At 43.1% G+C, this 130891-nt stretch overlaps 3 protein-coding genes and 1 long non-coding RNA gene across 14 annotated transcripts; 3 read left to right on the top strand and 1 right to left on the bottom strand.

The window, feature by feature from the left end:
* Nucleotides 1-9396: 9396 nt before the first annotated feature.
* Rapgef3 (Rap guanine nucleotide exchange factor 3) lies at nucleotides 9397-31550 on the top strand. Of its 5 annotated transcripts, none has more exons than XM_046435709.2 (29): nucleotides 9397-9760; nucleotides 10233-10445; nucleotides 16008-16061; nucleotides 16150-16256; nucleotides 16429-16550; nucleotides 16722-16890; nucleotides 17479-17563; nucleotides 17884-17944; nucleotides 18042-18118; nucleotides 18290-18436; nucleotides 18865-18977; nucleotides 19232-19320; nucleotides 19621-19699; nucleotides 19916-20075; nucleotides 20161-20243; nucleotides 21162-21201; nucleotides 24247-24328; nucleotides 24601-24747; nucleotides 25791-25862; nucleotides 26846-26943; nucleotides 27438-27563; nucleotides 27650-27831; nucleotides 28076-28166; nucleotides 28298-28348; nucleotides 29214-29301; nucleotides 29567-29679; nucleotides 30112-30166; nucleotides 30271-30342; nucleotides 31150-31550. In XM_046435709.2, the coding sequence occupies exons 1-29, from the start codon at nucleotides 9755-9757 to the stop codon at nucleotides 31266-31268; spliced, it is 2901 nt and encodes a 966-aa protein (XP_046291665.1). In that variant the 5' UTR covers nucleotides 9397-9754; the 3' UTR covers nucleotides 31269-31550. The 5 variants fall into 5 exon arrangements, with proteins under 5 accessions (XP_046291665.1, XP_046291666.1, XP_046291667.1 ...); XM_046435710.2 differs by having other exon boundaries at nucleotides 9398-9760; nucleotides 29615-29679; XM_046435711.2 differs by lacking the exon at nucleotides 25791-25862 and having other exon boundaries at nucleotides 9398-9760.
* A 416-nt stretch (nucleotides 31551-31966) lies between these two features.
* Endou (endonuclease, poly(U) specific) lies at nucleotides 31967-60000 on the top strand. Of its 2 annotated transcripts, XM_046435714.2 has the most exons (11): nucleotides 31967-40190; nucleotides 40456-40653; nucleotides 45861-45983; nucleotides 48855-48908; nucleotides 49350-49487; nucleotides 49915-50086; nucleotides 50452-50651; nucleotides 56264-56377; nucleotides 57007-57113; nucleotides 57864-58006; nucleotides 58826-60000. In XM_046435714.2, the coding sequence occupies exons 2-11, from the start codon at nucleotides 40599-40601 to the stop codon at nucleotides 58944-58946; spliced, it is 1227 nt and encodes a 408-aa protein (XP_046291670.1). In that variant the 5' UTR covers nucleotides 31967-40190; nucleotides 40456-40598; the 3' UTR covers nucleotides 58947-60000. The 2 variants fall into 2 exon arrangements, with proteins under 2 accessions (XP_046291670.1, XP_058432330.1); XM_058576347.1 differs by lacking the exon at nucleotides 45861-45983.
* On the bottom strand, nucleotides 56033-60482 carry LOC124087065 (uncharacterized). Of its 2 annotated transcripts, none has more exons than XR_006849994.2 (3): nucleotides 60368-60482; nucleotides 56988-57059; nucleotides 56033-56390 (listed from the first exon to the last, which is right to left on the bottom strand). It is a non-coding gene; the product is annotated as an uncharacterized LOC124087065 (long non-coding RNA). The 2 variants fall into 2 exon arrangements; XR_006849993.2 differs by having other exon boundaries at nucleotides 56033-56387.
* A 3496-nt stretch (nucleotides 60483-63978) lies between these two features.
* Nucleotides 63979-102503, top strand: Rpap3 (RNA polymerase II associated protein 3). Of its 5 annotated transcripts, none has more exons than XM_046436237.2 (17): nucleotides 63979-64084; nucleotides 68224-68404; nucleotides 71160-71300; nucleotides 74978-75100; nucleotides 75790-75917; nucleotides 78222-78343; nucleotides 79164-79234; nucleotides 80545-80670; nucleotides 83190-83317; nucleotides 88025-88146; nucleotides 90340-90410; nucleotides 90504-90605; nucleotides 94727-94965; nucleotides 96885-97071; nucleotides 98056-98153; nucleotides 98768-98868; nucleotides 102211-102503. In XM_046436237.2, the coding sequence occupies exons 2-17, from the start codon at nucleotides 68255-68257 to the stop codon at nucleotides 102294-102296; spliced, it is 1995 nt and encodes a 664-aa protein (XP_046292193.1). In that variant the 5' UTR covers nucleotides 63979-64084; nucleotides 68224-68254; the 3' UTR covers nucleotides 102297-102503. The 5 variants fall into 5 exon arrangements, with proteins under 5 accessions (XP_046292193.1, XP_046292195.1, XP_046292194.1 ...); XM_046436239.2 differs by having other exon boundaries at nucleotides 64023-64084; nucleotides 68227-68404; XM_046436238.2 differs by lacking the exon at nucleotides 63979-64084 and adding an exon at nucleotides 64426-64516.
* The last annotated feature ends 28388 nt before the right edge of the window (nucleotides 102504-130891 follow it).

Here is a 130891-nt window from a genome sequence, read left to right as displayed (position 1 = left end):
ATGTTGAAGATGGTGGTAGCACAGGATGGAAAGAGTCTAAGAGCCCTGAATAAACAAATGAATGGAGCGGAACCACCCCCTTTCATTCCCTAGAACCGCATTGAACTGTAACTTGAATGAGTAATGAACTTCTGTTGTGTTAAGACCCTGTGATTTGGGTGTTGTTTGTTACAGCTAACTTGTTATCCTATAATATTATCCCTCATTCCATTTCAAGTCATCTAAACAGGTTCTATATAGATTAACTGAATCGGCAATCCTTCTGAAGTCACTTTTGAATTGGGCTTCACCAGCTGGGCATGGTAGTGCACCCCTGTAATCCCAGCAGCTCAGGAGGCTGAGGCAGGAGGATCTCAAGTTCAAAGCCAGCTGCAGTAACAGCCAGGTGAGGCGCTAAGCAACTCAGTGAGACCCTGTTTCTAAATAAAATGCAAAAAAGGGCTGGGAATATGGCTCTAGGGTTGAGTGCCCCTGAGTTCAACCCCCGGTACCCCTCCCCACAAAAAAAAAAAAGAGTTGAATTGGGCCTCACCAATATTAACACAGATTTTTTTTTTTTTTAAATAGTGCTGGAGATGGAACCTAGGGCTTTGTGCATGCTAGGCAGACACTTCTACCACTGAGCTATGTCCTCATCCCATTAAAACAGATTTCTAACTCCCATTTGCAGACATTCTGCCTCCTAAGAAATTCCTTCCTCACTCCCCACAAAAAAAGCCACATTCCAAACATCTATCTTCTCCCATAGTGTTACGTCAAGGACACCTGCCCTGAGCTATCTTCTTGTTGATTGAGTTTATTTGACTTGTCAGAACTTCCCCCTCTCTCTTCCTTCATACCACACAGAAGGACTGCTGATATCCCCTGAGGCATGTCCTTATTCACCATGACCACAGGTTCAAACCAGGCTCCATCCCTGAGTCCTCCCATTCCTTCACATGCCGCATCCAATGCCCTGGTAAATCCAGATGATCTTCCCTGTCCTTTTTCTCTATACCCACTGCCAACTTCATCCAGTCACATCATCACCTGCCCACTTGCAACAGCCTCCTACCTGGTCCTTCTGCTCATTCCCTCCCCTCCAGTTCCATCTCACCCAGAAGATGGCCTGATCTTTCGAAAATTACATTCAGAACATGGAACTCCCCTGCTTCCATCCCTGCAGAGCTTCTCATACCTCTTAGTGAAAACTGATCAGCATCTTGCCCACTCCAACCAGCCTCACCCTGCTTTTCACTTCAGGCACACAAATGTGCCACACTTGTTCCTGCACCAGGCTCTTTGTACTTTGTGTCTGGAAAGCTCTTTTCTGAGGGCTTATAAGATTGGTCTCTCATCATTCAAGTCTCAGCTCAAAGGTTCCCCCCTAAAGAGGCTATCCTTGTTCTCTCTCCACAGCACTCACCACTCTGTGAAACTGTCTTGGAAATTTCTTCTTTCCACCCAGCCCACCATCTGCATCATATTGCAACCTCCTTGAAAGCTTTTCCAGTTTTACCATGAAAATCTCATATCTCAGGAACTCCCTCATTCTAAGGCAAATCGTTATGGTTAGTCCCCATGTGGCCTGCCTTAATCACTTCTGTAGTTCGAGTACCAAGGATGTCAGGGTGGATGCGTAGGTAGATAATCCAATAAATATCCCTGCAATAAATAATGGCAGGCAGTCCATAAAAATTCTTTGATCCTGTCTCTAGGGGGCAGCATTTCCTAACCTTGTGCCTTCAAACTCAGCTGTGCAGGCTGGGCTAAAATCTGTGTAAATTTAGCTAATAAGTTCCACAATATTCTCCCTACACCTTACCTGGTCATTGGTCCTTCCCCAACCCTTGTAGAGTTCAAGGCAGAGTAGCCTGGATGTGGTGGCCTGAGGCTATGCCTGACTCATAGGTAGAGCCTCCTCCCAGCAGATCTTCTCCCCTTCTGCATGTTCATCTTCCTCCTCAGGTCAGAACTGTAGGCCACAGAGCAGAAAGGACTGTCCCAGAGGGAAGCAGCAGTTGGATGGCTGCAGGGAATCCTCCATCACCATGCATCTCAGCTTCTGAGGCTGCAGAAAGAACCCAGATCTAGGGGTTACCTTGGCCCCAGAATGTGCCTCCCCAGAACTAGGGTTGCCTTCTGCCCCTAAAAGGGGATTTCCTCACTTCTCAGGGATAGAGTGAAACTGTTGGGAGTCTGGTTTCTTGCTGAGCTCCCACTTCCTCTGCCTGTCCACTGACAGCCTAGGGTCCATGAAGAGGGTATGATGCTGAGTATAAAGATGCTGGGCAGAGGCAACAGGTCTTTGAGCAACAGCTAGAAGAGTATCAGAGGGAAGGGGATACTATCACAGTCGTAGTTACAGCCTAGGGAGAGCAGCTTGAAGAAGCTAGGGCCCAGAACTGCACCCCCTCTCCTGGAGTTCTGTGGGGAACCTTCTTCTCCTGGCCTGAATCTTCCAATCATAGGTTCACCTGTCATCCAGTTCTCTTCCTCCCTCACTGGGTGGTTGTTGCTGGATGGGGAAAGGAGGGGACAGGAAGAGCTGGCAGTTCACTTCAGCAAGGACTTGAGCCTGGGGCAGGTGACTCCTTGGAGGCTACAAGGGGGTGAAGAAAGGCAGGCTACACACCAAGGTGTGAGTGTAGGAGGGAACAACATTAACTCTTTCCAAAGGGCAAAGCCTGGCACAGGGGTTAATAAATGTTGGCTTTTAGATGAGAATTTGGGTTGGGGTTTATTGAATGAGAAAGTCATTGCAGGGGCTTCCTCAGTATAGGTTGATACCCTTGGAGTCCAGTTGCTAGGGCACTGGGTGAAATAAAAGACTAGCAATAGCCAGGTGTCGTGGTGCACGCCTGCAATCCCAGTGGCTCGGGAAGCTGAGACAGGAGGAACACGAATTCAAAGCCAGCCTTAGCAACAGGAGGCACTAAGCAACTCAGTGAGACCCTGTCTCTAAATAAAATACAAAATAGGGCTGGGGATGTGGCTCAGTGGGTGAGTGCCCCTGAGTTCAATCTGTGGTACCAAAAAGAAAACAAAACAAAAAAAAAGACTAGCTACATCATCCAAGAACAGCACCCCAGAGGTATAGTTCAGGTGGCCACACCTCATGGTACTTCCTGGAGGAGAAAGGGATGGACCAGTGATGGCTTAAGGCAGTACAAGAAATGGAGATGGGCCAAGAAGTGGGTGGAAAAATAGCAGGAAGAAAGACAGGTCTTGAGGGAGCCACCAGGGAGGTGAGAAAGACCTGTGGCAGGAGAGGGGAAATCTGTTGACCTATAATTCAGGAAACCTTACCTGCAGACTTCAACGTACAAAGGCAATGACCAATCAGATATGCAACCTCAAGCAAAGCAGAGCCGGTTTCTGCCTGCTGGCTGCTTACATTCTCAGAAAGGATTTGCTAGATGATAGTGCACAAGCATTTAATTTCAGTGTGGTGAGTGCCAGACATGAGGCAGGGAAATAGGACCCTGTGGGGGAATTGTGACACAGGCTTGGCCTTGTATGGGGAGAGGAGCCAGGCTGGCTACTGCTGCTTAGCTCTCAGGCCCAGCAGACCCCTCCACTAAAGCCAGGTCTGGGCAGAACTGGAGCAGGCAGGGAAGGTTAGACCAGGATTCAGGCCACTCCTGCAGTGCCTAAGTGGGGCACATAGACCAGATTCTCCACTTCCACTGGAGGTGAAGGCCCTGAGGAGAAGGGTGGAGGCTGGGGATCAGGAAGGATTTCCTTCCCCCCTGGGTCAGAAGTCTAAGCAGCTGGGGCTGCCTCTCCATCCCAAGACAAAGACTGAAAGAGTGGCCTAGGTCTCTCAGTCAGAACTGTAGATTTACTTCCCCTCCTGAATCTGCTTCCCTCTTTGGGCCACTATTTTTTGTTTCCCTCTCTATATCCACATTCTTTTTTTTTTCTTTTTTTTTTTGTGGTGCTGGAGATTATACATGAAGCCTTGTGCATGCATGGCAAGCGCTCTACCAACTGAGCTCTATCCCCAGCCCCCCTGTTCCCCATTCTTTGCACTCTCCCCTGATCTTTCACAAGGTCCTCTCTGGAAGGAAGAAATAGGCAGTGAGTCTGGTGCCAGGAAGTCTTTGGACTGCGCAGCTTCCTCTCTGGCCTCAGCAATTCCCAAGTGGGATTTGGGGATGGGATTGGGGTCTGCTGTGATGCTAGGAAGGGACCCTTATTCCTGGCCTGATTGTCTGATAATCATGTCCTTTCCCCACACCTCCACCAGTGCTCTGGATACAGAGAGAGTGACCCACGGATCCTGGAAGACAGAACTGGGTATCTCATGAGCTGGGGCCAGGACCCTACTGGGATCCCTCCCCCAGGCTCCTGTGGCCATCTCTGCCATGACTCTGAAATTAGAAGGCCAGGAGGGTGCAGAATTTGCATCCTGAACAGATGCTGCTGGCCCAGGATGGATTGGAGGATAGAAGTGCTTGAGTGCAATGCTGGGGGAAGGGGGGATCCTTGTAAAGAGTTAGTTGGTAACACAGGTAGTACATCAGCTGCAGGAGAGGCTGGGGACTGGTATAGGCTGGGGAAGGGCATGGAAGGCTAGGAGTGAGTGTAAGGGACAGTGGCCATAGCTGGAATGAAGTAGCTGTTTCAGAGAACTGACCACTCAAGGTCAGTTGCAGTGGCTCCTGGGTACTTGGGAGACACACACACACACACACACACACACACACGTACTACTTGAGAAGCAAAAGCTGGGAAGAGAAAGTGGTGATTAATATCTGCACCTTCACATAACACCAAATTTGCATAGGGGGTAGGCCTGCTCCCCCTTTTGGGCACCTCCAGACCTGGTCCTCTTTCCTGCTCTCCCGCCCTCCAGCCACCACCATAACCACCATAGATCTATTCAGCGATTGTATCCTTGCCCCTGTCATACATGGGTAGCTTGCATACCAGCCAGAAGAATGCGTCTACAGGAAAGTGGCTTCTTGTACTGCCTCCCCACTCTGGCCTCAGCAAACTCCCAGCTGGCCCTCAACCCTCACCATGAGCCCCAGCCTGCCCACTCCCCCACCAAGAAAAGGCAGGAACCCAGGTTCCTCTGCTACTGATCACTGTCACCAGTGGCTTGTGAGTGGCTGGCTGTGGCCTGTTATCCCTAGGAAGGTTTGGCTTGATGCCCATCAACACCTGCTCCCTGCCTTTGCTCCCCACCCCAGGAATGAGCAGGGGAGGAGATGAAGTGAACCGGAACCTGGGCAAAAGTCAGAGCGCTTTAGACCAGGTCGCCAGGAGGTAGAGTCCAGATGAGGATACCTGGCTTCTCATCTCAGTTTCTCCCCATCATTGTTCAACCCTGGTCAAGAGGGAAGGTTAGGGATAAGGGGGAAAGGCTGGCAGCAGGTCTTTCATCCTCTATCTCCAAACTCACTCTTTGCAGTCGCACCAGAGGCCTATTAGTTAAAGCTTCCCCCAACCTCTCTCTCCATCCCAGCAACCAACCTCAAATGACTCGTCTGAACTTTGTGAGCAAAGTCTGCAGCACAGGACAGAAAGAGAAAAGAATAGGAGGCAAGGAAGTAGCAAGGAATGAGGGAGATGGAGGGAAACAGCTTGAAAATGAACTGGAAAACTAGTCCTTCTCCCTTCTCCACGGCCTGTCTGTAGGCCCACCAAGGCACCAGCTGACTTTCGTAGCTCCTCTTCATTTCATTCCACTCATAGCAGTGAAACACCTATTTTATGCAAGACGCTCTACTGGGGAGGGAGATTGGTGTGTTACTGGGATAAAGATAATTCCTTTAGGCTCTATGCTCCTGAAACTTCAGGATGGGATCTTCCTGCCCAGTTTTTCAGCAGAGTTCCTGGCACCTACAGTAAATATTGTTGAATAGATTAAAGATTCTTTAGAGATGCTGTGGTGTGGCATGGGAATGACTGGGGGAGGCAAGATTGAGAGTAGCAATCAGGGATGAAAGTGGGAGAGGTTGTGGTACAAAATTGTGGTGAAGTACATGACTATGCAGTCAGATTCCCTGAGTGTGACTCTACTGCTTACTAGTTGTGTGACTTTGGGCAGGTTACTTCACTGCTTTGTGCCTTAGTTTCCTCACTTGCAAATAAGTTGTTCTGAGGATAAAAAGGTGTCCATAAAGTACCTCAGAGTAACACAGCAGGCTGTAGATAGAAAGTGCTGGAAGAGACCACAACTGGGCTATAGCACTTTCAGTGGAAAACGGCACAATAGAGGTACCCAAGAGACGTTCCATTGGTTGAATCAATCAGGCTTAGCACCTGATTAGATGTGGGAGGAGGGACAGGCCATCAGGTTCTTTGCTTAGGCAGTGGGGGTCTCCAAGAGCTAAGAGAAGTGAGGCAGGTGGAGGGGGCCTTGGGCCCGAAGGGAGTTCTGGACAAATGGAGTTAAAGGCTCCTGTGGAAATCCAGGAAATTATGGGTTTAATGTGTGTAGAGCTGAGCAAAGAGGCCAAGGTGGGAGAAATGTAGTCCAGAGTCAAAGCCAGGGTCCTGTTAGTCCTCCTCCTCATTCCATTCTCTTGACTATTCCATGGGCCCTTGTCACTTGCCTGAAGGGATAGGAAGGGGTTGAGGACAGTCATGCTCTGACAGGAGCTCACTGCATGGACAAACTGTGTGTGTGTGTGGGGGGGGCGTGTTGTATAGCTTCCACTATCTGCTTATTCATCTCCTACCTGTGGAGCTAGTGCACTCAGGCGTGGAGACATTATCCATTTGTGGGCTTTTCTCTGTAGGAGCTGTCAGAATGTTTCTGAAGTAGCACTATAAAGTGGTAAAGCACACAGACTCAAAACCACTTGGTTAGAATCACTCACTGCTCCATTACTTCCATGGGGCAGGTCATTTAATCTCTTTGAGGCTCAGCTTCCCCATCTGTAAATTGGGATCACAATAATACCTATCACATTTGGTTGTGACAATTAAATCCGTGAATGCATAGAAAGTATCAAGAACAGGGCCTGGCAAATGTTACTAGTGTTATTATTTCTTTTCTGTCTAACACACCTGCCAGACATTTAATGACAGTCAGCTTAGGGTGGAGGCTACACTAGGACATGGTATGATGGTCCCCAAGATGATTTACCATCTGACTTGGATGTCTTTCTCAGACATATTTCCCAGTCTCTTGCTTTTCTCCAGGTCTCAGCCTCAATCAAATATCGACTGAGCAATAACTCCATTGTCCAGTCCTCATGCAGAGAAGGAAAGCCCTGCCCCATCACCTGCCTTGGCAGGAGGCTGAGGGCCTTGCCTGCTGCAAGAAAAGTGACACAAATGGGAGGTTCAATCCCTATGGTGTCCCCAGGCCACCTGAGTACTCAAGCCATCTTCTAAGTCTCCCAGGAGAGAGGACTGTGTGTGTGTGTGCGTGTGTGTGTATGTGTGTAGGTTTGGAACAGTTTCATTTTTATCTATTTGAATGGTTTTCTTCAGATGCTTGTCCCCAGCCAGGCCTCCCTGCCATGCACACGTTCCATTTACCATTCTTTAGCATCCTCTCCTAGGCAGTAAAGTCTAGAAGATTGAATAGAGTGCATACAGAGCTCATGGGGTTAAGTATAACCAGACAACCTGATTTCTAGCCTCAGCTCTACCATTCACTAGCCATGTGACCTCGACAAGTTACTTAATATTTCTGAGCCTCAGTTTTTCCATATGTAAGGAGGTGATGGTAGTAGTATCTACTTTATACGATAGTGTTAGGGAAAGCACTTGGGAAGACTGTAAGGGACATGATTGGCTTTTGTGGCTCTACTGAAAGGTCTACAGGTAAGTAGGTGTCCTGCCTCACTTCCCTGGTATCTTTTCCACTTGCCCAAAGCAGGGGCAGCAGAAATAGGGAATAGGACACTTTATGACTCCATTGACAATCTCAGGCAACTCCTGCAAGAACTTCTAGTCCAGGTCTTTGTCACCAGCAACCTGAAACTTCATTACTTTACCCCCTCCCTTCCCAACTCTTTTCCCCATTCCTACCTGAGACTCCCAGTATCCAAGCTAGTCTTCCTTCATCCAAATTCCAGGTAGTTGGGTTGATTTGGATCTGTGGAGAGATATTTTCAGGCTTCCATCACTCCCTGGAGGGGCATTAAAAACTCTACTAATGTTTCTTAAAGTGTGGACCCTGCAGATGACCTCATATGTTTGTCCAAAACACAGATTTTCCATTTCATGCCAATAAAACTGAATTTAAATTTGGGAGTTGGAACATGCATTTTAATAAGCTCCTGAGGAAAAACTTATATACATGCACATTAAAACTGGGATTTTAATTACAATTAAAATTCCCCTCTCTGTTTCAAGAAAATAATCTTCAGTGGAGGATGGGAGCTCAGCATTCAAAAGCAGAGGGGATCTGCCTGCTGCCATGTTTCTCCTCCAATACCGACAGGCTCAACAGCAATGGGAAAGAAGTTGAGAGGGGGTAAAAAGGGAGTAAGTCCTAGAAAGCTGGGGGCGGGTTGTGAGCCTTCTTCTAAACCCTTATTATCGTCCTGAGCAATTACAATTATGGGGCGCCACGGAAGTCGCTGTCCCAGGGTCACAGTTTCTGTCCTCTCCAGAGCATGAGTGCAACAGAGGGTGGCGTTTGGCTATCTGTGCGGCTGGGGAAACTGAGGCCTGGAGAGGTGGAGGACTTCTGTACTTAGTCCGCAGCCGGTCTGGCAGGATGGAATCTAGGTCTCTGCTTCCACCTGTCCTGCCACAAGGAAGCCGGCGGTGGGGGGGGGGGGGGCGTGGCTCTCTTAAACCCACTTTCCACAAAGCTCTGCCAGAAACGCAACCTCCCCACTGGGGCCTTAACTCTGTCCCTCACCACGCATCCATGAAAAACTGGAGCGCGCTCCTTCCTCTCCAGCCACAATTTCCTTACCCGCGCCGCTCCGGCTGCGTGTGTCTGGGAACACAACGGTGTGAAGCTCAGTAGCGGGATTCCCCATGGGAAAGTCGCCCAGTCCCTCCCCGGGGATGCTAGAGACCCTGAACCGAAACAGGAGGCAGGACGCCCCCGGCCGGGAAGCGGCCCCAGCCCGGATTTCCCTCCCGGGTGGGGCAGCAATGACTCACCCCCTCCCCCTTCCCTCGGTTTCCTTGTTTGCATTTCTCCTCCCGGCCACGTGGCGATCGGTGCAGCTACTCACCGCCCTAACCTCGACACCCCGGCCTCTGCTGCCCCTGCACACACCCTAGAGCCTTCCTACCCACTGGGGTTTCTCCGGGCTCCAGATGGTGCCCACTGTACTTACCCCTGGGTGCCGACTCCACCCCGCCCCCGCCAGTGCCCGCCCCCTTCCCCTACGCCCTCCCTTACGGTCAGGCCCAGCGGCTGCTCCCCACCCCTTCGGCCAGTCCAGGGAGGGGAAGGGGGCGGGCAGCGCAGGGGGTGTGACAGCTCCCTCCCGGACCAGTGCCAGCGGCAGCCTCGCTTCAGCGCCCTGTGCCAGCTGGCTCTTTCGTCTGGGACGAAGGCGGAGGCTCGGGGCTCCTAGTCGCTGGGCCCGGGTGTGTGTGGGGGGTGCTCCCCCCACACCCTCTACCCTCTACTCACCCAAGACGAGCCTCTGCACCCAGTCCTGCATTTTGCTGTCCTCAGAGCCGGTTCCGGTCGGAACTAGCCCTGTTCACTGCCCCTGGGACTTACGCCGGCACCCGGCACCCGTCCAGGGTACCCCTGTGGAACTGACGGGGGGCTGACTCGGGATCCCCCAATCTCGGCTAGAGGCTGCAAGGCTGTGCGATCTAGAGAAGGAACATGAAGGTGGGTGAGGTGGGGTCAGGGTCAGGGAGGAGGAGCAGGAGTGGGCGGGAGAGGAAGCCAACACCGTGGGGAGTTTAAGGGGGGAGAGTTTTGGAGGGGGAGGGAAATGGGGAGGAGGATCTGAGCCGAAGCTGCAATTCTGGGGGATCCATGAGCCTATAGCCTCGGGCTGGAAGGAGTGGAGATTCCTGCAAGGGCACGAGCAGTGAGGTGGGGCAGAATTCCAGAGAGACTGAGAAGAAGGGCCTGGTCTTCTCAGTAAGCCAGCTGGAGACCCCTAAGTGCGCCAGACCAGCAGGCTCCGGTGAAGGTCTTCCTGTCCCTCCCCCGGCTCCTGGCAGGGGAGCAGCACCTCCGCCTGACCAGTCCAGAGGACTCTAAGGAAGTGTTTCTTCTGCCTGGGGCAGTTGTGTGGCTATCCAGCTGCCCTAGTCACTGCCTATGGCTGTCCACCTTCCTCCCCCCCTCACAGGTGGGCTTGCCAGGTGAGAGCCGCTGGCAGGTGGGCCCGGCTGTGGAGGATAACCTGGCTCTGGGAGCACCGCAAGTGGGAGGCCTCCCTGACTTGGTGCCAGAGGGGACACTGCTCAACATGGTGCTGAAGAGGATGCATCGACCCAGAAGCTGCTCCTACCAGCTGCTGCTTGAGCACCGGCGCCCCAGCCGCATCCAGGGGCTTCGATGGGTGAGTGTCCTCTGCCTGTCCAGGTCACCAGGACTGGAGGGAGCCTGTACTGTAATATCAGGTGCTGCTGGTGGTCCAGCTTGCTCTGGGGGTGCAGTGTGGTGCAGCTGGTGTGGATGGAGAGTGGAGAAGTGTGGCTGCAGTGTGTGTGGGTGGCTCACACAGCGGCACCCTGTGTATCTGTGTGCCTGTGGTGCTCAAGTACCCCCACCGGGGCACAGGGAAAGAGAAAAAAAGCTTATAAAATATCTGTCACCTGTGTGTGCCAAGCATTGAGTAGGTGCTTGTGTGTTCTCTCCAGGTGGGGGTGGGAAATATGGGGGCGGGCTCAAGTGGGAGGTGAAGTAAGCTTGGTTACTGCTCTTGACATGTCACCGTGGCAACATTCTCCTTTAGTGAGCAATTGAACTGGGCTGATTCTGCTTTTTGATCTTGGGATCATGTGGACAATGCCAGGCATCTGACTTTGGGGGCACTCAGGAGGATTCTAAGAAATATGGATAATCAAGGATCCTGAAGTTCTTTTTGCCAGTGGGAAAAAAATCTCTTGAGCTAAAAGAATGAAAGAGGGACCAGGAGCAGGGAAATGGGGTGCTAGGGAGAAAAGGGGGCTGGATAATGACTGTAGAGTCTGTTCAGTTGGAAGCTTTCTCCAACCACCCAGGCTTAATAGCGTCCCTTCACCTGAGAGTCAGTTGTGTGACCACTGCATGTTCCCACTTGTATGTATGGCAGGGTAGGCAGGGAGGATGGTACCAGGTAAAGGGGTCTAGGGGAAGCAGGAGTGGGTGACAAACCCGGGAGATCTCATCTCTTATCAGCAAGGCCCTTCATGGAGAACCGCCACCATCTTCTCCCTCCTCCTACCTTGCCTAAGTGCCATTTCTATTTACCAAAACATGAGGCTGAGTTGAGAAAACCAAGGCCTTTCAAGATGAGGGGGTCCTCTTTGCAATCAGAATTGAGAGAGTGTCCATCCCAGTTCTCCCCCAGCTCCTCTGTCCCTGAACTTCCTGATAGGTGCCTCTGGGGCCATTGGTCGTGCTCCCCTACCCCTTGGCTCTCCGTCACAGCAACAGCTACTGCTTGGAGTCAGTGGGCTGGAACCCTCCCTCCCTCCTTCCCTCTCAGGCTATAATTACTTGTGCATTTCCTGTCCCCTTCCCAGCTTGTAGAGGCAAGGTAGGGGATGGGAGGGGGAAGGTCAGGTACCAGGACAATGAGGTCACTGGAGGATCTCCTGGGATCCAAAGTCTGGGAGGGAGCAGAGGAGGCCGCCACACTGTCTCCTGAGGCCCCAGAATTGAAGGGCTGGCCTGCTGGGGAAGCCGGAAGGGTGGGGGTGAGGGTTGCTGGAGTGTAAATGGGGTCAAAGGCACAGAATCAAGGCCTCTCCCATGCCAGGTGGGTGTGGGGGGTAGTGGGAGTTGGTGACTCGAGGGAGCTTAAATTGTTAGAGGCTCACCCTCTCCTGATGGCCATCCCTAGGGACGGGGGATGGGGTGGTTTCAGTCCATTGTGCCCAGGTTTAAGGGGCTCTGGGTGCCTGTAAAGCTGCACCTCTCAATGATGCCTTTGGCTCTTGGAGGGCTCCCATGAGGGGACAAGTACCCACAGGGAGTGTGCACACACTGGTTGAAGGAGGTTAAGACTACAGCTTCAGGACAAGGCTGGGAATTATTTGGAACACGCCTACCTCTCACAAAGCCCAGGGGAAAATCCATCAACCTCTCAAAGAAGAGGTCTGAAGACAGCTGTTTCTGTCTCTAAACCAGGACAAGTAGAAATGAAAACAACAAGAGGACTTGAGGTTATATACAGAAAGAACTTACCAACTATGGCAAAGATGACACTAGAATGGGATGAAGAACATCTTCGGAAATTATAAGGGGGAAATGAGATCTCATCTGATATCTGGGGGCAGGGCAAGATCAGGGTGACCTCTGGTGGGTTCCGTAGGCTCAGGGAAGCCCAGGAGTGACTGCGTGGGGGAAGGTGGCCCTCTTGTCTAAGACAGAAAACATACTTCATCCAACCTGTGCAAATAATGGTGGTAGCTTATAGTAACGTAGTGTTTATGTCCTAGGTACTACGAGCCTTACCTTTATTATATCAAATGATGCTCACAACAGCCCTGTGGAATGGGTCCTAATGTCATTGTCCCCATTTTATAGATGTGAAAATGGAGGCCCAGAGAGGTTGAGTGACAGGGGAGGGTTGCATAGCTGCTAAGTGGCAGAGCTGGGCACTGTATTCTGGCAGTCCAGCTGTGGATTCCATGCTCATACTGCCCCGCAGTACTTTTCTCCAGTTGCTGAGTCCAGCACTGACCTCCATGGCATCCCCGCCCCATGCACTCTTTCCCTGGCCACTATGCACAGCCTGGTCTGGGACCTTAGCCATGGCCCAAGGGAACTGGTTTGACAGGTCCCCATGCTGTCTGGCTCTGTGCCTGTCCCTCCAGCCCTGCTCTGACACTCAGTGACAGGGAGGGAGGGTGGGGTAGGCGACTGTGTTAGTGCCAGGGGACCTAGCACCTCCTCTTCCACCATGAATCCTTCTTGTTCAGGACTGAGAGGAGGAGGAGGGCAAGGACCTTGACCTGCACTTCTTTCCAACTAAGAACCACTAAACTGACACTCAGGGTGATCCGATCAGGTGCAGGGCCAGCCATAGAACTGCGTTTTTATTTTTTTTAATTTTTTGCACTGTGTCCAGGTAATAGGTGCCCATCATGAAATTATTGGTCAGGTTACTGTACTTAACATTTACTAAGCAGTTACTGTGTGCTGGGCACTGCTCTGCATGCTTGACATCATTAACTCATTTGATCTCATAATTACCTTAGGGGATGGGTATTGTTATTATCAAATCCATTTTACAGATGAGGAAACTAGAGCACTGAGAGTTTAAATAATCAGCACAAGATCACACAACCAGATAATAATGCAAGATGGAGAATTTGAACTCAGATGTCTGGTTCAGGAGCACACACACTTGACACTCACTGCCCCTCCTCGCCCCATCCCTGAGGTTCCCATGCACATGAACATTCCCGGGGCATAGAGGAGCTCATAACAAGGCTGTCTAATTTTGTTTAACACCATGTTTTCCAAACTTACCTACCCATGGAACATTCCTGAGGGCAGAATACTTCTGCTATCTCTGTATCCACACAGCAGGGGAAGCTGGGGGTAGGCGTCACAGGAGACAGTGGGGCGCAGTGCTGAGAACTTTGGAGCCAAGTGTGATTACCAACTGTAGGGCAGGTTATGCAACCTCTGAGCCTCCTTTTCTCTAGCAGTGAAATAGGATACAAATACCTACTTCTAGGGTCAGCATTGGGAGCAGTCAATCAGTAGAATCTTCTATTCCTAAGTGCTTGTGTGCCTCTGGTAAGTTACTTCAGCTCTCTGGGCTTCTGCTTTCCTTGGTGAAATGACAGAGAGGCCTTAAGATCCTGTCCTGAGCCCCTGCATGCGGGCATGGAGGGGAATTTTCTGACCATTGTGCTCATCCCCTGGGGTAGAACAGGAAAGACCAGCCTGCTCACGTGGCCTGGAACATGGCCCCCCTGCAATGTGCCCTCCTAAGTCAGAATAATACCAGGAAGGAGCCAGTGCTGAAACCTGGGTTGTGGGCACCAAAGGGAGCTGGGGCAGGGACTGGGACGACCTGGGCATTTTGACATGAACAACAAGAAGTCATCAGCACTTAGGCACTGTTTGTTCCGACACAGGGGTCTGGCCGGGTAGCATTCCTGCCCTTCCTCCTTTCCTGGCTCCTCCTCCTCCTCATTTCCTGTCATTAAGTCTCCAGGGCTCTGTGTCTGGCACTGGACTGGGCCCCATGACCCGGGCAGGGATACCCTTGGGACACCTAGTGACTTCCGCCCAGCTTTGCGCCAGGCACCCAAGCATGCCAGACCTCAGGCCTCTGCCTGGGCACAGTGGCAAGATGCCTGCGACAAGGGACCTGCCAGCTCAGGGGAGAGGGCTTAGGTCCTAGCTCCCTGACCAGGTCTTTCCCAGGGCCCAGAGTGCAGGTGGGAAAGCAGGAGAGGTGTTGCTGCTGAGAGGAAGGGGGAGTGGGGAAGAGGAAACAGGCACTGTGGTGGGTGGAGTGAGACCAAGAATGTGAGCACTGTGGGTAGAACTCGGTTTATCCATGGCTGGCTGGTGGTCCTGAGCCTGCATGGCAGTTACACAGGGCATTTTACCTCAAGACATTGTTTCCCTGTAAGTCACACAGGACAGATAATATCTGCTATGCCTATTTCACCCCGGATCCTATGTTACCTAGGATCTAATGACATCAAGGAGGTGGATATATTTTGTAAACTGTGAAGTGCTCTGCCTTTGGGAGGGCTCATAGAGGGCAGAGCATCCTGTCCAGAGCTGTTTACAAACTCCCGTTCTCAGGAGACTGGAAAAGAAGGGTTGTGAGGGGCTTTCATGACTGATATCCCAGGGTATCCAGGATCTAGAGTCTGGGGAGCTCAACTGATACCAAGGACAGGGAAACCTTGTTAACCAGTGCGTCTACAATAAGCCCCATCTTTCTGAGCAGTCCTGTGTACTGCCAAGGCTGCACTCGCTTTTACAGGGTTATGGACTCGCAGCATCTTGCAGAAGCCTTCGAGCAAGCAGCCCCACCCTGTGCTTCACAGATGAATAATAATAGCTAACATGTATACACAACTACATACCGGACAATGGCTTCAACATTCAATATGTATTAACTCATGTAGTCCTTCCAAAGGCTTGTACACTGGTAATATTAGTGCTTTATAGACTTTACACATAAGGAAACTGAGGCAGGGAGAGGGTAAATCACTTGTTCAAGATAACACAACCTGTGAATGGAGGAGTAGGAATTTGAATCCAACAGTTTGGCTTGGGGGTTTCTGTTTTTAATGAGTATGCTGAACCAAAGCCCACAGAAAGCATAAAACCTGCCTACCATCCTGTGGTTGGGCAAAGAACCAGGGCTTGAGATCAGCCTGCAGCTACAGCTCAAAATTTGTTCCTAGGTCCCCTGAGCTGCTCCTGTCCTGTCCAGTCTCATGTCTTCTTATATCACATCCTTATGCTCTTCCAGCTCTATTGCTCTTTCCCCTATATAGCATCGTTTTTTTTTTTTTTGTTTGTTTTGTTTTGTTTTGTTGAGACAGGGTCTCACTAAGCTGCTAAGGGCCTAGCTAAGTTGCTGAGACTGGTCTTGAACTTGTTTTCTTCTTGGCTCAGCCTTCTGAGCTGCTGGGATTATAGGTGTGTACCACCACACCCAGCTCAGAATGGAGATTTTGGGGTCTCATCAGTAGGATCACAGTGCTTGGGTGTGCAAGAAAGAGAAGGGTCTAGTGATAGGGGTGGCGGTGTGAGGAGAGGTGATTCCTGGTGCACAAGGTGTGCAGCAAATGTTTAATTGTTGCATGAGTGGCTAACTGAATGCATCTGGGGCTGGGGACTGGGCAAGAGCGGGAGCTAGGGGAGCAGTGAGGGGCTCCAGAGCTGTTTGAAAGTCTTGCGCTGACCCACAGACTCTCCCCACTGCCCTCAGACGCCGCTCACCAACAGCGAGGAGTCCCTGGATTTCAGTGTGAGCCTGGAGCAGGTATGAGAGGGGGAGGGGCAGACCTGGAAGAGAGCCACCAGCTGAGGGGTTCAGGATCTGAGGCTGTCATGCTCTTCCTCCCTCCAAGGCTTCCACAGAGCGGGTGCTCAGGGCTGGAAAGCACCTGCACCGACATCTCCTGGCCACCTGCCCAACCCTCATCCGTGACCGAAAGTATCATCTCAGGCTCTACCGGTGAGTGGAGGCCCTGGGGTGCCTGCTGTTTTCTCTCTTTTCCTACTTTATTCCTACCCCTGCTTCTGGGAGAAGCACTAGGCTTGGGCATCCAATGGTGCCTGTCTGGATGGAGAGCCTCCGCCCACCCTGCCTTCCATCTGATTTTCTGGTCTCCTTCCACTTCCCACAGGCAGTGCTGTTCTGGTCGGGAGCTGGTGGACTGGGTCTTGGCCCTGGGGCTTGGGGTCCACTCTCGGAGCCAGGCTGTGGGCATCTGCCAGGTGCTGCTGGATGAAGGTGCCCTCTGCCATGGTGAGCTTGAGCCTAGGACAGGGCATCTAGGGCTGGTGAAAGGGGACAGGGCAGACCTGGGGATCAGGCACCAGTGGGGATTACAGAGGAGGCTGGCATCAACGTGTGGATCTCATACCTACATGGCCTCAATTTCTTCTCCTTCTCCATGCTTGGGCCTCGGCTCCCCAGTGAAACACGACTGGACCTTCCAGGACCGAGATGCCCAGTTTTACCGGTTCCCTGGGCCAGAGCCAGAGCCCACAGGAGCTCATGAGATGGAGGAGGAGTTGGTGGAGGCAATGGCGCTGCTCTCCCAGCGGGGGCCCGATGCCCTGCTCACTGTAGCACTTCGAAAGCCGTAAGTCGGGAGCCCTGCACCCCCCAATGCCAGGACCCACACTGCATTCAGACCCCAAAGGCTCTCAGATTCATCTCTGAGGGAAGGAACCCAGAAGACCTGAGCTCTGACCCACATTCTGCCATGAATTTGCTGTTTGATCTTGAGACACCCCCCCCCCCCACCTTATTTCTTTCTCTCTCAATGCCAGAGGATCTCTGGAGGACCCGTCCCACTCTGAGACGCAGTCATGGCTGAGGGAGGGTGGGCTTTGATATCTGCAGGCAGGTTGGGGTTCAAATTCCAGCTTGACCAGCTACTAGCCAAGTGGCCTCAGGCCTCTCGATGCCAGCTTCCTCTTCTGTCAAGAGAGGATAACAGTATTCGCATCACAGGGCTGTTATGAGGACAGAATGAAATCACGCGTGTAAGGTGCTTAGCACAGTGTCCGGCACCCGGGGCACACTCCGCAAAGGTTAGCCCGTTATTGATAACGATCATGACGGAGGTGCCATCTGGCCCTGCAAGCAAGCTGGCTGGGTGGGGTGGTTCCCTTCTTGGCCCCGGGCCACAGTTCAGCCTGTGTTCCTGTCACTCCTGTGCCCGCAGCCCCGGTCAGCGCACAGATGAGGAGTTGGACCTCATCTTCGAGGAGCTCCTGCACATCAAGGCTGTGGCCCACCTCTCCAACTCGGTCAGTCCACCTCCCCCAGTCTGTCCCGCTGGGCTAGCTCTTTCCCCAGAATCTCCTCTTCTGTGACTTCCACTGCTTGGCCAGGAGACAGCCTGCTCTCCTCTGTCTGTGGCTTGGTTTTCGGTCTAATTTCTGGCCCCAGCCTTCAGTCTGAATATACTCCCGTCTCTCTTGGTCACTTCTTCTCCTTGCTGTATCTCCTGCTGTATCCCAGGGATGAGTGGAGGCCTGGCCACATTTGTCACCCAGTACTCGCCTCTCCCCGAGCCTGACCCTCCACCTGAGCTTTCCCCCACTGACCCTCTTCTCCCTACTCATAGGTGAAGCGGGAATTAGCAGCAGTTCTGCTCTTTGAACCACATAGCAAGGCAGGGACTGTGTGTAAGTCAGGCTGGGCACAGGGGCCTGGACGGGGGCGGGAGCCATGGAGGAGTGGTGGGTGACAGAAGGGGCTGTGTCTGATCTGTGCCTCTGTCAGTGTTCAGCCAGGGGGACAAAGGCACCTCATGGTACATTATCTGGAAGGGGTCTGTCAACGTGGTGACCCATGGCAAGGTGAGTCCTCCCTCCTGACCACCTCAGCATCCTGGTTGTGACTATTCCTAGGTTCCTGTCCTGTGGGCAGTGCCTTTGCAAGTCCCAAGGCTGCTGATTCCCCATGTCTCCTTTCTGGGTCTGTCCCAAGGGCTGGGAGTGGGGTGGGCTGTGACTGAGACCTGGCTACAGGGACTGGTGACCACACTGCATGAGGGAGATGACTTTGGACAGTTGGCTCTGGTAAATGATGCACCCCGGGCGGCCACCATCATCCTGAGAGAAAATAACTGTCACTTCCTACGTGTGGACAAGCAGGATTTCAACCGCATTGTCAAGGTGCCAATATGGGGGTGGGGAAAGCAGGTGACAGAGGCCTAGGGAGGTGGTATGGGGCAAAGGGTAGGGACCAGAGAGAGCCTACAGGGAGATGCTGGGATATGTGACTGGGAGTGGGGACCTCAGGTGTGTGTGAGAAGGTGAATGCCCATGGCATGCTGAGGGGCTCAGTGAGACCTCCGGCTTGATGTGGGAGGGAGGGGAGTGGTGGGTGCACAAGTGGGAGACTAGGGTGCCAGGGAAGGCAGTGCCATGGAGAAGCAGGGTCCATATAGGAAAAGGGTGGAGGAGGGGGTTCAGGCTGGGGGCTGGGCAGCTGAGGAGCCTTGTGGAAACTTCCTGGGCTCAGGGTCTGGAGGGAGGAGGTGTGGGGAGGGTCCAGAGAGGAGCTCTGGTTGTGTTAAATGCCAGATGTGGCTTGTTTCCAGGATGTGGAAGCGAAGACCATGAGACTGGAAGAACACGGCAAAGTAGTGTTGGTGTTGGAGAGAACCTCTCAGGGCACTGGCCCTTCTCGCCCCCCGACCCCTGGCAGGAACCGGTAACAGAAGCACTGTGGTGCCCTCTCCACGCTTCTCCCCTTTCCCTGTGTCATATCCCTGCCCTCCTGCCCCTGGGAGTGGGGAAGTATCAAGGAACTAGGATGTAGCCCCTGAATCAGCCTCACCCGCATCCCAAGGTGGGACAGGGTTGGTAAATTAAGAAGAGTCATATGATTTACTACTGATGTCTGTCCTGGGTGTGGGAATGGAGAGGAGTGGCACAAAAGCACTATAGATGAGCTGTTTCTGCTAGGTACACAGTGATGTCTGGCACCCCAGAGAAGATCCTAGAACTTCTCTTAGAAGCCATGCGGCCGGATTCCAGTGCTCATGACCCAACAGGTAGGGCAGGAGACACCCTGCCTATTCTCTGACTCACTGGGTGGTCAGCGCAGCCTGGGAGGGGGCCAGGCACCTAGCATCTGACCTGACTGGGAGCAGGATTGGTCCACACAGCCAGTTGGCAGGAAGTCCTCTTCCCCACGCTCTTGGCTTGGGCAGGGAGTGCTGTCTCAGGGACTGGGCATTGCTGGTACCTTGCCAGTGCTGGAACTTGGGGAAGGGAGACTCCAGCTGTGCGTACACCTGTGATCAGTGGACTTGGCCTCTGAAGCTCCTCATGTCCCCCTACCTGTCCAACAGAGACATTCCTCAGTGACTTCCTCCTGACCCACAGCGTCTTCATGCCCAGCGCCCAGCTCTGTGCTGCCCTCCTGCACCAATATCCTTCCAGCCCCAGGGTGATGTGTGTCGAGGGTGGGATGGTACGTGGAGCTGAGGGATGAGCTCCCCATCAGCTTGGCTGTGGTGAACCCCCAGCACCAGCCTCATGCCAGGCCCAGCTTGTGGGTGGACCCTGGGCATCCTGCCGCTCCTTTGCCTCAGGTGTGGTGGGTGGTCCTGCCTGCCAGTTCTGGTTCCCTTGACTGGTGCCCACCTTCCATGTGGAGCCCGCAGAGCCTGCGGGAGGCAGCGAGCAGGAGCGCAGCACTTACATCTGCAATAAGAGGCAGCAGATTCTGCGTCTAGTCAGCCAGTGGGTGGCCCTCTATGGCCCCATGCTCCACACAGACCCTGTGGCCACCAACTTCCTCCAGGTACCTGGGCGTGAGGCAAGGACTGGCCAAGCTGCTCAGGGTTGGCACAGCTACAGCCATCTTAGGGAATCTTGATTCTTTACAGAAACTCTCAGACCTGGTGAGCAGGGACGCCCGACTTATCAACCTGCTGAGGGAGCAGTGGCCAGAGAGGCGGCGACACCACAGGTGCCCTTTGACTTAATTTACTTTGTCCTGTTCGTACCTGGCATTGCAATGGGAACTGGGAGTGAACACTCCGGGCGAGCACCTGGATTTTGAAGTCTAGGCAGCACCACCAACTTCAATTACTTGTTCTTTTTTTTTTAAATACTGGGGATCGAACCCAGTGGTACTCAACCACTGAGCCACATCCCCAAGCCTTTTTCATTTTTATTTATTTATTTATTTGGTACCAGGGATTGAACTCAGGGGCACTCAACCACTGAGCCACATCCCCAGCCCTATTTTGTATTTTGTTTAGAGACAGGGTCTCACTGAGTTGCTAAGTGCTTCTCCATGGCTGAGGCTAGGCTGGCTTTGAACTTGCCATCCTCCTGTCTCAGCCTCCTGAGCTGCTAGGATTACAGGCTACAGCGCCCAGCTTCAATTAGTTGTTCTTGTCAGTCACTCTGCTGTTCAGCTCACCATCCGTTCTCAAGCAACATGCAATTCTTCATTTGCTCCTTCTGCCCAGCGTGCACCTGTAGTTCTCGCTTCCTCTATTCAGTACACATTTATTACCCCTCTGTGCCCGGCCTCACCAGCCCCACCTGGCAAATTTCCCAGATGTTCCCGTGGATGGCTAGGGTTGGTGGATGGGTGAGAGTTCACTTGAAACAGTGCTCCATCTGGAACCCTGGGCCTGAGTCTCCCTCTGGTTTTGCTCCTCCCCAGCTGGCCTGGGAAAGTCACAGAATCCAGGGTTCTGATTTCAAGCCCATTTTGACCCACTCTGGGCTACTCACAGAGACTTCCCTCTGAGCTGCTGGTGGGGGAGGGGTGGAGTCCAGAGCCTGGGGCCGTCTGCTCCTGACTCTGCAAGACTCCCTGTTCCCAGGAATGCCTTGCCTCTCTCTCACCTTCCTTCTCTCTTTCTCTCCACAGGTTGGAAAATGGTTGTGGGAACGCTTCTCCTATGATGAAGGTAACTGCCCAGTCTCAGCAGGGCTCCTCCTTCTTCCCTCTGCCCATCTAGCTCCCTCACCTGGAGGGGCCCATGTGGGAGGGTTCCCCACCCAAAGATCAGCCCTTGAGTCTGTGATGGACATTCCTGAGGCCCTTGCTGTGTGTGACACCCAAGCTGGGCCCTGGGGAGACACTGAGTTATAAGGAGGCACCCCCCCACCACTCTGAGGGGCTTTTTTTTTTTTTAGGGTACTGGGGATTGAACCCAGAGGCACTTAACCACTGAGCCACATTCCCAGTCCTTTTTTATTTTTTATTTAGAGACAGAATCTCTCTGAGATGCGTAAGGCCTTGCTAAGTTGCTGAGGCTGGCTTTGAACTCATGTTCCTCCTGCCTCAGCCTCCCGAGCCACTGGAATTACAGGCATGTGCCATCACGCTGGGCTCTGAGGGGCTTTTTTTTTCCTTTGAGAGATTATTCATGCTCGTGGTGAGCCGGGAGATGCAATGTGATGGCTGAGTTTGCCCCTGAGGCCCTAAGGTTCCTGGTAGCTATACAGGAGCCCAGAGGAAGCTGACACTCCCTCCCCAGGAAGAAGAGGTGGTCAATGTCATTCTCACTGTGGATGGGGGAGCAGAGGGGCATACAATGTGACTGGAGCTGAGATGTTGATGAAGAGTAGTGGGAAAAGGGCTGGAAAGGTTGCCTCGCCTCGCCTGCCCCATCTCATCTGTCCCGCCCACCTGCTTGCTTCAGGCTTCTTCTGCCTCCTTCTCTTTTTTTTGGGGGGGGGCGGTGTTTACTGGGGATTGAACCCAGTCACACTTTACCTCTGAGTTCTATCCCCAGCCCTTTTTAAAATATATATATATATATATATATATATATATATTTTTTTTTTTTTTATTTTGAGCCAGAGTCTTACTAAGTTACTTAGGGCCTCACTCAATTGCTGAGGCTAGTCTCAAACTTGTGATCCTCCTGCCTCAGCCTTCTGAGTCACTGGGATTACAGGCGTGCACCACCATGCCTGTTGGCCTGCCTCCTCTTCCCTTGGTCTCACCTCAGGGCCTTTGTATACTCCCCTGCATGGAACGTTCTTTGACCTAAGTAGATCCTTCTCTTTCAAATCTCAGCCAAAAACGTTGAGTTCACCGAGAGGGCCCCTCCCATTTCCCTGCCCAGAGCACTCCTTCCCTTTCCTGTGCCCTGCAAGGTGTCCTGTATGATTTTCTTTGAGGCACACTACCTTGTCCAATCACTTTGTTTGTTACTTACCTGTTGCCGGTTAACTTATCACATCCCAGGGGAACGTCAGCCTCATGATTGGGGTCTCTGCCTCTGCTTCCTCTGTGTTCATGCTCTGCCCGACTCCTGGCTGACATTTAGGAACTGCCTCACACTCCCAGCACCAGGCACTGTGCTAGCTGCCATTGATGTGGTGTTGGCCCCGGGGCTCACAGTCGGGTGAGGGCAGAACCGAGAAACAACCTCATGATGTATAAAGACAAAGACTGAAGTCTCTGAAAGCAGAGATGGGGAAGAGCTGAATGAGTGCCCAGGATTAGGGAAAGGGTCCTTGGAGAAGTGACCCTTGAAGCTGAGAGCTGCAGAGGCTGAGGGTTGAGGAGAAAGAGGACCCAAGGTGGCCCTGGAGGAGGGAGACAGAGCGGGGACAGCAGGGGAGGCTGGAGAAGCAGAAGCCGGAGCCTGAGGGACTCCTTGGGCCATGGTAATGGGCGTGGTCTTTGTCCTAGGATCAATGCAGATGACAGAGGGGTAGGAGCCAAGGATTGACAAGATCTACTTTGCGATTGAATAGGTCAGCTGAATAACCTGGGCTTTCCCAGCAGAAGTGATGGTCATCTAAGCCAGTTAGGAGCTTAAGCTTGCCCTGGTCAGGCAGATTGGAGCAGGAGGGATGGAGGGACCCAAGAGGTGAGCTGGGAGGAGAATAGCTGGGCCATCATGGTAGGCCAGAGTGAGGCCTGGGCAGCTGGAGCTGGAGTCAGCTTGGTCTCATGGCTGGGGAGCAGCCTGGGACCCAGGAGAGTGGCCAGGGGGCCGTGGTCTGGAAGGCTGGTGGGGGGATGCCATGCGGGGGGGGGGGGTGTGAGGTTGGGGCAACGGATCATGGTTGTGGAGCAGTATGGGAGGTTTCCAGACCAGGGCCCGGGAGAGTCCAGCCCTGGTGGCAGCGTGTTGTGTCATCCATGTGCAGCAGGCATAAGGGGCTGGGAGGAAGTCCAGGGAAGAGCAGTGGACAGAATTCTGAACCTTGGAGCTGGGAGGAGAAAGAGTTAGTGCCAGAGTTGGGAAAAACAGTCAGGGGTGGGAAAAGGAACCCATGACAGGGAAGCTCCATCAGCAGAAGTTCCATACTAGTAGCAGCCCACGGTGGGCCTGCTATGGGGCTTGACAGGAGATGAGAGCACAGAGGGAGGAAGGGGCAAGTTAGGATTCCAACTCTGCCACTGTAGCAGATGTGTAGCCTTGGACATGTTACTTAACCCCTCTGAGCCTCAGTTGTCTCATCCGTAAAATGAGAATAATGCTTTTGTTAAAGGACTGTTGAGAATACTTAGAACAATGCCTCGTTCATGGCAGATGGCAGCTGAAGAAGGGAAAGGAAGAGAAAGTAGGGTCAATTGCTGAGGTCTTTCCATCTTGGAAAAGCTCTAGAGCTACATTAAAAAAAATATTTTTAGTTGTAGATGAACACGATAACTTTATTTAATTTTTTATGTGGTGCTGAGGATCGAACTCAGGGCCTTACACATGCTAGGCAAGCACTCCACCACTGAGCCCCAGCCCCAGCCCAGTCTGACCTATTTGCCAGAGAGGGAAGAACTTACAGTGTGTGAGGCACACACATGTCCACCCTGAGACCTGTTTTGTCTCTTCTCTGGAGCCCCAGTGCCTTATCTGGGCTCAGGTTAATGTGACAAGCAGACCCCTCTGGTGGTATGTGTTGTCATTCCTGCTCCCAGTGACACCCTTCGCTGTCCCCTCCCCGCCACTCTTTCCTAGTGTCCTCCAAGCCTTACTTTCTGTTTCTCCCAGGCCCGGAATATGCCTGCTTGGCTCCCCAGCCAGGAAGAGCCGCTCCCCAGTAGCAACTGTGCTATTCGAGCTGGAGACAAAGGTTGGTGATCTGAGCCTGAATCTGCCCCTAGTGTCTCTGCCTCCCTTCTCCTCGACCTCAGGGTGCCTGGGTTGAGGGGGTTCCAGGCTGCCTGGCACATCTGCCTCCTGGACTCCACACCTGGCTGCACTCAGCTTACCCACCACGTTCTCCATCACTCGCCCTTCCCCACCCCTCGGGGTCCCTCCCTCCGAGGCAATTGCTGCCTTCTCCCTCCTGGGGCAGGGGATGAGGCGACCTCTCCCACAGCTCAGCCCCATCCTCCTCTCCAGTCCCCTATGACATTTGCCGCCCGGACCATTCCGTGCTGACCCTGCAGCTACCTGTGACAGCCTCTGTGAGAGAGGTGATGGCAGCATTGGCCCAGAAGGACGGCTGGACCAAGGGGCAGGTGCTGGTGAAGGTCAATTCTGCAGGTGGTGAGTCGTCTCTGGAGGGACCTCAAGGGAGGGTCCCCCTCAGATCTACGTCCAGATTTTCCGAATTAAGATCATCATCTTACCATCGCCGTCAGGGTTAGTGACGGGCAGCATTTCCAGAGGTTCATCTCCTCTCTTTCCCCTCTTCTCTGCTTTGCACGGAATGCTCAGGAGCAGGAACTCTGGAGCCCGCTGCCCGTGACTGATACTAGACCTTCAGCTCACTAGCGGCGTGTCCTGGAGCAGGCCACTTAAACTCTCTGTGATCAATCTCATCATCTGTAAATGGGGATAATAAGAGTTCTTGCCTCCTAGAGGAACTGTGAGGATCAAATGAGCTCATCTGTAATGTGTTCAGGATGGTCTGTGGCATACTGTCAGCACCACATGAGTATTGGCTGCTAGTGTTCTCATTCTCATGTATTTATTCATTTACTCCTAATAACAAGCCTGTGACATAGGTCCTTATCCTATATTTAGACAGGGAAACTGAAGGTCAAGGGAACTCAGTGGTTTCTCCCAAGCTCTACAGTGAGAAGGTAGCTGGCCTTTGGACTTAGGTAGTCCTCGTTCATTTAGACATTCAGCAAATATTCTTGAGGGTCAGCAATGGAGTCAGAGGTACCATGGGCAGATAAGATAGATCAGCTGGATGGTTGAGAGTGTAGGCCCAATGCCATGTCTGGGTTGGAATCCCAGATCAACTGCTAACTGGGCAAGTTGCTTCACCTCTCTGAACCTCCATTTTCTTGTCTGTCAAATGGGCACTATTATCGTACCTATCAATTGGTATTGTGGTGGGTATTAAACTAAAGGTAATGTGTGTGGAGCAAGCAGCAGGGGGCCTGGCAAAGTCGGTATCTAGTCTCTGGTGGCATGAGGATTACCGTGACCTGCCATTGGAGAACTTGGGACATTGAAAAACACTGTTCTCTGTGAAAGGTGCATCCCAGAACAGACAGCTAGAGTCCAGGGTGATAGGAATTGGGGCAGTCAGGGAATAATGGTAAGGGGTGGAGATGAGAAAAGCCTTCTCCCTTTAGGAAGTGAGGAAAGACCAATGAGGTCACCTGTGTGCTCTGCTATGGGAAGCACTGCCCTCTGGTGGCCACCTGGTGAGTTGCAATTTCCCAAAGTCCACATTTATTGAGACCCTACTATGTGCCAGACACATTTTAGACCACTGATTGACCCCCATGTCAGTAATCAACATTTTATAACCAATCTCCCATTGAGTATATATTTGTTTATAAATTATATGTACTTATCATCTCATCAATATTATGTAATTATAAAGCTATACACAAAAAGAAATGTAAAACAGATGAGAACAATAAATATAAGAGCTAATGTTTTCCTTGTACACAAAGTCTTCTTTACTTTGGTGGTCTAGGGACTGAAGACTCAAACATGACTAAAAATACAGTCCCAGTCCACCAGGAGCTGATAAAATCAAGGCCAAGGGCCAGTAGTGCAGCTCAGCAGCGGAGTGCTTGCCTAGCATGTGTGGGGCACTGAGTTCAATCCTTAGCACTGCATATAAATAAATAAATAAATAAATAGATAAATAAGGGCTGGGGATGTGGCTCAAGCAGTAACGCGCTTGCCTGGCATGCGTGCGGCCCGGATTCGATCCTCAGCACCACATACAAAGATGTTGTGTTCGCCGAAAACTAAAATGTAAATAAAATATTTTAAAAAATAGATAAATAAATAAAAGTAATAAAAAAATTAACACCAAGACATATATGATATTTCCCAATTTTCAACGGGATTTTTATCTGCATCACCTACTTACAGCCATATTTACATAAGTCAACTCATCTGACTTGGCAAGTCTTATTGTCTCCATTTTACAGAGGAGGAAACTGAGGCCCAGGGAAGTTGAAACCTTGCCCAAGGTCAGCCTGTCTGGACGAGTCTCTTTGTTGCCTCCTTGGGCGTTCTGCCAGGGGTGGTGTGGAGAGAAGGCACGTGCACCTGTGCATTAACAACATGCCCTGCTTTAGCCACTATGGGGAGAAGGAAGCTCCCCAGCAGGCTTCTGCGGGGCCTCCCTCTCTGCCCCCACTCAGTGCAGCCTCTGCTGTCTTTGCAGATGCCATTGGCCTGCAGCCAGATGCCCGTGGTGTGGCCACATCCCTGGGGCTCAACGAGCGGCTCTTTGTTGTCGACCCACAGGAAGTGCATGAGCTGGTAGGGACCAGGCAAGGAGCCAGAGCCTAGGGAGGAACTCTGTTTTGGGGGTGGAAGGGGTGGGTTCTGTGGGAGGGCCTTAGGGAAAAGAAGGAGAGGTCTAGCTCTGGTTGCTGTTAGGTCTTCAGGGAAAAGAGAAAGGAGGGGGGCTTCAGCTCATGGGAAGATTCCAAATATTGAGGGGATGATAATGCTGAATGGGAGCAGCTCCCAAGGAGAAAGAGAACCTGCCGTAATCAGGGCACCCCTTGGGAACAGGAACTCCACAGAGAGGGGCTGCAGCATTGGGGAAAATGACAGAAAGATGCCTCCTTGGGAAGCCCCCTTAGGTAGCTACTAAATCCCAAAGAGCCCCCTCCACTTCCTGCCGTCCCCTGCCTGTCCCACAGTCCTTCTGAACATAGCCACAGAGTCTTTGCCCCAAGCCCTCTCTCCCCACCCCACCCCTCTCCCTGGATTCCTCAGGCACCCCCTGAGCACTCTCCTACCTGCAGACCCCACACCCAGAGCAGCTGGGACCCACTGTGGGCTCTGCTGAGGGGCTGGAGTCAGTGAGCGCCAAGGACCTGGCAGGCCAGCTGACAGACCACGACTGGAACCTCTTCAACAGTATCCACCAGGTGCAGGAGGCAGAGCTGCAGGGAGGAGAGGTTGTGGCGGGGTGCCCGGCCTGGCATACGCTGAACCTCTTCTCTGTCCCATCCAGGTGGAGCTGATCCACTATGTACTGGGCCCCCAGCATCTGCGGGATGTCACCACTGCCAACCTGGAGCGCTTCATGCGCCGCTTCAATGAGCTGCAGTACTGGGTGGCTACGGAGCTCTGTCTCTGCCCTGTGCCCGGCCTGAGGACCCAGCTGCTCAGGAAGTTTATCAAGCTCGCGGCTCAGTGAGTGTCTGTTGGGTGTGTGGTCGGAGCCCTGAGGCCCCCGTTTCTTAAACGCCCCCTTCCTGCTCACTGTGTTGCCAAATCTGTCATCCCTTCTATTCCTGGGTCCCCCAAAGGCTCTGCCTCCCACCCCACTGCAGAGGCAGTGCTGGCCTGCTTGGTCCTGGGCCCAGGCCTGGCTGTTGTTTGGGGGCCTTGTGGGTGTGCTGATTGCCCTGAAGGTCTCTGGGTCTTCTGTTCACAGCCTCAAGGAGCAAAAGAATCTCAATTCCTTCTTTGCCATCATGTTTGGCCTTAGCAACTCAGCCATCAGTCGCCTGGCCCACACCTGGGAGGTAGGTACCCCTGGAGGATCCCTGTCCTGAGGTCAGGCCTCCTTCCTATCCTGGGAGTCCTGATTGGGGGTGGGGATCTCACTTTTGGAGTCCCATCCCATGGTGGCAGCTCACCCATTTCTCCTCCACAGCGACTGCCCCACAAAGTCCGGAAGTTATACTCAGCCCTGGAGAGGCTGCTGGTGAGTGCTGGGCTCTGTTCCTTCCCTCAGAAACCCTGGTCGGCTTCTCAGTAGCCTTTCTGCCTGTCTTCGGTCACTTTCGGAGTTCCTAATGCTGACCTAGGGCCTAGTTCCCCCTGGTGTGTGAGTCTGGGGAGATGGCTAGGGATGGGGTGTGTAGTGTTGTTGTTGAGTTTGTGTGCTTTGCCATACCACTCGATATATGTAGGATATGAGACCAGGACAGGGCATATGGGGTGGCCTGGGTCTTAATTGCTAGGGAGTGTCAGGGAGACATTGGGCTCCAGGTCTTTTGTTTAAAGACCCAGGAAGTGGGCCTGGTGCTAAATGCCCTCTGTGAGCCAGGCCTGGGCAGAGGCCCCTGCAGGACCCTCAAGGATAGGGTAAGGAATAAATTGAGAGGCTGAACTCTCCACCTCCTGGAATTTTTGAGGGTTTTGAAGTGTTCAGGAAAGAATGGAGCCAAGGTAGTATTGGCATAGCCCTAGAGCTCTTGAGAAAACAATTCACCTCATGGGGCTCAAGAGGTTTAGAGGAATTTACTCACCAGAGAGACACACAGAGGTTTCCCAGAACCCTCAGGGCCCTGTGACTAATAGCCATGAAGTTCCTTGGGGACCAGTGGGAGACTGGGAAGCCACATGCATGCAGACTGGCAGTGTTAGTGGCCTCGGGCCCTCTCCAGCCTGCCACAGAGTGCCACTCAGTGGCATCTGGGTCCAAGGAGAAGCTGCACATGGAGCCTCTTGCTGTGGCCATGTGGATGGGAGTTCTGCCCCTTCTGGGTGGGGTGGGATGTTTTGTTGTTGGGAGTTGTGGTGGCTTGTGGTGTGCAGGACTCTCTCTATGGCTTCCCCCGCATCAGGACCCCTCGTGGAACCACCGAGTGTATCGACTGGCCCTCACCAAGCTCTCCCCTCCCGTCATCCCCTTCATGCCCCTTCTCCTCAAAGGTAAGGGGGCCAGCTCCTCATGCCTGAGTCATCAGGGACCTTCCAGCACTTTTGTGTTGATGCCCCAGGGAGCATGAGTTAGGAGCTCTCAGGCAGAAGAAGAGTTAAGATGGAAAGGCAAATAGGGTGATGCTGGGGGGCCATGATCTGAGGCCCTGGAACCTGGGAATAGCTGCAGATTGGAGAGGAGCTAGAAGCAAAGGCCCATGTGGGTGGAACAGGCCAGGTTCCCCGTTATTATCCCTTCCCCTTTCCTGGGCTACAGGAGGGGAACGGAGTCTGGGGACCTTCAAGCAAAACCATCCCTTTGCAGACATGACCTTCATCCACGAGGGAAACCATACACTAGTGGAGAATCTCATCAACTTTGAGAAGATGGTGAGTTCAGGCAGAAGGAGCATCTGCCACTGGCGTGATTGGCGTGTATGATGATGGTCCAGGAAGGGGCAGCATGGGAGGTGCCTGAGACTTGTTATTAATAATAGCAATATGAATGCCTGTTAAGTAGCCCCTGCCTCACTCCACAGCCCACTGGGGGGCCTGCTCTCCATTGGGGGCTGCTAGGGATCAGCCTCAAACATACAAGAGCCTTTTCCAGTCCCCTCTCTCTACGTCCTTCCTGAGCTGTCTTGCATCCTCTGCCCGGTCCCTTCTCTGGTGTACCAGGGTGAAGCAGCCAAGACCCCATCTCTTACCACCCACTAGTCCCAAGGAGCACCCAGTTCAAGGGAGCTCAGATTCCTAGCTTCCCCATGGGCAAGATGGGCTGCCATCCTGCAGCCTGACCTCATGCCCTTGTGTTGCCCACAGCGAATGATGGCCAGAGCTGTGAGGATGCTGCACCACTGCCGAAGCCACAGCACCGGTGAGAGGGCTGGTTCCCCTGGGCGGGACCCCTCCCCGCCTCGTGTCCCCTGTAAGGCTCTGGCATGGCCCATCTCCCTGACTCCTACCTCTCTCCCCACCCAGTGCCTCTCTCACCACTCAGAAGCCGAGTGTCCCACTTTCACGAGGACAGCCAGGCATCGAGGATTTCCACATGTAAGGGTGGGGCAGGGGTGAACGCTGACCATAGTTAGCATGGCGGACATTCTCTGGGCACTGGCCATGTGCCAGGACAGAGCCAAGCCTTTGTATTCCTGATATGGGGACCTCTTCACAACATCCGCAAGACAGGTGATGCTGTTGTCCCAACTTAAACATGAGGAAACAGCTGGAGCATTGAAACAGCTTGCTGAAGGACAGAGTGGGGGTGATGGAGCTGGACCCAAGCCCTTGACTCCAGCCTGCATCTGTTTGATTGGACCCTAGTTGCATTAAGTGGGGTCAATCATAACCCATGGTCCATACAACAGTGCCATCCTTGCCCCTTGTCTTATGTATACATTTACTCTGGGCCCAAGTCAAGTATGAGAACATCAACGATGACTTACATACCCCGTCCTCTTGCCTCTCCCCACTCAAGGTAACCTCTATCCTGAATTTTAAGTCATTCATTGTTTTTCAGAATAGCTTTATCTCTCTCTCATATACACACCTTTGAAATCAAATATGTATGTGTGTGTGTATAAAATGACAAAATCTTTTTTAGTTTTAGTTCTCATTGAACTTAGTAAAGAGGTATTATGCTGTATGAAACCTTTAATCTGTTTTCTTCAGACTGTACTCTTAGCTGTAGTGTTAGTTTGTCCTCCAAATCTGTGGGGGGTGTGTGCAGGGTTGGCAGTCCTGGGCACTGGTGACGAGTTCTGGCAGGTGGTGGTGGAGGCAGGAAAGCTCCGTGGAGGGGTTCAGGGTGGGTTCTGTGAAGTGGCAGTGGTACCTCCCTGACAGCTCTCCCCCTACCAGGCTCGGAGCAGTCCCTGAGCACCCGGAGTCCAGCCAGCACCTGGGCTTATGTCCAGCAGCTGAAGGTCATCGACAACCAGCGTGAACTCTCCCGCCTCTCCCGGGAGCTGGAGCCGTGAGGAGGGGCTGAGGCTGGAGCAGGCACTTCCTGCGGGGAAAGCCAGAGCAAGCCTGGGCCAAGAGGCCTGCAGGGCAGGGCTCTCCGTGGAGTAACTCGAGGCCCTGGAGCGGGCAGCATGGAGGCACCTGTCCCCTGTGATGACCGGTGGCTAAGGAGGACCTCGGAGTGGATCTGCGCTGGGGCCCAAGGCTGAGGAACGGGGGACAGTGAGGCCCTGGGAGTGGGTGGGAGAGCCGGGCAGAGGCAGGACTCTGTGTTCAATAGAGAGCTCTCCACACCAGGCCTCTTCCAGCTTCTGTCCTCACGGCTCTGTTGTCCAGCCATCTCCAGGCCCTGGCATTTGTTTTCACAGTGAACCGAGAGAGACTGCATATGTATGGCATGTGTGTGGCAGCGTTGGGGCCTTGCCCTGGTTGCATGGGGGCGGGGAGCCCTGCTTTTCTTTCCACAGCAGCTGAGATAAACAGCTGGGTGTGGGCAGGACTGTTTGGCTGGGAGTGGTGGTCCCTGAGGAGCCTTATTGTTCCCATAAATTAACAAAGATATGTGTGTTCCGAGGCCAGCGTGTGGGGGTGTGGCAGAGAAAGCCAGACCCTGCCCCTTGGGAAGGAGCTATGGAGGAGCTTGCTCCCAGAGTGGCTGAAAGCAACCCCACTGCCCCTGCATGGTCTCTGGGACCACAGCAGGGCTCCAGGCTGGCTGGCTGCTCCCCAGATGTGCCTCCCAGGCAAGGAGGCTCTGTCTCAGCCAGTCAGGGGAAACCACCAATTCTCCACTGTAGAGACTACTATAGACCAGATGTAACTAGCATCTTCTTCCCTCTTCCTCATAACTCCAATCCCCAATCCTCTGCCGTTGAACACATCTTGGTGGCTAGGGATAGAGAAGATGCTGGGCAAAGGCTCCTGAGGACAGCTGATCCCTTCTGAGGACTAACAGTCTTCCAGAAATCAGGATTTATGATCAGTGATGAGAAGGGCCTTGCAAGCTCTGTTCAGTTCTGTCCTGTCTTCCCTCCCCTGCAGCACATCCCCTGTGAACCTGCCTGTGGGGCAGAACCCATGCCAGCAAGCTCCAGACAAGGACCCTACCCTCTGCCTTGGAGCCTGGCAGCAGGAGCCACACTGTCTGGCCCGAGAGAGACTCAGGCCTCCAGGATGACCCAGAGTAGGCTTCTGAGGCAGCAGGCCCACAGCAGCAGGAGAGGAGGTGCTGGTGTGGCTCCCAAACCTGCTCAGCAGATCCAGCCAACCAGGCTCAGGCTGGACACCCTGACATGCCCCACCTCCTCCTGACCTCCACATGGCCAGCCTCCTTTCAGCCCTGAGGTCATGGATACGCATGCCAGCTGCTCCCAGAAAGGATAAGAGTCCTTGATGGGGGAGGCAGCACAGCAGGGATCATACCGCGGATTTCTAATGAATCTAAATCAATTAACAGTTCTCTGCCTTCACTTCTCCATTTGCAAGATGGCTATGATGACTGTCATCTATCTGTTAATGACGCACACACACAAAAAAAACAGCAGCTCCTGCCTCTGTGGCAGAAATGACTGTGGAGAACAGTCCCATAGAGGGGCAGCATCACCTTGGGTGATGTCCAAGGTAGCTTCTGAGGTGGAGCCAGTGCACAGGTAACCCAGCCAGTTCCCTTGCCTGAAGGAAGGGATGGAGGCTGACAGGCGCCGGAGCTTTCCCAGCTGAGCAATTGTGACTTGAGGACCAGGCATCGGTGAGTCAGGAGTACCAGGAGCCTTCCCTTCTGAGCCCATTGTCTGTCCATGTTTCAGCCAAGCCCACGACAGTCACCAAGCCATGGCTCTTTGCCATCCTCTCAGACTCCAGGGTGAGACCAGCGTGGCAATGCTATAGCAGTCCAACCATGTGACAGGCTTTTGTCTTTCCCCAGTTTCTTGAGTCACACCTATGTCCTGATAGAATTTCTGGGCTACAGGTGGGTCTTCCTTCCACCTTGACCAACTCTGGAAACTCTGAGCTGCCTCAGCTTCTCAGACAGGGCACAGAGCTGTGTGCAGGGGACTTGTCAGGAAACAGTGCTCAGGGTTGGCAGGAGGACCCACTCAGGAGCAGGAGAAGCAGGGGTGGGTCAGCACTCAAGGACAGGAGGCTGAGGAGGAGGACAAGGCTCTCGGTTATGGCAGCCTTGTGATTGCCCAGGTGTGGGCAAGGAGGGGAGGCATCCCCTTCTGCTTCCTATCAGTCCGGGTTGTGTGTAGGGGTCCCATTTTTGTCCCAACTTTAGGAAAGCCACAGTGGGTGGAAGAATTCAGGGGCTGACTGAGAGGGAAGAATGAGGGAGGGAGTATAGTCTGAGATCCATCCTTGAAATTACCCATTTCCTAAAAAGAGGGAAAACAGGGAGTGTGTGTGTGTGTGTGTGTGTGTGTGTGTGGTGTATACATTGGGAGAACAGGGCATAGAATGTCATTCTTGTACCTGTGTGTGTGTGTGTATGTGTGTATGTGCATGTGTGCACACACACACACTCCTCCCTTTTCCTTTGGCTTGGTTTCCCTGTGATGATGGAGGCAAGCAGTGCCAGGTTAGTATCCTACTAGGGAGGTTCATGCTTCTCTGGGAGGCTGGACAGAGCCTGATGAAGGGCTGGAACAGTTTGGGGGGCTCCTGACCCTTGGGCTGCTCCAGCTTCTCTCCCGGGAGCCAGCCCTGCCCTCTCCCTGAAACTCCATCAGTACAGAGACAGAGCCCTAGCACCAGCCCCGCTTCAACTGAGTCAGAGCCCGCAGGGGACAGGCCTGCTCTCTCGGGCCTCACAGCTGTGGCCACTCTGCTTCCCAAGCACACAGATTCATCTTGACGTTTCTGTTATTCACAGGTCTTACAATGATAGACTGAGATTTGAACAGTGCGTCCACCCTTTCCCATCCTCACACTTTCCCATCTATTGTGTCACTTTTATCCGGATGATAGAATAAGTGCTGCTGATATTTACTAAGGAATGGAAGTACAGGAAGATTTGCTTATGGTCACATAACTGCTTCTTAATAACTGGGTGGCTGGTGTAATTGGATGTGTATCAGCCATGCCCTGGGAATGTCCTGGCACTCTCAGTATTATCTCCCTGAACCCCAACATTTTCTTCTCTTGTAGGAATAGATCCAGGCAGAGATATTCCTCTCTCCATTCCCAGAACTCTTTGTTTTCAAAGATTAACCTATGGGCTTGGTAGGGGTTCTGTGAACAAGACAGGTAGTCCTAGCCCTCACGGAGTCATGCTTCAGGGTCAAATCCAGAGAGTGGTAGAAACCTTGGGTTGTCATGTCTCCCCCTCACCCCCAAACATCAAGGCCTAGAGCTGCTCCCATGTTGGAATGCAGGTCCAGAGCCCCAGCCAAGCATCCCCCTCATCAATCTGCACAGCTCTGCCTCTCTTGTTGGGACGCTCCCAGCTGACCACTGGTATAAACCACCCAAGTATCAGATAGTTAGGGCAGCAGGTGGTTGGAGCTAACTTTGACCTTGTAGTCATTTTTAATTATTCCCTCTTTCCCACAAATCTATAGCCTGGAAGGTACTTATGTTTCCAAAACATGTTCTTATACCCTGCCAATATACAAAGTATTGGTCTCCTTGTGCATCTGCCAAGGCCATGGGCTTACACTAAGTACCCTCTTGGGCCTGCCCAGCTAGATGTTCAGGGTGGTCTGCACCAACAATTCAGGCATCCTTCTCTCAGATCCTCCCAGAGTCTTCAAGACCTGTGGGGCAGCCCCCTTGCAGCTAGTCTGATGATACCTGAGGTTTGAGGAGCTTGTGGCCCAGGAGATGGAAGGCTACCTTCACTCCCACTGATGATGAAACTGGATTACTCTAAGAAGCCAAGTCTGACTCAGCTGCTCCTGAGCATCTTCTCTCCCATGCCTGGGGGTCTTCCTGGAGCAGGTGACCTTGATGGGGTCCTGGGGTAGGTGGAACACCAAGAAGGAGCCCAGAAGCAGGAAGAAGGCTGAGCTCAGTGTGCTGGGAGATGTGGGATTCTGGTTGCTTGTTTGTATGGAGACTGGCTGGTGTGGACCCTGGGCCAGGGAGCTGGACACTTAGGGCATTGCCCTGACATGCCCATCTTGCTCTTGGCCACTGGAAAGTGCTCAGAGTCTCAGTTTTCTCACTGGGGTGTGATTCGTACTTAGCTGGAGCCGTTTCTGGGTTGCTGAAGAGAGGGCAGCTCTCGCTTTCCTGGCATTTAGAGGACTCCAGCCACAGACCAGTGGGGAGAGTGACATTTTGCTAGGACCTTGACCACAGGACATTTAAACCTTCCTCAACCACCTAGAAAATCCCCCATCCACTAGAGCTGTGGCAGTACAGGTGGGCAATGGGCAACGTGCATAGGTGGGCAGAGCCTCAGTCCTTAAAAGCTATGCGGCCTTGGGCAAATCTCTTCTCTCCCTGGGCCTCAGTTTTCTCAATGAGATCCAGGGATTCGAATTAGAAGTGTTTAGCGTTAGTTTCCTTCTCTTAGGCAGCTCAGTGTGTCACAAGGCTGAGGCAGAGCAGATCCCGCTGAGCACTTTCCCAGGGTGACCTCTAGCCAGGGATGCCTATGGGAGGGCTAGTCCACTACACGCAGTTTTGCTTAAAGGGCTCTCTACTCATAAATCTGCCCAGGTGCATGACTGCTCACCTTCTTCTGAGCTCTAGTTGTCTGAGCTCAAGGACCCTGTTATGTAGCAGCACAACTTGGAAAGATTCTCAGGAATACTTCTATTGGTCACTTTAAGGAGAAAAACAGAAGAAGAAGACCCAAGCCAAAGGCATGAAGGAAATTTTTATGGCAGGGCAAGGTGACAAGGTCCTGAGTGTTACCTACAGGATTTTGCAGTGGCCTGGGGATCACATGGCACCCCAAGCTGGGAATCAGAAGGAGAGGTAGGGGGCCAGTTTCACCTGCTTAGCTTTGCTAGGACTGAGTCTTGTAGGAACACCTGTGTACTACACAGAGCGGCTGCATGTGCGAGCGGGGTTTCCTGGTGGCTCACAGCAGAGGTCAGCCACCTCTGTTCTCTTGATTCTTGGGTTCCCATAGGTCAGCTGCAGGTGATCTCATCTAATAGCCCAAGGCTTGGGAGGCTGGAACCCCGGATTTGCTCCCCACTGAAGCTCTTAATTTTCCCCAGCAAAGCACAGTGCCTCAGGCCACAGGCCACACCCCCAGAAACCAGCTGGTTACCTTTGGCATCAAACCAGGTGAGTTAGGCAGTGCGACTCAAGGAAGGATCATCCGACTCAAAGGACTGAAAAAAACTGAATGCACGTTTTTAACTTGATTTGGGGAAGTATGGAAGAAATATTACATTACGGAGAGTTTAAAGAAGATGCCATCTTCTCATGCTTCATGTCTCTGTTTTAAATGCCATTTTTTCCAGGGAGGCTTTCCTTAACTACCCTTTTATTTATTTATTCTTTTAATATTTATTTTTTAGTTATTGGCGGACACAACATCTTTGTATGTGGTGCTGAGGATCGAACCCGGGCCGCACGCATGCCAGGCGAGCCCGCTACCACTTGAGCCACATCCCCAGCCCATACCCTTTTAAATTGGACCCTTTGTGTTCCTATTTTTTAACAAACACTTACCCGGTCTTTTCATGTGCTAGGCACTATTCTAAATGTTGTGAGCATTAACTCACTCAGTCCTCACAAGAGCTTTGTTAGGTCTTCTTACTGGCTCTATTTTACATCTGTAGGGGAGACTGAGGCACAGAGGGGTCAGGGAACTTTCCTAGGGTTGTACAGCTGTAAGTGGCAGAGCTGGAATTGGAACCCAAGGAGTGTGGCTTCAGAATCAACAGTATACACATCATACCCTGCTGCCCCCAATCACCTCTTTAGGTGCATTTTGCTGGTCATCTTTCTCCCAGATGCTGAGCCTCTCACCCTGGTATCCACCTTGCCCAGCATAGCACCTGGCGCACAGGTGCTCAGTTCCTGTTTGTCAGGTGAATGAATGAATTCATGAGAAAGGGGGAAGCTTCCCACAACCTGACTACCTTGCATGATAATTATGAGAATTTTGACAGATTGCAGAATTTCACACATAGGTCGGGAACTGCTCTTCCAAGTCCTGTTGTCTTGTCATTGTAAGACAGGAAAGCCCAGTTGTGCCAGCACACCTAGGGCAAGAGGTCAGCCAGGTGCCTCTCTCAGAGCCTGGCTCCTGGTTGGCCTCCTCAGGTCTCACTCTCTCCATCTCCTCTTTGCTCGCTCCCTTGCTGTCTCTCCAGGTCTCCTTGTCACTGTCTGCCTGTCTCGTTCACTTGTCTTTGTTCATGCCTTGCCTCTAGATGCTCTCCGAAGCTGCTGAAGTTTGAGGACCTGCAATAGCAAATTTACTTTATCATCACTATTGGGCAATTTAAAATAAACATTAGCATAGCTGGCAAAAGTGTAGGCAGGTGGTTACTCTGGAATCCTAGAGAAGCAGGATGAAGTTGAATCATCTTTTTCATGTGGCTTCAGAGGCTGCTGGAATCCTGGGTTCTGCCTGATGCCTGTGGTGGTGCCGAAGAATGGTGTATTAGTATGTTTTGTGTTACTATAACAAAATATTGGAAGCTGGCTAGCTTTATAAAGAAAACAGGTTTCTTTTTCTCATAATTTTGGAGGCTGAAAGTCCAAGATCAGTGGCTTCCTTGGTGAGGGCCTAACAGCTATGGCATCTTAGCAGGAGAACATTGGAGAATAAGAGATTATATCATCAGACAAGAAGACAGAACCAGGAGGAGAACTAACCCAGGGGTCCCAGGAAAACTTCTTCAATCCTCTCTGAGGGCATTGTTCCCAGTGACCTCTCATTAGGCCCAGCTCTACACCATCACATGGAGGACCAAGCTTCCAACACAAAAATCCTTGGGGGATATACCACATCCAAACTGTAGCAGGTGGTTCTGGGATTTAGGTCCCCACCCAAATTTCCATTGGCCCCAAATGCACATACATACATAGCCAAAAATAACTTGTTTGCCATGAAAACACAACTTTAAGATGAATTCCTAGGCCTTACTTCCATCCATTGCCTGCCGGTCCCCTACATACAAACTGTGCTACACACAAACTCGACAACTCAACGGGGTCCATCCAGTCACCTCTGCTTTGCTAATCGCTGTCACTCACGTCTTAAGTAACGAGTGGCATTGTAGGGCTACCAGGTTCCCTCGTCCTCATTGATTACTACTTGTCCCAGACACGTGTTGACAGTTCATCTACCCATTGGATGGCAATCTGAAGCAGCTGGTGGCGGGGACTCAGGAGGCACGATCCTTGTCTTAAGGAATTTCAGACGGGAGCTAAAGAAATAACTGGATGGAAAGTTAAATGGCAGTGCTGGGGTTAACGAAGCTGTGTTGGCAGCAACAGACCATCAGTGATGGCTTTGATGTGTCAAAGGCACATGGGACAAATATCTAGGACTAAGTCCATGGACAGGGCTCCTGTGGTCTGGAGGTGAGCAGTAGATGGCCATCCAGCCATCAAGGATGGTGGGCAGAGGGTATTCCAGGCAGAGGACCGGCAGAACTGGATGCGTAGTCTGGGACTTTGTGATGAATGGGCTCAGCTGGCAGTTCTGACCAATGTGCCCAGGCAGGCCAGGCAGTGAGTGTGTGACGCTGGATGTCAAGGCTGCCACAAACTTCAAAACAGAAAGCCTGGAAAGACAATGTAGCATTTGGCCTTCAAACCAATGTGGAGAAAGAAATTACACTCGGCCATTTCTAAGACACATTCAGTCAGATCAGGTATGAGTGACCACCCTAGGCCTTGCTCCTGAGGCCAGGAGAGAATCCCTAGGATGGAGGATGGAGATGCATCATCTTCAGGTGCCGAGGTCCCCTTGGGAGGTGAATCCAGGCCTAGCTGTGCTGGGCCAGTTGCAGAGCCCTTCCAGGCTGTGGTTCTCTGCTGAAAAGACTTGACCTTGGTTTCTCAGGAAGACATGAGTGGTAGAATAAGCTGTCCTGGGAACAAATTCCTTGGGCCAGTCTCTCCCTCAGTCTCTTGATCCTGTCAGGCCTTTGGCCACCAGTAGTAGTCCAGTGACATGTGGGGCCTACTTCAAACAGCTGTCTAATGCTGGGCTTATCTGTCCTCTGTCCCACCAGAAAACAATCCATTCCAAAAAGAATTTTCCAGGCTGGCCTGAACCCTGTTGTTCAATTACAGTGTAACATCCAGCATATAATGAGCACTCAATAAATATTTGGAGCTTCTTCCCCACCCTCCAATCCTCTGTACCACAACTGCACCATCTCTCCTCTGGGGCTCTGGAGGAGCCATCCCCGTTAGTATCCTCATTCTGGGCCCCTCCACCTTCCTCCATGCATCTCCCTCCACCCTTTCCCCACCCCAGGTCTCCAGTACCCCACCTACTGGGACTCCCACCTTCCTGGCTGGTCCCCACTGTGGCTCTCTGGGAAGAGCTTAGAAGGGGAGAAAACCCATGTGGACCCTGACTGGGGAGAATTAGAACAGTGGAGTTCTCTGTCCAGACAGGCTGGCAGGGTAGAGAAAGCTGCTTGAAATACAGTATAATTTATCTGTGTATGTATAGGTACTGGTATCTAAGTTTATCTGTGAGTCACTGTTGCGTGTATGTGCTGATATATGTCACTTAATGGATTTTTTTCCCATACTCTCTACTTTTGCCTCCACCAGCATGCCTTGGGTTGTATAGTCCCAGGGGCTGGGAATCAGGTCTGTGAAGGGACCCTCAGAAGGTGAATCCCATCCCTCCCCAATACCAGAGGATTCAAGTGGAGGCAAGACAACAACTTGAACTCGTGGAGAGTGTTATAGCATCATATAAAAAGCAGAGGTTTCTTTAATCGCACCGAATCTGAACCTAGACTTGTAGCCTCATGGTTACAAGTGACCACAGATGGGTGAGTATTTAGGGGGTTACTCAAAGATAGCCCATGGGTATCCCTAGTTTGAATAAAGAACCTGCCGAACTAGGTCCATCTTGCTGTGCCTGCTCATCTGGCCTATTTTCCAGCTACTAACAGCTAGCATGACCTGTTCTAAACATCTGGCACTAACTGCCTGCTTAATCACCTTCTCTTTGGCTTCAAACAGCAGTGAGGCCCCACCTTCTCTCCACCGCCCATCCATTTGGGATCCCTCCCTTCCCATTTTCTTCCTGGACAGATCAGGATGCACCAGATCCACAAGTCCTGATGTCTTTAAAAGAATCATCCTGGGTACTAAGGCTCATCTGAGGGTTGTGACATCCACCTTGACTCTAGTGGAAGTCCAATAGCCAGTCCCCTGTTGGCCTACAACTGGGCACCATGAGGGCCTGTGTCCCCCTGACGGTGGCTGTGCTCTGTGGCCTGGCCTGGGCTGGTGAGTCATTATCTGTTCAACATGGGAGTTTGGTGGTAAGGGTCTTGCCTAAAGAACAGAGGGTTGGAGAACTTGGCAGTGGGTGAGGGAAGTGGGACAAGGGAGGGTGAACTCTGTCCTAGAGCCATGCAGCACTTTTGGTCTGTCGAGTGCAGGAGCTGTCTCTGGAGTGGGCTAGGCCGTGTGGGGAAAGTTGCAGGAATGATGGACCCATTTCATGGTGGCTCCTTCTTGACACCCAGAAGGATCAGTTCCAAACATCAGTAGTTGGGGTAGATTTTGGATCTCACAAAGACTATATCTTCTGGGGCCACTATATGATGTAAAACTGGGGCTGTGGTTGCTGAATTTGGGTGGCTTGACTGTCTGACCTTGGTCATTCCCTCTACTGCTCCTGGAGAGCCAGTGAGGTTATCAGAGTGTGAACTTTCTGTGGGTAAAGCCTTAGGAGATGGGCTTCACCCCGAGGGCCCCTGACCTGAAGGTGGGTCATATCCCATCTGGGGCTGGTCAGAGGAATGGCTCTTGGTCCCAGTGTTAGGGGGCCTTAGGAGTAGAGAAGGGGCCTGGCCCACAGTTGCTAGCGGTGTAAGGGATGGCACCAGGGAGGAAGAGAGCACTTTGCTGTTAGTAACCATGCAAAGGTCTGCTACTGGTGTGTTAACTGATAGTTAATGGGTGGGGAGGGAGAAGTGTCGAGGGAGGAGGCCCATCTGAGAGGTTTGGGCAGAATCCTCCTCTGCCCGAGGTGAAAGAGTCAGAGCTTGATGCCCATTCCACCCACCCAGGTTGCTCCTGCCTGGATCAAATAAAATAATGTGGAGAAACACCCAAGGAGAGGTGAGCTCTCAGAGAATTTGACTTCAGTTAGCATCGTGACTATAAATATTTCTGTGAGGAACTGACTCTTGGGGCATTTTCAATCAGGCTATGGATAAGAAGTCCCCTAATGGGATGCCTGAATGGAAAACCCTGGGAGGAAAAAGCCCCAGGCCCTCAACACTGGATGGGACTATGTACCTCTGCCCAGGACCCAACTCTGTCTGGCCCTGGGTGGTGGAGAGGGTTAGGGGGTTTGGGAACCTCAGCCTCAGGCCAGCTGGTATGGAGGAGAAAGGGGAGTTCCTGGGCCTGGTGTGGTGGCTCATGATATCTCAGTCTCAGGAGAGGGCACTAGAGATCCAGTCCGCAGGGGATGTCCCTGAGAGCAAGGCAGCAGTTGCTTCAGAACTGCCTGCTGGGGGCCGGCAGTGATCACACCTGGCTGTGGGACTGATGGGGAAGCATGAGTGGGGCCGTGAGGCCGGAGCAATGAGGCCTCTGAAGATGGGAAGAAAGAGGCTCTGCTCACGTCTCTTCCACCCCAATACCTTGGGACCAGGATGCCAGAATGGGGATCACTGGGTGAAGTGGGGGGCAGCCTCAGGTCATCACGAATGAGCTGGGTGTGTGCCAAGGACCTTGGTTGTTTCAAACGAACAGAAGCTTGCAAAGCTGGTCCTGGGGATAAAGATTTTTTGGCTGACTAGGTCTCCATGGAAATCTGGAGCCTCAAGAGGCATACATGGGACTCCTCAGCCATCAGAGGCAATGAGGGTGGGCCTATAGGGACTCTGTGTTCATGCAGGGATAGGGAGTAAAAGCTGTGGCATATTAAAGTCTTAGAGGGTGAAGGGAAATTTCGTACTTCATGGAGGGAGGGGGAAACCACAGCTCTTTGTGGGGAATGGTGGGAGAACGCAGGACCAAGAGAAGAAAGGCCAAAGTGAAGAAAAGCAAGCGCCAGAGATGAGGCAAAGGGACAGGGTGGAAAGCTGCTGGACGGTGATTCAGGCTCCTGGCTTGGTTGTGAGGCTTACACAAAGCGTCTGTGTCAACAGGAGGTGCTGGGTGGGTGCCCTGGAGTGGGTAGTCTGGGTGACTGGTCATCTGAGTGTCCCCAGAGCAGCACAGCAAGGCGCCTATGAAGAAAAGTCCCTCCCACCCTGCCCTCCACCTTCACATCCCAAGGTCACCTTGAAGCAGAACTAGTTCACAGAGACATTCGAGGACCCCTCGGTGAGGGGTTCTTACTAGGGACAGGAAAAAGTCCGGGCAGTTTGGTGGGGAGTTCTCCTCACTCCACAGTTGACTGTTCCCTGGTTGCCCTTCTCAACCAGGGCCAGCGCTGGAATGGAGTGAATTCCTTCCTTGCACTCTGCTGATCTGGCCCATTAAAGCACTGCCCTGATTCATCTGCATTCTCTCCCTTGGATTCTGGGTGTACTGCCAGGCTGACTGAGTGGGCCGCTGGCGGAGCCTTCCTCCTGGGATGAAAATTTCTCCTTAAGACCTTTGCATTCAAGTGCCAAAAGCATCATTTAAGATTCCAGAGGAGTTCCTGTGGGGTTGCAGGAACAAGGGGCCCCGGAGCTTGGTCTCTTTTAGGGACAATTCCCTGGACCACAGTCCTGTCTTCTTGGATGCCTTGGAAGCCCTGCACACAATAAGTTGTATTAAGACCTGGGTTAACCTTGACCTGTCACCTCTCTAATGTAAAGAAAACACACTCGTGATTATGTCAGCCAGGAAACCAAGAGCAACATGTGTGTGCTGACAGCACAGCCCTTGGCCCAGCTGAACCTGGGGAGGGAGTCGGCTAGATGGAGTATGTGGGCAGGGTCCCTGTGCAAGGACAATAACTCCAGCCAGTCTAAACACTTGCCACCTTGAAGATGGGCATGGAATGTTCCCGCTGTTTATTTGCTTAACAAATACATGGCTGTATTATGTGTCATGCATTGTTCTAAGTGCCTTACAAACTTTAACTCATTTAATTGTCCTCATTATTAATGTCACCGTACTAGGTCTTGAATCCATGGGTGTTCTCCCACTGAGTTATATATAACCCTAGCCTTATATATTTTATTTGAGACAGGGTTTCACTAAGTTGCAGACTTGCCTTGAACCTGTGATCCTCCTGTGTCAGTCTCCTCAGTAGTTGGGATTATAGATGTACGCTGATGTACCTGGCTTTCATTTAGTTCTTTTTTTTTTTTAATGATAAAATAGTGCCCCTTTATTTCATTTAATTCTTAAAAATATTCTATGAGATAGGCTTCACTATTTTATCACCTTTCTTTCTTTTTTTTTCTTTTGGTACCAGGGCTGCTTAACCACTGAGCCACACCCCATATCTTTTTTATTTTGAGGCAGGATTTCACTGAGTTGCTTAGGGCCTTGCTAAAGTTGTTGAGGCGGGTTTTGAACTCCTGCCTCAGCCTCCTGAGCTGCTGGGATTACAGGCATGTGCCACAGGAGCCCAGCTTCATTATTTATTTGTTTTTAAGTACCAGGACTTCATACATGCTAGGCAAGTGCTGTATTATTCAGCTATACCTCCACTTTTACAAATAAGGAAACAAGGCAAAGAAATTTAAATAACTTTCCCCAGATCAAATAGCTAGAAAACAGCAGAACTAGAATTCTAGTCCTAAGCAACTTGGTGAGGGTACAGGTTCTCACCTCTCTGCTATGCCATCTCCCATTAGACACAGTATAAATCCAAGGATTCAAAACAGTTACTAAACTCATATTCCTAATATTTACCTCTGATCCAAGCCAGGCTTAAATATGCATACTAGATCCCTGTTGAATCCCAGCCAGAGTCAAGCTCCAAACTGGAGTTAGTTCTCTCCTTCTAATCCTGATATATTTGTCAACCCTAAACATCACCGTCAATCTTACCTCATTCCTTATCCAAATATCAATACAAAATTGTTACTTTATCAATAAATTTGATGCAAGGGCACTTCTTAGCTATAGCCCTTAATTGAAACCTAACTCCAACTGTGAACTAAAACCAAGTTAGGTTTCAGTTTCCTCACTGATATGATTCCGATGCTCATGGTAACTCTGACTTTGATCTTGACATTTTGTGCAATGCTCTCGGCCTGACCCCTAAACCCAGCATTCTCAACATCTAAACCTCAGGAACGTCAAATGGAAACAGACTCTGTCGTGGCCCTTAAAGCCCTGAGTGGAAAGAAATGGTTCCTGACGTTCATCGGCACTGTCTTTGCTGAGTTGTCTTTGTGGTGGGGCTTTCTATTTTAATTTGTTTTTTAAAAGAATGGTAGTGAATTTGTACTATTCCTTTCAAAAATTTTTACTCCCCTTGTAACCAGAAGCTTGCTTCTGTGAACCATGAACCATTTGGCTGGAGTGAGGGATGTGGTCTGTGGTTACAGAACAGGATCCTGTCCAAAGCCCCATTCTCACCCACAATGCCCCATTCACCACCCTGAGCCTAAACTCATCTGAATGCATTCCAAAGACTGGAAGAAACAGAAAGATGTGACACAGGGACAAGTGGATGCAACCAAGACCAGACTGGGGCAGAGGGAAGAACCAGAATCAAAGAGCATAAAAGGAACAGAATGGGAACAAGGAGGTAGGTCAGAGAGAAAAGGGTAGGGGACACCACTGGAACACAGTACTTCCCTTTTACGTGACAGGTGAATGGTGGCCAGTGGGCCATGTCCAGTCCACAGACCTTTTCATGGGACTGCCTGAAGTTTTAAAAACTGGCAAATTTTCACATAAAGATGAAGGTTCCATCTGGATGTGATGGCACATGCCTGCAATCCCAGCCGCTTGGGAGGCTGAGGCAGGAGGATTATGAGTTCAAAGCCAGCCTCAGCAACTTAGCAAGGCCCTAAGCAACTCAGCAAGACCCTGTCTCTAAATAATTTTTTTAAAAAGGGCTGGGGATATGACTCAGTGGTTAAGCAACCCCTTGCTTAACCTCAGTTAAAAAAAAAAAAAGGTTTCTCTTGAAAATCAGGAGCCTCTGGTAACACCAAGTTGCAGTTGGCTGGAACTGAGAAATGGATGCAAATTTCAGACAGGGCATCACTCATTTCTCACAGTCTGCAACTCTTCCTCTGGCCTCATATCTGCTCCTTTTCTTGTGTATGTCACAGGTCTTACCCCAAAAGTCGTTTGAGTCTGGTCAGTGCTATGAGCCCTGTAGCATCTGGCCGGTGCTAGGAGGAGGCTTATGCTGCGCATGGAAGGATCTGGATGTGCTTCTTTCCTGCAGATAGCAATAACTTTACCTACCAGGGGGCCCCCCATCCTTGTCTGTGAACTCTCCCTCAGGGAGCACCCTTAGGAGGAGCACAGGATCCCCAGAGAGCTGAGTCTGTAATATTTACTGCCCCTAGGAAACCTGGAATCATGTGCATCTCGCTGTAATGAGAAGTTTAACCGAGATGCTACTTGCCAATGTGACCGCCGGTGTTCCCGTCACGGGGACTGCTGTGAAGACTACGAACATCTGTGTACTGGTGCGTCTCCTGTGGAAGGCAGGACCAGGGTGCAAGTCTAGCCTGCCTGAGGGGCCACTGACCTGGGTGTGCAGCAGTCTGGCGTGGGGCTCAGGGCTGGGGGTGGGCGGAGGTGATGAGTGCACTGAGGGGAAGGGGCAGGGCCAGGGGGCAGGTATTTGGCTATCACTTGTCTCAGGTTTTCTAAGAAGTCCCCAATTTAAAATATGGTAGATGCCATTTACCTGGAATATCTGAATGATCAGGATTAACAATGTCATGAAAGTTTGTGCAAAATGGTAAAACTCTATTTTAGCATCGTGACATTACCAATTGTTATTCAACACTTTTTTTTTTCTTTCTTTTTTGTTTTTTGGTGCTGGGGATGAACCCAGAGTCTTGTGAACCTTAAGCAAGCACTGTAACAATGAGCTACATGCTCAGACCCTATTCAACACCTTAAATCGCAAAATTATAAAAATGGCAATGAGCTCTCTCACAATCTGTTTGCTACCAGGAAGGCTGCAGGTGTCATTGTGACTGTCACAATGCACCCCTCTGTTCTAATGAGCGGACAGAGCAGCCACATCTTCAAACTTTTATTCTCAGACTACTGATTAAAACAGGACATGCACTACCTGCAAAGGCCAATTGTTCCTCCACTGTTCCCATGATTCAGCCTTAAATGAATAATAATAATAATAATAATTATTATTATTATTATTATTATTTTGGTGTTGGGGGTTGAACCCAGAGCCACTTAACCTAGCCCTTTTAACTTTTATTTTGAGACAGAGTCTCGTTAAGTTGCTTAGGGTTTTGCTAAGTTGCAGATGTTGACCTTGAACTTGCAATCTTTCTGCCTCAGCCTTCCAAGTAGCTGAGATTACAGGTGTGCATCACCAGGCCCGGCTAAGTGAATAGTTTTTGAACAATCATTTTTGAATAATCTTCTTTTTCGGATGCTTGCAATTTAACAAACTCTTAGGAAATGATCTTTTGCTTTGTGACATGAAGACTTGCTGAGTTCATTGTCAAATCATGTGCCCTAACTCCCAGTTTGGAACACATGATCAAGGAAACCATAGAAGGTAATGGTCAGCAAAATACCACATCTGGTGGTACAGATTGTCCAGTGAACAAGGCACCTGGCTGAGTGGCCTAAAATTTAATATGTACCCTTCTCACCAAATTGTGTTCTCTGGTGCAGACCTATATCTGCTGAGAGAAAGGAGAGTCTTTCCTAATTTGCCCAAAGGTAGTATCTGCTGACCAGCTGTGTGTTCATGGAACTGCTTCCACTCACACGGACCCTTTATTCAATTTACACAAAAACACCAACCCAGTGCTCAGAGCCAGAATCAGAGCCCACTATTTTCTGCTGCCTCTGTGCCCTCTCCTTTCTTATCATTCAGCAGACACAGGAAGGCCTGATCATACTGACACTCCAAGATAGTAGCCATACCCAGTCTTGGAAACACTTCATCTCTAAGTTTCTGATTTGCAACTCAGAACCTCTTTCCTACAGGAAAAAAAATATTGTAAATGATGTAACTCTAGCTCAGCTCACAAAAGTCCATGAATATCAACTGTGGCTGAATTAAGGAGTTTATGGATTTCTTTTCTTTTCTAAAAAAAAGTATTTTTAGTAGTAGATGGACACATGCCTTTATTTTATTTATTTTTATGTGCCAGGCAAATGCTCTACAACTGGGCTACAGCCTCAGCCCTTTTTTTGGTCTTTGATTTGATATAGATTCAGTTTTGTTTATATTGTGTGTGTGTGTTTTTTGCTTTGTTTTTTTGTTTTTTTGGTGGTGCTGGGGATTGAACCCAGGGCCTTGTGCATGCTAGGCAAGCACTTTACCAACTGAGCTATATCCCCAGAACAGTTTATGGATTTCTAACCCTTAGAACACAGTCCGGCACAAAGTAAGAGATCAGAAGAGGTTGTTGACTGAGCAAATAACCTGACTAGTGGTTCTGATTGTGATATCACAATCCTATCCAGCAGCCTCACTAAAAGCTTCTGAGTCACTCTGTACCATGGCCGTTTCTTTGGGACAGCCGTGGAGGTGGGCTATTCTACGTGTGATGGTAGAGGAGCTCAGATTCCTGGGAACATTCCTTCCTCTCCCCCTCACTCCCACCACACCCTTCTCTACCAGAGCACAGGAGGTGGTCACTCAGGTTGCAGTAGTGCTTTCCTGAACATGTTTTTCCTGCAAACAGCTTTTTGTTTTTTGGTACTGGGATTGGACTCAGGAGTACTTGAACTGAGCCCTATCCCCAGCCCTATTTTGTATTTTATTTAGAGACAGGGTCTCACTGAGTTGTTTAGAGCCTTGCTTTTGCTGAGGCTGGCTTTGAACTTGCAATCCTCCTGCCTTAGCCTCCCAAACCACTGGGATTACAGGGCTACCTCACTGTGCCCAGCTTATTTTAGTTTTTTGATAACAGCTTTCAATAAACTCCTTCTACTGGAAATGCAGTTTTCATCCTCTTTGATGTGGGCCTAGTCCTTTGTACTGCAGCCCTTGTTTACTATCTGCTTCCAGTGCACATGGTTGTCCCTGAGGCTGGGAGACTTCAGAACCAGGAAAAAAGGAGGAGGGAAATATTTTTCTTTGTGTGTGTGTGTGTGTGTTTAGGTATTGGGGATTGAACCCAGGGTTGCTTTACCACTGAGCACCCTCAGTCAGTTTTTTATATTTTGAGACACAGTCTGGTTAAGTTGCTGAGGGTCTCCCTAAGTTGCTCAGACTGTCCCAGAGATTGTGAGCCTCCCATCTCAGCCTCCCAAGTCATGGGGATTACAGCAATGGGCCACCATGCCCAGTAAGGGATGGAAGTCCTTAGGGATGGCGGGTAACTTTATTTTTCTAATTGCAGCGGAGGAGGAGCCAGAGGAATTCTTGGAGCTGGAAGAAGAGGCCCCGGATAATAGTGAGCCTGCCTTCCCAAATGGGACCTTCAGGATAAAGATGGGACACCAGGGGCGATGAGGGGAGGGCTCTGCCAGGCCTAAGGGCCAGGCCTGGCTCCAAGAGAGAGGTTGGCAGGACTCCCTAGCCTCAGAGGGAGAGGGGCCTGTTGCCAGGGAAGGGGAGGGGTAACCAGGAAAGAGTCCGAGGCCTGGGGAGGGAAGTGGAAGAGGTTTTATTTTTAGAGTGGGAAGATTATAAAAACAACAGGCCAGAAAATAAAGTTCAGCATCAGAAAGGACTTCCTGACTGTGAAGGGCGTGCAGGAACTGGACCTGTTTGTTTTCCTTCCCTGGAGACCTAGTGAGGAGGATCAGGAGCCGGCGGGGAGGGAGGGAGCGGCACGGGCGCTCGGCTCGCCCTCTAGCGGTCAGATGGGGACTCGCCTCTCCTCGGCTCTCAGGCTTGTACTCGGCACCCAGCTCCTGCCAGGGCCGCTGCCGCGAAGCCTTCGACAAGCACCACCCCTGCCACTGCAATGACCGCTGCCAAGAGTTTGGGAACTGCTGCAAGGATTTCGAGAGCCTGTGTGGCGACCACGGTCAGTCTGCTCCCTCCGCATAGCCCCAGATACACAAGGACTCTCATGCAGTGGTTTTCAAAGTGTGGTCCCTGGACCAGCAGCACCAGCATCTGAGAATCTATAAGAAACGCAAACGCTAGGGTCTCACCCCAGACCTATTGATAGAAACTTTGGGGGTGAGCTCACCCCTCTGTTTTAACAAGTCTTCTGGGTGATTCTGATGCCTGCTACAGTTTGAGAATCTTCCTAGAGGGAAGGGGCAGGGTGGACATTCTGTGGACATTCATGGCAACGACATGGGTTGATTTTAAGGGTCCTTAGGCCCCTGCCCTCCAACCACCTCCTGCAGGCTTCTCCAAGGTGCTCAGGAGGGGATGCACACAGACGTTGGCCTGTCTTGCCTTCCCTCTGGCCCTGAGATCACCCCTTCTCCATTTCCTCCCAGAGGGCTTCTCCCACAGCAGTGATGCCATAACCAAAGAGGAGCTTCAGAGCATCTCTGAGAAGATCTACAAGGCAGACACCAACAAAGCCCAGAAGGAAGACATCGTTCTCAACAGTCAAAACCGCATCTCCCCTTCAGAGACGGGAGACCAAGTGGATCGCTGCCCAGAGCCGTGAGTCCCCCTGGTCCCCACAGAGTCTCTCCTCAATCCTTCCTTCTTTGATGCTCCTACTCTTTTCTCCTCAAATCAGCAGGAGGAAAGGGAGAGGGGAAAAAATAGTTCTTCAGAGACAAGGAAGCCTCCTTGAAGGACTGTGGGTATACATTTGGGAGGGTTTCTGGAATTGGTTGGGTTGAGGACAGGGAAGATCTTCTAGGAGATGGAGTGGAATAAAAGTGGCTTCATGCATAACCTTCAAGAGCACCTGAAGTCCCCCTCCAATCCTCATGTGCTGCCCCTGGGCTCTCTGGAAGTTTCTGGAAGAGTTTTTGCTGCATGTTCAGGCCCCTCTGTGGGTGTCCCTCCTCCTGCCCCAGGCTCTTCACGTATGTCAATGAGCAGCTGTTCTCCAAGCCCACCTACGCAGCCTTCATTAACCTGCTCAACAACTACCAGCGGGCGACGGGCCATGGGGAGCACTTCAATGCCCAGCAGCTGGCCGAACAGGGTGTCTTCCTCAGAGAGATCATGAAGACAGCAGTGATGAAGGAGCTCTACAGCTTTCTCCATCACCAGAGTGAGTGAGCCATTCCCAGGCCCCGTGAGGCACTGTTGAGGATGCGGGTCTGTCTGCAGGAGAGCCAGACACCTCTGAGGGCTGCACAATGGGGCGTTGTGAGAGCAGGTGAGGAAGCAGAGGACCACACAGAGGCAAGTGCACACCTGGGAGGGACAGAGTTAAGGCCAGAGGGGAGTCATGGAGAGATTATGGGCCCTACTAGGGGCTGCAGAATCCTCTGTTTGGCTTGGAGATCACCTCCTTTTTCCTCTTCTTCCCCTTCTTCTATGCTAGGGATTGAACCCAGGGCATGCTAGGCAAGTGCTCTACCACTGAGTTATATCCCCAGTCCTTTTCACTTTATTTTGAGACAGGATCTTGGTAAGTCATGAAGCCTGAACTCAATTTTGCAATCCTCCTGCCTTAGTCTCCCAAATAGATGGGATCACAGTTGTGTGCTACCATACCTGGGTCACCCCATCTTTTGACTGAATGTTAGCAGCCTTGTGGATCCCTCAGCCTCTGCTTCAGTCTCAGGGTCCTCTGCAGGGTTATGAGACTCCCTCACCCCGGGGCACTTCTTAGCCACCTCTATGGATCCAAGTCGCTTTATGGATCAGGCAGATATAGTCCCCAACTCTTTTGCCTTTTCTGCACTAAGTCCAGGAAGGGCTTGGCTTACTTCTTCTTCTTCTTCTTCTTTTTTTTTTTTTTTGTGGGGAACAGCTACAGAAAATCAACAAAGGTTCAGGGAGGATGTCCTACCGGGAAGAGTTCTGGTGGGAATGTCTCCAGATACAGATACATTCAAGTCAGACCAAAAAAGGTTTTGACAGCAGGACTTTTTGGCTCCGGTTGTGTTTGTCAGTGTCCTCCAGATTCCTTCCCCGAATTCCAGGCAGCTGGGCTTTGTCTCAGGAGTGGCGCTGTCCAGGTCTCCTCTCACTGGCTGTGGGATGGCCTCCACAGCTCTGCTGTTTTTAGGTGACACAGGAGTGATTCCATGAGATGATGCAGTCCTGTGTCGCCCCCTGGTGTTCTCTCTGTGGTAAACGCATGAGAATGGAGTGAGCCGTCTGCTTTTCAGTGAGAGAAATGGAGGCCGAGCCAGGCTAGATGGGACCCAGGCCACAAAAGAGTTGGAAGCAGAGCTGGCTCTGGAACCTTGGTTCCAATATGAGGCCAGGTTCTTCATTACTCACTTTTTCTCATTTCTCTTTCCCTCCTTGTCCAAATGCCACTTTTTTTTTTTTTTTTGCTACTGGGGATTGAACCCAGGGGTGCTCAACCAATGATCCATATCTCCACTCCTTTTTATTTTTATTTATTTATTTTTAAAGATGATGTCTTGCTAATTTGCTTAGGGTCTAAGTTGCTGAGGTTGGCCTTGAACTTGTGATCCTCCTCCCTCAGCCTCCCAAGCTGCAGGAATTATAGGTCTGCACCACCATGCCCAGCCTTTATTCTTTATTCTTTAGGTTCTTGCTCAGGTCTCACCACCTCTATGAAGATTTCAATTGCTTCAGTTCTTGCTGGCTTTCAGCATCCCTTTGGAGACTGAGAGATTAGGCTATGACCCAGAATAACCTAGGGCCAGAGAGACTTGGTTTTCTCCTGGTTCTGATACTGACTAGTGGTATGACTCTTGTGCTACAGTTTGAACATGTCCTCCAAATTTCATGTGCTGGAAACTTAATTCCTAATATTATATATTAATGGTAATTGGATGTGAGAGCTGTGCGAAGCAACTGGGTCTTGGGGGATTGCCCTCATGAATAGTTAATCAGTTAATGGATTAATGGATTGTCCAAGGAGTAGCTCTGTTATAAAAGTGAGTTCTCTCTGGTGTACTTGCTCTGTCTTGCCCTGTGATGCCTTTTACCATATTATGATTCAGCAAGAAGGTATTCACCAGATGCCAGCACCTAGATGTTGGACTTCCTAGACTCCAGAACTATAAGCAAACTAAACCTCTACTCTTTATAAACTACGGAGTCTCAGGTGTTTAGTTATAGCAATCGAAAATGAACTAAGACTCCTAAGAAAGTTATTTACCTTGCTGAGTCTCATCTGTGAAATGATGTCTTTGAGGATTAATATTTGTAAAGCACCCAGTGGAAAATTTGGCCCCAAGTAAGTGCTAGTAAGGGCAACTATTCAGCTTGTGAAACTAATCTGTTATTTTTTTTTTTTTATGTATTCAGACTTATTTTCCAACTGCATTTAAGTCCTTGAAAGGAGAGAATATTTCTGGTGTCTCTTTTTAGATCCTCTACACACAATTCTGGGCCATAAATAGTCAGTATTTGATGACTCTCTGATTTATTTATTTTTTTTTTAAGAGAGAGAGAATTTTAATATTTATTTATTTTTATTTTTTGGCAGACACAACATCTTTGTTTGTATGTGGTGCTGAGGATTGAACCCGGGCTACCCACATGCCAGGCGAGCGCCCTACCGCTTGAACCACATCCCCAGCCCTGACTCTCTGATTTAAATCTCCAGTCCTCACCTTTCCCTTTTTTCCCAATGGCCATTTCAACATCTCCACTTGGCTATCTATCTGGTATCTACACAAAATTTAGTGTAAAGAGAACTCACAGTTCTCACTTTTCCTCCTGACCTGCTTCTCCTTGGGTCTTTCCCATCTCATAAATGACAATAGAATCCATCTAGCTGTTCAGGCCAAAACCCAGGAGTTAGATTTGATTCTTTTTCCCCCACCCCTCCCCACTGTCATCCATAACTCCCACCTTCAAAATATATCCCAGATCTTCCTGCTTTTCATCCCTTCTGTTTTAGTCAGCAGTTTCACTGCTATGACCAAAAGATCTGACAGGAACAATGTAGGGGAAGAAAAGTTTATTTGGGGTTTACAGTTTCAGAGGTCTCAGTCCATAGATGGATGGTGCCATTGCTGCTGCACATCATGGAGGATGAGAGCATCTCAGAACAGGACAATCAGGAATCAAAGAGAGCTCTCACTCATTAAATGTAAACCCTAAAATCACACCCCCAGAGACCCACCTCCTTCAGTCACACCCTACTGGCCTACAGCCACTACCCACCCAATTAATCCATTCAAGTTGATTAACGCACTGATTAGGTGAAGGCTCTCATAACCCAGTCATTTCACCTCTAAACTTTCTTGCATTGTCTCACACATGAGCTTTAGGGGAACACTTCAGATCTAAGCCAAAACACCTTCTCCTCAACTACCACTTAGTGTACGCCATCTCCAACTGTTCACCTGGATAGCATTAGCTTCAAAATTGGCCTCTCTACTTCCACTCTTAAAACTGCATGGACCTTTTTACTTAGGCAATCAGAATGATCTTTTAAAAGCAAAGCTCTTATCACATAATTTCTCTGCCCAAATTCCTTCTGTGTTAGTCAGCTTTGTGTTGCTCTGACCAAAATACCTGACAAGAACAACTTAGAGGAGGAAAACTTTATTTTGGCTCATGGTTTTAGAGGTTCAGTCCTTGGTGGGTAAGTCCATTGCTTTATGTCCAGAAGACCGTGGTGGAAGGGAGAGGCGGAGGAGCACTGCTCCACTACTGGCAGCGAGAGAGCAGAGAGAGAGGGATGAGGGAAAAGGGCCACAGAGAAGATGCACCCTTCCAGGGTATGACCTCAGTGACCCACCTCCTTCAGCCATATCCCACTTGCTTATAGCTATCACCCAGTCAATCTACTCAAACTAGAATGGGCTAATTAGGTTGCAGCTATCCTCATCTAATCAATTCACTTCTGAATATTCCTGCATTAACACAGGAGCTTTTGGGGTACATCTCATCTTCAAACCATAACACCTCAGTGTCTCTCTATGCCCAAAGCTGTAGAGTTGTTAAGAGATAGGTCTGTGGAGCCAGGCTGTGTAGGTTTGAGTGCTGTGTCTACCTCTTATGAGTTATGCCATCTGGCCTTGGTTTCATAACCTATGTCTGCTTCAGTTTACTTCTCTCTAAATTGGAAATAATAAGTACCTTTCTTACTAACATGAGGCTAGTACTAATGTAAAGATTCAATGTGAGGAATAATAATAATAATTATTTGGTACCAGGGATTGAACCCAGGGGCACTTAATCACTGAGCCACATCCCCAGCCTTTTGTAATATTTTATTTAGAGACAGGGCCTCATTGAGTTACTTAAAGCCTTGCTAAGTTGCTGAGGCTGACTTTGAACTCATGATCCTCCTGCCTCAGCCACCTGAGCCACGGGGATTACAGGCACGCACCAACGCACCTGGCTTGAGGATTCAATATTATTATATGGAACCCTTTAAAATGGTGCTGGGCACACATAAAGTCCTCAATCAATCTAAGATATTTTTGTTACTATTACTATTTGATTGGGATCTGGCCTTCTTGCCATGGCTTACAGGATCTGGTCCCTGCCTACCTCTCAGGCCCCCTCTCCTGCTGCTTACTTTGCTCCAGCCACAGTGAACTTCTTTCAGTTCTTTGAATATAAACTCTCTACCTGGAGCCTTGGCACTTACAGTTCCCTTTTAATAGAATTCTTCTCCCCAGATGTTTGTGTGGTGAACTCCTTATCCTTCAGGTCTCTTGATTAGCGCTACTTTCTCAAAAAGGTTTTTCTGGTCTTCCTTTTCAGAAGTCCTCTGTCTTAGTATGTTTTATGCTGCTAGAACAGAATACCACAGACTGAGTAATTTATAATGAACAGAAATTTATTGACTTGTGGTTCTGGAGGCTGGGAAGTCCAAGATCGCAGGACTGTATCTAATGATGGCCTTCTTGCTGCGTCACCCCATGGCAGAGGCAGAGACAAAGAGTGAGAAAAAGGCAAAAGAAGGCCAAACTTGTTTTTTGTTTTTTTTTTTTTAAGGAAACCATCCCTTCGATAAGGAACCCTTTTCTGTGAAAATGACATTAATCAGTTCATGAGGATAGAGCCCTCCTGGCGTAATCACCTCTTAAAGATCCCACTTCTTCTTTTTTTTATTATTTATTAGTTTTAATCAGTATTACGTGACAGTAGAAAGCTCTTTGATTCATTGTACACAAATGGAGCATAATTTTAAGATCCTACCTCTTAATCATGTCACAGTGGGTATTCCTAACATATTTTTTTTTTGGGGGGGGATACTTCAAAACAGCACACTCCAACCCCATCTAGCTAGTCATCACAGGCTACTCTCGTGTCTGAAATCACATGATTTCTTTAGTGTTTCCATGTTTGTTTATTTGTCTCTCTCTCTGTAATGTAAACTCTAAGATAGAGACCCTGTCCTTATTTTTCTCTGCTGAATGCTCAGCCTTTAGGTCTGGGCCTAGCACACAGTGGGTGTCCTGCTGATCATTGCTAAATGGGCAGTTGAACACATTTGTTGATTGATTAAACCCATGTCTCTCCTCTTTTTTTTTTTTTTTTAATATTTTCAGTTGTAGATGGACACAATACCTTTATTTTATTTATTTTTATGTGGTGCTGAGGATTGAACCCAGTGCTTCACACATGCTAGGCAAGCACTCTACTGCCAAGCCACAACCCCAGCGCCCCCATGTCTCTCTTGATGTCCTGAAGCAGGTGGCCCTTTTCTGTTTCCCAGGACCCGACCTCTCTTCCCCTCTCCAACGTCCTCTGTGTTCCTCTCTGCAGACCGCTATGTCTCTGAACAAGAATTCGTTGACGACTTGAAGAATATGTGGTTTGGGCTCTATTCAAGAGGCAATGAGGAGGCGGACTCCAGTGGCTTTGAACATGTCTTCTCAGGTGGGGCACCCTGCTTAGAAAGGAAGGGTGGAAGGGGTGAAAAGGAATGACTTTGCTCAGGAGCAGGGCAGCCCTGACCCTGAAGAATAGACAGCCAACTTGGCTGTCAGGGAGGGACATTCTACTATCAGGCCAAGAGGGACGGGTCTGAGAAGCCATTTTGAGGGGTAGTCTCTCTCGAGTACCTAAGAGGGAGAGAAGACCAGATACTGGAGCTCTCAAGGGGCTACATCTTGAATGAACAAGTGTTTGGGGGCAAGGTAGTTAGCCTCTGAGCAGTCCTTTGCTTCCAGAGCTTGGTCAGCTGCTTCCTGAGAGGTTCACAGTCTGTTCCCCACTGCCCTGTCCCATAAGGCTCCCACCAGGCCAGGCTTGCTCCTGGAGAAAGAGCTGAGAAGAATATTCCAGAGTGGTCTCTAGTATCAGCTAGGGGGAAGAATCATTCTGGCTGAACTGAGAGGAGAGGACAGGGATGTGAGGGACTCTGGGGAGTGAGGTAAGGGACTGAGCTGGTGAACATTCAGATCCCAGAGAAGGAGGCAGCCTTGGTGTGGGGTGAGAGAAAGGGGACTGGAGGGACAGGATGGTTCCAGAAGCCCAGATCACTTACCTTGTGCTCTGTTTTATAGGTGAAATCAAAAAGGGCAAGGTCACTGGCTTCCATAACTGGATCCGCTTCTATCTGCAGGAGAAGGAGGGCCTGGTTGACTATTACAGCCATAACTATGATGGACCTGTGAGTACCTGTGCTGGAAAAGCCCTGTTGGTGGCCACACTTTCTATCCTTGTGTTTGGAACAGTCAGACTTGTTCCTCCCCCTGACTCATCTGCAGCCCAGTGGGGATTGTGAACGTGGTGTCCTCCCTTGCTGGACAGCAAGTTTAGCCACCCAAGAGATGGTATTCCCTTCCAGGGAAGGCTCTAGAACTGCATGGTCAGAGGGCAGAGGACACCATATCTGGGTGGGAGGTTGAGGTCAGAGGAGGATTTTGAGGGAGAAGAACCAATGACATACAATTATCCGCCTCCCCACCCCCGCCCGAATGTCTTTCAAATGTGGCTGAGAGTTTGAACCTGGATAGTCTGAGCTAAACTACATACAATTTACAAAAAAGAAACCTTTGCTGTCCTGTACCAGCAAATAATTTGGGGGAAATGAACCATCCTCTTCCAGGTATAGGGGCAATAAGGAACAATTGCATCCCTGGCATTCTGGTCTGGGTCTTATGGCTGCTGACTCTGGCCTCCTTGGCACTGTCAACACCACACAGAGGGTCTGAGTGGGGCTCAGGTACTTCTACTTAAGGAAGCCGGTCTCCCTGAAGGCTCCTCATGCTAAGGTTGCTCTACCACTGAGCCACAACCCAGCCCAAGAAGGCTCCTCATGGACCTTCAACAACTACTGACCAACTGCTGGCATTTGGCACCTCTCTAATGCTACTCTGTGGCCTTCACCAAACCCCCCTTTCTGCCCTTTTCTTTGCAGTGGGATTCCTACCCTGATGTGTTAGCGATGCAGTTCAACTGGGACGGCTACTATAAGGAAGTGGGCTCAGCTTTCATTGGCAGCAGCCCTGAGTTTGAGTTTGCACTCTACTCCTTGTGCTTCATTGCCCGGCCAGGCAAAGTGTAAGTACTGGGCCAGCCACAGACATCTGGAGTCTGCCACTCAGGGGCTGAGAGGGCTTGGACAGATCATTGTGCTGTGCCTCCATTTTATCCCTCGAGCAGTGGTTAGATTAGATTGGAGGCTGCCAAACTTCATCTTAGCTGTAGAACCCATCTCCCTTCTTTCCCCTCAAGTGCAATTTTATGCAGGATCTTACTATTCACAGAAGTTAGAAATAGGTTGTCTTGGGGACTGTAAGCCTCTATTTTTGTTCTTGAGGCTGTTTGAGGGAAACTGAACAGTTGGTAACAACTGGCCTTCCTGTTCTGTATCAGTTGGAAACTTTGGGTTCTACTATTTTTAATACTGGGTTTGAACCAAGGAGTGCTCTACTACTGAGCCACCCACCCCATCCTCTTTTTACATTTTATTTTGAGACAAGGTCTTGTAAGTTGCTGAGGTTGGCCTCAACTTGCAATCTTCTTGCCTCAAATTCATGAGTCACTGGAATTATAGGTGTGCGCCACCACCTGGCAGGGTTCTATGCTTCTGAAAGATGAAACAAATATTCATTCTGAGAACTTCAGTTCTAGAATCTGGGGTTTTAAAATATTGCTCTGGGAAAGATGAGGAAAGCTCCTCTTTCCGAAGACAGAAAATAAGGTCCAGATGCCTCAGTGGCTGCAGAAATCTGTGGCAGCAGAAATCTGTGGCAGCTCTGTCATAAAGGACAGAACCCTTTTTTTTTTGAGCGGGGAGGGGGCTGGATCCTTGCAGCCTGGGGGAAAGAGGCAAGGTGGAGTGGTGGGCCCCTCTGATTTCATGATCTTTTCCCACAGGTGCCAGTTAAGCCTGGGTGGTTATCCCTTGGCTATCCAGACCTATCCCTGGGACAAGATTACCTATGGAAATGGCAAGAAGTACATTGCCACAGCCTACGTGGTGTCTTCCACCCATTAGAACAGAACTTTGAGCCAGAAAGGGCCATGAGGGCAGGGAGGACTCTTGCAGGACTGAGGTGCTGTCTACTCTGGACTGGAAAAGGGAGGGAGGAGGCTCGGAGGAAATCCCACATCAGTGAAACAGAACCCCCAAACCAAAAATGCCTATACAGGAGGAAAGAAACAAATTAGAAAATGCAGAGAAGCAGTCAAACATTTGTCATCCAGTATTTTAACAATATCGACTAAGAAACAAAGTCCAGGTGGAGGAGGTGGAGGGCCTTGATGGTTCCTTGCTCTGATGCGTGGTGGAACTGTGAGCAAGTCCTCTGGCCTCACAGTGCCTCCTGCTTCCCTCTAACATAATGGGAAGAGGTCTACCCCTTTTCCTGTTTTGGGGGTTGGCGAGAGGACAAACCTGATGATACATTTACTGAGGTCTTTTCAAATGTTCTTAGGAAGAACTGCTAATAGAAATATAAGATTACTATAATGGCTGTTATTGTTTACAGCTCTGCAAACTGCAATTTGGCTCTGTGTCAGGGGCTTCAAAGAAGTCAGGCCACAGAAACTAACCAGTGGGCCTTTAGTCTTTTGTACAGTAAGATCCTTTTGGAACAGAGTCTGGGAGAACTCTGTCATTGAACAGAGCTGGGTAATGGTTGGGACAGCAAATGGGCTGGGGCAGGGTGGCTTCCCCAGGCCTGAGTGTTTTGTGGTCAACTCAGTATCTGTTTCCAGAAGCTTCCTGATTATAGATGTTTAGTGCATCTGCACTCTTATGTTTTGATCCCAAATAGTTTTTTTTTTTTAAATAGAATTCCCATAAGAGGAGGAAGATTTAGCATCAGAAAAAGAAAGGCAACTATAACTTATTCTCTATTAAGGCTTAGCCAGCTGCAATATTTTGAATCACTCTAGATGGGAGACCAGGGAGACTGCTCCCTATCTCCACCACAGTGGTGCTTTTCTCCCCTGGGCCTGCTTGGAGCCAGATGGGGCTCCACAGAGTCAGTCCTGCTCCCTGACTTAGAGAGGTCAGGTCTCCAATTAAAGTTATTAAAAACAAAAAACAGAAACGTGTCTCTTCTTTGTTTATGGATCCCTTGACTGTTGGTCTCCCTGCATTTTCCCTGGAGCAGGGCTGGGAATGATACTCCTCCTTTCAAGTCCTTTCAGGGGAAAGTGGTATCTTGGTGAAGTGCTTGAAGGCTCACCAAGTCCTCTAAGAGAGGGAGAGAAATCTTCCAGGTGCAATGTGAAACATGGAAAGAGCATCACAAGCAAACAACGGGGAGGTGAGTGGTGGGCGACTCTTGGCTCCAGTACCAGTAACCAGCCCCTTCTATCACATATACAGGGAACAGAAGGACATCCTGGATGCAGCTTCTGTGACTGCAGAGGTTGACCAAACTGAGAGATATTAAAAAGAATTCTCACCTGTTGTCGGATTATTTAGGACACAATTCTAGGAAGAAACCAGCCAAGAAGGGAACCTATAACAAATTTGAGAGCTCAGACAAATCAAACAGGAACTTGTTCTATCCTATCCTGTGGTGTTCACAGTCCAGTGGACAGGACAAGGGGTCAGGAGTACATAGTCTAGGTGCAACCTCTGATCTAGTCAGTTACTTGCTGGTTACATGGGTAACTTTCTTATTCAATCAGTATCCTTATCAGTAATATTGGGATAATAGTACCACTGTTGTAAGGTAAGGAATGTAAAATAATGTGCCGGCTATTCTTTTCATCATTCTTTATGTTGTTGTGGTTTTGTTTTTTGAGACTGAGTTTCCCTATGTTGTCTAGGCTGGTCTTGAACTTGTGGGCTCAAGTGATCCTCCTGCTTCAGTACACCATCACACTCACCTCATCATTCTTACTTGTCTCACTTATATATAGATTTCATTTTTTACTAGGAGAGGCAATTCCTCTTCCCTGTGATTAGTCTTAATTTTCATCTACCAATGTCAGTACTTGTTACTCCTTACTGACCTCTTCAGGGGTCTTCCAGATAGATAAACAGGAGGCAGAGAAACAAAAATGTAGGAGAGAGTACTGTACCCCAGGTTCTGGACCTTAGCTTTGCAAGACAGAGAGGTAGAAACTAACATTTGTTAATCTCTTACCATGTCCCAAGTTGTGCTAAATAGTCCATTAATATACAATTTAATGTACATTTGGTAGGTATTTTTATCTTTACCATTGTAATTTTACTTAGACATTTGAGATTCAGATTAAGTCACTTTCTTATTAAGTAGCAAATTAGGATTTCAAAATCCAACCTTTTCCTCATGTTGTAGTGAGCTGGATTTCTAGCAGAATCTACTCATTCATTCATTATTCCTTTTTTTTTTGTGGTACTGTGTATTGAGCTCAGGGGCACTCTACTACTGAGCTACATACCCAGCTCTTTTTATTTTTATTTTGAGACAGAATCTCACTAAGTTGCTGAAGTTTGTCTTGAGCTTGCTATCCTCCTGCCTAGCGAGTAGCTGGGATTACAGGCATGAACCATCATTCCTGGCTTCATTCATTATTCTTTTAAAGCTTGTGACAGAGGCTGCTGGTTGCCCCTCAAGACCTGATCTCTTCCTTTTCTTCCTTATTCATGGAATTCCCAGTTTTTAGAAGAGCACATGACTTCCAAGAATAAAAACTCAGCTTCTCTTGTAGCCAGGAGGGGCCATGTGCCTAAGTCCTGGTCAATGGCATGTAAGAGGAGGCATATCTTAAAGGACAGGAAACACGATTTTCTTGTTCTTGTCCTTTTCCTGCTCACTTGATTTCAGATAAGATTGCTGGAGCTTGAGCAGCCATATTGCATCATAATTGAAGATGGTAGAGCAGGAAGGTATTAGGAGCCTGGGCCTAACACTGGATTGTCATACCAGTCCTGCACTGCTTATGTTCAGTCTTATATAAGACAGAAATAATCTTCTGTTATGTTTAAACCACCTTTACTTTGGTCTTCTGTCATATGCAAAAACAAAAAACAAAAAACCCCCCAAACGATATATGCTATTTCTGTAATAGGAAGTGTCAAGGTGCATAAATTTTCTTCCTAAAGTTACTTAGCTAATACCCTCTTCTGAAGATTTATATTAACTATCAGAACCTTCCCATAGTAAACTATTTGAAAGAGTTTAGTAATTATTTTTGGCATAAAATTAATTTACCATCATTAATTGCGGCATTTTACTGTTGCAATAATCAACATTTATGTTTATTTCCACTGACAATTTGATTTCAACATGTAAATCTCATAAAGAGACTGTTTCTTTGAAAGTGGCTGTTCAGTTGTTAACAGTAACTTCATTTGAGAGGACTGGGGTTTATTCTTGGTAAAAATAAATAAATAAAAGAAGAAGGCCCATGTCTGAATTCACAGGGGAGAAGGTTGCCATTATAGACATCCTCCCCACTTTGGGAGCCTCAGAAGTTGGTGATGATAGCTATCAAGCATCAAAACCATTTAGTTAACTTTTCTCCCTTTGATTCTGTATTCACTAAGCAACCTTTTAATAGTATGTGAAAAGAAAGGGAGAAGGAGAAAGAGAGAGGTTTCATCACCTAAGAGTCCCATGAAGTTTTACTAAAACAGGTAGTTGGTCCTCTTTTCTCTCATCTCAATCAACTTTGCGAAGCATTAATGAAGAGAAGGTAATTGCTTTGTTAAGAACATTAATAAATCTATATCTTCTTTAAATTGACTTATTACTAGTTTTAAAATACAGTATGATGTTAAAAATTACTTATCTATCTCCAAACACAACAACAAAATCATTCCATTAGTAAATATTTTGGTAATGCATTTAATGATTTGACTTCTAAAACTTTTAAATACAAAGATACCCAACAATTAAACAACATGAAACAGGTGACCTTGTGAGGGAGGACCCTAAGGTGGTTTTTTTATTGACCAGGTCCTAGGTTAATGTTTCCTAGCCTAAATGGCACAGCAATATGGCATGCTTTAAAAATCTGTGATGCTGAGGCTACATTCCAGACTAATTAAATCAGAACCTCTGGGATAGAATTCATCAATGTGTTGTGGTGTGTGTGTGTGTGTGTGTGAGAGAGAGAGAGAGGGGGGGGGAGGGAGGGAGGGAGAGGGAGGATATCTATCTATATAGGTTGGTGGGTTGGTCTATCTATTCATCCACCCATCCATCCATCCATCTGTCGGTCCCTAAGTGATCACAATGTTTAATAAAGCTTGAGAATCACTGATCTGAATTTTGGGGATAATGTTTGAAATCAGAGAGCTGATTCAATTTGAAAGCTTGGTTTGATTGTGACTTTTTTGTGGCCTTCTAATCCTGCCCTTTCCCTCCATAGTAGGCGTTGAATCCAGGGTCTGGAATACCTTAGGCAAGCGTTCTACCTGAGCTTCATCCCCAGCCCTTTCTATTTTGAAGCAGGGTTTCACTAATTTTCCCCAGGCTGGTCTCCAATTTGCAATCGTCCTGCCTCAGCCTCCCAAGTAGCTGGGATCACAGACACCGGGACTGGCTTGTTTGTGTGGACTTCCAAAAATTATTTTTGTTTTATTTTACAATTCTAGAGTTAGCATGGCAGTGAAAAATGGCTTACTCACAAAGGAAGCAGAAGCGAAAACTGTTAAAAGCTTCCTATTTCTTCTTAGCCAGAGCATAAAGACAGACCTTAATACTGACACACATCATAGAGGGTGCTGACACACAGCTTAGAGGAAAACGCAAACCCCAGGATGCTGCTAGGGTTACCAGTTTACGTCGGTCCTTTCACGATATAGAGACAGTAACTTTCTCATGATTGTCATGACATAACGTTGGATAAAAGCAAGGCAAATACTAGGGCTACATTTGAGGGAGGTCCAAGGAAATGTTGAAGGCTTTATTGTTTTGGGATCGGATTAGGTCAGGATGACTCTGCAGTTTGGAGATTCTCTCGTGTTTAGTTTAGTCACACTGGAAGGACGCAAAAGGCCAGACTTCACTTTTACACGCCATCAATCCCCAACCTGTCAGTCCCCGGGCGTCAGGTCGCTGACCTGACTTCTGCGCACGCTCCGGCCAGGCCCCGGGGGCGGGGCGAGGGCCCGCGGGGCCTTGTGGGAAGGTCCAGGGAGGCGGGGCGGCGCGAGTGGCGGCGCGTCTGAGCGGCTGCTGTTAGGTGAGTACGGCCTGGCAGGTGAGCGGACACTGCTGTCACTGCGGGACCCTCTGGAATCTCCTAGCGCGAGGAGGGGCGCGCTGTGGGTCTGGGCGAGGCGAAGCGGGCGACCGCCGCGCGGCGTAGGGGCAGCGCGGCGCGGCGCGGCGGTGTCCGGGGTAGCGGCGTCCCTGGGAGCGCGTTCCCGGGAGGGGCTCCTTGCGCGCGACCCGGGATGGGCGTTCCGTTTTGCTGCAGGTCCTGCCCAGCCCCGCCCCGGCATTGGGAGATTTGCAGGGGTCGGAACGTCAGGGTCATCCTCCCGACAAGACCACGGAGGGGCCTGACTTCTTTTGGCAGGGTGTGCAGGGTTCGCCCAGTTACTAGGTGTGAAAGTGATACCCGGAGCGCTGGAAGTTTCTGATTGCCTGCTGGAACCCAGCTCCGCCTCAGGTTCGGTATGAGCAGTTGTGCTTGCGGGAGCAGCAAGGGCAGATAGGCCTCCCCTCTACAGCATCTCAGGGGCTTGCTGCGCTTGACATTTTTTGAGTCCCCAGCAAAATATTGTACTAGTTTGCTTTTGAGTGAGGTGCACCTGTATAACCAAACATGGACACTGCTTGAAAGTTTAGGCTTAGTTTAGTTGTTGAGGCTAGGGTCAGAAGACCCATCTGAATCTGTAACTCTTCCTCTTTCCCTATAAAGTGAAATATTTTTTTAAGTGTTCAAAATTCCTTTCCAATCCCATTTTCTTTCTCCAACCTTAGTTCCTTCTCCTGCCCGTTAAGTTTTGACTCTCCCTTCACCTTTTGGAAGACTTTCCCTATCACTCATCCTCTCTCCTCTGTGTTCTTGTTCCTTGTACTTCCAGTGCCCGGATAGTACTTAAGAGCAGTTCTTCATTAAAGGCAAATTTACTCTAATCCCCGGTAATCATTTATTTAACTCATTTCCACCCTTTAAAAATCCCATTAAAATTCTCAGCAATTTTATACAACTAACTGTAATGTACTTTCTTTTTCTCTGTATGCCTTTTGTACATTGGGCACTGCTAATCTCTTCCATTTTCTTGAGCTTATTTTCTTTGGTCTTCTGTGACAGTACTATTTTCCTTCCAGCTCTCCAGGTGCTCTACCTGGTTTTCCTATGTTGTCACCTCTTTCTCTGTTCCTTAGGGAACAGTCTCCTCCCAATCTCCTGGTTGTCACAGTGGCTAAATGTGTTCAAATCTATAATTCTAGTTTTCACCTTTGTGCTGGTGACATCCATATTTATCCCTAGTGCTTTATTGCTATCTACTGGATTTTTCTTTCTTTCTTTCTTTCTCTAATACCAGTGATTGAACTCAGGAGTACTCAACCACTGAGCCACACCCCCTGCCCTATTTTGTATTTTATTTAGAGACAAGGTTAGTGCCTAAGTTGCTGAGGCTGGCTTTGCACTAATGATCCTCCTGTCTCAGCTTCCTGCGCCACTGGGATTACAGGCGTGCGCCACCTCGCCTGGCTCATATCTACTGTGTATTTTCTTCTGATATCCTTTGAGCACTCAAAATTAGCGTATCTCAAACTGAAATAATCTTGGGGTCCATTGGCCCTCCAACTCTGAAATCCCTTTTCTTTTTCTTTTTTTTTTAAATTTATTTTTATTAGTTGTTCAAGACAATACAATGATCTTGACATATTGAAATCCCTTTTCTTTTTTAAAAATTGTGTTTTCTGGTCTGATGATAAACCCAGCCTAATTCCCTCTTAAGATTGGGAGCCATCTCACACCACAAAGGCATGAAAAGCTAATTTCTGCTTTACTATAAATTATTGTGATTTCTAAACTTGCTTGGAATGCCCACCTGTGCCTTGAACTCACCCATGACCAGATAACAGCCTTCTTTGAAGCTCTATTGACCCTCATAAATTCTGATGTCAGGTCCAGCTAAAATATTAACAAGCCTTTGTGCTATGTTTATCAAAATTTTGTTATCTGCAAGTTCTCAAACCCCCCTTTGTGTAACTTTCTGTGCTATAAAGCTGCACTCCTAGAGAGCTGTGGGACTGTCTTCTGTTCCCATGGTTTTTGGGAGAGGCAGCCCGGCCAGTTGAAATTATAAGCTTTCTTTAATTTGATTTTAGTTGGAGTTGGTGGTCTTTTCTTTGTGTCCTGGTCTAACACAGGCTGTAGCTCAGTGGTAAAGCGCTTATCTCGCACATGTGAGGCACTGGGTTCAATCCTCAGTACCACATATAAATAAATAAATGAATATATTGTGTCCATCTAGAACTTAAAAAAATTGTGTTTTCTGACTCAAAATGACTCCTAAGCCAGAAATCTAGGACATTTGAATCTTCTTTCCTCCCCAGTTTCCCAATCTAACCAGTCAACAATTCTTTTTTGTTTTACCATCTTAGTACCTTCATGGGGCTTTCAGAATATAGGTGAAATCTCATGGCCTGGCATTTCAAGATCTTTTCTATATATACCTCTTTAACCTTCGTTGTCCCTCATAGTTCCTTACTCTGCCATCCTATTCCTCCCTGTTAGCTGCTTGACTGGTCCTTTATGAAACAGATTAAGTTTTAAAGCCTCTGGACAAGACTCCTGTCTTGACTTTATCAGCCTACCATCTGTGTGTGTGTGTGTGTGTGTCTCTGTGTGTGTGTGTGTGTTTTGGTATTAGGGTTTGAACCCAAGAGGTTCTTAACCACTGTGTCACATCCCCATCCCTTTTTCTTTACATATTTTATGTAGATAGTGTCTTTCTCTGTTGCTTAGGGCCTTACTGAATTTCTGAGGCTACCTTTGAACATGCAATCCTGCCTTAGCCTTCCATACCGCTGGGATTACAGGCATGTGCCATGGTGTCCAGCTTCAGCTTACCATCTGATTTTTAACCATCCATAACATCTGTACATGGTTCACCATAGAGGTTATTTTTGCCTCCTGTGGGCCTTTGGCAGTGTCTGGAAACAATCCAGAGGGCAGGGATGTTGCCAGCCTTTTTATGATGAACAGCACCCTCATGACAATGAATTTTCTGGTCCAAAATGTCAGTAGTCCCATGGTTGAGAATCCCTGTCTAACATAGTATTTTGTTCCTTAGTACTTTGATTTTTTTTTTCCCCTTCACTAGACAAGACACCTTTTTGTGCTTGATTTTACATCCTTAAATCTCCATGTGGGATTTGTCACATAGTAGAAGTGCAGTAAATGTTGGAAGAAAAAGGTGTAAAGGAAATAATTGAGATATAATTAGAAACTAGCGATCAATAGCCAATATGCTACCATGGGCTACTTGCTAATTTCAGTGATTCCCCCCACCCTCATCACCTTTCATTGTTGTTTAAGGATGACCAAACTTCTCTTGTTTATTTATCAAACAGTTGATACATTATTTAAAAATGTTATACTGATACTTTATTCAACATCTCTTTAGACTGTTTTCTGTCCAAGTATGTTGGTCATTATGAAATAGTGGACAATCATGAACTAGTCAGGTTTTAGAAGAATAAACGAAATAGAGTCCCCAACTTATGATGGTTTGACTTAGGATTTCTCAACTTTATAATGTAGATGAAGGAATATGCATAGTTTGAATTTTTTTTTTTTTTAAATGGTGTGGCATATGTGGTACAATATGGTGATACTGGGTGGTGACAGTGAGCTGTAACTCCCACTCAGCCATGGTATCAGATCAGTGAACAACCAGGAGAGTAAACAATCACCAGGAGGTTAAAGAATTGATACTTATTAATGTACTATGTTGCTAAGCTACTTTAGTAGGTTAGGTTTATTAACCTATGAAGTTCCACCATTGCAGATGTGGAATAACTATTAAAAAAAAAACTTAAATTGAGCAACAATTTTTGTGAAATTCTAGTTTTTCAGAGTTCTGTTTTCAGAGAAAATAGGGGAATGATTAGAGTTTGAAAAAATATACATAAAAACATACAAAGGACATCTAAGCTCTTCTGATTATGATTTCCAACTTATTTTAATATACTTGTGTCAGTTTCATAGAAATATTTGCAAAATTGAAAATTTGGAATTTAGAGGGTGAAGTACATTTGATTTAACAGTATTTTCAATTCATGATGGGTGTGGGGATGTAACCCTATTGTAAGTTGAGGTGCAACTGTCATAATGTATTATTTAATTCTTCTCAGAAGTTGGTTGTTCAAAGCTCTACAGGCCATAATGACTTCCAGTAAAGCAATTGAATTACAACTGCAAGTGAAACAAAATGCAGAAGAATTACAAGACTTTATGAGGGATTTAGAAAACTGGGAAAAAGACATTAAACAAAAGGATATGGAACTAAGAAGACAGAGTGGTATTCTTGAAGAGGTAAAGTAAGAATTCCTAATTTGGTATCTACTAAAACTTTATTTCTCAAATAAAGCATGGCTTTTTAAAATGTTTTGTGAAAATACTGAAATTGAAGTGATTTGCTTCATTATCAACATTTTCTTTTAGAAATTCTGTGTTTTTTAAAAAGTATTTGTAATTTGTATTACTGTTATATTTTAAATCTTAGTGAATAGTGACTGAAAGGATGACCATGTGATAATACTTAAAGAAATAGCATCATAAAATATGTAGGGATAGGTGTGTACACATATGAAAATGACATATAGGTTACATATTTAATGACATATTAGTATACATTATTGGCATAAAAATGAAGATATTACCTAGATAGTTAATTCTTTTTTTTTTCGCATTTCTTTTTTTTTTTTTTTTTATTATTATTATTTTTTTTAATTGGTTGTTCAAAACATTACAAAGCTCATGACATATCATCTTCCATACATTTGATTCAAATGGGTTATGACTCCCATTTTTTACCCCAAATACAAGTTGCAGAATCACATCGGTTACACATCCACATTTTTACATAATACCATATTAATGACTGTTGTATTCTGCTACCTTTCCTATCCCCTACTATCCCCCCTCCCCTTCCCTCTCATCTTCCCTCTCTACCCCATCTGCTGTTGTTTAATTCTCTCCCTTGTTTTTTTTTCCCCCTTTCCCCTCACAAACTCTTATATGTAATTTTGTGTAACAATGAGGGTCTCCTTCCATTTCCATAGTTTCCCTTCTCTCTCCCTTTCTCTCCCCCCACTCGTCTCTGTTTAATGTTAATCTTTTCCTCATGCTCTTCTTCCCTGTTCTGATCTTAGTTGCTCTCTTTATATCAAAGAAGACATTTGGCATTTGTTTTTTAAGGATTGGCTAGCTTCACTTAGCATAATCTGCTCTAATGCCATCCATTTCCCTGCAAAATCCATGATTTTGTCATTTTTTAGTGCTGCGTAATACTCCATTGTGTATAAATGCCACAGTTTTTTAATCCATTCCTCTATTGAAGGGCATCTGGGTTGATTCCAAAGTCTAGCTATTGTGAATTGTGCTGCCATGATCATTGATGTGGCAGTATCCCTATAGTATGCTCTTTTAAGGTCCTCAGGGAATAGACCGAGAAGGGCGATAGCTGGGTCAAATGGTGGTTCCATTCCCAGCTTTCCTAGGAATCTCCATACTGCTTTCCATATTGGCCGCACCAGTTTGCAGTTCCACCAGCAATGTACAAGTGTACCCTTTTCCCCACATCCTCGCCAGCACTTATTGTTGCTTGACTTCATAATGGCTGCCAATCTTACTGGAGTGAGATGGTATCTTAGGGTGGTTTTGATTTGCATTTCTCTGACTGCTAGAGATGGTGAGCATTTTTTCATGTACTTATTGATAGATTGTATGTCCTCCTCTGAGAAGTGTCTGTTCAGGTCCTTGGCCCATTTGTTGATAGGGTTGTTTGTTATCTTGTTGTTTAATTTTTTGAGTTCTTTGTATATTCTGGATATTAGGGCTCTATCTGAAGTGTGAGGAGTAAAGATTTGTTCCCAGGATGTAGGTTCCCTATTTACCTCTCTTATTGTTTCTCTTGCTGAGAAAAAACTTTTTAGTTTGAGTAAGTCCCATTTGTTGATTCTAGTTATTAACTTTTGTGCTATGGGCGTCCTATTAAGGAATTTGGAGCCCGACCCCACAATGTGTAGATCGGAGCCAACTTTTTCTTCTATCAGGTGCAGAGTCTCTGATTTGATATCTAGCTCCTTGATCCATTTTGAATTAACTTTTGTGCATGGCGAGAGAAAGGGGTTCAGCTTCATTTTGTTGTATATGGATTTCCAGTTTTCCCAGCACCATTTGTTGAAGATGCTATCCTTTCTCCATTGCATGCTTTTAGCGCCTTTATCAAATATAAGAAAGTTGTAATTTTGTGGATTGGTCTCTGTGTCCTCTATTCTGTACCATTGGTCCACCTGCCTGTTTTGGTACCAGTACCATGCTGTTTTTGTTACTATTGCTCTGTAGTACAGTTTGAAATCTGGTATCGCTATACCTCCCGATTCACACTTCCTGCTTAGAATTGCTTTTGCTATTCTGGGTCTTTTGTTTTTCCATATGAATTTCATGATAGCTTTATCTATTTCTACCAGAAATGCCGTTGGGATTTTGATTGGCATTGCGTTGAACCTGTAGAGAACTTTGGGTAATATCGCCATTTTGATGATGTTGGTTCTGCCTATCCATGTACAGGGTACATTTTTCCATCTTCTAAGATCTTCTATCTCTCTCTTTAGGGTTCTGTAGTTTTCATTGTATAAATTTTTCACCTCTTTTGTTAGGTTGATTCCCAAGTATTTTATTAAGACAACGTATTTAAATATATTAGGTTTTTTTTATATTGCATATAATGAGGTGGAAAGACTTCAGTTTGCCTTTGAATGACTGCTCATTTAATGTCCTAAGTCTGGAGATCAGATAGTTTTTGAAGTCTGAATCTAGGATTATAAATTAAGGTATAATTAGGATATTCAGGTAATAATACTTTACTTGTAACTGAACAATGTTCAACATTCATCATAGGATGAATTAAACTTTTTAAGCATAATTATCATTATAAGTAAAGATGGTAAATTGGTATATTGAAGCACTTGAAATTAAATAGAAAAATTACTTCTTACATGAAAATATCATTTAATGAGAATTTTATATATTGCTAGTTGAGTTTAAAACTTATTTTTCTCCCTAGAATTTACCTCCTATTCGAAATGGGAATTTTAGGAAAAAGAAGAAAGGCAAAGTTAAAGAGTCTTCTAAAAAAACCAAGGAGGAAAACACAAAAAATAGGATAAAATCTTATGATTATGAGGCATGGGCAAAACTTGATGTGGTAAGTTAATTTAGTCATGTGCTTCTTGATATATTTGAATAAAATCTTGTTGGAGTTAGCTAACAGTTACAGATTAAATGAAAAAAAAATAGAGTCCTTGTGGCTTGTGTCTTCTATTATAGATTCTTTTATGTGGGAATTAAAATTTAATTACAAGTCTTTTTAGTTATGTAGATTAATTTTTCTTTTCTAATCCTCCTTTAGTGAATGGTGACTAAAACAGCCAGGATTCTTTTCTTTTTTTATGTTTTATCTTTTTGCAAAAATAGCATGTTGGGCTGGGGATGTAGCTCAGGCGGTAGTGCACTCACCTGGCATGTGCGAGGCGCTGGGTTCGATCCTCAGCACCACATAAAAATAAAATAAAGATGTGTGTCCACCGAAAACTAAAAATAAATATTAAAAAATTCTCTCTCTCTTTAAGAAAAAAAAAAAAAAAAGCATGTAGAGGCCCACTGTATTCTTCACTCAGTTTTTTTCACTATTTACATTTTATTAACTATATATAAGTATAGAATCAAAACCAGGAAATCAATGTTGGTATAATGTGTAAATAGTTCTGTGACATTTTATTGTGTTTAGATCTAGGTGGCCTCCATTGCAACTAAGGTACAGAAATACCACCACAAAGATCTCCTTATGCTTACTTCTTTATAGTTAGACCAGCTACCCATTCTTCCTGCCATCTCTAACTTCTGAACAGCCAGGATTCTAAGCTAGTGATACTTCCAGAAAAGAATGACTCTGGCAGTACTTTTTTTTAATATACTGAAGGACCTGTAGAACACTGCTGAGAGATGCCTTTGTGTCTAGATTTAGAGCTGAGGTTGTGTGACAATAAAATCTAATCCCAAAAAGGTATATTTCACCCTTCTAATCCTAAGTGGGTTATATGTGCCTCCCATCTCCAACACATAACACACAGTGTAGTTGAGAATTATTACAAGTGTGTACTCTACCTAAGAACCTTCTGCTCAGAGCTCCAAGTAGCCACAGTCATGTCAGTCTGTGAAAGGAAAACTATTGGTTGGTCCACCTTATTCTGGACTCTTACTCACTTTAAGGGTTGATTTGGTTGGAGGCGTGTGTGGAAGGGAAGTGTGTGTAACCAAAGATACATTCCTTTTTGGTGTTTATTATGTGATACTTGATTATTATTTCATGTTCTGAAGCATAAAAAGAAATATGAGCTCATCATCTAAAAGATAATTTCCCCAGTACTGTTGAAGCTATAAATGTGCTCCTTCCCTATCCCATTTTCTTTTTTTACCATACCCCCAGAGACAATGACAGTTTTTATTCTTATGCTTATTATTTTTTCTGTACTTTCTGGTTTAACTTTTTTACTGAAGTATAATATACATGAATTCCTTAAATCGATATATATAGCCTCCTGAATTTTTAAAATTTTTTGGTACTGGAGATTGAACCCAGGGACACTTAACCACTGATTCACATTTGCCCTTTTTAATATTTTATTTAGAGACAGGGTCTTGCTGAGTTGCTTAGGGCTGGCTCAGCAGCAGCCTCAGCAACTGGGATTATAGAGCTGCTGGGATTATAGGCCTGTGCCACTGTGCCCAGCTAGCCTCCTGAATTTTTACTTCTGCATACACATGTGAATCAGAGAGAGAGAGAGAGAAATATTTCTAGCATCCCAGAAGCCACCTTGTCAGTTGATAACCTCTCAAAAGCAGCCACTCTTCAGATACATTCTCATATTGTAGGTTAGTTTTGCCAGTTTTGGAATTGATATAAATATAGTATACAATATGCACTCGTGTGTTTGGCTGCTTTTGCATTTTCTGATATTGATCCATATTATGAGTAGTAGTTTTTTATTCTTTTACGTTGTTGATCTGAATTCTGTTTTGTGGATATTTTACTGTTTGTCCATGCTGTTGACACATTTGGGTTTCCAGTTTGGAGCCATTTTATATTAATAAACTATGAGCATTCTAGTACAGTTCATTTTATGGAGATAAGCACCAAGAGGGGATTTGCTCATTCATAGTTTATACATTTATTTAACTTTAGAAGATTTTGCTGAACTGTTTTCCAAATTAGTTGTGTTGTATTTTTGTTAATGAAATCAAGACTCATTGACCCATAAATATGTTAATTACTCTTAATTAACTACTTTGCCATCTGTTTCAGTATTGTCCAAATAAAAGAGAAATACAATTTTGGATCTTGTATTTATTACTGTTGGGAACAACATTTTCTAAACATATGATTTTTTCTCATCTGAGTGACATATAGTCTGTGTCACTTTGCCCTCTATTATACAGCTGGTTCCTTTTCATAAGTCAATGTCTTCATATAATGCTCTTTCTTGAAAGGCATCTCAAAAGATTTCTTACAGAGATGCGTTCCACAGTCATTTACTTATTTAACGTTTTGAATAAGCTTTTGCTGTGTGTGGACAATGCCATTGTGATTGTACTGCATTGTTTGCAGTGTCATTTTAGTGAATCTATACAATATTTAGGTGATTACCCTTCTCTTCTAGTTTGTATCTGAGATGCTGCTTTAGTGTCCTGCTGCAATTTTGTTTTCTACATGTCATCATTGCAGGGGGTTGGGTAATCTTGGCTACAGTGTCAGTAGGCTGATGTTATTTCTAGAATCTTCATGCTAAAACACAGCTGAATTTTAATCTGTTTTAATGTTCTTTCAGTGAAACCAAGCATTGATTTTGCTTTTCAATTTATTGACAATGTATTTTTTTACATATATAATTAAATAATATGTGTGTTAGATGCAAACATGATTTTGTTTATATAATGGTTAACAAGTTTGCTTAAATGAACTTTAATGCTTATTGATTTAAGATATCTACTATTGTTTGGAGTATTATGCTACGTAGTCCAATTGGGTCATTACACATACTTGTATTGAAATATTACACTGTACCTCATAAATATGTACATTTATGATATGTCTAATAGAAGTAAAATTATTTAAAAATATTTTAGTAGAATTATTCTTTTAGCATAAATGATAAAAATGTGATTTTGAAAAATCCTAGGGGAGTCTTTGAAGTTATTTATTACCATAAAAAAGAGTGTATAATTATACTTGCTTTGGTAGAGTTAACTATATTTGGAATACATAGGTAAACTGTGTAACATAGGGAGTGAGATCTGGAGGAGGCAGGCAGCCTGAATTCAAATCTCTACTCAAGTCATTTATTAGCTGAATGACTTTGAGTAACTTGTGTTTTATTCCCTCAAATGAAAAACATGACTAATTGAATTTACCTCAGGTTGTTATGAGGGTCAGGAGTTAATTGTGCTCTAAAAGTGGTTTTTGTTGTTGTAAAATAAGAATTTTTTTTAACTCTTTCTCTCTGCTATTGGGTGTTATGTACATTAGTTTAGAGGTACTTGAGACTTCTCTTATGTTAAGTGATAATATCTCACTGTGACTTAGGGATAATTTGTAGATTCTGTTGACTTAGCTTTATGAATTAAAAGATTCTTTTTGGATCTTTATTTTCTAAACCTGGGCACCTTTTTCTCTGGGTATAATGTGACATGAGAGGTTATTCAAATTGCTGCTTTTAGAGGCCTATTAGGTCTTTATATTGTAATAAGTTAAATTCTGTTAAGGATAATTTATTTCCCCTAGTGGATGTGGAGTTATGAGCACTTTTCTCCTTCTTACAATTTAAGGACAGTATCCTTGAAGAGCTTGATAAAGAAGATACTACCCATGATTCTGTGTCTCAAGAATCAGAGTCAGAAGAGGATGGGATTCATGTAGATGCACAAAAGGCTCTTGCTCTAAAAGAAAAGGTATGTTTTAGCTATAGGTTCCTTCAGTTAAGCAAGTTAAGTAGAAAATCATGTGAATTCTAAAACTTCTTCGACATGCTAAGGGATTTTGTTCTAACTTCAAATTGTTATTGGCTAGATCCCTGTTGGGAGGCAATGTGCATAATAGTTAGGAGTACATACCCTAGATCCAGATTAATTATTTGGTTAGATCTATGACAAGCTCTTTGAACTGCTTCTACCTCAGTTTTCTCAACTGTACAGTGAGATTAACATTTTAATTAAACTTCAATGGATTGTTGTAAGCAATAAATGAATTGTATAGAAAGTGCTTGGATCATATCTGAAGTTGTAACATGGTTCATAGTAGTAGGCAGAAATAACTTGAAGTCAGTGTGTGATTCTCAGCATAAATATTATATTACTCCTCCATTTCACAGCCATCTTTGTTTAATTTTTGCAGTGTCAAAATCCCTCTGAGAGATGCCTAATTTCTGTAAAACTGGTAATTTTGCTTTTCAAAGTGGTGGAATTCTTTTCAGATTAAATTCTGATGTCTTTCTTTGGTTAGTTTCTTTGGATCGATACTGTCAGTAAAAGTATACTAGGTATTTCATTTGTTTTTCTGCCAAGGCGCTTGGGTTGCCATACAATGACTATATAGTGAATGCACTCATACAAAGAACATTTTGCTTAATTTTTTCTTTTAGGGCAATAAATACTTCAAACAAGGGAAATATGATGAAGCAATTGAATGCTACACAAAAGGCATGGATGCTGATCCATATAATCCTGTGTTGCCAACAAATAGAGCATCAGCATACTTCAGATTGAAAAAGTAAGGACTTTCCATAAAGTGTGTGAATGGCTTATGTGTATGTGGAGACTGATTTTTTTAAAAAAAGTCTTTCACAGTAAATTGTATAGGACAGATTGAACATGTGTTATGTTTCTTTTCTACTGTGAACTCTTATGTTTTTACTCTCTTTTACTGACTTTATACCATTGTAAATATCTGGGTGCTCTAAACATGCTTCTATTGCTAACTTTACTAAGGTGGTTCTCTAAAAGTTGAGTAATCATGTTCTTTACCTAATTCATAAAAGAAAAAAAAATTGATTGGGTGACAATGTTTGATAATTAATTTCCCTCTATTTGAAAAACTACTTATCTATATTTAACCCAGAGAACTTTTATTATGATAAACTTAAAACATGTTCCAACATTTATCTGTCTTTAAATCATATTCTTTAAGGACATATTTAATGTGGAGGAACATAAAATGTGTTATTGTCTTATGCAGGATACTGGCCTGTCACAAGAATTTTTTAAAAGACAAATACCATGAAGAAAGACATTCTTTTTTCTTACCCCTGGCATTGGGGATTGAACCCGGGGTGCTTAACCACTGAGCTACATCCCCCTTATATTTTTTTTTGATTTTGAGACAGGGTATCGCTAAGTTGCAGAAGCCATCTTTGAACTTGTGATCCTTCTGCTTCAGCCTCCCAAATCAGTGGGATTACAGGCGTGTGCTACTGTCACCTGGCTCATCTCTATTCTTTACATTGGTCTGTTTCCTGTTTCTGTATCCATTCCATAGTACCTTTGATTATTATACTGTTATAAGTCTTGATGTTTGATGTAGGCTATATTCTCCTTCCTTATTCTTCAGCAATGTCCTAGGTATTCCTGGACTTGCTCAGTGGTTTAAATTTTAGAATCACTGCCTCAAATTCTTTGAAACATCCTATTGGGATTTTGATTAGAATTGTGCTTTTTTTTTTTTTTTTTTTTTTTTTAGTGCTTGCAAACACGTGCTCAAAAGTGGGTGGACAAGCATTTACTCTCGCCAGAAAGGCTTGCTGTTGGAACATGGCCAACAAGCATGTCTGGGTGGGCTGTCTGCTTGCTTTTATCCTTAACGCCTTGATTGAAGGAGCTTGGGGTACAATCTATGCGATTAGCGAATTTTAAAATTGGAGTGGGCAAATGGTCAGGTTATAAGAAAAATGGCTACAACTGGATCAAATTAAGGCTAAATTCTTAATTATGATAATGGACCACTGGACTTCCTGTTTTTTCACACATTGAACCCAGAGCCTGGTGCATAATAGGCAGGCAAGTGCTCTGCTACTGAGTTTACGTCTCTGGCCTTAAGTCTTCTTTAATGTCTTTGAAGATGACCTTAAAATTTTCATTTCTGTCTTGTATGTCTTTGCTAGTTGTTTCATTGTTGTCGGTAGTGGTGGTGGGCTATAATTAAGCAGCCACCTTGGTAAATTATTTTTAGCAATGTCTCTAGATTGTTTTGAGTTTTCTGTGTGGTCAATCATCTCATCTGAGAATACTGTCAGTTTTTCCCCCCTTCTTCCCAGTTTTCTCTTTTTTATTTTTCAGTTATAGATGGACACAATACCTTTATTTTATTTATTTATTTTTATGTGGTGCTGAGGATTGAACCCAGTGCCTTACACATGCTAGGCAAGCACTCTACTACTAAGCCACAATCCTAGCCCTCTTTCCCAGTTTTCTTACCTTGTATTTTTTTCTTGTGGAATTTCATTGAGGATGTCCAGTGTAATGTTTTGAACAGCCAACAATAAAAAATTAAAAAAAAAAAAAAAAAAAAAAAGACTGGGGGAAGAGGGGGTAATATTGAACCTTCTTGTTTTCTTGCGTAAAAGAGTATGGTACTAAAGTTTTACCATTAAGAATTATTGCTCTTGCCAGGTGAAGTGGTGTGTATCTATAATCCTAGCTTCTGGGGAGGCTGAAGTAAGAGGATTGTAAGTTTAAGGCCAGCCTTGGTAATTTAGTGAGACATGTCTTTAAAAAAGAAAAGAAAAGGACTGGTGTCGCTCAATAGTATGTTGCCCTTGGTTCAATCCTCAAATGCTCTCCACAAAAAAGAAAAAAGGACTAGTAATGTAAGTCAGTGGTTCAACATCCAGTACTCTGTGTCAGGGAGGGAAAGAGAATTACTGCTTTTAAGTAGTCTTAATTAAGTAAAAGGAGGCAGGAAATGTGAGTTTAATTGTGAAGAAAACCCTTTTTAGGGATTTCAAACACAGGCTTTGAAAGTGTTGGTTTAATGAGTGATTTTTATTAACTTCACTTATTTTAATTTTTTAAATTGCAGATTTGCTGTTGCTGAGTCTGATTGTAATTTAGCAATTGCCTTAAGTAGAAGTTATACTAAGGCTTATGCTAGACGAGGTGCTGCTCGATTTGCTCTGCAAAAATTAGAGGATGCTAAAAAAGGTATTATTTTTCAGGTTGTCATTATCTAAAAACTCTTAAATAAAGAATGCTAAATAATTATAGTTAATTATCCAGAGAGCTTTCCATAAAATATTTGAACAAAGCCCTTTTTGTAATTTAAAAGGTGTCTTGTTTTGGGAAAGAGAACATTATTTGCCATCAGTCAGACTTTGGTTCAAATTCTCATTCTACCATGTACTGTCACACCATATATGACCAGTATCTTCTGTGATTTTCAGTTCCTTACTGGAAATAGATGATTGTTGGTTGTTGTGAGGCAAGAGATATTGCATATAAGGCTCTTAACATGTTTTAGTTTATTTGTAAATCCTAAGTCTTCTGTTAGTCCATAAAAATAGATTTGCATAATATAAATAACAAAGTCTGAATAAAGATGATATCTAATAGATTTTGTTGCTTCTTGGTTTAATGATGTACATCTTATAATGGCAAATATTCTTGGAGCTGGTGGAAGATGATTTGTTCTATTAGAATTTCTATTCTAGGGAATAATGAAGAAAGTCCAGTAGCTTAATGTTAATATTTCTTTTTTTTTCTTTTTTTTTTTTTTTTTTAAAATTTTAACATTTATTTTTTAGTTATCGGCAGACATGACATCTTTGTTTGTATGTGGTGCTGAGGATCGAACCCAGGCCGCACGCATGCCAGGCGAGCACGCTACCACTTGAGCCACATCCCCAGCCCTAATGTTAATATTTCTTAGTTCTGCTTTCATTTTGCTGTAGGGTAGTTATGTGTTACATGGCAACAAATAATTATTATATAGTTTTTTAAAAAAATTCTTTTACTTTCTCTTAAGATTATGAAAAAGTATTAGAATTGGAGCCAAATAACTTTGAAGCAATGAATGAACTCAGGAAAATTAATCAGGTAAATCACAGCTATTTAAGTGCATTATATATAACCTTTATTTGATGAAATTAAAGTTTTTTGCAGAGATTTTTTTACTATTAACTTCTTTTTTTGTACTAATAGAATTTTACCAAATGTATTTGCAAGTTAGAGGTAGTGTAATGGTATTTCAAGATCCATATTTGATCATCACTTTTAAAAGCTGGCTGAGGTCTTTAGAACTACTGCTGCTTTACTTTTTTCCAAAAGGCAGGATTATTTTTTAATCTAATTGTTTTGTTTTTGGTGTGTCCTCTGATTTCTGTGCTAAACTTTTGCATATTTCTTTGATTTTAAGTTACTTCAGCTTTATAATTTGTATCTTAGCAAAAATAATACTAATTTTTAACAGGAAATAGTTTATTAAGTGTAACATTAGTAATTGTAATATTATTCAACTGATGTTTTATAGTATTGAGCATTTGCAAATTCCTTTCAGTTTGCCTTTGAATCAACCTTACAGTTGTTTTTGCCATCTTTGAAACATTGAGAAAAAAGTGATAATGATTGGGGAAAATCTGCTTTTAAATACTACCATTACTTATCACAAATAAAATCTACTGGTAAATATGTCAACTTCATTATAATTGTGAACTGTGTTATTGTGTATATTGTCTTAGGTCAAGTAATAATTGAATATTAAATTTGAAAAATTTGGTGGATTCTCCCCATCCCCCCAAGTACTAGGGTTTGAATCCATGGCCTGGTTCAGTCTGGGCAAGCATTATACCATTGAGCTATGTCTGCCTCCCTGCTTTATTAGTACCAGGGTTTCAGTAAGTTGTCCAGGGTGACCTCAAACTTGTGATGCTTCTGCCTCAGTGTCCTGAGTAACTGAAATTACAGTCATGCCATTGTACCCAGCTGATGTGGTCTTACTTGACTGCTTTGTGTTTGAAAACGACTCCTACAATAGTGCTTGACCAGTTTAGAAATTCAGAAAATGTTTGTTGAATAAATAGTTGAACAACTATCTTTAGTGGACACTATATATTTTAATTGGGAATAAGAAGCATTATACATGAGTGTGTGTATGTATGTGTATATATGTATGTGTGTGTGTGTGTGTATATATATATATATATATATATATATATATATATATATATATATATATATATACTTTTCCTTTTTTAATTAGTAGAAAGAGAATTTGAGTAGAAAATATTTTGTCAATTATTTGAATATAATAGCAATTCTAATGTATATGAATAATTTACATTTTAAAACCAAGTACGTATGCTTTTTGTATTATTTGTTTTACTTCAGCTGACTGCTGTGTCTTCTAGGCTTTAACATTCAAAGAAAACTCATATCCAGAGGAAGCTGCTATAGTGACTGAGTCAACTGATGGAGAAAAAAAACATATTGAAGAACAGAAAAATAAGCAGCAGGCCATTACAGAAAAAGATCTGGTAATTCAAAGGGGTTCCAACACAAAAAGAATGTTTTGCTGAGTGTTTACTCTTAACATTTTTTTTTTTTTAGAGAGAGAGAGAATTTTTTTTAATATTTATTTTTTTTAGTATTCGGCGGACACCTTTATTTGTATGTGGTGCTGAGGATCGAACCCGGGGCCGCACGCATGCCAGGCGAGCGCGCTACTGCTTGAGCCACATCTCCAGCCCCTCTTAACATTTTTTGTGTGTGTATTTGGGGTGGGTACTAGGGATTGATCTCAGGGGCACTAACCACTGAGAATCACATCCTTAGCACTATTTTGTATTTTATTTAGAGGGTCTCACTGAGTTGCTTAGCACCTTGCTTTTGCTGAGGCTGGCTGTGAACTAGTGATCTTCCTACCTCAGGCTTCTGAGCCCCTGGGATTACGCATGTGCGCCATTATGCCTGGCTACTCTTATATTTTGTGTGTGTCAGTTGAGTTTCTGTTTTCTTTAATGTTATATTAGAATTCTTCTTGAGTAGGAACTGGAAATTAAATATACTAAAACCTCTGGAGCCTACTAATTCATAATTTGAGTAATTGATGACAATATGTAAATTTTAAAATAACTATAGAAACATTTAAGTTTAGGGAGCAAACTACTTATAAGGATTTTAACATAGATTTACATATAGGTAGTTATAAATGTAACAGAAATAAATTCAGCTCATTCTTGTAATGAACTTATTAATTTACATAGGGCCACTTCATAGTAAAATTCCTATACAAATCGTGAGTTGAGGAGATTTAATTTAATGCCTTTATAGCTTTTCATAGGCCCACAGAGGATTCCTAATAAGTATTTATGGAATGATTGATGATGATATTTGAATGATTATAAATAAATGTTACATTGCAATGAGGTTTAATTTATATTTAGGCATATTAATGTTACTGGAGAATGGTCTGTGCAATTCTGGTAAAGTGTTCTTTCACAGAAATTGAGGATGAAATTCTTTCACATAGTTTCTGATATATCGAAGACAGTATAACATTTGGGCCTTTATTAAAATGTGTTTTTACATTTACATTTTGTATAATATTTAATTAGAATAATGGTGAATGCTGTAAAGTAATATAGTAGATACATTTTTCCCCTCCTTTTTCTGAAAAGAGAGTAACACCATTAAAAAAAATAAGCTCTACTGGTTTTCAGTGGCAGGGCTATGAGGCTTCAGAGCTTTAGGTCTGTACTGCATCTGCTGCCCGTGGCCTAGGGCCTGGCTGCTGTAGGGAGTTTATAGTTCGCTGTTGAAGTTTGATAATTTTAGCTTACACATTGAGCTGATAGTAGGCAACGAGGAAAAGGACACAAAGGTCACTGTGCAGTAGGCATGGGAATTCCAGACTGGCCTGTGGAGTGGGGGAGTGAAATGGCATACCTTGCCCAGCTCAATAGTTTGCTCACTAGAAGCTAAGCGCCTGTAAGGAGATGCTGGGGCTTTGGGAAGAAAGGTGACTGTGAACTTGCTCATGCTATGATCATTAGTCAGGATTACTGCCCATCCTCTGCAATCCCCTTGAGATTCAGAGAGGCCAGAAAGGATGTGACCCAACTTTACCCTGTGTGCCTGGAGGAGTGCTGCCCATGAACGTTTGTCCTTGTGCATTGCACAGGACTGTAGCTGCCCAGGGACTTTCTGGGATCACCTTTCTCTGCTGGGGGTTTTATGCTAGGAACTGCATGGCAGTTTTCTTTGTAATAGCCTCATTCTTAAATTGTTAATTGTATTTGAATTATCCTGGTTTGGGTTATTTTGCCCACGTGGGCAAAATATGTATAGGAGAAAAGAGTTGCTTTTAAATGAGGTTCAGTCATTAGTACCAAGAACATTGGGATGTATAGTTGAAGTTTCAGAATTTCAATTGAAACAATAGCTGAAGTTTTAAACAAAAGGTGTTGAAGTACATTAAAAGGTTTTGCTTAATGTGCAAAAGAAAACCTATACTAATTAGAGTCTAAAACAAGTCTCATGAATTTTATATATATGTATATATATTTTTTTGGGGGGGGGGATTGAACTCAGAGGATTGAACTCAGAGGCACTTGACCACTGAGTCACATTTCCAGCCCTGTTTTGTATAATTTTATTTAGAGACAGGATCTCACTGAATTGCTTAGCGCCTCGCTTTTGCTGAGGCTGGTTTGAATTTGCATTTCTCCTGTCTCAGCCTCCTGAGCCGTTGGGATTACAGTCCTGCGCCACTGTGCCCGGCATGAACTAGATTTTTTTTTTTAATACTTTTATTTTATTTACTTATTTTTTATGTGGTGCTGAGGATTGAATCCAGCGCCTTGCATATGCTAGGCAAGAGCTCTAGCTGAGCCACAACCCTAGCCCATGAACTAGGCTTTTAACAATTAAAATATACTTTAATTACTGACATAATATTGATGGATATCCTTAGAATGTTTCTTAAAATTTGAATTCAATTATTTTTTCTTGCATATTTTTTGATTCTTCTGTATACTTCTGTCCAAAATCGTAGGGGAATGGATTTTTCAAAGAGGGGAAGTACGAAAGAGCAATCGAATGCTATACTCGAGGAATAGCAGCAGATGGTGCTAATGCCCTTCTTCCTGCTAACCGAGCAATGGCCTATCTGAAGATTCAGAAGTAAGTACTGGTTATATTTTAATGCTTTTCAGGATGAAAATATAATTTGGCGTGTTAGCTAACCAATAAATTAAGTTTAATTTATTTAATTTTGAGTGCTAAATGAGAGAAAAAAAGGGAGGGAAATTGTACATGTGGCATAGTACTAGGAACATAGTTCTATACAGTAAATGTTAGTTCTTATTAATATTTTTCTCACTTTTAATAGTCTCACATTACACAATTTAGTCTTACATTATGTAATTTATGGATGTTCTTATGCATCATTGATTTTAAAATTATTCTTAACCTTAGAACCCTTATGACAAAGTCTTATTTGGAGGCGTTTTTGTATGCATATGCACATGTATAAGAAAAGGGAGCTGCTGTCATTGAAACAGCTAGTTGATAACATTAATAACTAAAACTTGGTCCTGTAATACTAACCATTTTTTTTAATGTGCGTGGGGTTCCAGGTTAAGTGCTCTGTAGAAAAATATCTATAAGAAAGAAACTTACACTTTGTGTCTCTTGTAATAATACTTTATACACTAGTGTCAGAATTTATAAAAAGAGTCTATAAATGTTATAAGTAGAGATTAGAAATTTCCCCAGTACCATGGACTTCCTAGGCTGCATGTTATTCTCAGGATATGATTTTGAAGTGCATAATTATACAACTAGGATTACAAAGAACACCAATTATATTGAAATACAGTTTTAAGAGTATTAAAATTTGTGGTTATTAACTCACTACAGAATGAGAAATTGCACTTAAAATGTAGACAGATTAAAAATTATAAAAGGCATATATGTGAAGGTTTGAATAAGAATACTAGACTTTGGGTGATTTTTTTGATACATAGTGATCATCAAAGAGGTGTGGATAAGGAATACCGAAAAGCAACATAGATGTTTAGGTTACTAGTGTGATAACTCATGACCTGACTCTTTGGCATCTGACTATCTACTAGGGTCAGAGTTGCCCAGGAGTAGGCCAGCTATGTCACAGAAGTGTCTATAGACAGGGAAGTATAATCACAAACAAAATAGCAGGTCAGATTACTACTATGATTGTGAAATGGTGGTCAACATAAATAATATTTTCAGGTATCTATAACAGTTACAACAGGATATAAAAATATGTGATTAAAGGTGACAGAGTTATAGTACTGCTTTTACTACTGTGCTTGGTTGTTTGTATTTATAATTGAAAGAAAGTTAAATTTTACTTAAAAAGTTTAATGAAAACAAGGTTGTCATTTTTTTTCCCATCCAAGTTTTTACCAAAGGATCTCAGGTTAGGAATTCTGTCACAGAGGTAATTTTGGTTATGTATTTAGTTTCATTTAAATTAAAACGAGATAGGTTGTTTTGTTGATTAGTCAAAGAGCATTATATCTCTTATTAGCTTATGAAAATTTGATAAAAATTGTGCATTGGTTTAAAAATTGTAAGGCCTGAATTCTTTGGTTTGATTATAATGCCAATAAAAATACCTTCTTGTAGCTGAGGGATTATATTTGCATTTATAAGAGCACTGTATTAGTTTTATTGCTTCAGTTGACAGTCATGTTAGTAGAATATACTATGACAAGCTAGAAAGAGTATAATTTTAAAAGAAAAGAATTACATTACTTTTATTTGTAAAGTCTATTAGATTCACACTTAATATTAGAAATTTTCTCTACTACAAGGAGTCTCTTGTATTATAGGCTAGATGAAGAACATCAAAAGGAACAACTTTTCAAACTTTAATAATTCTTATTTTAGTTATCCAGCCTGTAGCTTGGGTTCCTTCAAACTCTGTCAAAAAGACTGATAAGGTTGACTGGTAGTCGGAGGAGAGAACTAGTAGTGAAGTCAGTCTTATCTGCCAGCAGGGAGTAAGGAGAAATTCACCTAGGTAGGGCAGCCAAGGTTTCTAGAGAACATGGTTTCCAGAGGTGCTAGACTACATGAGTAGGTGAATGGTGTTAAGGAGCTCAGCAAGACATCCTTGAGTTGCAGTGGTCGAGTGTCTGTGAGCTGGCAGGTTGTGAAATGGAGGTTGATGGATGGTGAGCTTCAGAAGCTCTGAAGAGATAGTAAAATAATCAGAAATGGGCTCAGAAGTTTGGGATAGGACGCTAGTGCTTGAAGATTTAACAAGAACCAGTGTAGGTCCTATTCTTAGAGGGAGCAAAATCTAAATTTAGAGATAGGATTAGAGGAAAAGGATCCAATAGTATTAGATACTTGCTATAGGAAATAGTGTTGAGGGTTGGTCACAGAAATAAGGTAGAATCATGGCTCTGTAACAGACTGGGCTAAGACATGGTTTAGCATAGAGTTCACCTACTGCTGATTAGGGATGGAGTTGAAATAGAGCAAGCAGAGTGAACACTTAGAACTTATGGTTAGAAGAGGTGTAGGGCTCAGGAACTAGGAAGGAAGTAGGAAACGACTGTTTTCTGAACTAATCATCTTTACTATTTCTGTTTTTGATTAGTTTATCTTCTCTGACATCTTCTAAAAGGTGTTTATAGATGGGATTTTTTTAAATCCAGGTTATACTTGGAGTGCACAAGTGATATTTAACAATTTAAAAAAAGCTTAACATCAGTTCATTGTCAAAAAACAATTTACTTGTGTGGAAACTTTACAGTTTTAAAATATTTTTTGGATTTTCTTCAGCTGTATAATAGAACATACTTTTTGAATATGCAATTAAAATGGCTTCCTAAATATTTATCTTCTAAATTGTCTTTGCATTGGGCTGTTTGGAAGTTTTCTGATTTATTTAGCAAACAATTATTGAGCCAGAATCCGTCAGTTGTCCTGGTAGGTGCTATGGAAGATATTAAGTGTGCAGATATTAAATATACAGTTTTTTTAAACAACTTGGAGTTTGGAGGAAGAGACAGGAAAAGTGACCATAATTATTAGAATATACTGTGTTAATGCTGTGAGGGACTTATTCTATGGGAGTTCATGGTGGACAAAACACTGGCACGAGCCTGCAGCAGCAGTAGGGCTTGGCATCTTCACCTCCTTGCGTCCTGTCATCAGTGATAAGATCTGCTACATAAACCCCATCGTGGCAGCTGGGAAGGAGTCTTGCTTCGTGATGTCTTACAGTCAAAAGTTGATTGGCATCTTGGCAGGTTATACCCATCTCTGAGAGGTTGTGTGGCTGCAGCAGCTTACCCCATCTCCAGTGCTGTGTGGGACCAGGTAGAGCTGAATAGAAATTCACATCTATTTGGGCAATCTTAGCCTATGGGATTGCCACAGGAAGTTCCCAAATACCAAATTTTCCTATTCAAAGGCTACAATACTGGTATAGTCCACATATAGCACACGGATGGCTCTCAACAGGTGCAAGAATGCATGGGAAGAACTTAAAGAGCTCAAACCCAGCTGAGCTCTCAGAGTAGTATGGGTTAGTGAGGAGAATAAACAGGGTGAGTGTCCCAGTACAGATTCATCAAAGGTGTGGGAATGGGAAAGTTCATGACTGTTATGCAGGGGACAGTGTCAAAGAGAAGCCTAAGAATCAGGCCTCTGACTTTGTGCTCTGCAAAGGAGTTTGACTTTATTCTTAAAAGTGGGGCCCAAAATAGAAATTCATATTTTATTCATGAATGTTGTTGTGAGGGTAAGATGGCATTTATTTAGGCCTTGGGAAGAATATAATCATAGGAATTTTTTTTTTTAATATGAAACTTTCCAGAGTGTCATGAAAATAATGTAAGTTCATGTATGCATTATCTATATTTCGTTTCTTTTTGTACTGGCGATTGAATTCAGGGCCGTTTTATCACTGAGCTACATCCTTAGCCTTTTAAAATTTTGAGTTAGGGTCTTATTAAGTTGCTGAGGCTGGCCTTGAACTTGATCTTCCTGCCTCAGTCTTCTGAGTTGCTGGCATTATAGGTGTGCACCACAATACCTGGCTTCCTCATCTAGTTTTTAACAGGTCATATGTTCTATGTTGTATTTGTTTTAGCCTCCCTACCCACACCTAATTATTATATAGAAAATAACAGACATTGTGATATTTGTTCCAAAGAAAAGGATATTTCATACATAATCACAGTACTGTTATCATTTGTAATAAATTAATATTCATTAATGTCATTTGAATATATGGGAAGGTCTGAGGGTTTTTTGTTCTCTTTCTGTGTGTGTGTGTGTGTGTGAGTGAAGCTTTTTTTAGTTTTTTGTTACAGAACCAAACCCAATTTGAGTTGTTACTAGTTGCGTGGCTGAGTAGTATTTATGCAAAATATCAGATGATAGGCTATCATAATAGATCTTTTTTGTGGGTTGTTTTTCCTTAAGCGACTCAAATTATGGGTAAGGTTAGTGAAATTTTACGAGGAAACTAATGCCAATTATAACATAGTACCTGTGCATATTGAGGGTTGGAGAGGAGATGACCTGCCAGCAGTGATACTCTTTTGTTACTTCAGCTTATATTTTACCACTGTGAATTCCATCTTTCCAGCAGACTTTCTTCTAACTTTCCCTTAATTTGGTACCTTCTCCCTCCTTACCAGATGGTTACAAGATTCAGTGAGAATGAAAAATGTAAAAAATAGTCTTTCTCCTGAAATACAGATGTGGGAATTCGTAATTGAAATTAGATATGTGTTTTTTTTTTTTTTAATTAGAAACTCAGTTTTATGAAAATTTTCTGTAAGCTGCATGTTTTCCAGTTGATAATTTTATTATGTTCAATAGATATGAAGAAGCTGAAAGAGACTGCACACAAGCCATTTTATTAGATGGCTCTTACTCCAAAGCTTTTGCTAGAAGAGGAACTGCAAGAACATTTTTGGGAAAGATAAATGAGGCCAAACAAGGTAAAACTTTATGTACACACTCATCCTGATGAGACTCCCAAAGTGTAAAGCAGGGATTTTTGTTGCTTTCCCATGGTTCAAAGATGCTAAACTTAAGAAAGGTTTTGTTTTTTTTTTTTTTCTGTACAGTTGTGCTTATGAGTAGGTTTGAAGGACCATACCTTCCATAGTGCACCCAATTAGTCTTTACTTTATACTACTCTCTTGGCTAATTACCAATCAATGTTATTGAAAATTTTGGATTATAAATGACAAGGAAAAGTAAAAATAAGGCAGGAATAATAATAATAAAAAAAGAATCAGTAGATAGGGGATGGAGGATAATGTGAGGGCTTTAGTGATATTCCTTTTTATTTTTTATGCTTTTTTCCTCTTATTTTTCTATAATCTTGTCTCAGATATTCATTTTATTAGTCTTTTCAAAGAATTGATTTGATTCCTTTGTGTTTATTTTTAAATTTTTTTATTTATGCTCTTTATTTTTTGGGTTTAATTTGCTGTTTTTTTAGCTTCTTGAGGTCAATACTTTTGTAATTGATTTTCAGCCTTTTTTCAATTTTCTGATTTGTGCACTTTAATTGCAGTTCCTCTTCAAATCTGGCTTTTGCTGCAACCCATGAGTGTTTTCTGTTTTTTTTTTAAATAAATTATATATAAAAGTGGATTTACTATTTTAACCATTTTAAGTGTATAGTTTGGCATCAAGTATTTACAGTATTATGCAACTAACACCATTGTCCATGTCTAGAACTTTTATCACCCCATTCTAAACTTCTGTACCCATTAAATAATAGCTCTTCATTCTCCTCACCCTCTATCTTTAGTAACCACTGTTCTATTTTCTCTATGAATTTAACTATTTTAAATTTCTGATAGTAGTAGAATTGTAATAGTATACGTCTCTTTTCATCTGGCTTATTTAACTTAACTCATCTTCATCTTTCATTCATGTTGTTGTTTGTATTAGAATTTCATTCCTTCTTAAGGCTGAGTGATAATCCAGGGTAGGGAATTTTCTTTCTTTGTTTCTTTTTTTCTGTAAGAAGCATTTAATTTAAAAATCAGAGAAGTCCATACTTGTTGAGAGACATTTTTTTTAAAGGTAATGATTTTGTGTTTGAAGAGTTTATCTGATGGAAGGTTGAGACAGAAATAAAATAATTGTCCCAAACTTTTATGTGCAGGTGTATTTTAGAAATCAGTGATAAAAGCAATTCATAGTTTTAGATGAACAGATGCAATATAGACACTTTCCCCACCACATAATATTTAAAAGAGCAATGGATGCTAATTTAAGAGAAAACAGTGGAGTTGCCTGAGAAGAACAGAAGTCACAATGCTGGAAGCTCCTTCTCCTCCAAAGTATTCACCAAACATTGCTGACAAAATCTACTTTGCCAGTGTTAGTAATTCCTCCCACCCCCTTTGCTTTGGGAATATTGAAGTCCCTGGTGCTGAAAATGCAAACAGCGCTTTTTTTCTAACCAATGTCTTAACATGATCTATTTTTATCTTTTTTTTAATTTATATATGACAGTGGAATGCATTATAATTCTTATTGTACATGTAGAGCACAGTTTTTCATATCTCTGGTTGTATACAAAGTATATTCACACCAATTCGTGTCTTCATACATGTACTTTGGATAATAATGCCCATCATATTTCACCATCATTTCTAACCCCATGCCCCCTCCTTTTCCCTCCAACCCCTCTGCCCTATCTAGAGTTCGTCTATTCCTCCCATGTTCCCTCTCCCTATTTCACTATGAATCAGCCTCCTTATATCAGAGAAAACATTCGGCATTTGTTTATTTGGGATTGGCTAACTTCACTTAGCATTATCTTTTCTAACTGCATCCATTTCAGGGTAGGGAATTTTCTAATTCTGTTTTGTTTGGTAAGTTACTCTATCTTCTTTAGCAGCATGAGCTTTGGTAAATTCAATGTTGTCTAGGCCTCAGTTGTATTATCTGTAAAATGAAATTATAGTGAAGGTTACATGAAATTTCATATAAAATAAATAGAGCAGCACATAGTAAATATGTCTTTATTATTGCTCACCTGTTACCTAGTGTACTGAGTGAAAAAAACTTCTTGAGACAAAAATGGGATTACTAACTAAATGTATCATGTCTTGAACTTAATTAAATATTTTTACTCCCTTGTTGTGTTTTTCTTTAATTCACTTTAGATTTTGAAACTGTGTTACTTCTGGAGCCTGGAAATAAGCAAGCAGTAACTGAACTTTCTAGAATTAAAAAGGTATTTCTTTCACCTCAGTATAGTCATATTTTCTGAAACACAAGTTCATATATTGGTTACATAATTAACTCAAAATTCAAATTTATTTTGAAGGAATTAATTGAGAAAGGACACTGGGATGATGTCTTTCTTGATTCCACACAAAGACAAAATGTGGTAAAACCCATTGATAATCCACCTCATCTTGGATCAGTTGTAAGTAAAGCACTTTTTTTCCTTGTCATTTAAATATCTGTGTTTTATTAATAGAATTAGAAGCAAACTATTGAAAAAACAAACTAAAAAAAAAAATGTTGAAAGCTTTTTCCTGAGTTATTTTTAGAATCTTAAAGAAATGCTTCCTAGGATTATTGGCATAATAAAATTAGAGAAAATTCAAATGTTTAGATTTCTAGAGTAACTTAATTTAGTATTTTATTTAAATATCTTTACACAATTTTCTTATAAAAATTTTACATATTTTCTTTTTCTCTTTGGTACTAAGGATGGAATCCAGGGGCGCTTAACCACTGAACCACATCTCCAGCCCATTTTTGTGTTTTATTTAGAGACAGGGTCTTGCTGAGTTGCTAAGGTTGGCTTTGAACTTGAGATCCTCCTGTGTCAACTTCTCCAGCCACTGGGATTACAGTGCACCTGGCCAGTTTCACATTTTGTAGCAATAAAGTGTTTTTTATTTTATTACTCTTTTTTTCTGGGGTTGAGTTCTCATTGCAATAGCTTGCACATTATTTTGGGCATACTGTAGTTTATCATTAAGTCCAACAAGGCTAGTTTTTCCCTGTAATATTGGAACAGAAAGAGTAGCATGAATTTAGCAGGTCTATATTGAACCTCTAAAGTTGAATTCATTTAAGGCAAACATATATGTTATATATGTGTGATGTGACTCAGTGGTAATTTCTAACATTTATATAGTACTTTTAGTATATGTGTTTGTAAAATCAAAATTGTAAGATATAAAATACATACAAAAAAACACACAACAAAAATTAAGACTCAATAATTATAAAGTGAACACACATAAAACCACCAACCAGATCAGGGAAATTGAAAGTTTCTTTACCCAAAAACCTTATTATGTGCCCATTACTGATAAAGATCCTTTCTCTGACCCACAGAAGTAACAGTTATTCATGGATGAGTCTTTGCTAGAAATAATAATTTTATAAGGAAGTTTGAGCAGGTATTTTTATCCCCCTTTTATAAAGGACAGGAAGTTTGTTTTGCTATATTCATATCTTATATGAATATAGCAAAACAAACTTCAGATAGTTGATTTCTTAATTTAATACTTTCCCAGTGTTCCTGCTGTGTTTGCATTCATGTATTTTCTGGCTAATACTGGTTTCATGTGTTTCAAGTGCCAGGCATGATTCTTTGTTTCTGTGTATTATATTGTATTAATTGTTTCGTGTATTATATTCATTTGCTGCTATTCTGTTCTTTTTTAGTAAATATGATTTAAACTTTCACATCTTTTTTTCTTTTTTGGTACTGGGGATTAAACCCAGGTGCTTTACCGCTGAGCTACATCCCCAGCTCTTTTTATTTTTTGAATTTTGAGACAGAGTTTTGCTAAGTTGTTGAGGGTCTCACTAAGTTGTTAAGGATGGCCTGAAACTTGTAATCTTCCTGCTTCAGCTTCCCAAGTTGTTGGGATTACAGGTGTGTGCCACCATTCCTGGAAACTTACATCTTTATAAGGCTTTTTCACGAAAATTAATTTGCACACTTAAAAAAGTCCTTTGATAGTATTGCTGTCCATAATTATAAAGATTTTGCCATAGGATAAATCAAGTATCAGTATATGTAATGTCTCATGACGATTATACCTGAATAACTTTCATTAATTTGTTAGGTTCTCCTCTCCTTGACTTTAAAAATCAGTTTATATTAATAATTATGAAAATGTAGCATGAATTTATTCTGTGACAGTATCTCAAAATCTTTATGAAATAAGAGAGCTGGTAGTAAAGTATTTTATAAATAATCTAACAAAGAAAATTAGTATCCTACTGAGAAGGGAAATAATTGCCGTTTATTTTTATAATAGATCTCTACGATAATAAATGGGCAATGATTATTTAAAAAAACAGAAGTTAGAAGTTTGGTATAATACCTTTGAGACTTGATTTGAGCCCCACTTTATAAACTTTGAAATCTTAAACAAGTTATCTAAACCCTATTATTTTTGGGTTTTCTCCTTAAATGTAGAATAACTCAGATTAGTTTATATGAAGGGAAGTAGTGTGGGATGTTGGAGAGAGAGAGAGAGAGTGTGTGTGCCTTGGGTTATTCAAGTGAGAGGATAGGCCAGGAGAGTTTGCTTCAGGGCCTGGGAGCCTGGGAGTACTTTCAGCAAATCTCACCAGGGACCCACAGGAGCCTATTAGGTGGTAGTAAATCAAAGTTTTTCCTGATCTGCTAAACTATTTTTTTTTTTTTTAGTTATTTAAAAAACAAAAACAAAAACACTTTTGTTTCTCCACGTCAAAAGTTCACCTTTCTCCCTGGACCCATTATCTCTTTGACTTACAGTTTGTTCTTTATTTTCCCTTGAAATGGCCAAAATACAGAACTAAATAAATGTTATACTTCTGAGCCATAGTTTTTAAAAAGGAGTGGATTAAACCTTTTATATTTTCTTAGTTTTTTTTTTTTTTTCTTTCAGTAAAAGTATCTTATGGTTTACAACTATAACCAGCATACTCTACCTGCAACCTCTGCCCCTGTCATCAGTGGCCCTCAGTGACTCTCAGAACCTATTGGTCTACATGGGTTAGAGACCATTAAGAAAAACATTAATTAGAATCATGTTTATACATGTCTTGTCAAGGAAAGAATTTGGCTTTAAATGGACCACAATGACTTAATTCATACTGTTGCTTGTCAGAAATTATTGTCTAGTTTTTATTCTTTTATTTTTCAAAATCGACTTTTTAATTAGCATGTTATAATTATACATAGTAGAATTTATTGTATATTTATACATTTTTAATACTAACACATGTCCATTCTTGGTCAATGTCTTAATAGAAAACTGATTGATACAGTTATCATCAAGGAAAAGGCCTTAATATAATTGTCCTTTAAAACAGAATTGCCAAGAGGATTGTGTTTCAAATTTGCTTTTTAGCTTTTTTTTATGTAGAAACACTTAGTTGCTACCATTAGCTCTTAGCCATGCTAATGGAATGTCTAGTTTTGACATTGAATGTAATTTGTCAGAAGTTTTTAATACTCATAATTTATCATTTATAATTCAACTATGCATTTGAAATGAACAGTATGAGCATGTTAAGTTTTTCTCTTTAAAATCAGATTTGGAATTTATACAAAAATAGAGTGAACTATTTTACTATAGCTACAACTGTTTATCAATATTTGTCAATTTTAGAAGGAGCTTTCTTGCCTTTTTTATTTTCAAATACCCCTCGTGGTATAGTAGTAGCTCCTTAATGTCTGGTGTGATGATATAGTCAAGAATAGTGTTTTGTTTTACTAAATATAAAATAATACCATAAGTATAAGAGAAATTGAAAATATTTGATACTTGTAATGATCAAAGTAAATAGTGAATGCCATTTATTTTAAATTAGAAAACCATTATGGATAACACTGACCAATTTTGTAAGTATTATTTGGCAAATCTATAATCCAGGGCTGGTTTAATTCATCTACTACATATGCAGAGATTGTAGTTAGTCTGTTTCAGATACAATGTGTTATTGTCTTTCCTTGTTCTACTTGCCTCAAGTTAAACCGTGCTGGTGTTGTGTTAATATATTTTCTTTGCTCTATTGCCTCAAGAATCAAGTCCAAACTCCTTGACATGGCACATAGGTATCTGTATTAACTGTCCTTAAGCAGCCTCTCAGGCTTTTTTTGTACCACCTCTGCCCTTGTGACAGCCACACTGGACTGCTTCCCTGCCCTTGGACTTGTAGCAGCCTTGCCCTTGGCCATTCCCCTGTGCTGTTTCCTTCTGTGAAGGCTTCCCTGATTCCACTGTTTACTTTTCCTTTCTGAATTCTCTTGGCATTTTGTGCTTTCTTCTTTTATGCACATCCATTCCCTCGGAATTACTTATGCATTTGTGTCTTTCTTTTCCATTTTAATCTTGTGTAGGAGAGGTGCATAGCTTTTTATTCTTTGTATTCTCAGAGTGTAATTCCTAAGTCTGTTTAGCCACCAAATTAAATTTACTTACAACTGGGATATTAGCTGTAAGAACACAGCATCTTTTAACTTGTGACCTTAAAATGGGAAACTGCTAATATGTTGATTTAAAGAATTGATTTTAATTGTTTTAGAAACCACTCAAGAAGGTTATTATTGAAGAAACTGGTAATTTGATACAGACTATTGATGTGCCAGATAGCACTACTGCTGCTGCTCCAGAGGGTAATCCTATTAATCTAGCAAACGTAATAGCAGCCACAGGCACTGCTGGTAAAAAGAATTCAAGCCAAGATGACCTTTTGCCCCCAAGTGATACTCCACGAGCAAAAGTTTTGAAAATAGAAGAAATCAATGATACTTCAGCCTTGCCGTGAGTAGAAGTACTGTTATTTGCTAATCATCTAGAATGACAGTAATTCCAGTAGAAAATTGATATTACTAAGAAGACTTTTGACTTACTGCAGTTTTTTGAACTGTCTCACTTTAGGTTCTAATTTTCTTTTATTTGTCTTTACAGTGAGAAACATTTTGTTTAACAGTAATCACTTATTCCTTTATTGGAGCACAGTTTTCAGAGATAATGTAGATATAAGAAAGTGCCTTAATCAAATTGATTTTGTTGATTTTCTTTTCTAGAACTTCAGTGTATATATTTTACTATTTAATTGAACAAAAAATTTTAATTTTTTAAAGGAAGATCCATAAAAAAATGCAGAATTTAGATTCTACTTTTCTTTTTTTAAAAATATTTTTAGTTGTAGTTGGACATAATACCTTTATTTTGTTTACTTATTTTTTTATGTGGTACCGAAGTTCAAACCCAGTGCCTCACACGTGCTAGATAAGTGCAATACCACTGAGCCACAAAACTAGCCCAAGATATTACCTTTATTTTCTTTTTTTTTTTAAATATATATTTTTTAATTGTAGTTGGACACAATACCTTTGTTTTTTATTTCTTTTTATGTGGTGCTGAGGATCGAACCCAGCGCCTCGCACATGCTAGGCGAGCCCTTTACCACTGAGCCCCAGTCTCAGCCCCTATTTTCTCTTTCTTTCTTTCTTTCTTTCTTTCTTTCAGCGGAATGCATTACAAATATTATTACATATAGAGAGCTCAATTTTTCTTATCTCTGGTTGTATACATAGTATACTCACACCAATTTGTGTCCTCATACATGTACTTTGGATAATAATGATCATCACATTCAACCATCATTAATTATCCCATGCCCCCTCCCACCCCTCTGCCTTACCTAGAGTTTTGTCTATTCCTCCCATGCTCCCCCTCCCTATCCCACTATGAATCAGCTTCCTTACATCAAAGAAAACATTCGGCATTAGGTTTTTTGGTATTGGCTAACTTCACTTAGCATTATCTTCTCTAACTCCATCCATTTACCTGCAAATGTCATGATTTTATTCTTTTTAATTGCTGAGTAATATTCCATTGTGTATATATGCCACAATTTTTTTTTATACATTCATCTAATGAAGGCCAGCCCCTATTTTCTATACCTATTAATATTGAAGACGGTTGGGCACTCTTTAAATTTTGGAATTAAATTTGGGATTAAATAATTCCATGAGTTTCCTGAATATAAAAATATAGATGATACAGACTGATTAGGTTTATTTTGGGTTACTGTTTAGTATTACATATAATTTTTTTTTTAGTTGTTGATGTACCTTTATTTATTTATTTATTTATATGTGGTGCTGAGGATCCTGGTGCTAGGCAAGTGCTCTGTCACAGAGCCATAATCCAAGCCCACATATGATCTTATAGATAGTCTTACATTGCCATTCAGCAAACCTGTGAATTTTCACTTTTTTGTTTTATTTTAAACTTTGAACGTTAGTGATACTTTTACTTGAAGAGATAATATGGATTGGTGGGAATATAAATTGGGTAGCTTTTGTAAAACAAAAGGAAGAAGCATTTTCTTCTTAGAAATGCTTGTATTTCTGAAAGGCTGAGTTGTGAGATTTTTTTTGATGCAGTCCTGCAGTAGAGATGGTGTTCTCAAAGGCTGACCAGGCTAGTGACCTAACAGATGAGAATAGTCATTGTATAGCTAGAATATGAAAATTTGCAAGGGCATAGTCTTTTTTTTTTCAAATCTATATATATATTATTAGTCAAAAGAATTTAATACCTGTAGAATACAAATAAATAACATTAATACATTAGAAACTTAAAAATCTCTAGTGCAATTTTCTTTATTGAGCTTTGACTATTTATGATTCATTTCTAATTGTTTGATTGGTGCCTCTGAAATATTTCAGACCTCGAGTCAGTTTGAAACAGGACATTAGCCAGTCTTTGAGTGAGAAGATTTCTATAAAGGGAGAACAAGTACCTGCTAAGTTTGTCACATCTGCTCTGCCTCCAGTTCCTGCCAACTCATTCCAGCTTGAATCTGATTTCAGACAACTGAAAGGTTCTCCAGATATGTTGTATCAGTATTTAAAGGTAAGAGAGAGGAAGCTAGTAATTCTTGGAAGTAAAAGGTCTAAGAACTTTATAATAGTGCTATAATATTTGCTTTTTGAATGACATAATATTAGAAAATGCTTCTCCCCTTGCTTAATACATATCATCATCTTGCCAGAACATTTTAAAATATTTGCAACCAGGAAACCTTGGTTTTTAACTTTGGAAATAGGTTCTGTGTTAAATTCTAATGTCTAAAATAACTCAGTGTAATTTTATTTCTCATATAGCTTATGCTTAATCTTTCATCCTTCAAGCTGAAATACATTGAATGACTTCTGTGTGTCAAGTAATTCGCAATGTTTAGACAATTATTTTCCTGAAAACAAATGAGTTTTTACTTGCTCCAAGATACAGAATTGAATCATAAGAACTTTAGTTCTTATGATTAAAAAGCACTAAATAATAGATTAGAATAGAACTTAATAATAATAGAACTGAATAATAGATTAACATAGTGTTTTTCAAGTATAATGATAGTATCTAGCTCCCTTAGAATTAGGTAATAAACTGTCATTTCAAATTTGTTATCTCATTTAATTTTCCTTTTAAATATTTCTAGTTCTATCTAGTTCTTCCTCTTTGAAAGTACAGGTTGTCCCTTGTAGAGTGGTGTCTGTATGTTCATTTGATTATTTTTTTTCCCGTTACTGAAACAGATTATCGTTTGTTGTTCTCTCAGAATTGCATTTAAATGTGGTCCCATTTATATTTATTAGATATTAATGCATTATAATTATTCTTTTTTTTAATATTTATTTTTTAGTTGTACATAATACTTTTATTTTGTTTATTTTTATGTGGTGCTGAGGATCGAACCCAAGGCCTCGCACATGTTAGGCAAGCGCTCTACCGCTGAGCCACAACCCCAGCCCTATAATTATTCTAACTACTTTTATTTAAACAGTTTATAATTTGTGCAATGTGAATGTTGCCACAATTTAATTTTCTGTTTTTCCCAAGCAAATTGAACCATCATTGTATCCTAAGTTGTTTCAGAAGAATCTAGATCCAGATATATTCAACCAAATCATTAAAATTCTGCATGACTTTTACATTGAGTAAGTTGAATATTTTAATTATGCTCTCATATTGTAATACTGTGATTTGGAAAATTCATTCTTTGACATTAATATTTTATACATAGCATAATTAACTTTCTAGTAAATTTTAACATTACAGAAGTTATAAAGGTATGACAAGTATAGACAAAAGGGTGAAAGCTTAAGTGGGAGGAAAATGTGTTTTTTTTTTTTTTTTTTTTTTTTTCTGTTTTTTTAGTTGTAGTTGAGCACAGTACCTTTATTTTATTTATTTTTATATGGTACTGAAGATCAAACCCAGGGTGCCTCGCACATGCTAGGTGAGCACTTTACTGCTGAACCACAACTCCAGCCATGGATTTAATTTTTTTTGTAGAGAAGTAGGATGTGGAAATGACCAGCGTTAGAATAATGGTTTCTCTCTACTAAGCTCTCATTTAAGAATATTATAATTTCTTTGGCTGATTTTGAGAAATTTTATCATTTGGGGACTTAAAATATAAACAGTATCCAGGGAAAATATAAAAAGTGACAATCTTATTTGTGTATAATTAGAAATATTGTATTAGTAAACAGAATTAAATGAGTTACTTTTAACTGATTATTGGTTTTTATTTTTTGGATTATTTCAGGAAAGAAAAGCCATCACTTATTTTTGAAATCTTACAAAGACTTTCTGAACTAAAAAGGTTTGATATGGCAGTAATGTTTATGTCAGAATCTGAGAAAAAGAGTAAGTTCTAAAAGGTTTTTCTATTTCTAGTTATTCTTATATGTTCCTTTACTGTTCAAAGAATGACAACAGACTTTATTTACAAGGTGTATGCAATTACATGTAAGTTAATTATAATTACATTAAGTTGTTAATTGAAGTGCAGTTAAATTAAGTACAATTAAAATTGTATTTTTAATCCTGACAGTAGTAGCAAGTGTAGGTACTATTATTGCTATTATTGTTCTCTCTGGTGTTTTTTCTTTTTTCTTTTTTTTTTTTTGTACTAGAGATTGAACCCAGGGGTGCTTAACCACCAAACCACCTCCCCAGACCTTTTTATTTTTTATTTTGAGACAGGGCTTAGCCAAGTTGCTGAGGTTGGCCTTGAAGTTGTGATCCTCCTGCCTTAGTCTCCCGGATTGCTGGGATTACAGGCAACTAATTTTTAAAAATTATATTTTTAGTTTTTAATTTTAATTAAAAATTTAATTAATTTTCATTTTTAAAATTATAATTTTAATTAATGGGCCAGGCATTTGTTCTTTCTTTTCTTTAAGAATAAATATATAAGTGTTTATATATACAAGTAATGAAAATATTAAGTCAAATGATTTTACATTTGTCAAAATAGTCAAATCTATTTTACATTTTTTTACATGAGCTCTCATTATTATTTTTTGCATTACAATTCTTAATACACCTTTATACCACAATTTATCATATGTCTGTATATAAGATATGCCATTTGTTCTTTATAGAAGAAAAAACTGTCCAGTAGAGAGGTTAAGGAATTTGACCAAGGTCACATAGTTAAAGAAACACCCAGGATTTGAACCCTGACCGTCCACTTCTGGGCTCTTCTTAGAAGTGTGGTATGTGGCATAATAGTTGAATTCTTGCCATCATGGAACATGTAACTGTTGGGCCAGTATGGGCCTAATGTCTAATCCATTTTGAGGGAGATAATTTATTTTCTTGAGTTTGTTTCAGCTAAATTTTCAAAGAAGTTCAGGAGTCAGTTAGATGAAGGAGTAGGGAAGAGTTCTGGACTAAGGGAATGATGCATGCTAGAAGTACTGAGGCAGGAAAGAGCAAAGTTCAGAGAATTAAAAATGTACTGTGACTGGATTATAGATTTGAGGGGTAAAGAATGGCAGGTAATGAGCTTGAAGAATTATGTCCCTTTTGTATTTTCACATCTCTTATTTATTTTCACATGTCAGTCTTTGGCATGAAGGGTCAGTTTTGGGAAATCTTAATTAAAGTAAAATCGAACTGTGAAAACTTCATTTTGGGCTATATACTGGTTTCAGGGAAAAGCAAAATCAAATATAGGACTAATCAGTTTTTTTTCTTTTTTAATTTTAAAAATTAGCAAAAGCTCAGTGTATCATTTTTAGATAACTCCTATATTAAACATACTTGATTCCTTTTCTTACTCTTTATTTCTAGAAATGAATAAATGATTCTTTTTTTTTTCCTTTTTAATTTTTATTGTTGGTTGTTCAAAACATTACATAGTTCTTGATATATCATATTTCACACTTTGATTCAAGTGGGTTATGAACTCCCATTTTTACCCCGAAATAAATGATTCTTAATAAGAAAAATACTCTTGTACTTTGGAAAGTGGACATGTAATTTAGAGATTTTTTTAAAAATAGAATTTAATCCTAAAGCTTCTGCTTTATTTTTAGTTAACCAAAACCATTCCGTGAAATCCCAGATATGTCACTATTATTGCTGTTCTGACCTCATCATCTGCCATTTGTTCTTTTTTTTTTGGCGAGGGGTGGGCAGGTGGAGACCAGGGATTGAACTTAGGGGCACTCAACCACTGAGCCACATCCCCAGCCCTATTTTGTGTTTTATTGAGACAGGGTCTCACTGAGTTGCTTAGTGCCTTGTGATTGCTGAGGCTGGCTTTGAACTCCTCTTATCTCAGCCTGGGAGCCAATGGGATAACAGGCGTGTACCACAATGCCGGGCTGCCATGTTTTTTTTTTTTTATTACTCCACCCCCAACTTGCTGGCTTTACATCTTTTAATATGTTAAACTGCCAAACTTACTTTAATCTCAGGGACTTTATATTCGTTCCCTCAGCCTAGAATTTAGACTTTCCTACGTGTCTTTTTCACCTTGGTGCTTCCTGGCTTCTTTGAGTTTCACCTCACAGACACTTTCTTCACCAACTCTGGTTAAAATGACTGTCCACCTCCCATCATTGCCCCTCACTTTGTTTTCTAATCCTGCTTGATTTTTTTTTTTTCCTAACACATAACTGAGAGTGTTTCATGTATATGTTTATTATTTCTTTTTCCCTAACAGAACAAAAGCTCCATGAGAGCAGGAACTTTGTTTACCTTGGTCAGTAGGCTTCAGTGCTAGTACATAATAGCCTTTTAATATAGAAGTGTTGAATGATTTCTTGTCCCTCTAATGTGATATTATGTTCAGAGTGTACTTGAAGAATGTAAGCTTGCTCTTTAGACCAACCTACCAACTGTGTCTTGGTTGGGTCACAACTGTGTGCTAAGTTAAACATGAGAAGCATTTGGAATGGTTCTGGCATGTAATTAAGCATTCCGTGAAGATAGCTGCTGTTATCCATATTTATATTGCCATTATCGTTAATAGCTGTTCATAGTTCTCACATGAACTATGTTTTCCAAAGTTGAGTATAGACCACTCAGGTAAGAATGATGATTTTATGATTCATAGACAAATCTTTTTTTTTTTTTTAAACCTTTAGTATTTATGTATTTTATTATTTAATCTAAAAATGTATTACTAGCCCATCAAATGTGATTTCATAGATATTATTGCTGATTTTCAATTTATAGTAATGATATAAAGTTTTAAAAAGATCTAAAATTGAAATAAAAATATTAAGTAAATAAAAGTATACTTGTGGGGCTGAGGTTGTGGCTCAGTGGCAGAGTGCTTGCCTAGCATGTGTGAAGCACTGGTTTGATTCTCAGCACCACATATAAATAAATAAAATATCCATCAACAACTAAAAGAAATATTTTAAAAAGTATATTTGTTAGGGCAAAAACTTTTTAGGCTGTTATAGAATAAATTAAGTTTATTCTGTAAGGTTAATATCATTAACGATATAAGGGAAATTTTGTACTGTTAAAACAAAATATTTTGGAAAGAAACATTGTTGAATTATTGTAATTTTCATTCTCAGGTTGGCTTTTTAAATATGTGAGTTGGAATTTATAAGTAATTTTAATTATTGCTTTTAAAATATAAAAAACTTTTATTTGACAGATCAGATTACTTCTTGTAGTTCACATTTTGCTTAGTTTTTTTGAAAATGAGATTAAAATGGATTTTTTTTTCTCTTTCAGTTGCACATGTATTGTTCAATCACATAGACAAATCAGGATTGAAAGATAATTCTGTTGAAGAACTCAAGAAAAGATATGGTGGTTGACATCTATTTTTACTAAAAGTATTGTTTTTGACTTCCACATGTAAATTTTTTTCTACTGAAAATATAAAGTGTTTTGCTTTTTCAGAAACCATATAGAAAAGGACTCACTTTGGACATAAATTAATTAACTATAAAGTGAAATGTGAGAATTGTATTCTGGTGAACTATTTGTAAGTCTTTCTAAAAATAAAAATATAAATAATGGCACATTTGTAAGAATCAGCATTTTGTTTTATAAATCATTTAAAATGTTACATTTAGATATATTCTTTAGTGTTCATAAATATTACGTTTTTGTATTTTCATGAATTTTTGTAACTGTGACAAAGCTGCTTCATACAGCTATATACAGGGAATTAGGTAGATAAAAAGATAGTTGCCCTTTTTTTTGCCTAAATTAAAGAATTCCTTCATCCACTGGTGGGAACCAAGCCGGGTTTCTCAGCTTCTCTGAAGGACTTTACCATTTTTATCTCCCCAAATCTTATTTTATGATGCTTGTAGTTTATAAGACTTTCAAATCACAATTCAGCTATCACTTTAGAATCAGATCTGGTTGAGCATAGAGCAGTAACTGATCATGAGTCCTTGAGCAAGCCCCACACATTCTCTAACTCTCATCCTGTTTTCCAAACCTTTTCTGCTTGTGAGGTTCTGGGTTCAAGTGTTGACTCTGATGTTGGAAGTTAATGCTTGGGGCAGTTACTTGACAGCTGTAAACCTCTTATTTCCTATAAGGCATCATGTGAGTATTAAAAGTGCTTAGGAAAGTTCCTAGGGCCAATAGTAGTAACTAGCAAGTATTAAGACTCTCTATGGTCTTTTCTTGGGGGAGATGCTTTTTGTTTAATCCTCACAGCAACTCTACCTGGTAGGTTCTTTCTATTTCCATTTTACAGGTAGCAAACAGGAAGCCAAGAGAAGCAAACTAATCCCTCAGGGTCATGTTACCTGTAAATGATATAGCTAGGATTTAAACTGAGGCCTTCGTTTCACTTGAGGCCATGATGTAACCATGGAAGAGGTGACATCTAGGTTCAGAGATGAAGGATTAGAAAGAATAATCCAGGTGACCAAGCAGAAATCATGGTCTTGATAGAACAGCCTGGAATGGAGGGCTGTGAGAATAGGACACATTGAGGGATTTGTAGGCAGTAGAGAGTCTGGGGCTTGGCTGTAAGCAGAGGGGCGAGGGAATTGGAGCCAAATCATGAAGGGCTTTCTTAAAGTGACAAAAGAGGTCAGTTTTCTGAAAGTGATAGGGAACCAGGGGCTTCATTTTACAAATAAGGAAATTGAGGCATATGTGGGTTATATAATTTGCTCATTATCACTTTACTAACAAGTAATGGAACAAAGTTACTATATCAGTCTGATTTCAGAGGCTAAATACTCAGTGACCATTCTATACTGTATTGTCTCCTTGGAGGTATAGAGAAAAGGCAGATTTAAAATAAAGTTAAAATATGTTTAGGAGGGAAGATCAGGATTGGCATTTATTCATCAATTCGGACATTTCTTGAGCGTATAATGTGCCCATTGGGGACTAAACACAGGAGAAAACAGTTTTGCTCCCCAATAATTCACAGTGCAGTCAGGAGTCACATGAGCAATTGTGGAACAGTGTCACGAGTGCCCTGATAAGGTTTGGAGAGGGCACCCCTGGAGTACAGAATGGCAATTCTGAGTCAGACTGGATGGGACAGGGAAGAGGAGGCAGCAATTGATATGAAATTGGAGATAGATGATGCAGGAACACAAAAAGGCACAGGTGAAGCTCGTGTAGTTAAGGGCTCCTTGACTAGCCATAGTTGTGGGCAGTTACACGCTGGAGGTCATGTGTGGAGTAGGGTTTGAGTTGACTGGCTACATTCTCTTTCCATTTGCTTTTCATTTGTTTATTTTTCTTGTGTATATGCCCTGACTACCTAATTAGATTTTAAGTTCCTGAAGGGTTGTGAAATTATCTTATATACTATTAGTGTAAACATTGGCCTTGGCCACAACAGAGGCTCAGCTAAGTTTATTGATTAACCTATTTAGATTACCACCATTTTCCCTAGATTAGGTGACAATCTAGCCTAATCATTTATTGTGGGTATTTAATACAGGATCCTCAACTCAAATTTGCAGGAGAATTTTACCTCTCATAACTTTTTCAGTGTAATCACTTAAAGATGAGGTTACACATGGTATAGATTATCTTGATTGACTTGATGACATTTTGTTGAATAATTTGGGGTAGTAGGAAGGCTTAGCCAAAAATCATTTTAACATGATTGTTAATAAGTTTGAAACAACCCCTGCCCTAACCCTTAACCGTGAGAATGAATAACCTCACTTCAGCTTAGTCCCAGTAGCAGCCCATCTAGCTTCAATGCTTTTAACAAGGCAGGTGATACCTTTTAATTTCAGGGAGCAGTCCAAATGCTGTCCTCATTTTAGCCTAGTGGCAGCAAGGAGTCAGAATTCCTCACATCCCTCCTCTCTGAAAAATGCTGTTGTCTAACATAGGAACAGCTGAAGTATCTGGGAATCTGATGCTGATGCTGACTGTGGAGTTTGAAATTAGCAAAAAAGGCCTCTAGATAATTTTATTTAATAAATGTTCATATCTATCTGCTTGCCACAGTCAGACTTTGTCTCCCCAAAGTCTGTATGTTGAAATCTAATTACCACTGTAATGGTATTAGAAGTGGGGCCTTTTTTGATTAGATCATGAGGGCTCAGGATTTGTGCGCTTATAAAGAGGCCCCAGAGAGCTGCCCTACCCCCATGTGTTATGTAAGGTTGTAACCAGATACCTAATCTGCCTTGATCTTGGACTTCCCATTCTCCAGAACTGGGAAATAAACTTCTGTTGTTTATAAACTACCCAGTTTATGATATTTTGTTATAGCAGCCTGATCAGATTAAGGCTTTAGTATATCCATATTTTGTAGTAGGCTAATCAACAAAGGCAGGATTTGTATGGGTAGGCAGCTTTGGAGGAGGCCCTGGTTAGTGCTGCAGGGGACCTCGCAAGAGTTGGTCTTTTGGGTTCATTGGAGACTTCTCTCTTTTTTTTTTTTTTTTTTTTTTTTTAGAGAGAGAGAGAGAGAGAGAGAATTTTTTTTTTTTAATATTTATTTTTTAGTTCTCGGCGGACACAACATCTTTGTATGTGGTGCTGAGGATAGAACCCGGGCCGCACGCATGCCAGGCGAGCGCGCTACTGCTTGAGCCACATCCCAAGCCCCTGGAGACTTCTCTTACACCAAAATCCTGGAATGTGTCTAGGAAGTGTATTTCGTATAATTTACATGACAGTGCTCCTTCAGTTTATTTGACTTCTGTGATCATAACATGCCAATCAAACAAATAGGAGGTAGGACAATCAATTCCCTGGGGCGTACATAATTGGTCCATGTGCTTGGGCAGTGACTGGCACTGTACTGATCACTGCAAAGGAGCCAGATGGTGATTGATGAAAGACTTTATGGAGGGATTTGGAAGATTATCCTGGAGCTGGTGATTAGGGGAAGAGACTGGAGATGACTTGGAAGAGGTAGGGTCTGAGCAGGCCTAGCAGGATAGATAGGATCGGGGTAGGTGGAGGAAAGTAAGGCTTCTCTATCAAGAGATTTACCTTAACTGCCAGGCGGCACAGATGTGTGGCAAAATGGTGGGGTGGAAATTGCTGTGACAGCAGTTCCCAAGTGGCACATACAAGGCCCAGATCTATTCGCTCTGGAGACATCTTGGGGAGGAGAACTGTGGTCATTTGGTTTGTCTCCTGGTGTATCTTATATTTTGTATGAGGACATTTCAGTATTTAACCTTTGTGCTTTGAAATATTGACCTGAGAAGTCAGGTGGGAGAAAAGGGATCAGACACTCTAGGAATTGACATAGATTAAAACTAACTGTTTAGGCCTCATTAGATTCTTTTGCATTTACTCTTTCTTTAGCAGAGAGTGTAAATAAGGAACATACAGCTGAGTTCTAGGGGTTTTGTTAATCTACTTGTGGTTTGCTTTACTGACTGATTTTAAATCACCCCAACTAGTGAACATACTAGTCATGACCCTGAGGCCGATGGTGGGGGAAAATGTCATTTTATAAAACTAGGGGCAACCCTTGGGTGGGTAAAACAGATGAAATTGGGAAAAAAATGAACAGATTAGGATAGGGCCATAAGAAATATTGGAAAGCATGTACAATGTCATGAATTCAAAGTTTCTCAGCTGCTAAAAGTGACTGAACTATATTAAATGCTTTTCCAACCCCTGGCCAGGTTCTCTTTTGGTAACGAGTCTTGCTGTAGTCCCTTCTTCCCTCAGGAGGTAGACCAGTTTGCACAGGGCAGAGTCTGGAATAGGCATTCTAGATGATGTGTACACTACATGAGAGGTGAGTACAGTGTCATTATCTCAGTCATGGTAGTGATTTGAACTTGAACATCACGCAAAAGTAATTCTCAGTTTGATTTTAACTAAAGAGAATTTTAAAAAAAGCTATTCTCGGCCTGAAAGAATAATGAAATTATGGCATTTGTAGGTAGATGGATGGAGCTGGAGACTATCATGTGAAATAAGCCAATCCCAAAAAACCAAAGGCCAAATATTTTCTCTGATATGTGGATGGTGATTCACAATAAAGTGTGCGGGGTGGTGGTGGTGTTTGGAAAAATAGAGGTACTTTGGATTAGGCAGAAGGGCGTGAATGGAGGGAGGGGGCATGGGGTTAGTAAAAATAGTAGAATGAATCAGACATTATTACCCTATGTGCATATATGATTACACGATTGGTATGAGTTTACAACAAGTACAACCAAAAGAATGAGAAGTTATACTTCATTTATGTATGATGTGTCAAAATGCATTCTACTGTCACACGTATAACTAATTAGAACAAATTTAAAAAATACCATTTGTGAATAGTGAAGGTTAAAAAAAAAGCCGTTCTATAGCCAGAGTGGTGGAAATACATGAGGGCAGATGGCTGAGTCATTCCACCGATCATGCATGTACTAGAATTTTGCAATACCATTGAGAATACATTTGAAACTGTCCCAAAGAATCTGGGCCATAGTAAAAGAGTTTTGTTGCAATAATATCCTCTGTGTTATATTGACATTTTTACTCAGTTTATCTTATTTGCCCCTGGTAACCATCCAGTGAGATATTTAATGCAGTTATTACTTGGACTGGGAGAGACTAAGTTACTTGCTAGAGAGACACGTGAAAGTGACATAACTCAAAACTCTGGTGGTTCCAGAAACCTGTCAGGTCTCCTTATGAAAATTGTGGACTTCATTCAGTTGACTTTTTAGGATTGTGAATTCAGTGGTACTGTGGACTGAATGAATATATGTTCCCCAGATTCATGTGTTGAAACTCTAGGTCCCAATGTGATGGATTGGCAATGATAATAGAGCCCTCATGAAGTTAGTGCCCCTGGGAGAAGAAACAGGAGAGAGCTTTCTCTCTCCCTCTCATTCTCAGTCTGGAGCTTGCTCTTTACCATGTGAGAATACAAGAGAAGATGGCCATCTGCAAACTAAGAAGAGAGCTCTCACCAGACACTGAGTCTCCTGGTATCCTAATCTTGGACTTCTCAGTGTCCAGGACTGAGAGAAATAAATGTTTTATAAGCCACCCAGTCTTTTTTTTTTTTTTTCTTTAAACAAACAAACAAACAAGTTTAATAGACCTCTTCATGTTGTAGATTTTTATTTCCCAAACACTTCATTTCAGAGAGAATCTGAAGCCTTACATCCTTCTTTGGCCATTTTCAGGGACTAAAATTATTGTAACATTGTTTATGTCATCTTTTAAAATGAGCTTTTTATTAAAAATATTAAAGCAGTAAAAAATACACAATACATTTGATTTTCTTAAAAAAAATGCAATTTCAACTAAGACAAAGAATGTAGGACACATTCTTCCTTTTCCCAGTACTTTAGTACATGAGCCCTAGAGGTTAAAAAAATACCAGATTGAACTTTGAAGGGGAAGAACTGTCACAAAAATGCAGTTAGAAGGGGGCGTTTTTAGGGCCAGGAAGTATGTGTGGTGGGAAATGGGTTTGATACTTAGGTCTGTTCTAAACACCAACACCCACAGACACCAGTTTCTGCTGTACTTCCTTTTCTTTTTAGTTTTCAACATCAGTAAACTGTTTTGATATTTACTTTGTGGAATCCATTTAAGTAATAAAATATGGTGAGTTTGGTATTTACTCTCACTGGGATTATTGAATATGCATTTCCCTAACATCAGATCAAAGTCCAGGTAGCTTAGAATTATGATGAAGTAAATTTTCAATGGCAAAAAGGCAGGTTGACCAAGATGTCATAGTTTTGTGGTCATTGGTTTTGATTTCTATGCTCAATTCTGTCCTTTCTACTCTTTGAACCAACCCTTGTGAATGCTGATCATCCGCGCATCCTTTATGAGTAGTTACTGCTGGTGGGACAGGTATTAACGTATTAGGATGGTGAGAAACTAAAGTCAAAGATATCCATAATTGTGCCCACCAGTAAGTAGCAATGGCAGAGATGCCAATCTATTTTCCCGCCAAAGTTGCCAATGATTTTAACCTTAATAGCCTACAGTTCAAGACCTAGGGCAGTATTGCCACTAGAGTCTGGCAATGTGGAAGCTCTCCTTGGCTATAGACTTGATTGTGTTCTCAGCTCTGACTCCAGATTAGCCATCTTGAAGTGCCAGAGGTCCTTTGGCCAGATACATTTCCCTACTTGTTGCTGGACTGCCTGAAGATTCTATCCTAGACTTCTTAGAGACACAAACATTTTTAAGTTGACCCAGGCATTACTATAATTCAAAAAATGAGCAGAGTTGATTTATCTGATCCAGCTTTTTCACCCTCATGTTTTGGAAAGTAGGATCCTGAAGGAGTCTAAAGACAGCCTTGGGAGACCAAAGCAAAGAAGGATTTGAGGCAATCCAGAAGTGAGAAGGGTGGGTGTTTCACTGGGGAAATGGAGAAGGAGAAGAAAAAGGGAGACAAATCTGCCTGCCTCCTGAATTTTGCCAGAGCAGGGGCTAAGAGAGGCTGAAGCCCCAGGCTCACAACCTCGACAGTATTTTTGAGTCTCCAGGCTGTGCATTTTCCTGAATTAATTCAATACTAGATACTCATAACTAACTTATAGGTCTGGTTATTATTACTTCAGTAATAAATAGATTGAGGCTACAGGAGCCTATGATGCTATAAGAAAATCCCCATCTGCAATAGCAAGGTCATCCGAAGCCCTCAATATGTTGGAAAGGCAGAAACAAAATCCAGAGAGAGAGAGAAGCAGATTCAAATTCCTTTCTACAGCCATGACCAGCATATCCTCAAAGGCTCCAGTATGAGGGAGTCATCCTTCCCGGTGATGTTCTGCCCTGCTGTGGTCATCCTGTGGTTTCTTCTTAGGCTGCTCCTCCCAGACCTGCTTAACATCAGGCCCTGGCCCCTCTCACTTCTCCAGCACAGATGATACAAAAAGGCAGCATTGAACAGCCTTTACTCAACACTTGGGGGTGCCATCCAGTCATTATGGGACATAAAAGAACTTTAGAGCTAGGCACTGCTGCTCCTGGAGTCCACTGGCTGCTGCTTTTCACTCCACCTCAAGACCAGACTTCCCAGTCAATGGGCCTAGGCTAAATAAAATGAAACCCCCTCCCTCTCAACACTTCCCCTCCCTTCTCCTCTTCTCCCCTCCATTTTATAGTCTCTGCAGAAGTTCCCCTGCTCTCCTTGAAGACTGGCTTCATGTTTAAAGGCTCAACATCATTTTGTAGCTTCCCTGCTGGGATTGCACCTGGTTTCAGCTGAAAATGGATAGGCATTTACCTTAGATCTGCTTGACCAAACCGTGTTTCCCAGGACGAGGGGAGAATCTTAACAAAGGAGAAAGAAAATCTGGTGCACATAGAATGTAGAAAATGCTTCTGATTCCCCAAGCACTATGTTAATGCTTTCGTTTTGTTTCACACATGCTGTTACAGTGGGCATCTAGGAATTGATCTTGCTTCTCTCCCTTTTTACTCATCCTATCACCACCTTTTCCACCTAAGAAAGCCTGATTTGGATAATCAGAGTTTCTGTCAAATCAGGTCTCTGGTATCTTGAGTAAATCAGCCTTTGCAGTCTTGAGATATTAAGTGGTATTGATGTTTGCCATTTTATTTTTCAACACTTGATTTGTCACTGCATTTGATAGAACAAAGCTGCATAAAGTTTTCACTAGCCAACCACATGACAGCATTAGCCACTGGAGAATTTTGATCTCAACCTGGAAGATCCATTAACAGGTCAACCTAAGATTTCCTTTTTTTGTGTGTGGTGCTGGGATTGAACCTAGGGCCTTGGGCATTTGAGACAAGCACTCTACCAACTGAGCTGTATCCTCAGCTCAGCTGTAGATGATCTGAATTCAGAACTAAGATTTTTCATCACTATTGTGATTGACATTGATTAACTATATCACCCTTGATACACAAGGTCATAAGGAAAGCAAAGAGTCAATTTCATGTCTTAATTCCTCTTCATAGACCTGGCATTGCTATTTATTTAGCTTGGAGCTGGATTATTTTTAAAGCGCCGTATTTTTAGCTTTGATCCAGGAGATGGCACTGTGCTTTTCATTTTGAGACTTTGCTGTGAATTTTCACACTGCTGACTCCCAGAAGCTGCTGTATAGAATAAGGCGGTGCATTGTGAATTTCATGATGTAATGTGTTTATTGGCCCACTATATCAGAACATTAACAAAAATCGAATTTTTGAATTATAGTAAGGTGGTTGTATAAATTATAGTAAGGTGGTTGTATAATAGATTTATACATATAAAGTTACTTATTTTTATCAAATAGTGAATATGATATGGTACTAGATATTTAGGAGGTAAAATAGAAATAAAAAACGTCATCATTACTTAAAATCTATATGTGGACTTGAAGGGATAATAAAAGTTAAAAAAAAAGAGAAATATGTCAAATGAATCAGGAGTTAGGAGAAAGGAGTGATTACTGTGGTCTGACATCAGCAAGATTTCTGAGCTGCAGGTGGCATTTAAGAGGATTGGTAAGGACTCCTTCACAGAAGATGGTGAAGTAAGCATATCCATTTTCCTCCTCCTGTTTCCTCAGATCCTATTAAATTAATAGAAATGATTACAAAAGGATAAATCATAAACAGCAAAAAGAGAACATAGGAAATAAGACAGTGGCAAACTTTAAAATGATGAGGTGAAGGAGTTGTAGAAAGGATTTGCATGAAAGAGTGTAATGAAGGTGTTATGGGGTGAAACGTATTCGCCGCAGATTCATATGTTGAGGTCCTCACCCTCAGGACCCCAGGATGTGGTTTTATTTGTAGATGGAGTCTTTTTTTAATCTCAGAAAATTTTTTAGTTGTTGATGGACCTTTATTAATTTATGTGTGGTGCTGATAATCAAACCCAGTGCCTCACACATGCTAGGTAAGTGCTCTACCACTGAGCTACAACCTCACCCCCTGTATATGGAGTCTTTAAATAGTAATGAAGTTAAAATGAGGTTGTTGGTGGGTGAACCCTAATATGATTATTGTACTTGAAAGAAGGAGACTAGGACACCCATGTTTAGAGGGAAGACCATGTGAAGATATAGACAGAAAACAGCCATCTGTAAACTGAGGAGAGAGGCTTTGAGAAGAAATTGACCTGCTGACACCTTGATCTCAGACTACTTCTTCCCCTTCTCCTTTTTTTTTGGTACCAGGGATTGAACCCATGGGCACTCAACCACTGAGCCATACTCTATCCCTTTTTACATTTTATTTTGAAGCAGGATCTCACTAAGTCGCTTATGGCCTTGCTAAGTTGCTGAGACTGGCTTTGAACTTGTGATCCTCTTGCCTCAGCTTCCTGAGTTGCTAAATTACAGGTATGCGCCACTTTGCCTGACAATCTCAGACTTATAACTTCCAGAATTTTGAGAAAATAAATGTCTGTTCTTTAGGCCACCAAGCCTGGGGTACTATAGCAGCCCTAGCAGATGAATGCAGAGGGTACTCTACATTCCAGACTCTGGTTAGGGAACACCAGGTGCAGTAAAGGGTGTCTACCATTAATTTTGGGAAATTCCCAGTAATTATTGCTTTGAATATTTCCTCTGCTCCTATATCTCTTTCTTGTATTTCTTAGGTGTATGTCATTATCTGTTTGAATTGTTCCACAGTTCTTCAATATTTTGTCTTTTTCATTCTTTTTTTTTCTTTGAATTTCAGTTTGGGAAGTTTTGTGTCCTACATTTAGGTCTGTGATCCATTTTGAGTTAATTCTAGTGAAAACCTCTCTGGCTCTATCTTCTAGCATTTTGTTTAGTAAGAGTGGTGAGGGTAGATATCCTGCCTTGTGCTCTGCTGCAGTCTGGCTGGGCAAAATAACCGGGGGTGGGGGGGTGGGGGGGTATGACAAGCAATTTGTGAAGGTTGATACAGCAGGAGCCGCTTTATTGTAGGACAGCAGAGGTATGTATACATAACTGAATACACAGCTTGACTCAATTTAGCATCATCCAGTTACAGCAATCAGTCATTAAGGAATCCTCATCATCTTAATAATTATACACAGCTTAACTTAATTGACATAATCTAGACACAGCAGTCAGTTATTAAGGAATCTCCATCATCTTAATGGCTCGCTGGCGTTACTTCTCAAACCACTCCTCCTGGCAAAGTGCCAGGCGCCATCTTGACATGTCTGTGGCCCTCAACAGTGCCCCATCTTAGAGGGAGGAAGCATTCATTCTTTCACCATTGAGTATAATGCTAGATATAGTTTTTTGCAGATACTCTTTATCAGGTTGAGGTGAGACCTATTTCTATTATTCTGAGACTTTATTATTTTTAATTATTTTTAAGAATAAGCATTGTTTCAAAGGCTTTTCCTGAAATTGTTATAATCAGTTGATTTTTAAAATTAGCCTTTACTATATGGATTACATTGATTTTCAGATACTGAATTAGCCTTGCATTTCTGGAATAAACCCAACTGGGTCATGGTTTATACTTCATTTTATAATGCTAAATTTAATTTGCTAATTTTTTAAAAGGAATATTTTTAAATTTATTTATTTTTATTTCTTATATACATTAAAAGGAATATTTTAAAAGGAATATGAAGGATATTGGTCTGTAGTTTTTTTGGGGGGTGGATTTGTTTTTGATGTCAGAGTAAAATAATCTTCAAAAATGAATTGGGAGTCAAGTGTGGTACCTGGTGGCACATGTCTGTAATTCTAGCTATTTGGGAGGCCAAGACAGGAGGATGGTGAGTTTGAGGCTCACCTAAGTAACTTGGCAAGACTATTGTCTCAAAACAAAATAAAATAAGAAGGGTGGCAGATGTCACTCTGTGGTAGAGTGTTTACCTACCATATATGAAGCCATGGGTTCAATCTCCAGTATTTTAAAAAAAAAAAAGGAAATATTCTCTATATTTTGGTAGAGATTATGTAGAATTGATGTCAATTCTTCTTCTTCTTTGGTATTGAGGATTGAACCCAGGGTGCTTAACCACTGAGCAACATTCTCAGCCCTTTTTTATATTTTATTTAAAGACAAGATCTTGCTGAGTTGCCAAGTGCCTCTCTGACTTTCTGAGGCAGGCTTTGTACTCGAGAGCCTCCTGTCTCAGCCTCCTGAGCAGCTGGGATTGCAGGTGAGTGTGCCTATCGATGCTAATTTGTATCTAAGCATTAGGTCAAATCTCTAGTGAAATAATTTAGGCCTATAGATTTTTGTTTTTGAGTTTTAAAATTGCAATTTCAATTTTCTTGATATTATAGGGTTATTCAAATTATCTGTTTCATATGAGGTGATGTATGATAGTTTACATTTCTTGAGATTTTGAGCCTTTAATCTAAATTTGATCTAGTTGTCAAGTTTGTGTGTGTAGAATTGTTTTTGCTATCCCCTTATTATCCTTTAATGTAGAGTCTGTAGGGATAGACTGCTTCATTCCCGATACTGGCAAATTGTGTCTTTTCTTTTCCTTTGTATAATTTAAATTCTTTTAAGTTTGTTGAGGTTTTATGTCAATCCTAAAATACATTTTTATGGGGCATAGAATTCTTGGTTGACAGTTCTTTCATTTCAATATGGAAGAGTATTTTGCTACTTCCTTCTGGCTTCCATGGTTTCTGGTGAGAAATCTATCATTTTTTTTTCCTATAGGTAAGTTGTCATTTTTCTCTGGCTGGTTTTAAGACTTTTATTTTTTATTTAGTTTTAAGATATTGTGCTGTGAGGTGGCATGGATTTTTTTTTTTTTTTTTTTTTTTGCTTGTCCTGTTTTGGGGTTGCTTGGCCCCTTGAGTTTGTAGGTCTTAGTCTCTTGTCAAATTTGGGGATTTTCCAGACATATTTAAAGAAAAAAATTTTTTTCAGGCTTGCCATCTTTTCCCTCTCCTGAAACTCTGAACAAATTAATTTAGTTTTCTTTTAAATAGTCCCACAGGCCCTTGAGACTGTTCATTTTCTTCAATCTATTTTCTGTGTATTTTTCAGATTAATTTGTATTTGTATCTTTCAATTCACTGTCTCCCCTCCCTATGTTTCTTCCTCTTCCATTCACTGAGATTTTTATTTCAGTTATTTTATTTTTCAGTTTTGAAATTTCTATTTGGTTCTTTGTTATGGCTTCTATTTCCTATTTTTATCTGTTTTAAGCAGATTTGTTGAAGCATTTTTGTCCAAGCTGCTTTAAATTCTTTGTGAGATCATTCTAACATCTCTATCATTTCAGAGTTTAAATCTATTGTCTTTTTATCATATAGTTTGAAAATTTCCTATTTCTTTATATAGTGAGCGATTTAAAAAATTGGAACCTGGACCTTTTCATATTATATATGATATTTGGATCTTAAATATTATTTTAAAAGCTGATTTAAAGTGACACTTCTTTGGTAGGGGAGACACCACCCTGTTTTTATTGCCAAGCAAGGGTAGATGTCCATGGCCTCTATTCAGTCTGTGTTGACATCCAGCAGGGAAAGGGCTGGAGGCTCCTTCCTACTGATTATTTCCCTGTGTGATCTCCACTGATGCTGTGGTGAAAGTCTCGACTCCATTAGGCCTCCTTGGATACCATTCCATGTGGGAGTGGAATGGGCACTTCATTACTGCTGGGAAGGAGTGGAAGTCCAGGTGCCCCACGTGGTCTCCACTGATACCATGAGGGGTGAGGTGCTTGTTATTTACCAGCAGGGATAAATTTGGTGCTTCTAACTTGGTGTTCTCTTATACCAACCCCCTTAGGTGTTGGAGTTCTTCATTAGAAACTTGTGAGGGTGGGAGCCCATAAACTTTTGCTAATGTGAATGACAGTAGAGCCACAGATGTTTCTGTGATGTTTGTTTGGAGGAGAGAAGTTATTACTTGAAAGTTTCTGTCATGATAGGCTGATCCTTTATCTAGAGAGAGAAGGCTTTGGTGGGGCTTCTTTTGAAGAAGATGCCCATTGGTGTTTCAAAGTTGCTGGTCTCTATTATAGCTCTGTTTGTGATGAGAGGCAAAAAGAAAGTCCAAGGAATTCAGTTCTTTGTGTTCCACATTCCCTGGTCAGTCTGGCTTCTTCCTTCTGCTTTTCAGAATCTTCTTATATTTGACTTATACATAATATCCAGGTTTTTAAAATTGTATTTAGCAGGGAAATGGGGAAAAGTATATCTTTGCTAATAATTGTTTTATGTACTTTATTTTTAAACTTTGTACTATCTTTTGAATGTTCCCCCTCCCCCCCCATTCTTATGTTGAGTCACCAAGGTCATAGCATTAGGAGGTAGTTTGGGAGGTGGTTGGATCATAATGGCAGACCACTCATGAATGGGATTAATGCCCTTAGAAAGAGGCCCTGGAGAGTCACTTCACTTTGCTCCTTTCACCATATGAGAGGCAGTGAGAAGGAACCATCTCTGAGAGAATGGGCTCTCACCAAACATGGAATCTACCAGCACTTCTATAATGGACTTTGTAGCTTCCAGAACTATGAGAAATACATTCCTGTTGTTTATAAGTCACTCAGTTTATAGTGACTAAGACACTCTGCATTGTCTTCGATTCCTTACTTTCCCTCCTTTCCCATTGCTAAGTCCTCTTGTATCATTGAAACATTTTCAAATGTTTTCTTCTTCATCTTCACTTCCATCAGCCTAGGTCAAGTCATCATAGTCTACTTCAGGATCCTCCTAATTGGTCTCTCTGCTTCCTCTCTTGTCCCCACAAACCATTCTCTGCATCATGGCCATAGTAAACTTTTAAAAACATAAATCAATCCTTGTTACCACCCTTATCAAGAACCCCTAAAACGGGGTTTCCTTACACTTTGATAAAATATGAACTCTTTATCACAGTCCATTAAATCTTCATATGATCTACCCCCAATTTCTGCCACTCCTCCCCTAAGTAACATTCCCATCACTCCTGCCTCATTTTTCTCTGGAGTACTTCAATCTTATACTTGCTTCAGGGTCTTTGCACTCAAAATGGTAGAGCCTAGTCCGTTCTCTTCCTAGATCTTCACATAAGGTTACTTCTAGTCATATAGACGAAACGGCTTACACTTCACCTCCCTTACCCAAGTAACTTTCTTTATCAATACCATGTCTAACTTCTTTAAAGTCTTCATTGCTAATATTTTCTGGTGTAGTTATCGTTTACTAGCTATTAGCTATTTTTTTTTTCTCTCTGAGTCACAAACTTCATGAGATCAAGAGTCAAGGATGGTGAATCAAGGGCGCTGAAAAACAACTTAGTTCCTTTGGGTGGCTATAACAAATTACTATGAACAAGGGACTTATACGCAACAGATCAAGATCATTACCTATGTTGTTTATTGGGATGCACTGAGAAATGCTTGGAAATAATCTAACTTAATAGATGAGTATAATCAACTCCTAATGAGCTAATTATATACAAAGGTCTACATTGTGTGCAAGACAGTATTTCACATTTGACATACCCTTAAATATGGACACTGACTTTTGTTGTAGATACCTTTGTCACTTTTTATAAGAAGGGAACTGAGGTTGGGAAGATTAAGTATTTCCCCAAGGTAATGAGTTCAATTCCACCAACTTGACTGAGGTCATATGTATGCTGGGCGCAGTGCAGAACAGCAGGACCACAGATTGAATGAAGTAGGGCTCTTGTCTTCCTATGGATCACAGTCTACTATGAGAGACACAGCATAAACCACCAGCTGAATTACAGCATGTGTGAATCAACTGTTGCAAGCTTTGTTCCAAAGGTAGGAAACAAAACAGGAACAGATAAAGAATTATGTGACTAATTTTGCTGAATGGTAGGATGGAGATTCTGAAAAGCTTTATGAAGAAGTGACATTTGACTTGGCCTTCAATGAATAGGATTTTTTCCAGGTGCTGAAGAGGTGATAAGAGCTTTCCAGATATAGAGAAAAGGATGTGAAAACAGAGAAGCTGGAAAGAACACATCCTGGGTTGTTAGCTGTCTGAGAGCAGGCTGGGCTTTCACAGCATTTATTAAAATCAGTATGAAAGTGAATCTGGCTGCAGAACTGTATGAATAGACTTAATTTTCTAAGTAAATAAATTTTTGATCTATCTCCAAGAGTCAGTGAAAGTTCGCTTTGATTAATATTTGTACTTCCTGATCTTCATGTGTTTTCCCTCAATTAACCTCTGTATTTGAATAAACTGTGATGGCAGCTTTGTGAAGTGGGGGTACTGGCAAGTGGACCCACACATGGCCCAAGTTTACTTGTGCTGTATTTGGACAAGCCTTTCTTTCTCTGTGCCAATATGACCACCTGGCATGAAATCCCTGAATGAGGCCTTCTTTACTGTGGATTAAACCTGACTTTTTGGAACACAAATATCACTGGGAAGGGAAGCACATATAATTGTTATTGGAGGTTAACATCTTTATAAAAAATAATTTGTGTTGATAGGCGCATGCCTATAATCTCAGTGACTCAGGAGACTGAGGCAAGAGAATCACAAGTTCAAAGCTAGCCTCAACAATTTAGTGAGGTCCTGTCTCAAAATAAAATGCAAAAAGGATGGGGATGTGGCTTAAATGCTACTTAAATGGTTAAGTGCCCCTGGATTCAATCCCTGGTACCAAAAAAAAAAAAAAAGAAAGAAAGAAAGAATTTTTGTCTTCCCTCTGTGCTGCCCAACATCCACAGGACCTTTGGTTGTAGGGAAAAAGATGGGAAGGAGAGGGATGAGTGCCAAATAGATGCCAGATTTGGACCTGGGTGCTCTGGTGCTTGTGAACTTCAATCTTCTCAAGGCAAGTCTTTTATTTTACAGATTGGCTCACTGAGGCACACTGCTAATAGTAGAAAAACTGGAATTCAAAAGCATGTCTGCTTCTGAAGCTACATTACCTCTCTTCATCCACCTCTTGCAGCAGCATGGGGTCACTTGGAAGGTGGAGTGGGAGCAAAGCAGGAAAAAAATGGAAAATATGTAGGGCATGGAGGTCACACTTCAACCCTGAGAACAGAACTGTCTTTCTTGCCCAGGCATTGCATGTTTGACCTTGCCTCTCTCTACAGCACTTGGAGGGGAGAAATGTTGTCTAGATAGGCTGATAGAAATAAGAAAAATAAGAATGTGCCTGACAACTATTTGAAGTGGCCTGCATGCTTGCTTCCTATGGTGAATCCGTGGCTTGAAGATAATCCAAAAAAATTTTTTTAAAAATTAATTAATTAGTTAGTTAGTTAATTAAAATTAGGTTTATATGACAGCAGAATGCATTTTGATTCATTGTACACAGTTGCAGCACAACTTTTCATTTCTCTGGTTGTACATGATATAGTGTTGCACCACATGTGCAGTCATACGTGTGCTTAGGGTAATGATGTCCATCTCATTCCACCATCTTTCCTGTTAGAGTCTGTAAACAAGTCAGGATGGCGCCTGGCATTTTGCCAGAGAAATGTTAGGGTCTGTAAACAAGTCTGGATGGCGCCTGGCATTTTGCCAGAGGGAGTGGTTAATGTTAAGGTCTGTAAACAAGTCTGGATGGCACCTGGCATTTTGCCAGAGGGAGTGGTTTGTGAAGTAACGCCAGCAAGCCATTAAGTGTGGAGATTCCTTATTGGTTGACTGCTGTATCGAGTTTATGTTAATTAGATAAGCTGTGTGGAATGTATAAATACCTCTGTTGTCCTACAATAAATGGCTCCCACTCCTACTGTATCAATGTACACAAGTTCTTCGTCACCCCCCGGTTATTTTGCTGCAGCTGTACTCCGGCACTTTCCTGTCCCCATGTCCCCTCCTTACCCTCTCTCACCTTTGCCCCATCAAAGTTTCTCCATTTTCCCCATGCCCTCCCTGCCCTCATTATGGATCAGTATCCACTTATCAGAGAGAACATTTGGCCTTTGGTTTTTTGGGATTGGTTTACTTCGCTTAGCATGATATTCTCCAACTCCACCCAATTACCTGTAAATGCTACAATTTTATTAACTTTTAATGCTTGAATAATATTCCATTGTGTAAATATACCACAGTTTCTTTATCCATTCATCTATTGAAGGGCATCTAGGTTGCTTCCACAGTTTAGCTATTGTGAATTGAGCTGCTATAAACATTGATTTACTGTGTTACTGTAGTCTGCTGATTTTAAGTGTTTGGGGTAGAGACCAACGAGTGAGATAGCTGGGTCAAATGGTGGTTCCATTCCAAGTTTTCTGAGGAATCTCTATGCTGCTTTCCAGATTGGTTGCCCCAGTTTGCAATCCCATCAACAATGTATGAGTGTGCCTTTTCCTCCACATTCTCACCAACATTTATTGTTGTCTGTATTCTTGATAACTGCCATTCTGACTGGTGTGAGGTGAAATCTTAATAGTAGTTTTGATTTGCATTTCTCTAATTACTAGAGATGTTGAACATTTTTTCATATATTTATTGATCGAAATTGAAATATCTTCTTCTGAGAAGTGTCTGTTCAACTCCTTAGCCCATTTATTGATTGGGTTGTATGTTTTTTGGTGCTAAGTGTTTTGAGTTCTTTATATATCCTGGAGATTAGTGCTCTATCTAATGTGCGTGTGGCACATTTGCTCCCCAAATGTAGGTCCTCTCATCACCTCATTGTTTCTTTTGCTGAGAAGAAGCTTTTTAGTGTGAGTCCATCTCATTTATTAATTCTTGATTTTATCTCTTGTGCTTTAGGAGTCTTATTAAGAAAGTTAGGGCCTAATTTGACGTAATGAAGATTTGGGCCTACTTTTTCCTCCATTAGGTGCAGTGTCTCTGCACTAATTCCTAGGTCCTTGATCCACTTTGAGTGAGTTTTGTGCATGGTGAGAAACAGGGGTTTATTTTCATTTTGATGCATATGGATTTCTAGTTCTCTTACTGCCATTTGTTAAAGAGGCTATCTTTTCTCCAATATATGTTTTTGGTGGCTTTGTCTAGTATGAGATAACTGTTATTATGGGGTTTGTCTCTGTGTCTTCCATTCTGTACCATTTGCCTACATGTCTATTTTGGTGCCAATACCATGCTGGTTTTATTTATTTTTTTCCCTTTTTACTATTGCTTTGTAGTATAGTTTAAGTTCTGGTGTTGTGATGTCTCCTGTTTCACTCTTTTTGCTAAGGATTGCTTTGGTGATTCTGGGTCTCTTACTTTTCCAAATGAATTCCATGGTTGCTTTTTCTATTTCTATAAGAAATGACAGTGGGATTTTAATTGGAATTGCATTGAATCTGTATAGTGTTTTGGGTAGATGGCCATTTTGACAATATTAATTTTGCCTATCCAAGAGCATGAGAGACTTTCCATCTTCTAAGGTCTTCTTCAATTTCTTTCTTTAGTGTTCTGTAGTTTTCATTGTAGAGTCTTTCACCTCTTTTGTTAAGTTGATTCCTAAGTATTTAATTTTTTTTTCAAGGCTATTGTGCATGGGGTAGTTTTCCCAATTTCTCTTTCAGAAGATTCATCACTAATGTTTAGAAAAACATTTGATTCATGGGTATTCATTTTATATCCTGCTACTTTGCTGAATTCATTCATTAATTCTAGAAGTTTCTGGTGGAGTTTTTTGAATCCTCTAAGTATAGAATCAGCAAATAATGATAATGAGGAAAAAGTAGGCCCAAATCTTCATCATGTCAAATTAGGCCTTGACTTTCTTAACAAGACTCCTTAAAGCACAAGAAATAAAACCAAGAATTAATAAATGAGATGGACTCACACTAAAAAGCTTCTTCTCAGCAAATAATGATAGTTGGAGTTTTTCTTTTCCTATCCGTATCCCTTTAATTTCTTTTGTCTGTCTAATTGCTCTGGCTAGAGTTTCAATGACTATGTTGACTAGAAGTGGTGAAAGAGTGCATCCCTGTCTTGTTCCAGTTTTTAGAGGGAATGCTTCTAACTTTTCTCCATTTAGAATGATATTGGCGTTGGGCTTAGCATAGATAGCTTTTACAATGTTGAGGTATGTTCCTAGTATCCCTAGTTTTTATAGTGTTTTGAACATGAAAGAGTGCTGCATTTTGTCAAATGCTTTCTCTGCATCAATTGATATGATCATATGATTCTTATCTTTAAGTCTATTGATGTAATGAATTATATTTATTGATTTCCATATGTTGAACTAAACTTGCATCTCTGGAATGAACCCTGTTGGTCATGGTGCACTATTTTTTAAGTATGTTTTTGTATGCAATTTGTCAGAATTTTACTGAGAATTTTTGCATCAATGTTCATCAGGGATATTGGTCTGAAAGTTTCTTTCCTTGATTTGTCTCTACCTGGTTTTGGTATCAAGGATGATACTAGCTTCATAGAATGAGTTTGGAAGGGTTCCCTCCTTTTCTATTTCATGGAATAGTTTGAGAAGTATTGGTATTAATTCTTCTTTGTAGGTCATAGAACTCAATTGTGAATCTGTCTGGTTCTAGATTTTCTTGGTTGTTAGACTTTTGATGGCATCTTCAATTTCCTTGCTTGAAATTGATTTGTTTAAATTGTGTATGTCCTCTTGACTCAGTTTGGGTTGATCAGATGCCTCTAGAAATTTGTTGGTGTCTTTGAGTTTCTCTATTTTACTGGAGTAGAAATTTTCAAAATAGTTTCTAATTGTCTTCTGTTATTTCAATAGTGTCTGTCATGATATTTCCATTTTCATCACAAATTTTAGTAATTTGTGTTTTCTTCTTCCTTCTTTTCATTAGGGTGGCTAAGAGTTTGTCAATTTTATTTATTTTTTCAAAGAACCAGCTTTTTGCTTTGTCAGTTTTTTGAATTGTTTCAATTTCATTGATTTCTGCCCTGATTTGAATTAGTTCTTGTTTTCTACTACTTTTGGTGTTGGTTTGTTCTTCTTTTTCTAGGGCTGTAATGTCAGGTTGTTTATTTGTTGACTTTCTTCTTTTAATGAATGAGCTTAATGCAAGGAAATTTACTCTTAGCACTGCCTTCTCAGTGTCCCAGAGATTTGATAAGTTGTATTGGAGTTCTCATTTACCTCTAAGAATTGTTTTTATCTCCTCCCTGATGTCTTCTGTTATCCATGTGTCCTTCAATAGTGTATTGTTTAGTCTCCAAGTGTTGGAGTAGCTTCTCTTTTTAATTTTATCATTGATTTCTAATTTCATTCTATTATGGTCAGATAGAATGCAGGGTAGTATCTCTATTTTTTTTTTTTTTTTGTATTTGCCAAGACTTGCTTTGTGGCATAACATATGCTCAATTTTGGAGAAAGATCCATGTGCTGCTTAGAAGAAAGTATATTTGCTCGTTGATGGATGGAATATTCTATATATGTCTGTTAAATCCAAATTATTGATTGTATTATTGAGTTCTATAATTTCTTTGTTTAGTTTTTGTTTGGAAGATCTATTAAGTGGTGAGAGAGGTGTATTAAAATCACCCAGTATTATTTTGTTGTGATCTATTTGGTTCTTGTATTTGAGAAGGGTTTTGTTTGACATACATAGATGCCCCATTGTTTGGGCCATAGATATTTATGATTATTATATCTTGTTGATGTATAAATCCTTTAAACAGTATAAAATGTCCTTCTTTATCCCTTTACACTAGCTTTGGTTTGAATTCCACTTTATCTGATATGAGGATGGAAACCCCTGTTTGTTTATGTAGTCCATGTGAATGGTATGTTTTTTCCCAGCCTTTCACCTTCATTTTGTAGATGTCTTTTCCTGTGAGATGAGTCTCTTGAAAGCAACATATTGTTGAGTCTTTTTTTTAATCCAATCTGTTAGTCTATGTCTTTAATTGATGAATTTAAGCCATTCACAGTCTGGGTTATTATTGAAATATGATTTGTATTCCTGGACATCTTGGTTTATTTTTGGTTTTTAACTTAGCTTGGTTTCTCCTTTGATTGGCCTTTCCTATAGTGTAGTTCTTCCCTTTGCTGATTTTTGTTGTTTTTAATTTCCTTCTCCTGGAATATTTAGCTGAGGATGCTCTGTAGCACAGGCTTTCCCACTCTAAATTCTTTTAACTTTTGTTAAAAAAGTTTTTATTTCATCATCAAATCTGAGGCTGAATTTTGCTGGATATAAGATTCTTGGTTGGCATCCATTTTCTTTCAGAGCTTGGTATATGTTGTTCCAGGATCTCCTGGCTTTGAGGGTCTGGGTTGAAAAATCTGCTGAGATACAAATGGGTCTCCCCCTATAAGTGATCTGATTTCTTTATCCTGCAGCCTTTAAGAGTCTATCCTTATTCTGTATGCCAGTCATTTTCATTATAATGTGCCTTGGTGTAGATCTGTTGTAATTTTGCACATTTGGTTTCCTATAAGCCTCTTGTATTTGATTTTCCAATTCATTCTTTATGTTTAGGAAACTTTCTGATATTATCTCATTGAAGAAAATATGCATTCTTTTGGTTTGAATCTTTGTGCTTTCCTCTATCCCAATAGATCTTAGATTTGTTCTTTTGATGCCATACAATAATTCCTGAGCAACTTTACACAGTTGCTCCCTTTTCATTCTAAAGAAAGAAAGAAAGAAAGAAAGAAAGAAAGAAAGAGGAATCTGTCACTCAGGAATGAGAACTTTAGTCTGCAAGGATGTAGCCTCCTCCTGTGTGCTATCTGTTTTTTCCTTTGTTCATGGTTTCTTACCATCTTCGCAGTGTGGTCAACTGTATTTTCCAGATTGTATACTTTGTCTTCATTATCTGACATTCTGTCTTCCAAGTGATCTAGTCTGTTGGTGATGCTTTCTATTGAGTTTTTTATTTGGTTTATTGTTTCCTTCATTTTAAGGATTTCTGATTTTTTTTTTCCAGAATCTCTATCTCTTTCTTAAAGTAATCTTTTGCTACCTGTGTTTGCTCCCTTATCTCTTTGTTGGAGTGATCAATATTTGCTTGTATTTGCTCATTTAGGTCATTCTTTAATTCATATATCATTTTAATTATGTACATTCTGAACTCCTTCTCTGACATTTCATCGACTGCTCTGTCCATGGATTCTATTATTGTAGTGTCCTGGTTTGTTTAGAGCACTTTCTTCCCTTGTTTTTTCATGTTGTCTACGAGTCTTCCTTTCTTGCAGTGCAGATCTAAGATATTATAATTTCTACTCTATAATCTTGTAGTGTCCGTGCAGATTATCTTTACCTCACTTTGGTGTTGGGCTTCCAGACCCTCCCGGTGTCCTGTGATGGATGCTGCTACAACTAAAGGTAGTGGCAGCACTAGCAGAGGTAACTTAAGATAGCAGTGGGGTGTCCCAAGATGGATGCTGCTGCAGTCTGGCTGGCTGGGCAAAGTAACAGGGTGTGTGTGTGTGACAAGCAACTTGTGAAGGTTGAAACAGCAGGAGCCGCTTTATTGCCGGACAGTAGAGGTATATATACACTTAACTGATTATACACAGCTTGTTTCAATTAACATCATCCAGCTACATCAATTGGTCATTAAGGAATCCTCATCATCTTAATAATTACACACAGCTTAACTTAATTAACATCATTAGATACAGCAGTCAGTTATTAAGGAATCTCCATCATCTTAATGGCTTGATGGCGTTACTTCTCAACTCCTTTTGGCAAAGTGCCAGGCACCACCTTGACTTGTCTGTGGCTCTCAACAGGATGCAACCTCTTTCAGAGATGGGCTGAAAGGGTGGGCCTTACACTGGCTTTGGGGTGCCTGTCCCGAGATGCAGTTGCTTTTACACCATCTGTTTTCGCAAGGTGGAAGTTACTACATGGGGAAGGCTATGGCGGTGGTCTGGGCCTGAGCTCTTGTGTGGGTCTACTAATGGTGGGGTGGACCTGGGCCTAAATTGGGCCTGGGCTCCAGCGCAGTTGGGTGGAGGTGGTCCTAGGCCTGAGCCTGAGCTCTGTTCTGGTATGGCTCTCCTGAAAACTTTTTTTTTCATTTGCTATCATAAGCAGCAGGAGGGACAGCAAAATATGAACCAGGTGAACAGTGTTAGATATACACTGGCATAAGACTATCGTCCATCATCCTTGGGAAAACTGCTGTGATTCTTTGCCAAGTTGTCTCCTTACTCATACCTGGGTCCCCTGGAAGCAACTAGCATGACTCTTTAGAATCCATTACCCAAGATGGGTGTGGTAGTACGTGCCTGTAATCCCAGTGACTGGGGAGGATGAGACAGGAGGATCACAAGTTCAAAGCCAGCCTCAACAATTCAGTGAGGCCTTAAGCAACTTAGTAAGACTCTCTCAAAAAATAAAAAGGGCTGGGGATATGGTTCAGTGGTAGAGCACCCCTGGGTTCATTCCCCGATACAAAAAAAAAAAAAAAAAAAAGGAAAGAAAGAAAAAAGGAATCTGTCACCCAGGAATGAGAACTTTAGACTGCAAGGATGTGGCCTCCTCCTGTGTGCTGTTTGTTTTGTCCTCTAGAGACTGAAGAGGATCATGCATTCAGCCAAGCAAGGAAGCTACTGTGCAGATGGTGAGTCAGGACACCCTGCACACCCCCAGCAGTGGCAATGGCCATCCACTGCTTGTGTTGCAGGGCTGCAGCCTCATGACGAGGCCTCTGATCTGCAGATCTCCAGAGTCCTGGCTGCCCAGTCAGGCTTTCACAGAGCACAGAAGAGGCGAAGGCAGAACTCTGAGCCGTGGCCCAGTGTCAGGGTCTCATTTTTCTCTGGGACACCCCTTCTCTCCTTCTTCCCTAGAGCTGGAAGCTGCATTGTTTACTCCTTCATGCAATAGACATCTTATTCAGTGACTGGTAACATAAGCCTTGGATGCATCACCAAGGCTGCAGATGCAGCGATTACGGAGGCAAACGCTTCTCACTGCTGCTCGGAAAATCAAACCTCCCAGCCAGCGTCTGGTGAAATCGCTCTTTATTTGCTGCAGTCACAGGCCTCAGGTTCTAGCCTGGGACTCTCTTTCCTCAGACCTTTACACAGTTGCTCCCTTATCATTCTACAAGTCTCAGCCCAAATGGTCTCCAAAGAGAGGTCTTGGCTGAAGCTGTGCTCACCCTCTCAGCCACACACTGCCACCTGGTCACTCTCCAGTCAGCATATCTGTCCACTTGTCTGATTACAATCAGTATTTATCATTAGCTGGTATGTCTTTTTCATTTATTGGGTTACTTGTTTCTGTTCTGTTTTCCCACCTCTAGAATGTTAGCTTCTTACAAACAGCAATAATGTCTGTTTCCTGTATTCCTAACCCTTTAGCTTAGAATAGTCTCTAGTGATTGTTGATTGCATATTTGTTGAATGGATGGATGAACCACAAGCCTTTGTGTTTACAGTCTAGAGAGGTGGTACAGTGCCAGAGCTTACATGGAAGAATCAGACACTGGGGGTTTAAGTCCCAGCTCTGCAGCTAAAGACTCAAAGTCCCCAAACTTTAAATCAGTCATCTTTAAAATAAGTATATCACCTACTTCACAGAGAGAAGATTAGGTAATTTATCTGAAGTGTTTGGGTCAGGTTTGCAACATAGTGACAATAAATGTTGTCTTTTGTTATTCCTGAGCATACAATATGAACATAATATACTGTGTGAAGGAATGCAGTAAAATATAAGTGGGATCAGAGGGGAAGTGGAGCATCAGCTGCTCCAGAAGAAGTGACATCCATTTCAGACTAATTTCATTAAGGAGCCAGACCCATCCATTTAAGTCCATGACCCAAATCAACAAGCCAATCTGAAGGGAGGATATTGGTGCCAGGGGTCCTTGAACCAGGAGGATCATACCCAGATTTGCCTTGGCCCAGCAGCTCTTGTCTACTCCCCTGCAGCCTAGAATTAGGCTCTTGGATATGGTGGAGGCAGCAGCTGTGTGGCAGTGAGCCCACTGTGGTTAGGGATACTGATGAGTGGCTTCAATAAATCTGATATGGTAGAGAATCGTTTTCTCTTGTTCAGAGTCTGGGTCACATATTGGAGGAAATATCCTAGCCCTTTATCTGCTGTCAGTTCCGATTTCATGCTTCTTTTTTGCATGCTCTATCTAAATTAAATCTCCACTCCACTTGGGAGCCCTCTGGCTTTAAGTCCTATTTTTGGAATAGTCAAGACTTGGATCTACTGAAAAAGGGCCTCTGTGGACTGGACTCCTCCTGGCATGGCCTGCTCTGCGTACTCACTCAGACCTCCATGGCTCTGAGGGGGCCTTCTTCTTTCTCTTGCCACTGGGAAATTGCTCAGCCAGTGACACCAGTGGTGTCTTCAAGCCAAGCCTTTATCCACCAGGGCTGTCAGACCTCCCCTACAGGCTCTGAAGCCTGAGTCCCAAAGATGGCATTGAGTTTCAGCCTTTCGTGACTGTTTGGCTCTATTTTTGTATAAGTAGATTGATTTTCAGCAAAGAATGACATGCAATAGCAAGCTTGGGGTCTGCAAGCGGAGGAAATGGATTAGAAGCTCAGATTTATTTGCACATGGATTAAGAGACTGTTGGGAAGGTCAGAGGTTAACTGTCCAGGACCCTGGTGCCATTTTCAGCAGAGTTGGGGGTTCTGGGAGAAATGATGGTGCTCCTGTGGGCAGAGTGCAGAGCCTCTCCTGTAGGGCTCAAGGGACCTGACAGATGGGGACATGTGGTGGGACCAACGACTTGTGACCTTGTTTTCCCTTAAAGCACTGGCTGTGCCACCAGTGAGTCTGATTCTTAGGGTAGGGGGATCGAACTTTGGAAATACAGTTCCGTGAGTGGACTCAAACCTCTTCCTTTTGTTTCCTTCAAAAGAGCTTGGAAAGCTGGTGTTTCCAAGAGTACTTTTCCAAATTTCAAGAGCAACATAGACTATAAATGAAGAAGGTACTAGAGGCACAAGAAGTTCAATGTACACAATCCAGGTCTTTGATGCCAATTCCAAGTAGCTCCCTCCCAGGACTCCTGGTCCTGCACCATCTTGCTGTGTCCCTGTCTTAGTCTGTTTTGTTCGCGGTTCTGGGAGCCTTTCTGCTGCGTCATAATATGGCAGAAGGCATCATATGGCCCGAGAGGGTACAAGATGCCCTTACATTTAGTCTGTTTGTGATGGTGGAGTCCTTACGACCTTAACGTCTCCTATTAAGTCTCAGCTCCTAACCCTCGTGCATGGGGGACTGTTTCCAATGCATGCTTTTTTGGGGACTCATCCAAACCATAGGTCTCCCTGGTCTCAGTTCCCACACAGCCTCCATGTTGAAGGCACTTTATTCCCTGATGCCAGAACCATTTGTCCTGCTGTCTGGTTTCCTGGATACTTTCGGTACTTCCTAGTCAAGGTCAGGGAAAAAATGCTAATTCTGCCTCTTGCCTAGAACTTCCCACTCAGTTCTAGATTCTGGTGTGAAGATGGGCCTTCCTCCAGCCACCCAAGGAGATTTTTCTCTATGTAGAGGCAGCTTTGCTCTCAACATGTCCAAGAATAAAACCATACACAAAAAATTGCCCATGAGAACTATTCATTTTGGCTTTTTAGAGAAATTCACTGATAGATGGTATTCTAGTAGGGGAAATTTGGAATGAAAGCCTAGAAAGACATAATTTTGAAACTTTTCCCTCTTCTTTAACTTCTTTCTCAGAATGTCTGTATTTTTTGGTGTCATTCATCATATCCATGCATTTATTGAGTGTTGCTGATTATGCCTGTAGGTAGCATTTGTAAAATTTCTCAGCAAGTAGGTAGCTTACTGTTTGGGCTATAACAGAATAGCAAGATACCATAAACTGGGCAGCTTATAGATAACAGAAATTTATTTCTCATGGTTCAGGAGGCTGGAAGTCCAAGATCAGGGCACCAGCAGATTTGGTATCTAATGAGGGCCTGCTTTCTGGTTCATAGCCATCTTCTCCCCACATCCTCACATGACCTCAGGCAAAGGAGCTTGCTGGACTCCTTTGTAAGGGCTCTAATCCCATTCATGTGCCCTCAAGGGTTCCACTGTCAAGATCTAATCTCCTCCAAATACCATCACATGGGGGGGAGGTATTAGGATTTAATATATAAATGTTAGGGGGGAACCCAAACATTTGGCCTGTAGCAGGGGACTTCCCACACTGGATTGAGTGTGAAGAATATCATCTTTTTTCCACCTATTGGATGAAGTGGAAGGTATTTCCTCAATGTATGCTGAAGGAGTGGAGTGTTCAGATGGGTTGATTTTCACCTTTTAACTCTAAAAATCACACTGGCCACAGTGTGTAGGATGATTATATTAATTTTAATTGCAGAATTGTAGACCGCAGTATGTTTAATGGAGAGGCTGCAACACATCAACATTTGTTTGCACAAATGTTTGATATCTTTTATATCTCAGTGGGCCTCTTATTGTTCTAGCAAAAAACATTAAAACAACAACAACAAAAGACCCCAAAACACTGCTTTCTTGCTTTTCCTTGACCCAGGGGTTGGTCAGCCATCCGTCATTGTGACATAACCAGCATTATGTCAGAGGTGCTACAACTCCAACATCAAGCAAAGAAATGTGGACATATTAGTTAACTTATGCTCTCCTTGCACATGTGATTTTTTTTCATGTTTTAAGTAGTAGTGAGTCCTTCCTGGAGATCCAAAAGGACACTCAGTAAGGTGCTTGGAGGAGGCCATGGTTGACATGAGCGGAAATGGGTTGGTACAGGCTGGCGTGGCTGGGGGATGGATGGTGGCACATGAAATCAACAGCTATGGCAAGAGTTGGGCAATTTTGGAGCAGGATGGGGAGGAAGGAAGGCTTTGCAGGCAAGGCAGTTTGTGGGAGTGACTGCCCATGTGAAGAAATTGTGGAAGATGGAGTTGGAAACAGAATGGCAGGGAAACTATGAACACTCTCAAGCATCAGGCTGAGGGGGCTACACTGTTTTCTGGAGCAATGGGAAGACTTTAGAGGGATTTGAGCTAAGAAGTAATGTGATGAGCCTACCTTTGGGACATTGGTCTGGCCACAGTGTGTAGGATGATTATATTAATTTTAATTGCAGAATTGTAGACCGCAGTATGTTTAATGGAGAGGCTGCAACACATCAACATTTGTTTGCACAAGCATGACTCTTCTGTGGTGGCAGGAGAATACTTTAGGATATTAATGTAATTTTTTTTCTCTGTCTCTGAATTTCCTTCTGTCTCTTATGCA

This window comes from Marmota monax, unplaced genomic scaffold (genome assembly GCF_021218885.2).
Source record: "Marmota monax isolate L192 unplaced genomic scaffold, Marmota_monax_Labrador192_F-V1.1 WCK01_AAM20220418_F8-fsc00012, whole genome shotgun sequence".
NCBI classification, from domain to species: Eukaryota; Metazoa; Chordata; class Mammalia; order Rodentia; family Sciuridae; genus Marmota; species Marmota monax.
The sequence above is the reverse complement of the archived record's forward strand: the minus strand, read 5'-3'. Positions and strand labels throughout refer to the sequence as shown.

What these genes read in the sequence shown, in the direction of transcription:
- Rapgef3 (XM_046435709.2), top strand. An exon ending in TGGCCACCAACTTCCTCCAG is followed by an intron (nt 20,076 to 20,160) that starts GTACCTGGGCGT and finishes GATTCTTTACAG; the next exon opens with AAACTCTCAGACCTGGTGAG. An exon ending in CACAGGAAGTGCATGAGCTG is followed by an intron (nt 26,944 to 27,437) that starts GTAGGGACCAGG and finishes TCCTACCTGCAG; the next exon opens with ACCCCACACCCAGAGCAGCT.
- Rpap3 (XM_046436237.2), top strand. Translation starts at nt 68,255, where the DNA reads ATGACTTCCAGTAAAGCAATTGAATTACAACTGCAAGTGAAACAAAAT. An exon ending in CATGGGCAAAACTTGATGTG is followed by an intron (nt 71,301 to 74,977) that starts GTAAGTTAATTT and finishes TTACAATTTAAG; the next exon opens with GACAGTATCCTTGAAGAGCT. An exon ending in GATAAATGAGGCCAAACAAG is followed by an intron (nt 88,147 to 90,339) that starts GTAAAACTTTAT and finishes AATTCACTTTAG; the next exon opens with ATTTTGAAACTGTGTTACTT.
- Endou (XM_046435714.2), top strand. Translation starts at nt 40,599, where the DNA reads ATGAGGGCCTGTGTCCCCCTGACGGTGGCTGTGCTCTGTGGCCTGGCC. An exon ending in CTGTGGCCTGGCCTGGGCTG is followed by an intron (nt 40,654 to 45,860) that starts GTGAGTCATTAT and finishes TACTGCCCCTAG; the next exon opens with GAAACCTGGAATCATGTGCA. An exon ending in GTGGATCGCTGCCCAGAGCC is followed by an intron (nt 50,087 to 50,451) that starts GTGAGTCCCCCT and finishes CTCCTGCCCCAG; the next exon opens with GCTCTTCACGTATGTCAATG.